Source organism: Cherax quadricarinatus, chromosome 20, assembly GCF_038502225.1.
Source record: "Cherax quadricarinatus isolate ZL_2023a chromosome 20, ASM3850222v1, whole genome shotgun sequence".
NCBI classification, from domain to species: domain Eukaryota; kingdom Metazoa; phylum Arthropoda; class Malacostraca; order Decapoda; family Parastacidae; genus Cherax; species Cherax quadricarinatus.
This window is the reverse complement of record NC_091311.1, coordinates 44,024,010-44,168,188: the sequence shown is the minus strand read 5'-3', so window position 1 is coordinate 44,168,188 and position 144,179 is coordinate 44,024,010. Positions and strand designations below refer to the sequence as shown.

General features: G+C 39.9%; 4 protein-coding genes and 2 long non-coding RNA genes across 13 annotated transcripts; 4 read left to right on the top strand and 2 right to left on the bottom strand.

Moving 5' to 3' along the window:
* Positions 1-5,586: 5,586 nt before the first annotated feature.
* LOC128703892 (splicing factor U2af 38 kDa subunit) lies at positions 5,587-7,130 on the top strand (the record flags this gene model as incomplete). The annotated part of the gene is given in 1 exon segment (XM_053798757.2): positions 5,587-7,130. A coding segment is annotated over 1 exon segment (586 nt), but the record flags the coding sequence as incomplete, so codon positions are not given.
* A 6,792-nt stretch (positions 7,131-13,922) lies between these two features.
* On the top strand, positions 13,923-17,348 carry LOC128700980 (splicing factor U2af 38 kDa subunit). Its single transcript, XM_053794509.2, has one exon. The coding sequence runs from the start codon at positions 15,869-15,871 to the stop codon at positions 16,439-16,441; it is 573 nt and encodes a 190-aa protein (XP_053650484.1). The 5' UTR covers positions 13,923-15,868; the 3' UTR covers positions 16,442-17,348.
* A 16,568-nt stretch (positions 17,349-33,916) lies between these two features.
* On the bottom strand, positions 33,917-58,077 carry LOC138853001 (uncharacterized). The gene is made up of 3 exons (XR_011392237.1): positions 58,027-58,077; positions 44,798-45,944; positions 33,917-35,667 (listed from the first exon to the last, which is right to left on the bottom strand). It is a non-coding gene; the product is annotated as an uncharacterized lncRNA (long non-coding RNA).
* A 1,879-nt stretch (positions 58,078-59,956) lies between these two features.
* On the top strand, positions 59,957-72,330 carry LOC138853000 (uncharacterized). Of its 2 annotated transcripts, XR_011392235.1 has the most exons (4): positions 59,957-63,286; positions 63,402-63,477; positions 67,312-67,503; positions 72,224-72,330. It is a non-coding gene; the product is annotated as an uncharacterized lncRNA (long non-coding RNA). The 2 variants fall into 2 exon arrangements; XR_011392236.1 differs by lacking the exon at positions 63,402-63,477.
* Positions 71,655-128,796, bottom strand: LOC128703888 (CXXC-type zinc finger protein 1). 6 transcript variants are annotated; one of them, XM_070087031.1, is made up of 12 exons: positions 128,671-128,796; positions 119,107-119,237; positions 117,279-117,369; positions 114,902-115,100; positions 111,552-111,712; positions 107,975-108,235; positions 106,914-107,123; positions 92,603-92,740; positions 89,965-90,132; positions 86,424-86,582; positions 77,158-77,295; positions 71,655-72,934 (listed from the first exon to the last, which is right to left on the bottom strand). In XM_070087031.1, the coding sequence occupies exons 2-12, from the start codon at positions 119,181-119,183 to the stop codon at positions 72,398-72,400; spliced, it is 2,139 nt and encodes a 712-aa protein (XP_069943132.1). In that variant the 5' UTR covers positions 119,184-119,237; positions 128,671-128,796; the 3' UTR covers positions 71,655-72,397. The 6 variants fall into 6 exon arrangements, with proteins under 6 accessions (XP_069943132.1, XP_069943131.1, XP_069943129.1 ...); XM_070087030.1 differs by lacking the exon at positions 128,671-128,796 and adding an exon at positions 128,203-128,343; XM_070087028.1 differs by lacking the exon at positions 128,671-128,796 and adding an exon at positions 127,873-128,331.
* Positions 128,797-133,475: 4,679 nt separating this feature from the next.
* LOC128700949 (gem-associated protein 6) lies at positions 133,476-143,967 on the top strand. Of its 2 annotated transcripts, none has more exons than XM_053794456.2 (5): positions 133,476-133,544; positions 135,591-135,763; positions 136,997-137,141; positions 139,006-139,110; positions 142,485-143,967. In XM_053794456.2, exons 2-5 carry the CDS (start codon positions 135,618-135,620, stop codon positions 142,614-142,616), a joined length of 528 nt encoding a protein of 175 aa, XP_053650431.1. In that variant the 5' UTR covers positions 133,476-133,544; positions 135,591-135,617; the 3' UTR covers positions 142,617-143,967. The 2 variants fall into 2 exon arrangements, with proteins under 2 accessions (XP_053650431.1, XP_053650423.1); XM_053794448.2 differs by lacking the exon at positions 133,476-133,544 and adding an exon at positions 133,581-133,701.
* The last annotated feature ends 212 nt before the right edge of the window (positions 143,968-144,179 follow it).

Sequence of the window (144,179 nt, the reverse complement as noted above, 5' to 3'; positions counted from 1 at the left end):
CACTTTGAATTTTTATTCTCACAAAAAATAGAAGATTTACTGTTATGCAGACTACTGCATTAGTGTAAAAAATGGTATAAATAATATTGGCGCACTTGTGAAAGAATATTAGACTCGCCAGTTGACGTGTATTGGACGCTTGGCATGATTTGTTTACTTTTGAACTTTGGTAAAAATCGAACATTTCTGCTACTTCGAGCTCAGTTTCAAGGTACTTTTCATTGTAAAACCAGTCAAAATCATCTCAATTTCTGTAATATATCTTCCATTCTATAAAATGAGACCAAGAAAACTATAATACAACAATAAATGCCATTCAAAAATACAGTGCAAAGTCACTGTTTTATTCCAAAAAAACGGTCTTTTTTTTTTTTTTTCTCATGCACTGTGTGCTGCAGGATTTTTTTTTATACTGTGCACACTGACCACATAGACCCATTCTTTCATATGCAGGCCTACCAGCTTTCTCCCACTAGATTTGAGGGCGCTAGAATTTAGGCGTACTAGTTCGTCAAAAACCCTGGGTCATAAGCCGTACTAGTACGGCCGAAACCCTCAAAGGGTTAATTGGTATCAGTAGCCCTCGTTATCTGCTGCTACTCCAGATCAGTTTTACTTCATCTGCTAGTCTTGCCTGAGTTTCAAATTGGAAGTCAGGTGTTGACTACAGATTTGGTTGTATGGTTTTTATATGGAGTGGTCTGCTGTAAGGCTCTAATATTTCCTTGTCTAAAGTCTGTTTCTCTCTTACCCATAAGGCCAAAAGCCTCTTGTTGCATGGTTTATGAGGGAGGGAGGGTTGAAGATGCTTGATTTCTGAGTCTTGTCTTTTTATGCTCTTGTAGGGACCACCTTTTCTCCCATGACATGAAATTGTTAAGCTTGGACAATTCTGAACACTACAAATAGCTGGATGGAGCATCTTCTCTGGAACTCATGAGGTGCCAATGAGCTACTGGAAATCACTGTTCACTATGATCACTTAACTATTACCTGTTATGACTGTTACTGAATCTCCTATGATCTAACAGCAGTTTCTTGACTGTTCTTGTGGAACTCAGCAAAATGATTTCACCATTTCAAACTACTGTACCATGTATAACCTACTTGAGTACGCTGCCTATCTCCACATTCCTACAGTGTTAATTTTTTCACTGGATCTAAATTATTTTTTTTATGAAGTATTCAGTTCAGTGTAGACAAAATTCTTTACACTGTCTTAGTACTGATGAGAGAAATTGAAGAAAACAAAGTTGCCCATGCACTTCTGACCTCAGTCAAAATTTCTTGCTCCATGCATTATGAGATTGGGAAAGAGCTGTCCACATATGTGGCATTAACCCAGCTGGCAACCTGCCAAAGCTGCAACCTGTAGGTAAAATACCTATATTCACATCTGAATTTACCTTAAATTATGAGATTTTCCTTCCTTTCACAATCATTTAAAAGTAACCATTTGTGTGTATAATATTTGCTGTCAGCTGTGTCACCAAATCCTATTCCTCATTAAAATAAGAAACTTTTGTCTCATTCATGGTCAATGGTAGTACTGTAGCATCATCACCATGCTCATTATCAATTACTGTAAGTCATTTGTATAGTTATTAATAAATCAGTTTGGCTAGTGGATCTTGTAATTCTGGTCATCTGGCAAAGTGTTGCAATTACCTTGTGGCATGCCCCATCTGCAAATAACCTGCTTTCAGAGGACTGAAAAATACAATGTTGTAAAGAGAGAAAGACTTACAGCCAGGCTCTTCCTCCAACCAGCTGACTATTCAGCATCTTACCAGAAGGTATCAGAAACACTACAGAGATAAGTGTAGTGTCGTCAAGAAAAACTGGACAAGTACCTTCATTAAGTGCTGGATCAACCAGGCTGTGATGTATATTTGGGCCAGTGGCCACTATCAGCAATAACCAGGTTGACCAGACAAGCACCAGAAGAGCTTAGTGCAAGACCAGGCTCTGGGAGTAGAAAAACTCTTGAAACTCGTCAAAAGTTTTGTAGTGCACTTGTCACTAGTGTCATCTTCATACAGGAGGGCCCCATTTGTATGGCTTTTAAGTTCTCTACCCTGTACAGTAAGTAAAAATCACCAGCATTTAAAATGCCTGACAACATGTTTACACTATCATACATTAAGTGCTCGCAACAACTAGGCATAAAAAAACAGATTAAGTTAAATAAGTACACAGTACACACAATATTACCTTAAAATATGGCACTGGTCACCCTTCCCTCTCACAACTTGTATGAAAGCAGCAGAAAAGCGGTAAAAGCACTGAACATAATAAACAAGGGCTCGCTTGAAAGCCAACAAAAATATGGATCACCGAAAAGAGGGTGATATATATGTGGGGCCTTCTTGTATATTTTTATTACTGTACAGTACAGCCAATTTTAATGCTTTCCAAAAAAACATTGAGTCAATTATTTAGTCCTCAAGATTTATTTTTCCCACAAGAAATGTAAAATGTTCCCATGCCATGATGTGTATTGAATTTTAGTTAACCTTTTTTAAAGAATTTTTTCCCCATTGCCTTACATTCAGTACTGTTACTTTTCACTTAGAGGCTGAGAGAGGGTTTGTGTGAGTGGGTGGTGTGAATGTGATGGTGGGTATGGGAGAGGGTAGGAGTGTGGGTATGTTGGTGTGTTAGTGTGGTGTGGGTTGATAGGTAAGTGGGTGAGGTTGGGTGTGAGGGCAGGTGTGTAGTGTGAGGGAGGGTGTTGTCATGTGGTGTTACATCTCGGTCCATCTATGTAATGAACATGTCAACAAAACAGCTAGTAGTGCTGAACAGGAGGCGACACAGCCAGCCAACTCGCCTTCCTCCCTGTCTCATACACCACCAGTCCTCCCTCACCACCACCGCCAACCCCTGACGTACTAATGGCACAAATATTGAATCATAAGTTTTTGACCAGTCTTTACCAACAAATAAAAGTTCTCTATGCATGCATAAAAATCAATATAAACAAGTTTAAATAATTTTCTAAAAAATTAACAAAAAATGTATATAATTTATATAACATACAGTATAATATATCTAGTTGTCCCAGTGTTGGAAAAGTGAGTCATTGTTCGTAATTGGTTCCAAAATGCCAATGTTGTAAGTGCAAAACCTAATTGAAAGCCTCATAAGTCAGGGTACTACTGTATGAAATACCTCACTTTTCAATGTCTGTTCTCATTTTGGATGTTCCACCTCGTTTTACTTTTCTTACTGAGGAGGAGCTATGACCTAGAAATCCCTGCCTAGTTTCTTTAGCCCCTACATTGGTTGTGGTAGGGGGGTACACGTGACATGTCTGACCTTTCTACCCAACTACCTTCTAGGCATAATCATTAGTACTTCATCTGTTCCTCATTCTACTTTGTTTTTTTTTCTATGGATATTCAGACAACTGAAGGCATAACTGCTTGCTTTGATGCCTGCATCACTGATAGTGACCTTCAACAAGCACTCGAATGCACAGTATGTATTTCCTGGCAATTAACATTTGTATCCAGTCATTCCATGGGATGATGGCAGTAACTTGACTCAATTTACCCAATTGCTTTACTCTGGCCTCTCTCCAACATTAACCTATTGGTTGTTCACAACTTCAACTCCCACATAGTTGTCCTGTGGCAGTGTTCTCAAACCCACTACACTCAAGTCCTTCATAATCTCACAGCATCTACCATAAGAAACATCAAGGCCTGGCTTGGTTGTACATCCCAATTTATAGTTTTCTCATGTTCCATTATCTTTTTCTTTTATGCCAGTATTACAGATATAATAAAGGATACAGAGGGAATTAGGGAGAACTGCTAATGTTGATTTCCCATTTTTCCCTCTGTACTGTACAGTATGTCTTTGACTATCAAGACTTCATTACGTAGTCACTTCTTGTAATGCTGCTTTTTGTGTAGAAATGTTCTGCACATGACATTTTAATCTTCATTGAGTACCATAGTTTACTGCAGCCCCTCTCTATTATGCCTCTTTTCTTTAGATGATCTGTGAACTAATTTTGCTCTTAGCTAAATGACTCCTATTGTTTGGGGATTTTAATTTATTTTTATTTAAGGAGGATGTCTTTGTGGCTCACGGTGACACATGTAGACTGTCAAGTTCATGGTTATTACAGTATTGACGTCCTAATTTACTTCCATTTCTAAAGATTTTGAATTGATAGCAATAAATGATCTTCATGAATAATGATGGTTTCCATCTCCACCCCTGTTCCTATCCTCATTGCTGTTTATGGTGGCAGTTGGAGTATGCAGATTGAGGACTGTTTGTCCCCCATATCATACCACAGTTGAATTGTAGTAGGTTTTGATTGCATTCCTATTCCTGGCTATGACTTGCTTATTTATACATCAGTATGTATCTTCATGGTTCACTAATTTCTAAGCTAGTCGTTTAAGATGTGCCTTGTTGGTACGTTACCAGTAGTTGTACTACTGATCACTATTTGATTTCAAGGGGAAATAAAAAAGTTTAGTGTGTACAGTGTCATGTAGAAAACAAAGCATTTATAGTGGTATACTTGTGTCTACTTGCCTGTAAATACATTCAACCCTCACTTTACAAATATTCGCAGAACCTAATTTTGAAAAAAAAAAAAGTGAAAAAACCTTGACTTTTAAACACCCCCCTTCCCCTTCCTCCTACTTATGTTTATCTGCCACTTGTACACTGGCCTCCTGCCAGGCTGCTGTCCCCAACAAATACAGTACGCTTGCTAACACGGTGGGAAAATTCGATTCCCATAAGAAATCTTTTGTCCAGTCCCTATCTAGGTCATTAAATAGCAGTCAACCCTCAATTCAGTTTCAAGATTTGAGAACTGTTAACATTTCCATTTCATACTTGGAAGTATTGTGCCACAAATTATAGTTGTGTATTGTTGGTATTGTAAGAATCATTTATCCGTATCTTCAAAAATGTGTTTATGCCTTGGCTTCAGAATTCATTAATGATCATCTTCATGCTCATATTTGCTTCTATTCCTTGGTTATTTTCTGTTCATTTTATCTCTTATGTTTTTCTCTACGTTTTGAGAAATTGCTTCACTTTTTAAACTGGAAAATTGCACCATCTCATTTTCCCAAAAATTGTAATTTATAATTGTGTACACTAAGTATTCTAAAGCCATGATTAAAAGATAATCTTCACTGTTTTTACTCTCACATTTCATTCCCATGCTTAGAAATGGTCTCTGAACTTATCTCTCAGATTTGTAGGGCTACACTTTATTCATCTCACATAAACATCTCTATTCAGTCTGTTTTAACCCATACCTTCTAATTGGAATTAATGATTTAACCTAATTCACCAAAAAAAAAAAAAAAAACTTAGTAGAGTTGTTCCAGTCATGTAATTGTGACTTATTCTTCTAAGATGGATCTTGTACCACACATCATAAAACAATACAAATTAAATATATTTTTTCTTTGATGCACTATTCAATATGTTGTTAATTCACCCATTTCCTTCATCATTGCATGTAACTGTTGTGCTCGTTTCACTCTTGTTGTCTTATCTGCATAAAGCTATATCTCCAACTTAATAAATATTTTATTCCAGTCAAACTGTGGTGATGCAGAACATGTATGTGAGTCAACAGAACTCGGCCAAATCTGCAGATGGTTCTCACCTGGCCAATATGAGTGACCATGAGATTCAAGAGCAGTTCGAGTATTTCTTTGAAGATGTGTTTTTTGAATGTGAAGAAAAATATGGCGAAATAGAAGAAATGTGTGTCTGCGATAACCAATGTGACCACCTGCGAGGGAATGTTTATATTAAATTCAGACAAGAAGAGGATGCTGTAAAGGCTGCAGAAGATTTGAACAACCGCTGGTACATGTTCCGTCCAATCTACTGTGACCTCTGCCCTGTTGCTGACTTTCGTGAAGCGTCTTGTAGGCAGTTTGAGATGGGCCAATGTGGCAAAGGTGGCTTCTGTAACTTTTGGCATGTTAAGCCAATTTCACACCACCTCAAGAATCTTCTTGCCCGTTCATCTCGTTCTCGTTACAAACATCGTTCTCGCTCACGTTCAAGGTCACGTGATAAGTACTCTGAGAAGCATACAGACGGGAAGCACAGGCGAAGGTCTCGCTCACGTTCTCGTGATCGTGATCGTCGGGATCGTAGAGGACGTTACTGAGAAGATGGCAGATTGCTCTTAGTTTTGTAATTCTTTTACACATTGTAAACATTGAAAAATGTACAACAAATGCATAAAATGATCATGTAATTAATATATGATATGCAGTACTTACAACTTAGAGATAAAATTTGAAAATTGGCTCCAGAATCTTTGCATTACATGCCCTCATTTTTACATGAAATCTTATATTGGATATAATTTTTAATATCAAATCCCAAATGTGTGTTATTACCGTATTTGAATGGTCATTAGATTTAGATAATGATGCAGACAGTATTTTCATAGTTTTATTAATGCTCAGATTGCACTGAAAATAGTTCGGTAACTATAAATATTGCAAATGCATTGACTTGGGAATAATTTTTGTCTAGTAAATGTCAAAACATGGCACATTCTGTGCACTACAAGTATGCAATTTATGCAGTCATTATTTTCTTAAATGTGCAATTTTTTTTTTTAATCGAATTGTTTTTCTTGTTTATACCTGATATAAGTGTACACTCAATGCTCTAGGGTGGACCATTCAAAAGCTGAAGTGTAGGTTAAGTGAATGTGACATGGTTAGTCTACCTTTTACAACAGTTGGTCTTAACTCATTTTCTTTCAGAATAGGTTCTGTGACTGTCATCTGCTTTGTGTGTGATGAAAGGGATGTAAGCTCATAAAATTAAACTATAAACCTTTGAATTGGTATGTTTTCCAGATGCTTAATATAAAATTATTATATTAATGCCGTACTGAATGACCTCCATGGGTTTAGTGCTTTTTGTTAATATAATAATATTAAATTCAGTAGTTGACAACTAACCATGTCACATACTGTCATAGAAAGGGCCATGCAAAGTGATGGTATGTAACTTGGGAAATGTGTTTTAATTTTTCCATAAAATATTACTTAGGATTGTGCCTGTAACATTTCATTTGAAGCATCAGTGAATACAGGTCTCGTCTACTAGTATTATGTTATTACCCATATAGTATTTCCTGCATTGCTATTCTTTAAAAGTATTTTGCTAGTACCCTTCCCTTATGAGGAGTTTCTTCATTATCTTGGAGAGGTATATTTAACAAATATAAAATGGTGGCAGTATTATTTTTGAGAGGGATACCCCATACTTAACTAAGGTGGAAGTAACATTGCTAGTAAGAAATCCTTAGTTCCAGTGCACAGCAAATAAAACATTTTGCAAAATGTTTATGATTGTATGGATGTGTGTGATATTAAGTTTGTAAGGCCTTAAAGTAATGCAGTTTAAAGTACTGTATGGAGAGCATGTACACTACCTAACTTATTACTACATTCATAAATGGCTTTACAAATCCAATATGTATTGTACAGTATTCCCATAATCATAATTTTTTTTAAAGATATGTTTTTATCTGGGCACCTCTGCAAAAACAGTGATTATGTATGAGTGAGATGAAAGTGTTGAATGATGATGAAAGTATTTTCATTTTGGGTCACCCTGCCTCGGTGGGAGACGGCCGACTTATTCGAAAAAAAAAATTATCTTTCATAAATTTCTAGACATGTAAGCTTGAGAAATATTTGAGTATGAATGTTATTGGAGTATACCGAGGAATGATTAGACTACACTTGCCTTTAGAAGACAAAAAATGAAATGTAATATTTTTGAGACATTTCATGAAAATGAGTTGGGGGAAGTGCCTCTTGCATGGGCAGGATAGAGAAGTGGATTAAAAATCTTCAGGTATTGACAACCAATATCTTCCAAGTAGTATAGTAACAGCATGGGAAAATAAGTGTCAACATAAGTGAAATATACACAACTTTATTTTACATGTTGAAATAATTGTGTTAAGTACATATATGAAATGTTAGAATGAAGAAATGACTATCATGTTTTATGTCCAAACTGCTTTGTCATTACTGTTCTGGTCTCTTGCTTTCTTCAACGCATTTTCTGACACTTGCTGAATATTCTAACTACTGTGTGGAAGGCCTAAATATCTCTTAATTTTAGGCATTCATATTTATTGGAGTTTTCATTAGTTTATTACTGTATTTTGACTACTTTTGGCCAGTTTAGTCGAACAGGTCAACACAAATAGTGTTAATATGTGTACATTATTAAATGCAAGTTATAGATCATAGTCATTTGAAAGTTTGGAGGGTGTAACACTTGTCATCTTTATAACACTAAATTTAAAAAAAAAAAAAATCAGTCTTGAAATCTTGGGGAGGAAATAGTCATTCATTGTATGGTACATAAGTATTGCTGTCCATCCTTATAGCACATGGAAATAATTTTTATTTCTTTATATTTATGTAATTAAACATGCTATATATAGCACATACCTATGTGGCACTTCATGGATGTAACTGGCTCAATTCTTAAATTCATTATCCCTCCATATCTCATTTTGAGGACACATTACACCAGCCACTAGTTACTGTTTAACTGACATTGCCTACATTATTTAAAATCGAGAGTTTGATAAATGGAATTATGATTGTTTCATATAATTCTTCAAGTTAACACCCTTTTAAATATTCCCACCTCGACCAGATGTAAAATGAAAAACCATATGGACATTACACAACCTTATAGCCCAACATATTTATCAAATTACCAGTAGTCACTCAGTACAAATAAAAAAAACTAGTACAAATAAAAAAAACTATTGGCTTGATTTGCTTTTTTTTTTTAAACAAAGCCATTAGAAAAAGTGGCTAAACACTGGAGACCAAAAATCTGCTAACTAGCAAACATTTCACTTTTAAATCTGGAAGTACTTGTATATCAAAATCCCTAAGACAGTCACAGAAATCATTAACAAAATGGATGGGCAAATTATGTTTTCATTAGTGTGTGTGCATCTACATTGAATTCAAGGAATCTTATGGAAGGTTTATCTGGGGACTGCAGAACAAGATCAACAAAAGACAAGCTTTTACAATGAATGGGTGATTGTAGGAAAGAAAATGCAAATGGTAATAGGAAAACTCTTTATGGGAAAACTTTACAAATGAGGTGCTATGAGCATCAAAATGAATCTGTGTAATTCATGTAAATGACTTGCCTGGGGGAACAAAAACTATGAAAAATTTTGCTGAGGATAAAAAGATCTTTAACACTGGCCATCTCCCACTCCCACTAAGGTAAGGTAACCCTCACCTCCCCTTCCACTACCCCCACAAAAAAAAATGCATTCACCGTCAGTCATTCAATAGCTGTTGCCATGAATCCTCTCCAACAGCATGCTAAGCCATAAAAATGGCTTAACTCACTCTAATCTAATATGCTCATATAAGCCTGGTGGATGCTGAGACCCTAGCAGTCAAAACCCCTTTTGCATTTCCTTACAATGCTTCCCTACCCCTCCTTCCAACCTATATTTCTATATCTGCTTGATCATCCTATTTTGCTCCAAGTTATCTAAATTCCCTAACCACTAAAATAAGCATGAAAGTTACTATGGTAGAAGAGACTGAAAAATTACAGGAAGATATAAGCAGTGTTTTACAATGGACAGTGGAGAACAACATGACATTCAATGGTGATAAGTTCCAGCTGCTTAGGTATGGATAGAATGAGAAACTCAAAAGGAACTCTGTACACAAAACTCTAGGATCATCAAATAGAATGCAAGAACATGTGAAAGACTTGAGAATAACTATATCAGCTGACCTTTCTTTCAGAGAATATAAGACAAAGGTCATGACAGCCTGGGGAATGATGGAGTAGGTATTGAGAACCTTCAAAAGAAGGGAAATATGTCAATAGTGACACTTTTCAAATCACTAGTGCTCCCTCATTTGGAGTATTGCTGTGTTGACAGCCCCATTCAGAGCAAGAAATATCGGAGATCATTTATGGCCTGCATAGAGCCAGTAAAGCATTTAAATTACTTGGAAAGCCTTAGTCTTGAATATGTACTCACTGAAGCAGAGGAGATACATATGTGCCTGGAAAGTACTTGAAGGCCTGGTTCCAAATCTGCACACTGTCATAACATACTGGAGTGAGAGAGATGGGAGGAAGTGCAGAGTATATCTAGTTAAAAGCAGGGTTGTGGTGATGTGTCAACATTGTGGCCTGAGATTATTCAGCATCTTACCAGAAGACACCAGAAACACTGCTGGAACAAGCGTAAAAGTCGTAAAGAGAAAACTGGACTGGTATCTTCACCCGATACCAGATCAACAAGGCTGTAATGGATATGTGGGGCAGCAGGCCTCCAACGGCAACAGCTTGATTGACCAGGCTAGCACCAGATGAGCCTGGCCCATGACCGGGCTCTGGGAGTAGAAAGACTCCTGAAACTCGTCGAAGGTAACGGTATCTCTCTCCTTAGCCCTCTGATTTGTACCTTTTGTAAGCCCACCCCACCTAATTTCTATGCTCCATTTACTATGTATGTTCACGTTGCTTTCAAACAGCCTCCAGCCTCCCCTTGCTTTAACATTTAAAGCCCATGCTTCATTCCCACAGTATAAGTGTTGGTGTTACTATACTCTGGTACATTCCCCTTTTTGCCTCCATACTTTTCTTTTCACATTACTTAACACTACACCTACATTCTCTCCCTGCCCTGTTGTCTGTTCTGTGATTTACTTCTACTTTTATAGACCCATCTGCAGACATGTTCATCCCTAAATATATGGAAACATTCACTTCTGTAAACCCCTTCCCCCCAGTCTGATATCCAGTGTTTCGTTGCCTTTATTTTTTGTTAGCTATATTATTCTCATCACCTTGCTTTTTCTATGCTTACTTTTAATTTTCTTCTTTATATATCCTCCCAGATTTCTCCCAATCTTTGCAACTTCTCTTCAGAATCCCCCAGAAGGAATGCCATCAGCAAGGAGCAGCTGGAATAGGTCTCAGTTTGTATCAGGTTCATTATCTTATAAACCCATGCCTCTCCCCAACTCCCTAGCAGTCACTTCTTTTATAGTCCTATCTTTCATTTAAAAATATTATGCAAAAGTAGTAATAAAAAATAAAAAATCCTGCTAAATTTTATAGTTAATGGAAATGTTGATGACAACTTAATTTAGATATAAAGCACTATGCAATGGAAATGGGAGATAAGGATAAAAGGCCCCACAAATAGTGTGATAAATTATTAAAAAGCTGTACAGACTGAGCGACTTAGGAGTCATTGTCAACAAAACATTGTCACTTTATGGACATACGTACAGTATGCTGTATCAAAAATCAAATCCAGAATTTTTAGTTTAAGTGCAAATTACAATATCAAATAAAATTAAATTTATTCTTGACAAATTAAAAAAACCTGAATAGTAACTTCTGAAATTACTTAGAGCAGTTAGTTTCAGAAAGATATGTGGTGTAAATATGATTGGATTTTAACACTCAATTTTGTACCTTTCTGTGTGACCTCATTGTTATAACTCTGTTTCATCTGGTAAACATTTCCAAATTTTTGGTCCTTTTATTTGCATAGAGTTTCTGCTTAGATTCAGATGAATGTGAGTATCAAACAGGTATTTTTTTGAGGTACCTGTATGTTTTGTTTTTCCAGGAATTGTGTTAAGGTGAGCATAACCATTACAGCATTGTTGTATGTGGGTTGAACAGTAATAAGTAATGTTTGCATAGTATGATATTAATATGTATTTAGAAGATTTAGGGATTTGAATATTTAGGGGCTTAGTGCTTCTTTTTTATTATAATAATAATGAATATTTAGGAATTTGAGTTTGTGCTAGGTTTGAAGCGGATAGCTGGGATAGATCTCGCTGCACAAATTGTGTGTGTGAAACACAAATAACCCGCACATAGAAGAGAGGAACTTACGACGACATTTCGGTCCGACTTGGACCATTTACAAAGTCACACTGTGTGACTTTGTAAATGGTCCAAGTCGGACCGAAACGTCGCCATAAGCTCCTCTCTTTTTATGTGCGGGTTATTTGTGTATCGTTCCAGTCACGGTATTGTGCCTTTTTTTGTTATTTGTAAGTACTGTATGAAGAAAAACACAAAGTAAAGATAAATGTATACTGACCGTAAGTGAAGAAGTTTTTAATCACTATGGCCATCTTGCCTTTTTGTGAGACAGAAAAGAGCAGTACCCTGCCAGGGTGCAAAACATTGAGCAAGCTTATGTTTCACTCTAGTGTCACAGGATTTTAGTACCTCCCTGGATGGTTGCTAGCTACCTGTTGGCTAATAAGGAAAAAAGGGAGAGTGGATAACCACATATAAGGTCCTGAAAGGTTTCAAAAGGATGTTGTAGGAAGAATTCTTAGCACCTTCAAGCTGAACAAGAGGTCACATTTGTCACACCTAAATGTGCACTGCTCATTCATTATTACACAAATTCTCCTTGAGAAGTAGAAACTCCTTACCACACTTGCCTCTTTCGCTGTCCGTCATGTACGACTACTTCATTGAGGCCAGGGTCCCCTAACATTGTTCTGATAAGCTATGAACCAATTTAAAAATAATTTTTTTTTTTAATTTTGTGTAAAATTGGCCAAATTACCAACTTTGTGCACTTTATAAGGTGGTTGAAATAGTTGAATGGGTGGTTTCTTGTGCTCAATCGATTGATTGGATGGCATACTAGTAAAAATAGGACTGAAGTTGGGCAAAATTACCAATGCATAAATTGCACTGAGACTTCTAATTTGCACCTGCATACTTCCACAAGTTTTCCATCGAATTTCATACTTTTTTGTCATTACCTTCAGAGGAAAGATCCTGTACCATTTAAGATTTTTTTTTTTTTTTTTTACAATGGACACTGCACTATTAATTTCGGGGTCTGGACAGTGAAAGGGTTAACTCTCTTTAAAACATGACAATGGTCTTGAAAGCTTGTAGAGCAAGCCATATTAGCAAACTATAAAACACTATCGAAATAACTCAAGTAGCATTGAACTGCAAGACAGGTTACATGACTTCCCTTGACCTATAACCTTCCACAAGTTATTACTTCCAGTATCATCACATCACATCACATATTTCTGATGTTTGTGGATTTAGTAAACTGTTATTTTATTTTGGTAAAAATTACAAATATTTACTCGTTGCATTAATGAAGTTCTACATTTAATGGAATGTTTCATTGGAAATATTGGCAAGTTTTCATGGGTCAACAAAAACTCCCTGTATTACTCCCCCCCCCCCCCCCCCCAAAAAAAAAAAAAAACGAAAACTGGGAATAAAATGTGTATACATCGTGTTGTTGGGTCAAGTTTGACTTCTATACATCGTGCTTATTACAGTTCTGGCTCGGTATACCATATCTTCAGGTAAATTTTTATCTAAGAATTTATTGTAAAATGTAAGAAAATCAAAATCATAATTTTCTACAAAGTACTGTGTAATGAACATTATTAGCTTCTTAATGTGTGCAAACCACTATAATATTTTTTATAAAAAATAATTCTGTATTTGTTGAAAAGGTAATGAAATGTATAAGTAATAAATGAGGAAATGTTGATTGCTTGATGTTTGGCATGTTGACATCATGACCCAGTATAAATGTTTATTAAGGAACATTACCATACATGAGTGAGCAATGGTGAAAGTGTTCCTTCTTTTGTGGGTCACCCTGCCTTGGTGGGATATGGCTGATGTGATAAAACAAAAACAAAAACAAAATACCTTACATTAGGGATGGCTCCAGATTATTTGTACAGGAGGGGCTTAGGGATGGCATTGTGGTTGGGAGGAGGAGGAGGGGGGGGAGGCTAAATGGCTTGTCTTAAAGCTGCATTATCATCCTTTTTATTTGGAGGTGATGCTGGAGATTATAAGGGCTTCAGCCCTCCCTTGGCACTTTAACTATCTTACTGGAAAATATAATTTAATAAAATCTTAATTTTTCAATGGTGGTATCTCTGGTAATTTCCAAGCGGTCATATAGATTTGATTTAAAATGGAGGCATTTGCCTTTGGCTATTTGCATAAGATGTGTAGACATGTAGCAGTTTAGCTAGCCTGTGAAAACTAATCTGAACTTTTAGTGGTTACTTTTTTTCTTTTTTCTTTTTTTCTTTCATGGAATATCTCTGAATTTTTTGAACTTAGAATACTTTGTTTCTATAAGCACATGTGAAATGTAACACTTTATTCAGTGAATTTATTTTTCAAATCTATTTTCGTTTTTATAAACTTTACTACTAAAGTTTTCCATACCGTCTGTTTATTCATTCCCATCAAGGTAGAGTTAATTCATGCTGGTGTATGGCTCATGATTTAGAAAATTGGAGATATAACTTTCCTTTAGTCAAATCTGATTACCTCTTATTTCCAAGGCACAGTTTGACCCCAGTGGGTTTAGTTCTTTCCCATGACTATAAAATAATAAAGGGGCATTTAGATATACACAGCAAATCCAATTTGATTGGGGCAAGAGACTATCTGAAATAACTTAAAATAAAGTTCAGGACAATGAAAAAAAAATCCAAGAGGTGAGTAGAATTTGGTACAATACACTGCAGATATACTTACAAATAAATGCACTTGCACAGTGAAGACTTGATATACCAGGCTGATGCAGAAGAAAGGGTGTCTGGTTAATCCAAAACATGAGATTGTTTTGCCTGACTGTACCAATGAACAATTCTGGAAACAATGGACTTTGTCTGTGGTCTCCAAAAACAATTTACCTAGCAGATCTTAAGAACAACAGACAGTTCTTGAAACAATGGATTTTCTGATAAATCTAAAATGTGTTGAATTGAGGTTTTATTTTCATTTTCCAAATACAGTATGTATTATTGTACAAAATGTGCATCTTAGGAAATGTATAATCAGAGCAAAAGTTCTGTACTTTCAAAATTAGCTGCTGATCAGGTTCATGTTGATGCAGGATGTTGTCTGCACTTGGTACAAGAATCGCATTATCTAGTTTAACATTTCTCTCATGCACATGTAAAAGGTAGGTAAGTCTTGCAAATTCTTACTTTCATGCACTATACACTTAGCTTTGCTATCCTGTGTGTTTAAACCATTTTTTTCCTGTAATATTTACTTTCCAGTCTTTGGAGGCCTGACCAAAGACTGGGTCATGGGTGAGGTAATCCCAAAACCATAAATAGATAAAAGATAAACGTGTGTTCCCACTATTCTCATACAAATTAAAAAAATTTAGGCACTATTTATTTATGTCTTCATAAATCGTATTTATACTTAGGCCTCACAATTCAGTAGTGACTTTCTTTGGAAATTTTTTTTATCCTCTGAGTAGTAATGCTCTTTCATTCTGCCATTATTTTTTCTCCTCTCACTTCTTTTTTTGCCTCCTTGTTTTACCCTCATTCCTCCTCTGCTTATCTAATATATTAATTTTTTTCCATGTTTCCTATGCCTGTATCTGTGAGACTATTTTATTATCATTTACTTTATAATTTCTGGACACATTCTTTGCTCTAAATTATATACAAAATTTTACCTTAACTTCTACTGTTCTCCCATATTTCATTTCCTATTTGAAATTTAAAAACTGGTTGACCAACAATTTACTTGCCTCATCAAAATATTTATCTTTGACACATGTTGTAACCAAAATCCTGTCTAATTCAATTTGCGATACAATTTCTTAATTTTTCTTTTATACACTATTCAATATGTTAATACTTCACCCAGTTCCTTCATCATTGCATGTAGCTACATTTTCACTCTGTCTTATCTGCATAAAGCTATATCTCCAACTTAATAAATATTTTATTCCAGTCAAACTGTGGTGATGCAGAACATGTATGTGAGTCAACAGAACTCGGCCAAATCTGCAGATGGTTCTCACCTGGCCAATATGAGTGACCATGAGATTCAAGAGCAGTTCGAGTATTTCTTTGAAGATGTGTTTTTTGAATGTGAAGAAAAATATGGTGAAATAGAAGAAATGTGCGTCTGCGATAACCAATGTGACCACCTGCGAGGGAATGTTTATATCAAGTTTAGACGAGAAGAGGATGCTGTAAAGGCTGCAGAAGATTTGAACAACCGTTGGTACATGTTCCGTCCAATCTACTGTGACCTCTGCCCTGTTGCTGACTTTCGTGAAGCGTCTTGTAGGCAGTTTGAGATGGGCCAATGTGGCAAAGGTGGCTTCTGTAATTTTTGGCATGTTAAGCCAATTTCACATCATTTCAAAAATGTACTTGCCCGTTCATCTCGTTCTCGTTACAAACATCGTTCTCGTTCACGATCTAGGTCACGTGATAAGCATTCTGAGAAACATGCAGACAGCAAGCATAGGCGAAGGTCTCGCTCACGTTCTCGTGATCGTGATCGTCGAGATCGTAGAGGACGCTACTGAGAAAGATAGCAAGATTGCTTTAGTTTTTCAGTTGTCTTTTACATGTTTTAATTAAGAGTTTAAAAATATAAAATAAATGCATAAATTAATTTAATAATACAAGATTTAGAACTTAGAATTAACAAAGTCTTAACTGGAGAAACTGAACTTAATTTTTAATTTTAAATCCCAAATATGTAATCTTACTGTATGCTAATGGCCATTTATATTTAAATATTGATGCAAACATTATTTTCATAATTTTATAAATGCCCAAATTGCAGGAAGTTTGGCTTTCAATAAAAAAAGACAGGCTTGGGAGTAATTTTGCTCTAGTAAATGTCAAAACTTCACATTTTGTGCAGGACAAGGAGGCAATTTATGCAGTCATTATTTTCTTTGATGTGCATTTTTTAACAAATGTTATTTCTTACTTGTTTAGTATACCTGATACAAGTGTACACTCGCTCACTGCTCTAGAGTGGACCATTTAAATGCTGAACTGTAGGTTAAGTGAATGTGACATGGTTAGTCAACCTCTTAAAACAATTGGTCTTAACTCGTTTATTTTCAGAATAGGTTTTGTGACTTTTTCATCTGCTGTGTATGCGACGAACAGGATATAGGCTGATAGAATTAAACTTTACGCAAATTACCTTTGAATTGGCATATTTTCCAGATGCTGAATGCAGAATTATTATATTAATACAGTACTGAATGACCTCCATGGGTTTAGTGCTTTATTAACATAATATTAAATTCAGTAGTTGACAACTAACCATGTCACATATTGTCATAGCAAGGGCCATGCAAAGTGATAGTATGTAACTTGGGAAATGTTTAAAAAAAAATTTCCATAAAATATTACTTAGGATTGTGCCTGTAACATTTCATATAAAGTATCAGTGAATACAGGTCTCATCTATTAGCATTATTTTATTACCCTCATATCTTTTGTGCGTTTCTCCTAATATGTACTCTTTTATACCTCCTGGCATCTAGTGAACCTCCCCTTTCCCTTATTGTTATTTCTAAGATTTAAGTTACTCTTCACTATAGCTGTATGAACCAGACAAAAAAGAAAAAAAATCACTATCAGTGGTTCCCCAACTTTTCAGAAATTCACAATCACCACTGAAATACGTCCCAACTGCAACACTTACAGGTGTGAAGCATAGTCATTGAATGTTGCAGAAAAGGAGGCTATGGACAGTAAACCTCTTCAAGGGGGGCTCCTTGGCGTGGTGAAGAGGCTCTTGGTCTGAGGAATTAGACCTGTCGGTCTTCTTCCTCAGACCGAACCTAATTACCCCCCAATCTCCCCTCCCCTATCCCATCCTCCCCTTTTTTCTTTCCTCCTCCTCCTCCCCACCCCTCCCTTTTGCCCTTCCTCTTTTTGGCCTTTGGGATTTCTCCCACAGGCGCGCTAGTTCCTAGGTAGGGGAAAGGATACCGGGGTCCATCCGATTCCGTTGAGGTTCTTGGCGGTGGCGTAGTTTGCCGTGGAATCTGGATCGCCTGGGGATGTCCCGATCCCTCTCCTGTATCCCGGAGTAGCTTTGGGTGTCTTTCGGGCGACGGGTGTATCTCTGGAAGCCACCTTTCGGATTCCGGGGGTGGTGGCCGAAGGAGGTATGCTTTGTGGCAGATATCCAGCCGCCCTCTCTTTTGTCCACCGAGGTAGCTCGGCAGATGTGAGGTTGCTATCCCGGATTGTTAGTTTACTAGCATGATGGGTAGAGTATGGCACGGGTTCCATGCTGCATCTGCGCTACTTGCGGTGCTGAGGTCCTCTTGGGCGTGGAGGGAGATTTCTGGCCCTTTCATTCCTCCTAGGAACTATCCCTCCCCGGTCCCCCTTTTTTTTTTATTCTTTTTTTTATTTTTATTTTCTTTTCTTTCTTTTTTTTTCTTAAAAACAAAAAGAAAGAAGTAACCTAACCATGGCAGCCCTAGTCCATGAACCTCCTACCCCCGGGCCCCTTCTTGATACCGCACCCCGTTCTGACCCCGCCTCGTCTTTGGACCACTCTTCAGACACTCCTCATGCCTCTGTACCTCTTGCCGGTGCTGTTTCCTCACCCGCTTCAGGTACTGAGGCCTCGACTGACTCCTTCGATTTATCGGACCTTCGCTCTCCTCTGACTATGCTTCCGGCCTCTCCCTCTACGGTGCGGCAATTTTCAAATCGCCGACCCGTTCCACGTCGGACCAACTCTGGTCCCACGCCTAAACGCCAACGACAATTACCTGCTGATGATACTTCTCCACCTTCTCGTTCTTCTCAGAAACGATCGACACGTCCTTCACTACCTTTCCACGCTCAGTTTCAGACTGAACAATGGACTAAATTCTTCACTTTACGACCGACTTCCTCTACTGCCTATCTTTCTGACCACAGTATTGGCAAGGCACTCCTACGCCATGTTGGTAAAGATATTTCTTTTCATGCTCTTAAGAGCGGTACGCGCATCATTACCGTACAGAATGCTACCCAGGCTCATGAGCTCTCTCGTCTTTCCCATATCGATACTGTTCCTGTCACTCTTGAAAAACATCATTCCCTCAATTCTTGTAGTGGTACCGTCATTCTGCCCCATACCATAGTTCAACAAAATTTCCAGACATGTGGCACTGACATTCTTGAACAGCTGGAACTCCAAGATCTCCCAATCCTCAAGGTAGACACTTACGTTCTTCCTGCCCACGGGCGGAGACGATACCCTAGCAATGTGGCTCGTTTAACTTTTGACAGCCGAGAACTCCCATCCTCAGTTTATATAGCAGGACATCGGTTACAAGTCCGAAAGGTGATCCCTACACCGCAACAGTGTAGAAATTGCTGGCGATTTGGCCATCCAGCGAAATATTGCAGATCTATCGCCGAATGCCCAGTCTGTGGTGCCGATGACCATTCTCATACGTCTTGCAATCGATCTCCCTCTTGCCTTAACTGTCATGAGGCTCACCCTTTGTACTCTCGCCGTTGTCAAGTCTATTTAAACGAGCGGGAAATCCGTTACCTCAAAGAGACAGAAGGTCTCCCTTATGCCATGGCAGTTTCTCATCTCCGCCTCCAAGGGGGACTCCCACGTGTTTCTTATTCCCGTGTTTCAAAACGTCCCCCCACTTCTGGTATCCCATCTTCTACACCCACCTCTGTGGTTACCTCTCCCATAGTCACTCCTGTATCTAATCCTTTTGCTGTCCTCGGATCAGACGTCCCTACTTCAACGCCTCAGTCTGATCTCACTTCTTCGTGTTCTCTCTCACAAGCCTCAGTAACGACGAGATCTCGTGTGACACCTCCTCCCAATCGTCCCTCTACTTCTCAAAAGTCAAAAAAAGGTCCGTTAACACCTCCTACCCATCTTCCACCTCCTCATTTTACCCTCCCTGTCTCTGTCCCTGGTTCTCCCCCTCTCACTGGCTCTGTTACAAGTGTAGAGGTTCACCCTCCTACTCGTACTGTACCTTCCTCCCCTGTTCCCTCCCAGGTTTCTGCCTCTTCTATCCCCTTCCACGCTTCTCCAGTTCCCTCCACCCTTTCGCCCCCCCCTACCTTGGTACAGTCCAATACAGTTCCAATCTTTACTCATCCTCCCCCTACCATTTCCAATATTGTCTCCCATACAACGTCTCTGAATTCCGAAACACTTGAAGCAATCTCTGAATATATTGCAGAGACCAAACCATCAATGGACACTGATCCACCCTCTGTTCCTTCTCTCTCCTCTCCTCCATCTGCGCAACTCCTTTCTTCACAGCGCACCGTTCCTTCGCTGCTTGAACGTTTTCCACTGCCTCCGCATGTGGACCTTTCTAACCCCTCTAGTCCGTAGGAACCCTTACCTGCGGATTTCAAGTATCTTTATCATTGCCAATCATGGCCTATTTACAGTGGAATATACGCGGCCTCAGGGGTAATCGAAGTGAGCTTCAGATGTTACTCTCCCAGTTTGCCCCTGTTGGTGTTTGCTTACAGGAACCAAAATTACACTCTGCTGTTATCTCTCCCATCTCAGGCTATAATTTATTGTATTCTTCAGATCCTTTTCCTGATGGGACCTTTAATGAAAGTGCCCTTCTTCTACGCACTGATATTCCGTACCATCAGCTATTTGTTCATACTTCGCTGCATTACACAGCAGCCCGTATCCACTTGCATAGGTGGTATACGCTCTGTTCTTTATATCTCTCTCCTTCTCGGGCATTATCTATTCCGGATATTGCCTTTCTTGTTTCGTCATTACCGCCACCGATTCTGTTACTTGGTGATTTTAATGCCCACCATTTCCTCTGGGGGGGTCTCACTGTGATTCCCGTGGAATTCAGTTAGAGGCTTTTCTTGCCACCCACCCCCTCCATGTTTTAAATACAGGTACGCACACCCATTTTGATCCTCGGACTCATACTCTCTCTTGCATCGATCTCTCAGTCTGCTCTTCCTCCACCGCATTAGACTTCACTTGGTCTGTTCTCCCGGACTTACATGACAGCGATCATTTCCCAATCATTCTTACTTCCCCTTCATATTCACCACCTCTTCGCATCCCACGCTGGCAATTTGATCGGGCAAATTGGAACCTTTACTCACACCTAACTGTTTTTAGAGAGGTTCCTTCTTCGTCCTCCATCGATGAGCTTTTACACCTCTTCTCGTCCTCCGTTTTAACCGCAGCTTCTCATTCTATACCCCAAACTTTGGGCAGGCATTCTCAGAAATGCGTGCCTTGGTGGTCTCCTGCTTGTGCTCGTGCAGTACGTTTGAAACGCGCTGCCTGGGGCAGGTACCGGTACAATAGAACCACAGAGAGACTCCTTGATTTTAAACAGAAGCGTGCGATCGCTCGCCGTGTCATCCGTGACGCTAAACGCACTTGCTGGCGAGATTATGTCTCCACCATCACCTCTGCTTCCTCTATGAGTGCAGTCTGGAAAAAAGTATGAAAACTGAGTGGTAAATATTCTCCTGACCCGGCTCTGTTCTGCGGGTTGCCGGTGTTGATATAGCAAACCCACTAGATGTTGCCAATGAAATTGGCAATCATCTGGTCCGTATTTCTCAGGGACTCCATCTATGCCCCTCATTTCTTTCCTCAAAGTCTGCCAGAGAGTTAGCACCCTTGGACTTTTCTTCTCTCAAAGAAGAACAGTATAATGTGCCTTTTACACTTCAAGAACTGGAGGCAACACTCTCAGCTTGCCGATCATCTGCAGCTGGGCCCGACGACATTCATATTCGTATGCTACAACATTTACATCAGTCAGCCCTTGCAGTCCTATTACGCCTTTACAATCTTATTTGGTCACAAGGAGTTCTTCCACAGCTGTGGAAATCCGCCATTGTTCTCCCTTTCCGCAAACCAGGCACTACGGGACATGAAACCTCCCACTATCGTCCCATTGCTCTTACCAGTGCAGTTTGCAAAGTAAAGGAACGCCTAGTAAATAGACGTTTAGTGTGGTATTTAGAGACACATAACAGTCTCTCCACTCGTCAATATGGCTTTCGTAAGGGATGTTCTACCATAGACCCCTTACTATGCTTGGATACGTATGTTCGTAATGCCTTTGCGAATAACCACTCAGTTATTGCCATATTTTTTGACCTTGAGAAGGCATACGACACAACTTGGAGGTATAATATTTTAGCCCAAGCCCACTCCTTAGGCCTTCGAGGCAATCTACCATCCTTCCTTAAGAACTTTTTAACTGACAGGCATTTCCGTGTTCGGGTTAATAATGTGCTCTCCCCGGACTTTATCCAAGCTGAAGGTGTCCCCCAGGGATGTGTTCTGAGCACAACACTTTTTCTCCTTGCTATTTAATGATTTGGCCTCTAGTCTTCCATCAAATATTTGGTCATCACTCTATGTTGATGACTTCGCTATTGCCTGTGCAGGCGCTGACTGTCACCTCATTACAGTTTCTCTCCAACATGCAGTCGACCGTGTTTCCAATTGGGCCACCACATGTGGGTTTAAATTTTCCAGCACTAAAACCCACCAAATTACTTTCACTAGACGCTCTGTCATCTCCGATCATCCTTTGTACCTCTATGGCTCCCGTATCCCTGAACGTGATACAGTCAAGTTTCTGGGCCTCCTCTTTGATCGTAGGTTATCCTGGAAACCTCACATTACCTCTCTGAAGGCAACTTGTCACAGCCGGCTGAACCTTCTTAAAACCCTTGCTCATCTTTCATGGGGAGCTGATTGTCGAACCCTCCTCCGCCTACATTCCACCCTTATTTTATCGAAACTTGATTATGGTGACCAGATCTATTCAGCGGCATCTCCTGCTACTCTCTCTAGCCTTAACCCCATTCATCACCAAGGATTACGTTTATGCCTTGGTGCTTTTCGCTCTTCCCCTGTCGAGAGCCTCTATACAGAAGCGAACGTTCCATCCTTATCCGATCGCCGTGATGCCCATTGCCTGCGCTACTATGTACGCTCTCATGATCTCCGCAATCCTTTCATTTATAGAATGGTCACTGATATTAGTAGACATTCTTTATTTGTTCGCCGCCCCTGTTTACTCCGTCCCTTCTCTCTTCGCCTTCATTCGCTCTTGTCTTCTCTTCAACTACCACCTTTGTATGTACGTGTAGCATCTCACTTTTCCCTACCCCCCTGGGAAGTTCCAGCTGTTCGAGTCTGTTCTTTCTCCCTCCCTTGCTCGAAAGCCCAACTGTCTACGGTCGCTTCCCGCTCTCTTTTTCTTGACCACTTTCACTCTCATTCTCATGCCATTGCCGTGTACACAGATGGCTCTAAGTCTTCTGACGGCATAGGATTTGCAGCAGTGTTTCCGGACAGCATCGTACAAGGGCATTTACTATCTTCGGCTAGTATTTTTACTGCTGAATTGTACGCCATCCTTACAGCACTTATCCGTATTGCATCTATGCCTGTGTCATCATTTGTGGTTGTCTCAGACTCCCTTAGTGCTTTACAGGCTATACAAAAATTTGATACACCTCACCCCTTAGTCCTCCGTATCCAACTTTGGCTACGCCGCATCTTTACCAAGCATTAAGATATTGTTTTTTGTTGGGTCCCTGGTCATGTTGACGTACAGGGCAATGAACAGGCAGACACTGCTGCGCGGTCAGCAGTACATGACCTACCAGTTTCTTATAGAGGTGTTCCATTTACGGACTATTTTGCTGCAATATCTTCCCACCTTCACACCCGTTGGCAACAACGTTGGTCTACTATGCTCGGCAACAAACTTCAATCTATTAAACCGAGTATAGGTTACTGGCCGTCTTCTTATCACCAGTGTCGAGGTTGGGAGACTACTCTCTCCCGTCTTCGCATTGGCCATACTCGTCTTACTCATGGATATCTCATGGAGAGGCGTCCTGCTCCTCTCTGTGAGAATTGCCAAGCTCCATTATCAGTCAGCCACATTCTGTTGGACTGCCCACTTTATCAACGAGCACTCAGAATTTACCTCTGTCGTCGTCTTCGCTCCGCTACTCTCTCTTTACCTTCCCTTCTCGCTGATGGACCCACCTTTCATCCGGACTCTCTCATTGACTTTTTGACAACAACTGACTTACTTCACAAATTCTGATACCTTCAGCCCTTTCTACTTCAATCTCTTGCTACCCTCTACCCCCGTACTATCCCCTGCCCCGCTGTTTTCTGTAACCTGCTGATCATCCCTCCTCCCTTCTGCCATCCAATACCCTCGCTTCCTTCCCTACCCTGCAGCGCTGTATAGCCCTTGTGGCTTAGCGCTTCTTTTTTATTATAATAATAATATGGACAGTAAAGAGCATTATGTTTCATACTGAAGAGATTGAGTGTTATGAAAGTTATAATTAGGTAAGCTGAAGAAGGGTTGTTTGGATGGTTTGATTATTTAGAAAGAATGGAAGTTAGGCTGACTAAGATGGGTGTATATTTCTCAGATGGATGAAAGGTGCTGTAAGGGTCATCCCGGAAAGGGTTAGAAGATTTCAAGAGGAAGGGGCATGTGTGTGAAATCTGAGTGGAGACAAATGATTTGGGATTTAGAAGTTTTTGGAGTGTGAACAGTAACAGTTGTGAAGGGATTCAAGAAAATGTCTTGCCCAAGCTTGAATCCTGGAAGTGGTATGTATAGCATCTACACTTTATCATCACCTAAACCCACTAAATATGATAAAGATGCCTTCAACTCGTATAATACAGTCAGAAAATATTAAAAGTTTTGCTTTTCACTCTGCCTGACAAGGTTGATCTGTATCAATTCTTAAAAAACCACTGACAAATCAGGGCATATATGAACATGACCTACTTCAAAATGTGTTACATCCATCCAAAAACTTTGAATCAAACTTATGATTCTCCACATTACCTAAACCTGCGTGCATATACAGTGAACAGCGCTAGGATAACCTCCTTGTCACAAGATAAGATTCTTCACATCTGAGGGTGTTCAATATTCTGTACAGTATTGCATTACTGAGTAAGTCAGTGTTATTCTTTGTTTCTGTGCTCACTGACAGTCCCACCTTAAGTTTATATCTTCTATGATTTAAGTGACATACTGGTGGATATGACCACTGCTCACCCTTGCTGTGTATTTTGAGTAACTAGTATAGGGTTAGCACTTACATGAATATAACAACTTCGGTTGTGTTTTGTGGCCACAAATCTCTCCTGAAGTGTTGTGTTGCTATTGTAGGTTGTCATCATCATAACTTTTTATATACCTATGCTGCATTAATTTTATAAGCTATCTATACAAATACATACACATAGGTACTGTACCCTTCATGATGGTTTCCAAAAGTTATGGACAATCATAGACACAAAAGCAGTAATTGGAAACATTGTGTGAATCTAGTTTCCAATTACTATACAAGTTGTGGATATTCCCATGTCATATAGTGTTACAAACAGACAATGCTTCAATAGGAAGGTGATGACGACGGCCAACAAGGACAAGTGTGAATTAGAAACACACAATGAGCTTCATTAAGCTAGAGAAAGCTCCCTCCTGAATGAGACGTCTAAAATAATCTTGCTCTTCATTATGTAACTTTGTATTCTAAGGTAGGAAGACTTTTTTTTTTTTGTAATGTATGCAAGAAAAGGATTGCTTAGTTGAATTGTGTGTATTTTATGGGATGATCTGATTAGGTTAAATTCCTTATACTGCTGATAAATGTATGCACATGCACATGTTCACATGGGTCATGAATATTACTGCACTTGCTTCTCTTATTATTATATTCTTGGAGGAAATGTTTAACATACCGCACTTGGGAAATGGGAGGCACTCAAATTTGATTAAAGGGGGGGTTAGCTCTAATTCCTTGGATCAAGAGTCCTCTAACAAAAGGGCACTTCTCTTGAAGAGGGACTGCTCAGGGCATAGCATTAAAAAGAGGCTATTTCATACATTCCCAACACTTAGTGGAAGTGAATGTTTTCAGATATTTGGGAGTTGATGTGTTAGCGGATGGATTTATGAAGGATGAGCTTAACCATAGAATTGATGAAAGAAAAAAGGTGAGTGGTGCATTGAGGTATATGTGGAAACAAAAAAATTATCTTTGGAGGCAAAGAAGGGAATGTATGAAAGTATAGCAGTACCAACACTCTTATATAGGTGTGAAGCTTGGGTTGTAAATACTGCAGTGAGGAGGCAGTTGGAGGTTGTGAAGATGTCCTGTCTAAGGGCAATGTGTGGTGCAAATATTACGCAGAAAATTTGGAGTGTGGAAATTAGGAGAAGGTGTGGAGTTAATAAAAGTAATAGTCAGAGGGCTGAAGAGGGGTTGTTGAGGTGGTTTGGTCATTTAGAGAGAATGGATTAAAGTAGAATGACATGGAGAGCGTATAAATCTGTAGGGGAAGGCAGGAGGGATAGGGGTCGTCCTCGAAAAGGTTGGAGGGAGGGGGTAAAGGAGGTTTTGTGGGCGAGAGGCTTGGACTTCCAGCATGCATGCGTGAGCGTGTTAGATAGGAGCGAATGGAGACGAATGGTATTTGGGACCTGATGAGCTGTTAGTGTGAGCAGGGTAATATTTAGTGAAGGGATTCAGGGAAACTGGTTATTTTTATATAGCCGGACTTGAGTACTGGAAATGGGAAGTACAATGCCTGCACTTTAAAGGGGGGGTTGGGATATTGGCAGTTTGGAGGGATATGTTGTATATCTTTATACGTATATGCTTCTAAACTGTTGTGTTCTGGGAACCTCTGCAAAAACAGTGATTATGTATGAGTGAGGTGAAAGTATTGAATGATGAAAGTATTTTCTTTTTGGGGATTTTCTTTTTTTTTGGGTCACCCTGCCTCGGTGGGAGACGGCTGACTTGTTGAAAAAAAAAAAATCCCCTCAAGAGAGATGATGACAGTGAAGTGTTTTTGATCCAAGGAATTGGACTTGACCTTCCCTCAGATTAAATTTGATTGCTTCCCAGTCCCCAGGTATTATATGAGCCCTGTGGGTTTAGTGCTCCCTTGTATGTGATAAACTTGATCTGAGGAACTGGATTTATCTTCCCCATCATTGGATCAAATTTGAGTCTTTCTCATTTTCCAGGTATTATACATGCCATATGGGTTTAGTGCATCCCCCCAGATTGCAAAATCCTGTGCCTTGAATAATATTTTTCCCAGTAATAAAATAAAATGATAGATATATTGTCATCTCCCTTTGTGTGTCGTGGTTGTGCACTTCAATTTTTCCCAGATGTGTAGAGAGATGAGGTTAATTTTTGGCTAAATGTTTTAAATGTATTAACTGAAGTTTAGAATGGAAGATTAGTCTTAGAAACAATGCTGATTTTCATGCTAAGTAGACAAAGACTGTCAATAAAGTGTTTGTATAACACCATTTATGTCAGACTATCATCATTCTCTCCCCAGGTAACCTTTATCACTTGTAAAGAAATATATATTCTTACTGGATGATTGAAGATGTTCCTGTTGAGTTAATCATTCTCAAGGCCTCTAATCTACCACTGAATCTTCTACACGAGTTTTTAAATTTTTTAAGTGACTATAATAATAATTTGAATAACACCTTTTATAGGCAGTTTCTTGATGCAGGTGAAGGGCATGAGATACCCCCTTTTCCCAACCTCAGATTAAACCTAGTTACCTAGAATCATAGTAGGTTTTGTAATAACAGACCTGGTTTAAGCTGAAAAAATAGGGATGTGATTGTTTAATGCTACACACAAAAGGTATAAATACTGTATGCCACACCGATAGCCAACAGGAAAGTGAGCAGAATTTCTATGTACATAAGGAAAATCTAAATTGTTCCATCAGAAACAATACAAAAGTAGGAATGACAGATGTGGAATCTGTTTGGCTTCAGTTTCTTGAAGATAATGAAAAGCTGACTTCAGGAAACATCTGTGGGATGACTTCAGGAAACATCTGTGGGATGACACTGTTAAGGTATTAAAGACACAAGAATGTTATTTTTATGGGAGAATTTTTACCTTAGCAAACTAACTGGAGCATTTTGACAGGAAATCTAGGCCATAGTAACTGCACAGACAAAGAACATTATCCATGGAAACAAAAAGAGATGAATGTATGAGAGTATAGTCATACCAACACTCTTATATGGGTATGCAGCATAGGTGGTGAATGTCACAACAAGGAGAAGGCTGGAGGCGGTGGAGATACCGTGTCCGAGGGCAATGTGCAGTATGAATATAATGCAGAGAATCCATAGTTTGGAAATTAGGAGGAGGTGTGGGGTTAATAAAGTATTATCCAGAGGGCTGAGGAAGGATTGTTGAGGTGGTTCGGACACTTAGAGAGGATGGAATGAAGTAGTATGGCCTGGAGAATGTATAAATCTTTAGTGGAAGGAAGGCGGGGTAGGGGTTTGCCTAAGAAAAGTTGGAGGGAGGGGGTAAAGGAGGTTTTGTGTGCGAGGGGCTTGGACTAATAGCAAGCATGCATGAGTGTGTTAGATAGGAGCAAGTGGATACAACTGATTTTTAGGACTTGATGTGCTGTTGGAGTGTAAGCAAGGTAACATTTATGAAGGGATTCATGGAAGCTGGCAGGCCGAACTTGAGTCCTGAAGGTGGGAAGTACAGTGCCTGCGCTCTGAAGGAGAGGTGTTAATAAGTTGCAGTTTTATAACTGTTTTGTAGGCATACTTTTGGCAAGACAGTGATAGTGGATGGTGGTGAGTGTTTCTTCTTTTCTGGGTCACCCTGCCTTGGTGGAAAACGGCTGATGTGTTAATAAAAAAAAAATATAAAAAATAAAGCAACTTTGTAGAAATAGACCAGGACTACTTTTTAAAAACAGCTTGTTAGAAACAATTGGGGGAAATAACCTACTTGACTTGATTCTGGCATACAAGGATTCTCTGATAGTCTTGAGGTTATTGAAGAGCCTGGAGTAACAGATCACAAATTACTTTTAATATCTCATGAAAAACAAACAAGATAAGGGCCTAAGACATTACCCAAGTAGTCTAAACCAGGATAACATGATTAGGGATTATCATGTGGATAGCTGGACGGATGGTGGTGATGGACGAACCTAAAGAGTTTCTTTAAGGTATGTAGGAATAAGAATAGAGGAAAAGCTATGTTCAGTTAAATGTAAATAAGTCAGCTTACTGTCAGTGACAAAGAAATGTGTATCATTCTCAATCTTAGCAATCAATTATACAGATCGCTATGAGAATAAATTATACATGACCTGGGTCCTGTGGTTGATAGCCAAGCTCACTGCCACAGAGCTACCAGTAAGCCAGGATTAGAAGGCTCAACCCTGGGAGCACTAGGGTCGACCCAGACACCACAAGGTTTGACTCAGGCACCTCTGCAGTTTCTCCACATTATCATAGTCTGGAGTCTACTTTTCATTAATAATATAATTATCCTTAAAGCAGACATACTCATTAAATGAGAGAAGGGATGCTGATAAAGGGCCTTTGTTCTGAGGAACTGATCTCTCCTACCTCAGATCAAACCTGATTATAGTAGATATAAATATAGGAATTGTAACCAGAGCTTTGTGTCATTCTTTTCTTCTTCTGATGACCAGAGCTTTGGTAAGATGGGTAAGGAAGAAGGATGGGTAAGGATAGAAATATTGGAAAAGGGTGGGAGGGGGGAGAGAGGTAGGATATAAAAGGTAAGTGGTCCAACCACTTTGGTGTAATTTAAAAAGTGTATGTGAGATAATAAGATATTCTTAAAGGGGTATAATACTAATCCATCAGAGTCACATAGATATAACAGATATATAAGTACATGACTCTGAATTGGTAGTAAATATACAAGTTGCAATTTTTTTTTTTTTTTTTTTTTTTTTTTTTTTTTTTTTTTTTTTTTTTTTTTGCACAACAGATATTTAAGCAACAATGAAGGCAATAATTTCCTGGCCAGTTTATAAAGAATTACTTGACAATGGCTTCTTACAGGTGGTGTCCTGCCATAGTAAATATAGCATAACTTTTACAGTAGATTGTTATATAAGATGTCTCCCTAATTGGGGGCGATGATTTTCTCAGTAAACATAGAAGGGTTCTGGTGTTATCCAATCTTCTTCTTCAGGGAGGTTGCTCAATATCATGGGTCGATGGTAATCATCTTCATGGATAAAACGACCCCCATTGCCTTCGCTACTATGTACGCTCTCACGATCTCCACAATCCTTCCATTTATAGAATGGTCACCGATATTAGTAGACATTCTTTATTCGTTCACCGCCCCTGTTTGCTCCGTCCCTTTTCTCTTCGCCTACATTCACTCTTGTCTTCCCTTCAGTTACCACCTTTATATGTTCATGTAGCATCTCACTTTTTCCTACCCCCCTGGGAAGTTCCAGCTGTTCGGGTCTGTTCTTTCTCACTCCCTTGCTTGAAAGCTCAACTGCCTACGGTGGCTTCCCGCTCTCTTTTTCTTGATCACTTCCACTCCCATTCTCATGCCACCGCTGTGTACACAGATGGCTCTAAGTCTTCAGACGGCATCGGATTCGCAGCAGTGTTTCAGGACAGCATCGTGCGGGGGCATTTACTATCTTCGGCTAGCATTTTTACTGCTGAATTGTATGCCATTCTTGCAGCACTTATTCGTATCGCATCTATGCCTGTATAATCATTTGTAGTAGTCTCAGACTCCCTTAGTGCTCTACAGGCTATACGAAAATTTGATACATCTCACCCCCTAGTTCTCCGTATCCAACTTTGGCTACGCCGTATCTCTACCAAACATAAAGATATTGTTTTTTGTTGGGTCCCTGGTCATGTCAACATACAGGGCAGTGAACAGGCAGACACTGCTGTGCGGTCAGCAGTACATGACCTACCAATTTCCTATAGAGGTGTTCCATTTCTGGACTATTTTGCTGCAATAGCTACCCACCTTCGCACCCGTTGGCAACAACGTTGGTCAACTCTGCTCGGTAACAAACTTCATTCTATTAAACCGAGTATAGGTTACTGGCCGTCTTCTTGTTATCAGTGCCGAGGTTGGGAGACCACTCTCTCCCGCCTTCGCATTGGCCACACTCGTCTTACTCATGGGTATCTCATGGAGAGGCACCCTGTTCCTCTCTGTGAGCAGTGTCAAGTTCCAGTATCGATTAGCCACATTCTGTTAGACTGCCCTCTCTATCAACAAGCACGCAGAATTTACCTCCAACGTCGTCTTCGTTCTACTACTCTCTCTTTACCTTCCCTTCTTGCTGATGGACCCTCCTTTAATCCTGACTCTCTCATTGACTTCTTGACAACGACTGATTTACTCCACAAACTCTGATGATACTTTTTGCACTCCCCTCAGCCCTTTCTAGTTCAGTCTCTTGCTGACCTTTACCCTTTCACCATCCACTACCCCGCTGTTATCCGTAACCTATTACTCATCCATCTCCCTTTTGCCACCTGATGCCCTCGCTTCCTTCCTGCCCTGCAGCGCTGTATAGTCCTTGTGGCTTAGCGCTTCTTTTTGATTATAATAATAATAATAATGGATAAAACGACTGACCCTCTGTGGGAGAGTCATTCTTTGAGTCCTGTGAGGAGGAGTATTGATGATATAATCCGTGGTATTTACAACTTGTATAGGATGTTCTCTATCTGGCATGTATAGTTCTTGCATTGAATAGAGTTGTTTCTTTTTCAGGGTGTCAAGGCGTACATTTAAGGCAGTTATATCTTGTACATGTAAATCTGCCATTTTAACTGTCTCTCCTCCTGGTACCCGTAATGAAGCAAAGAGCTCTATTCTGGACCCGTTGCAACCGTAGCATGTTGGTCTTTGTTGTTAATGACATTGGGACACATGGGTATTCGAGTATAGGTCTTATTATCATTTTATACAGATGTTTTTTGACGTGTGGAGGGGCTTGATTGAATCGAAAGAGACTGCTAAGACCGGCTTTGGCTATGTTGATCTTTTTAGTTACATGAGATGTTGAGTGGAGCAGCCTGTCTATTTCATATCCCAAGATCTTGTTAGGGTTTCTAATGGCTACAGGTGTACCTCTGATGGAGATAACCCCTTTATCTTCAATTGTTGATGCAAAACATCCTATCGTGCTAACAAGGACTTTGTCAGGATTAGTCGTAATTCTCCATTTCTTTTCCCAATTAGATGTTTGACGAAGTTCAATATTCATTTTTTCTATGACTCTCTCATACTTGTATTTTCCTGTTACCGGAGTTGATGAGACGACATGAATAACATCATCTGCAAACTGTGTTATAATTGTATCATTAAACTCTGGTTGAGGAAGGTCATTCACATAAATGTTGAACAGAATTGGACTAAGACAAGAACCTTGTGGGACACCAGCTGTTGGTATAAAAGGCTCTGTCGACCTGCCATGAAAGGTGGGAATGATTTTTCTTTGGGTTAAGAAATTATATATTAATCTGAGAAAAGTCCAGTTATGGTCTGGTAGGTCAATGAGTTTGTATACAAGACCATCATGCCATAAGCTATCAAAAGCTTTATGAACTTCTCTGGTGGCAATTAGGGCAAGATTGCCCTGATGTTTTAGACTTGCTACAGTATCGAAAATAACATTTATTGCATGATTGGTACTTCTATGTGTTCTAAAGCCAAATTGTTTTTCAGTGAAAAGGTGATTAAACTCCATATAGTAGTTCAGTCTGTTAGAAATGATCTTCTCAAGAACTTTTCCAGTGACTTCAAGTAAAGATATAGGTCTATAGTTCCCAGGTTGGTGAATGTCTTTATTGGGCTTAGCAAGAAAGATCACCCTAGCAGTCTTAAAAACCACTGGAAAATGTCCTGAGGCCAAGATGGCATTAAAGATATTAACCAAAGACTGTTTACGATTTCTGGGTAGGAACTTTATTTGTTTCATTGTTATTCCAGAGAGACCAGGGGCTCTATTTCACATTCTTCCAATAACCTGACTCATCTCGAGTAATGTAATAGGTCTAGTAAGCGGGTGGGCGTCTTCAAGAGTTGATGTATCGATGGAAGGTAGTGGTTGTAGATCATCTAAGTTCTCATTTCTCCATTCATTTACCAACTGATAGTGATTATTGTTAAATCGACGACTGTTATTGTGGGAAAGAATTTTCTCCCATACATCACCCATCAAATTAGCCTGGTCCTGTGGATCATCAAGTTTAATCTCAACATCTTCATCATCCTCATCAGTGAAGGTATGAATTAGGTAGCCTTGTGCTTTGCCCCTAACAGTTGTCGGATCTTACTCCAAAATTTTGCTGGCTCATGTTTATACTGATTAGCTTGAAGAACTAGCAATTTCCATAAGTCCCTTTTGTGATGACTAATCATGTTAATTAATTCTTGCCTCAATCTGTGCAATGTAGCTACTGGTGGTTGTCGCGTTTGAAGATGCCTTCGACATTCTGCTTGATAATTTCTTAAAGCGTCTCTAATTTCCCTAGTAGGTTTATATTGTTGATAGATCTTTGTACATGCTCTCGCGCTACCGTCCACAGGATGGATATGGGGTGCACAATAAACTAGCCACTTCGGTGGCAAAATCTAAAAAAAATCTCTAATCTGTGGAAGCTAATTGGCAAGTTGCATTAGTAGCTTCAATTATTCTATTGTGAAGGGACCTGATTGCGTCATCAATTGCAGTGGAAGGTAGATTTTCCAATGACACAATTTCATCTTCACCCAGAAATGCTCTGAAGGGGTCAAATCCTAGGGTGTTAAGATTGGGTTTAGGAGGTACAGGTATTCTAAATGGAGATATTCTAAATGGATGATAATAGTGAATATATTTCAGTGTAAATATACCTGAAAAAAGGTTTTCTTGATAGTGTAGGGTGCTTGATCTGAAGAATTGGAGCTATCCCCCTTATCCTTGGATCAGGCTTCAATTACTTGCCATTGCTCTGGTGTTTCATAATCTGTGTTTCATGTTTACCAAGAGTAATAAATATGTTTCAGGTCAAGGCAAGTTGAATATTATTTCGTAATTCACTAATAGGGTAATCAGCAGTGAACGTTTAGAAACTGAAGACTTATCAAAAGTAAATATATGCATAAAATATACATTTATTATTGGAGAGGTACAGTAGTGCAACATTCATCAGTCATACATATGTCAAGCCAGCTTGTTGAATGTCCTTAACAAAATTTGTTTGTTGAACCTACAGTAACTACACACAATGAATGATATGAAAATATAATGTTCGGTACAGAAAACCTATGTATCTTTAGTCAGATATATAATGTATGTGTCTGTTAGATAGTGAAAGGAGACAAATGGTTTTTGGGACCTGATGAGCTGTTGGAGTGTGAGCAGGGTAATATTTTGTGAAGGGATTCAGGGAAACCAGTTAGCTGGACTTGAGTCCTGGAGGTGGGAAGTACAATGCCTGCATTTTAAAGGAGGGGTTTGGGATGTTGGCTGTTTGGAGTGACATCTCAACTGTCGTATCTGGGCGCATTAGTAAAGACAGTGATTATGTGTGAATGATGGTAAAAGTATTTCTTGTTTTTGAGTCACCCTGCCTCAGTGGGAGACAGCTGACATGTTAAGTGTGTACTCACCTAGTTGAGGTTGCAGGGGTCGAGTCCAAGCTCCTGGCCCCGCCTCTTCACTGGTCGCTACTAGGTCACTCTCCCTGAACTGTGAACTTTATCATACCTCTGCTTAAAGCTATGTATGGATCCTGCTTCCACTACATCGCTTCCCAAACTATTCCACTTCCTGACTACTCTGTGGCTGAAGAAATACTTCAGCTGCAGTGTGTGTGTGTGTGTGTGTGTGTGTTGATGCATGCACCCTTGAGTCATTCTTTGCTTATGAATGAAATTGAAAAATTATACCATGTCAATTTGACAGGCGTTAAGTGACGACATTCAAGTGTTATAACAGTTTTCAAACATTAGGGAATAGGTACATAGGGCATAAGTCCACAACTAACCAACAAATTTGTAAATAAACACATGTTCAACATTAGCAAGCTTTAATGAGGAAACGTTTGACACCAGGGACTTTATTTTTTTCAAGCCAATGTTAGGCCCACCAGAGGCTCCATCAAGACAATGTTTGGCCCACCAGGGATTTTATCAAGCCAATGTTTAGCCCACCAGGGGCTTTACCAAGCTAATGTTTGGCCCACCAGGGGCTTTACCAAGCCAATGTTTGGCCCACCAGGGGCTTTACCAAGCCAATGTTTGGCCCACCAGGGGCTTTATCAAGCCAATGTTTAGCCCACCAGGGGCTTTATCAAGCCAATGTTTAGCCCACCAGGGGCTTTACCAAGCCAATGTTTGGCCCACCAGGGGCTTTACCAAGCCAATGTTTGGCCCACCAGGGGCTTTATCAAGCCAATGTTTAGCCCACCAGGGGCTTTATCAAGCCAATGTTTGACTTGATGAAGCCTCAGGTAAGGTAAACGTTTCATCATTAGTACCCTAACTCTGCAAGAGTTACTCAACTGTAAGTTCAATATTATTATTATTATAATCAAAAAGAAGCGCTAAGCCACAAGGGCTATACAGCACTGTAAGTTCAATAGTTTTTGTGATACTGTACCTAACCCACATTTAAAAATGTAAACTAAAAGTTTTGGTCCAGGACGGAATGAAACATCGTCTAGTTTCAGTTTGTAGTTAGTAAGTTGTGACTTGCAGCCACGGTACTGTGACTTGTGCTTCATGGGCAGGACTTATGGGTAGTCAGTGTGGGCGGGCATGGGGATGGACCACCAAGGGTTGCCGGGAATTTTTGGGCTCAGTCATTGCCCATGACACATCCCGCTTGCCCACGGCTACAGGACCTCTGCAAAAAAAAAAAAATGCTGTATGAGAGAATCCCATGACAAAGCACAATACCGCTGTGTAGACTTCTCAGTAGAGGTCAGTCTACCCATATACTCACCTAATTGTGGTTGCAGGGGTCGATACTCAGCTCCTGGCCCTGCCTCTTCACTGACCGCTACTGGATCCTCCCTTTCCATGCTCCATGAGCTTTATCATACCTCGTCTTAAAACTATGTATGGTTCCTGCCTCCACTACATCGCTTGCCAGACTATTCCACTTCCTAACAACTCTGTGGCTGAAGAAATACTTCCTAACATCCCTTTGACTCGTCTGAGTCTTCAGCTTCCAATTGTGACCCCTTGTTTCTGTGTCCCATCTCTGGAACATCCTGTCTCTGTCCACCTTGTCTATTCCACGCAGTATTTTGTATGTCGTTATCATGTCTCCCCTGACCCTCGGCCACCACACATGGGTTTAAATTTTCCAGTACCAAAACCCACCAAATTACTTTCACTAGACGCTCTGTCATCTCCGATCATCCTTTGTACCTCTATGGCTCCCGTATCCCTGAACGTGATACAGTCAGGTTTCTGGGCCTCCTCTTTGACCGTAGGTTATCCTGGAAACCTCACATTACCTCTCTGAAGGCTACTTGTCACAGCCGACTGAACCTTCTTAAAACCCTTGCTCATCTTTCATGGGGAGCTGATCGTCGAACTCTCCTTCGCCTACATTCCACCCTCATTTTATCGAAACTTGATTATGGTGACCAGATCTATTCAGCGGCCTCTCCTGCTACTCTCTCTAGCCTTAACCCCATTCATCACCAAGGATTACGTTTATGCCTTGGTGCTTTTCGCTCTTTCCCTGTTGAGAGCCTCTATGCAGAAGCGAAAGTTCCATCCTTATCCGATCACCGTGATGCCCATTGCCTTCGCTACTATGTACGCTCTCATGATCTCCGCAATCCTTCCATTTATAGAATGGTCACTGATATTAGTAGACATTCTTTATTTGTTTGCCGCCCCTGTTTACTCCGTCCCTTCTCTCTTCGCCTACATTCGCTCTTGTCTTCTCTTCAATTACCACCTTTTTATGTTCATGTAGCATCTCACTTTTCCCTACCCCACTGGGAAGTTCCAGCTGTTCGAGTCTGTTCTTTCTCTCTCCCTTGCTCGAAAGCCCAACTGTCTACGGTCGCTTCCCGCTCTCTTTTTCTTGACCACTTCCACTCTCATTCTCATGTCATTGCAGTGTACACAGATGGCTCTAAGTCTTCTGACGGCGTAGGATTCACAGCAGTGTTTCCGGACAGCGTCGTACGAGGGCATTTACTATTTTCAGCTAGTATTTTTATTGCTGAATTGTATGCCATTCTTGCAGCACTTATCCGTATTGCATCTATGCCTGTGTCATCATTTGTGGTTGTCTCGGACTCCCTTAGTGCTTTACAGGCTATACAGAAATTTGATACACCTCACCCCTTAGTCCTCCATATCCAACTTTGGCTATGCCGCATCTTTACCAAGCATAAAGATATTGTTTTTTGTTGGATCCCTGGTCATGTTGACATACAGGGCAATGAATAGGCAGACACTGCTGCTCGGTCAGCAGTACATGACCTACCAGTTTCATATAGAGGTATTCCATTTACGGACTATTTTGCTGCAATAGCTACCCACCTTCACACCCGTTGGCAACAACGTTGGTCTACTCTGCTCGGTAACAAACTTCAATCTATTAAACCGAGTATAGGTTACTGGCCATCTTCTTGTCACCAGTGTCGAGGTTGGGAGACTACTCTCTCCCGTCTTCGCATTGGCCATATTCGTCTTACTCATGGATACCTCATGGAGAGGCGCCCTGCTCCTCTCTGTGAGAACTGTCAGGTTCCATTATCAGTCAGCCACATTCTGTTAGACTGCCCACTTTATCTACGAGCACGCAGAATTTACCTCCATCGTCGTCTTCGCTCCGCTGCTCTCTCTTTACCTTCCCTTCTCTCTGATGGACCCATCTTTCATCCGGACTCTCTCATTGACTTTTTGACAACAACTGACTTCACAAACTCTGATACCTTCAGCCCTTTCTACCTCAATCTCTTGCTACCCTCTACCCCCGCACTATCCCCTGCCCCGCTGTTTTCTGTAACATACTGATCATCCCTACCCCCTTCTGCCCCCCAATACCCTCGCTTCCTTCCCTACCCTGCAGCGCTGTATAGCCCTTGTGGCTTAGCGCTTCTTTTTGATTATAATAATAATAATAATCCCCTGACCCTCCTATCCTCCACCTTTCTTTGTAGGACATTCCCCTTACCTCTGGAACCAGCCTTGTTGCAAACCTTTGCACTTTCTCTAATTTCTTCCAGTATGGACAGTCTACTACTGAGGACACTCACCTGAGAGCTCTTGTGTTGGTGGCTTATAGGACCAATACAGCTTACGCCGTATCAAGCACTAATATATTTACTACAAGTGCATGTAGAAGGTATACAGTCCTAGCTGACATCAATAACATACTACTACCTGGAGTTTACCTGGAGAGAGTTCCGGGGGTCAATGCCCCCGCGGCCCGGTCTGTGACCAGGCCTCCTGGTGGATCAGAGTCTGATCAACCAGGCTGTTACTGCTGGCTGCACGCAAACCAACGTACGAGCCACAGCCAGGCTGGTCAGGAACCGACTTTAGGTGCTTGTCCAGTGCCAGCTTGAAGACTGCCAGGGGTCTGTTGGTAATCCCCCTTATGTATGCTGGGAGGCAGTTGAACAGTCTCGGGCCCCTGACACTTATTGTATGGTCTCTTAACGTGCTAGTGACACCCTTGCTTTTCATTGGGGGGATGTTGCATCGTCTGCCAAGTCTTTTGCTTTCGTAGTGAGTGATTTTCTTGTGCAAGTTCGGTACTAGTCCCTTTAGGAAAGATGCTTCTTATGCAGAGCATTTTGGGCAAATTAGGCCAGTTTTGTCCCAGGATGCTACCCACACCAGTCGACTAACACCCAAGTACCCATATTGCTGATGGGTGAACATATACAACCTGTGTATAAGGAAGCACGTCCAATGTTTCCACCCCTTCGCTGGGAGTCGAACGCGGATCCTCACCGTGTGAAGCGAGAGCTTTTGCCACCAGGCCACGGGGCCTTGTTTATTCAGGTATAGGTATACATAAATACAGTTACATAAAGTATCTAACATAGCATATATGCAGACTACCTAGATAACTCAGAAAAGTGAGACAAAGTGCTAATTCCATTGGGGCTCTTGTAATATCTTCTTATTTAAACTTTACAAGTTAAAACGGCAAGTATCTATTTGAAAATCAGTTACAATAAAAAAATACTTGGAATAAGGTAAACTGGGTTATTTACATAACATTACAGAGACTATCAGATCACAGTAATAGGTACATGTATGTTAGCTGTACAAGAAATCGGAAGCTGTATAGCCCTTGTGGCTTAGCGCTTCTTTTTGATTATAATAATAATGTACAAGAAATCGCTCCCTTTCTGTAGCTACATTCATTAGGTACATTTTGGCTCTCCCCCTGAACTAGCTAATGTGCAGGCAGTCCGTTCCACTCCTTAACTGCTGTGCAATAAAAGGTGTTTGAAGCCTGACCACCTACTGTGGGTGCTACAAATGTGTTCCCTGTCCCTAGTACTATAACTGCTTTGGCTCCCAGCCTTGACAAACCTGGCAGCAAGATATTCTGAACATTATTTGTGAGCAATTTTATAAAGGTGATTTAATTTCAGTTGTTTTACTTTGTCTTCAGCATATCCAGTTTTTGTAATTCATCTTGGCCTGCATGCTCTTTTGGACCCAGGGCCAGGATGAATCTCACCATTTTGTTCTGGGTGATTTGTAGGGCAAAAAGTGATAGGTTCCCCATTACACTAGACATTAAAATTATTCACCCTTTTCAGTTTATTTTTTGTGCCAAAGAGCATGGCTTCCGTGTGTTTGATAGGAGTGAATGGAGACAAATGGTTTTTAATACTTGACGTGCTGTTGGAGTGTGAGCAAAGTAACATTTATGAAGGGGTTCAGGGAAACCGGCAGGCTGGACTTGAGTCCTGGAGATGGGAAGTACAGTGCCTGCACTCTGAAGGAGGGGTGTTAATGTTGCAGTTTAAAAACTGTAGTGTAAAGCACCCTTCTGGCAAGACAGTGATGGAGTGAATGATGGTGAAAGTTTTTCTTTTTCGGGCCACCTTGCCTTGGTGGGAATCGGCCAATGTGCTAATAAAAAAAAAATATTGGCTGCAGGACTCAAGTTCAGTTGATAATACATTAGCTATATCTTGTGGGCCTTTACCTCACAGAGCACTGTCGTCTGCATAGAACAGAAGCTTACACTTGACGCTGACGGCCTCAAAACTCCATAAATGTATGCCAGATTTCCGACATTACCCTAACTCCGATAGATTTCGAAAAAGCCATTGACAACATGCCTATGCACTCAGCCCCGGGCCCAGACTCGTGGAACTCTGTTTTCATTAAGAACTGCAAGAAACCCCTCTCGCGTGCCCTAAGTACACTATGGAGGAGGAGCTTGGACATGGGTGAAATTCCACAGTCACTTAAAACAACGGATATAGCCCCACTCCATAAAGGTGGCAGCAAAGCATTAGCTAAGAACTATAGACCAATAGCTCTGACGTCCCACATCATAAAAATCTTTGAAAGAGTGCTAAGAAGCAGGATTGCAAATCACCTGGATTCCCAAAATCTGCACAATCCAGGGCAACATGGGTTCAGGGCAGGTCGCTCCTGCCTCTCACAACTACTGGATCACTATGACATGGCCTTGGATGCACTGGAAGAAAATCAGAATGCAGATGTAATATACACAGACTTTGCAAAAGCATTTGACAAATGCGATCATGGTGTAATAGCCCATAAAATACGTGCTAAAGGAATAACTGGGAAAGTGGGGAGATGGATCTTCAACTTCCTAACAAATCGAACACAAAGAGTAGTGGTCAACAGAGTTAAATCGGAGGCTGCCATAGTGAAGAGCTCTGTTCCACAAGGCACAGTACTCGCCCCCATCTTATTCCTTATCCTCATATCAGACATAAACAGAGATATACACCACAGCACCGTATCATCCTTTGCGGATGATACTAGGATCTGCATGAGGCTGTCATCTGCTGAGGACGCGGTTAACCTCCAAGAAGATATAAACAAAGTTTTCCAGTGGGCAACGGTAAACAATATGATGTTCAATGAGGACAAATTCCAACTACTCCGTTATGGAAAACTGGAGGAGATAATAACTAGAACAGAGTATACTACTGACTCTGGCCATACAATAGAGCGGAAAAATAATGTAAGGGACCTGGGAGTAGTAATGTCTGAGGATCTCACTTTCAAGGATCACAACAGTGCCACGATCGCACGTGCAAAGAAAATGATAGGATGGATAATGAGAACGTTCAAAACGAGATGCCAAGCCCATGATGATCCTTTTCAAATCACTTGTTCTCTCTAGGCTGGAATACTGCTGTACATTAACATCTCCATTCAAAGCAGGTGAAATCGCAGATCTGGAGAGTGTACAGAGATCCTTTACTGCACGTATAAGTTCTGTCAAGCACCTTAACTACTGGGAACGCTTGGAAGCACTTGACTTGTACTCGTTGGAACGCAGGAGGGAGAGATATATCATAATCTACACTTGGAAAATCTTGGAAGGAATGGTCCCAAATCTGCACACATAAATCACTCCCTACGAAAGTAAAAGACTGGGCAGGCGATGCAAAATGCCCCCAATAAGAGAAAACACCATAAGTGTTTGGGGCCCAAAACTGTTCAACAGCCTCCCATCAAGCATTAGGGGAATTGCCAATAAACCCCTGGCTGCCTTCAAGAGAGGGCTGGACAGATACCTAAAGTCAGTGCCGGATCAGCCGGGCTGTGGCTCGTACGTTGGACTGCGTGCGGCCAGCAGTAACAGCCTAGTTGATCAGGCCCTGATCCATCGGGAGGCCTGGTCATGGACCGGGCCGTGGGGGCGTTGATCCCCGGAATAACCTCCAGGTAACAATAAGGGACACAGGATGCTACCTTGGGGAACCCAACATGCTCTTGGCAGGGGTTCTGATTCTGTGTTGTTGATCTTGACAATTTGTTTCCTGTTGCTCACGTAGGACTTAAACCAGTCTACAGAACCTATGCCGATAGCTTGTAGTTTCTTACATAATATATGGTTGACTGTATCGAAGGCCTTTTGCGAGTCTGAGGTCACCATACCTATGAGATTCCCTCCCCATTTGAGTTCTTAGGTAGTCCATTAGATTAAGGAGATATCGGTCGACTAAGATATGAAACCTGATTGGTAACTATGGAGAACGTTTTTGCCATCAAGATACTTTACTTGACAGTACACCAATAGATTTTTGGACATCACGCTTAGCCTATAGTTGTAAAGTAAAAGGACACAAGTGCAACTAATGTGACATTTTATTGTGGCAACGTTTCGCTCTCCATGAGCTTTATCAAGCTTGATAAAGCTCCTGGAGAGCGAAACGTTGCCACAATAAAATCTCACATTAGTTGCACTTGTGTACTTTTACTTTACATATTGTCGGTAATTCTACCAACTTTATTATAACTTATAGTTGGTGACATCAGACTTACTATTTTTCTTCAAAACAGGAGTAACTCTGAACTCCTTGAACCCCTCCCGAATGGTATTAGTGGTGATGGATAAATTTATTTGAGCAATGGGTATTGACAATTCAGAGGTACCATCTTTTAGAAACTGAACCGTGATATTATCTGGACCAGTGCTTTTAGTTGGGTTAACTTGCTTAATTCTTTTCGCACTGTCATAAAATAACTGGCAACTGTTTGGGGTGTCCTCTACTCTGTTACAATGCTCAAAAAAAAAAAAAAAACCAGGTGCACAACAAGCACTTCTTTTGACACCACATCTTTCTATGTACAACTTTATTAAACCGATTCGCCTAATAAAGCTGTACACAGGGTAAAACATTGTCACAGAAGCTTGTTCACTTGTGTACTCTGCACTACTGTGACAATATGTTATTAGGCTAAGTTTTGCCCAAGATGTTATGCATTCTATGGGCCTTCGGTTTACTTTATGTCATGTGCAGTAATTTTTAAATTTAGATTAGTTGCATTTGTATTTGATCAACATTTATAATCTTCACAAACATTATAGCAAATTATTTTACTGAAACTTCCAACAAATTCCTTGAAAAACTCCAGTAGTAATAATAAGTGATGAGTAGCTGTTAGTCTGAGGTCGGATAATAGTTATTCAATTAGCCTGTAAAACTGATTTGTGCAAAAAAAAAAAAAAAAAAGAAAAAAGTAATTTAGGAGTTGGAAATGTTCTGCGTAACCCGGGGCTTTCTATATAGTATGTCAATAATGTCACCTTTTTCTGAACCAAGTGTAATATTCAGATATAAAGTTTATTTACAATTTATCACAACATTCACTGTATGCTACCCTGGTCGCCAGCAATCTAAACTGTATTTTATAAGATTCAAAAAAATAACCCTCATTTTTTTATATTTAGGTTTAACTGGTATTGCATGGTCATTCATCTCAGTGGCGGAGGAAGTTCCTCAACTTATTAATCCCTGAAATGGAAGAAAAATATGTGAAGTCTAATACCTTTTCATAAGCATCATCAAGCAGCACTTTTTGATGATTGCCTGACGAGGATTTCCTGATTAGCTATAACATGTACAAAATTTGTGACTTCAAGAAAACTGTTTTGATAACCCAAGGCAGTCAGCATTGTGGCTATTTCGTTGAGGTCGGTACGTCCTTTTCCTAAATATATAATCTACAAAAGACTTGTTTCTACGACTCCGTTCATTCGAGAACTGAGGCTAGGATCTTTCTGTTGTAAGGCAAAGGCGTTTCCCATGAGCTACAAGTACTGCAAGAGTAGGAAAACACTCGAAAAGCCTTCGAAGGCATATAGGTGATACCCTGTAACAAAAACCTGCAGTGAGCAGTACTAGTTACGGTATGCTCTTTGAGGGATGAGTGTTAATGATCCCACTTCCTTAATGAAGGGGAGTTCCTTGATCAGAATGAATAACTGTTTATATCTTTTGGATATTTCCAGAACTGTTTCTAAATTTCCGTCTTATTATGTAGTTGTAATATCATAGTTTCTGAAGTGAGTTGGCATTACCAGCTATCTTGAAAAGGGGTGTTTTAATGTAGGTGAAGAACTTTATTCAACGAACTGGAGCTACCCTCTCTTTTGTAGGATCAAACCCGATTGCCTCATTGACAAGATAGACGAGAAAGTCTGACATAGGAGGGAGAGAACACAAGTGGAAGATAAAATCCTAATATAAGCCAAGGAGATATTAAAAAATATATATATGGAGTGGTACCAGTTAGAGGGAGTTGAGAAATTCTTGTCTCCCTCACTGGTGTCACAACTACAGCACACACTTTGTATCTTATATATACGCACGTATGTTTAAGATACAAGAATAAAAAAGCACAACACTGTGACTGGCATACACAAATAACCCTCACATAGGAGAAAGACACTTATGACGTTTCGGTCCGACTTGGACTATTAATTAGTCTCTTGATCTAAGGAATTCAACTTGTGCTCCAGTTCCTTGAAATGAAACTGAATGCCTTACATTTCCCCCAGGAGCTGTATGACCCCTAAGGGTTTAGCGCTCCTCCGCGAATATTATTATTATTATTAAGGGGAAGCGCTAAACCCGTAGGATTATACAGCGCTCAGGGGGGGATGTGGAAGGCATTCAGGCTTAATTCGGGGAACTGGAGCACAGATTCAATTCCCTAAATCAAGAGCCCCTCACCAACATCAAGGAACCTTCCATGAGGGGACCTCCGCGAATAATATAAAGCTACTCGCCACTTCGGGTCAAACCTAATTACCTCACATTTCTTTGGCGCTGTATGACTTGCGGGTTTAGCGCTTCCCCATGTATATAATGAGCTCTGTTTAACCCTTTCACGTCTGGCGCTTAACTATAATAATAATCTTCAACAAAGACTAAGGCAAATCTCTTACTTATGTTTCACATTTGTGTCCAAGTGGTTTCTCACCTTGCATCGATCAGTGTTTGATACATTAATGTAAGTACTGTATATAAGATACTCACAGCAGGCAGCAACGCCCCTCAAACAGGCAGCAGATGAGCGACAGCTTCAAACGTTCGCTGCAGGATCCACAAGTTGCCTCCGTCTGTGCGAGCATCGTTACTACTGTCACCATGACAACCAGCTCACGCAGCATCCACACTCTGGCCTTGTTGTCCATTAGCACTCCCATCTCATTTAAAGGTTCTAAGTAACGTCGTGTGGACAGTACTGAAGTGTAAAACGGTTTTCGTGTGTAAGCAAATGTCAATGTTAGGAAAGTGTTCAGCGAGGAAGATTATGTGTATAACTTCAGTCGCGCAAGCTGGGGTTTAGATGCTCACATTAAACTTCATGAAGCAGAAATTTTGAAGTCTCATACTGGCTGTACACTAGAAGTAAACAAATAATAGAGCAATAACGATGTGCCAGGGATCACTGAAGTTAATTATCCTTTATTAGGAGCTCTTGCCTGCAGCGCCCATCACACGTGAGAGCCTTTCTTGGGAACGCCGCCACCAGGAAGCAGTGTAGAGGCAGCAGTGATAATGAGCGGGAGCTGCAAAACTTTTTTTACTATTGTCAGATGATAATGGAACGGTTTCCTGTATGACTGAGGTAACTTTGGTTGACAACAAGCTGTGAGTAATTACGAGTAAGTTGGCTTGAGAGTGGAAACATCAACGTTCAGTTAATGTCACAGAGGTAGTGTCTCGTTTTCAGTTGAAGTCTTTGTAAAGTTTAGAAAGTCTCTCTGTGATTATAACGCTGTGGTGCTGTTCACTAGTGTGAACTATGGAAAGTGATAAATATGGAGTTTCACCATAGTATCAGGAAGGAGTCATTAATTTACGCGGGTGTAACGTCAGCGGTGGAGGGTGGGTGATCTCGGGGAAATTAATTTAAATGTAGGCTTCAAGTTAGCTATGGAAGCTAAAAGTATGGAAAGAGTTGCGAGTGCTGGAAGCTGATACTTGCTGGGGTAGTGCTTGAACCTACAAGTTGGTGATGGAGGTTGTCTCCAAGTGGACGGCTCAAAGCTGCTGAAGTTCGTGTTGGGATGTGGGAGGTCTGAACATGGACAATGGAAGATATGATGGATCTTGGGAGTCTAGAGGAGTTACAGGACGAGATATGGGGTCAGGGTCTGTGATGAGAAGTGTACTGAACCTGGAAGAGCAAAAGACATCATCAGTGAGGCTTTTAAGAGAGCTGTTAGACTGCCAGTTCATGGCATTTTACAATGTAGTTAAAAAAACTAATGAAATCGAATCTAACTTTAACCCGATTCACACATAATAAGAATTACCTTTATAATTATTTATTGGCACGAGAGCAGCGCTATATGACCCTTGTGGAAAATACTGTATATATTTTCCGGAAATACGGTAATTTATAGGTAAATAGATGCCCTATATTGTATTTTTAAAAGAAGCATGTTATCGAAAAAAAGAAGAGACACTCGCCATCTTGGTTTTGAATTTTGTACAAACGTTGGTGTAATGGGAAGAATTTTTCATGCTCAAGACTCTAGAGGTTAAAATTGTGTTGACACCTCTCAAATAGGAGGCGAAATTGGTGGATGTGCATTCCTGCATAACTTGAGATATCAGATAACTGGACAAGACAGCTCCAGGAACCTCAGATAAGCTCTCTAGATTTGTGTGTAATTCTGGCCAGCATTATTTTCATAGATTTAGTTAGAGTGAGGTTTTCTGAGTATGATACACATTAATTTCCAGTCAAATTGGTGAGTGATATTAAGATATATTTTCCTTGTTATGTAATTGTGTATATATATAACCATTTATTTTTAATATACAGTCCACAAATTTATATATTTACCAGCAATCCTGGTGTATGTATATTTCATTTAATTAATAGGTCCAGAGCAACTTGTGGATATGACAGTGGTAGGTATCGAAGGGGGACATTTTTTGCGACCTAAGTGTCCCAAATTCCTACTTGTCTAACTGATAAATAATAGTTATCATTGTTCATTTACTATTATGTATATAATTATACATCCAAGTAAATGCAATTTTCCACAACCCTGGTGGGTTTAGCACTTAGTTTTGATTATAATAATATTGGCACGAGTATGAAAGTTATTCACTACCTAAACAAAATATAAAGCTCTACTTTTATCACTGCCACAAGTACCGTCAACTAATACACAACTGAAATATTAAAAAAAAAAATATAGTATATATAAAATTAGTATTATCGATGAAAGCTTCATACGCCTTTTAATAGTAAATACAAATGTACTTTTTAGTGTAATTATTTTTGCAGTTAAGAAGGTAACATAGTTTTTAGAAAAATGAAAGCCCTTTAGTACAAATAAGCAATATCTTGTATGTTGCATTATCGATATATTTATGAATGACAATAGATTTACAGTCTGGAGGAAAGTTTAGAGAAATGTCTTCAAAAAATCTGCATTATACTTTGAGTATCGCCATTAACATCACTCCTGAAACTGGGATGGAGTAAGTAGAGGTAGTTAAGGCTGGGTGGTTGTGGTGGATGAAGTAGTTAAGACTGGGTGGTTGTGGTGGATGAAGTAGTTAAGGCTGGGTGGTTGTGGTGGATGAAGTAGTTAAGGCTGGGTGGTTGTGGTGGATGAAGTAGTTAAGACTGGGTGGTTGTGGTGGATGAAGTAGATAAGGCTGGGTGGTTGTGGTGGATGAAGTAGTTAAGACTGGGTGGTTGTGGTGGATGAAGTAGTTAAGACTGGGTGGTTGTGGTGGATGAAGTAGTTAAGACTGGGTGGTTGTGGTGGATGAAGTAGTTAAGGCTGGGTGGTTGTGGTGGATGAAGTAGTTAAGGCTGGGTGGTTGTGGTGGATGAAGTAGTTAAGACTGGGTGGTTGTGGTGGATGAAGTAGTTAAGGCTGGGTGGTTGTGGTGGATGAAGTAGTTAAGGCTGGGTGGTTGTGGTGGATGAAGTAGTTAAGGCTGGGTGGTTGTGGTGGATGAAGTAGTTAAGACTGGGTGGTTGTGGTGGATGAAGTAGTTAAGGCTGGGTGGTTGTGGTGGATGAAGTAGTTAAGGCTGGGTGGTTGTGGTGGATGAAGTAGTTAAGACTGGGTGGTTGTGGTGGATGAAGTAGTTAAGGCTGGGTGGTTGTGGTGGATGAAGTAGTTAAGGCTGGGTGGTTGTGGTGGATGAAGTAGTTAAGACTGGGTGGTTGTGGTGGATGAAGTAGTTAAGGCTGGGTGGTTGTGGTGGATGAAGTAGTTAAGGCTGAGTGGTTGTGGTGGATGAAGTAGTTAAGGCTGGGTGGTTGTGGTGGATGAAGTAGTTAAGACTGGGTGGTTGTTGTGGATGAAGTAGTTAAGACTGGGTGGTTGTGGTGGATGAAGTAGTTAAGACTGGGTGGTTGTGGTGGATGAAGTAGTTAAGGCTGGGTGGTTGTGGTGGATGAAGTAGTTAAGACTGTGTGGTTGTGGTGGATGAAGTAGTTAAGACTGGGTGGTTGTGGTGGATGAAGTAGTTAAGGCTGGGTGGTTGTGGTGGATGAAGTAGATAAGGCTGGGTGGTTGTGGTGGATGAAGTAAAGGCTGGGTGGTTGTGGTGGATGAAGTAGTTAAGACTGGGTGGTTGTGGTGGATGAAGTAGTTAAGGCTGGGTGGTTGTGGTGGATGAAGTAGATAAGGCTGGGTGGTTGTGGTGGATGAAGTAGTTAAGGCTGGGTGGTTGTGGTGGATGAAGTAGTTATGACTCGGTGGTTGTGGTGGATGAAGTAGTTAAGACTGGGTGGTTGTGGTGGATGAAGTAGTTAAGGCTGGGTGGTTGTGGTGGATGAAGTAGTTAAGGCTGGGTAGTTGTGGTGGATGAAGTAGTTAAGGCTGGGTAGTTGTGGTGGATGAAGTAGTATAAATGTGGGGCTGATAGTGCTGTCCTGGGAGACAGTAATGGTGAAGCTGGAGGTGCTGTCCTGGGATACAGTAATGGTGAAGCTGGAGGTGCTGTCCTGGGAGACAGTAATGGTGAAGCTGGGGGTGCTGTCCTGGGAGACAGTAATGGTGAAGCTGGGGGTGCTGTCCTGGGAGACAGTAATGGTGAAGCTGGAGGTGCTGTCCTGGGATACAGTAATGGTGAAGCTGGAGGTGCTGTCCTGGGAGACAGTAATGGTGAAGCTGGGGGTGCTGTCCTGGGAGACAGTAATGGTGAAGCTGGAGGTGCTGTCCTGGGATACAGTAATGGTGAAGCTGGAGGTGCTGTCCTGGGAGACAGTAATGGTGAAGCTGGATTTGCTGTCCTGGGAGACAGTAATGGTGAAGCTGGAGGTGCTGTCCTGGGAGACAGTAATGGTGAAGCTGGAGGTGCTGTCCTGGGATACAGTAATGGTGAAGCTGGAGGTGCTGTCCTGGGAGACAGTAATGGTGAAGCTGGGGGTGCTGTCCTGGGAGACAGTAATGGTGAAGCTGGAGGTGCTGTCCTGGGATACAGTAATGGTGAAGCTGGAGGTGCTGTCCTGGGAGACAGTAATGGTGAAGCTGGCGGTGCTGTCCTGGGAGACAGTAATGGTGAAGCTGGAGGTGCTGTCCTGGGAGACAGTAATGGTGAAGCTGGAGGTGCTGTCCTGGGAGACAGTAATGGTGAAGCTGGAGGTGCTGTCCTGGGATACAGTAATGGTGAAGCTGGAGATTTTGTCCAGGTAGTCGGGAATTATACGCATGAAGGAATACATATAAATGACCTCATAGGGGACAGGAGCCGTAGTGGGGAAACAAGTGTAGTCAAAGATAAGATAAAACCAATATTGCAAACTAGAAATACCACAGGAAATAGCAAACAAGAGGACTCCACTAGCAATAGTGAGGATATATTACCAATAACAACTGGTGGGGGCTCCATTGTTGGTGCTAGAGAGGATAGGAATAAGACAGGGAAACATGCACCAACAGGGAATACAGTCACAGAAACCCAAGGCAAACGGAAACCAAGCCTGTGCACATACTATGCACTTGGTATCTGCAGACATGGGAAATCTGGAAAAACAGACGGGACGTGCAACTATGACCACCCTAGAAAATGCCATGCCCATATGACAACAGGAAAATGCAAACTCCCTTCCTGTAGGCTTTTTCACCCTGAAATGTGTACCTCTTCAGTACAGGAAAGACTGTGCTATAACTTAAATTGCCAAGCACACCATCTAAAGGGGACAAAAAGATACAAAACATCCAGGCCATGAGAAAACCTGGGTAGCCACAGCCACTCAAGAGGGAGAGGTTTTTTATTGCCAGGAAGGAAAAAAAACTGGCAGGAAATGGCAGAAATCGTACACCAAATCCAGTCATTCCTGGAGTGGAACCACAGTCGATGGCCTCCACTCCAAACCAACAGATGCAGATACTAATGCCGAAAAAAAAATCCCCCCCCCCAGTACCAACAATACCACCAGTCCGATGACATTCTTCTTTGCAAATATACAGGGTCTAAAGCCAGCAACAAACAGCAAAATACCTTTCATCCGTGGACTGCTTGCAGAGGCAAAGGCAATGTTCGCGGCTTTCACTGAGACCCACGTAAAGGATCACTTGGACAACGAAATATGGATCCCAGGTTAAAACCTATACAGATGTGACAGAGTGAACAGGCAAAAGGGGGGGGGGTTGCCCTGTACATTGCAGTCACTTGTTTGCACAGAACTGCTTCACGCCTCAAATGATGTAGTGGAAGTTTTAGCAGTAACGGTCGAGAACCAAAACCTAGTCATTGTGGTAGTCTACAAGCCTCCAGATGCAACATCCCAGCAATTCCAGGAACAGCTGTTAAAAATTGATCACTGTCTGGAAAATCTTCCAGCTCCTGCACCCAACATCTTGCTCCTGGGGGACTTCAACTTAAGGCACCTAAAATGGAGGAATATAGCAAATAATATTGTTGCAGTAATAACACCAGGAGGCAGCTCTGATGAAAACTCACACTCACACGAGCTTTTAAATCTCTGCACAAAATTCAATTTAAACCAGCAAACAATAGAGCCTACTAGACTGGAGAATACACTAGACCTCATCTTCACTAACAATGATGATCTGATAAGAAATGTCACCATATCAAAAACAATATACTCAGATCACAACATAATTGAGGTTCAGACATGTATGCGTGGAGCCCCAGACCGACATAATGAGACTAGTCACGAGGGAGCATTCACCAAATTCAACTTCAATAACAAAAACATAAAGTGGGACCAAGTAAACCAAGTTCTAACCGATATAAGCTGGGAAGATATACATGTACTAAGCAACACAGACCCCAACTTATGCCTAGAACAGATTAACTTGGTGGCACTCGATGTATACACAAGGCTTATTCCTCTAAGAAAAAGGAGGAGTAGATGTAAAATAGAAAGAGACAGGCGCTCCCTTTACAGGCGACGGAAAAGAATAACAGAGCGGCTAATAGAGGTCAATATATCTGAAATGCGTAGGGAGACACTGGTCAGAGAAATAGCCAGCATCGAACTTAAGCTAAAGGAATCTTATAGGAGTCAGGAATCACGGGAAGAACTAAAAGCCATAAATGAAATCGAAAGAAACCCAAAGTATTTCTTCTCCAATGCCAAATCAAAGTCGAGAACAACGTCCAGTATTGGGCCCCTACTTGAACAAGATGGGTCCTACACAGATGACAGCAAGGAAATGAGTGAGCTACTCAAGTCCCAATATGACTCAGTTTTTAGCAAGCCACTAACCAGACTGAGAATCGAAGATCAAAATGAATTTTTTATGAGAGAGCCACAAAATTTGGTTAACACAAGCCTATCCGATGTTATCCTGACGCCAAATGACTTCGAACAGGCGATAAATGACATGCCCATGCACTCTGCCCCAGGGCCAGACTCATGGAACTCCGTGCTCATCAAGAACTGCAAGAAGCCCCTATCACGAGCCTTTTCCATCCTATGGAGAGGGAGCATGGACACGGGGGTCGTCCCACAGTTACTAAAAACAACAGACATAGCCCCACTCCACAAAGGGGGCAGTAAAGCAACAGCAAAGAACTACAGACCAATAGCACTAACATCCCATATCATAAAAATCTTTGAAAGGGTCCTAAGAAGCAAGATCACCACCCATCTAGAAACCCATCAGTTACACAACCCAGGGCAACATGGGTTTAGAACAGGTCGCTCCTGTCTGTCTCAACTATTGGATCACTACGACAAGGTCCTAAATGCACTAGAAGACAAAAAGAATGCAGATGTAATATATACAGACTTCGCAAACGCCTTCGACAAGTGTGACCATGGCGTAATAGCGCACAAAATGCGTGCTAAAGGAATAACAGGAAAAGTCGGTCGATGGATCTATAATTTCCTCACTAAGAGAACACAGAGAGTAGTCGTCAACAGAGTAAAGTCTGAGGCAGCTACGGTGAAAAGCTCTGTTCCACAAGGCACAGTATTCGCTCCCATCTTGTTCCTCATCCTCATATCCGACATAGACAAGGATGTCAGCCACAGCACCGTGTCTTCCTTTGCAGATGACACCCGAATCTGTATGACAGTGTCTTCCATTGCAGACACTGCAAGGCTCCAGGCGGACATCAACCAAATCTTTCAGTGGGCTGCAGAAAACAATATGAAGTTCAACGATGAGAAATTTCAATTACTCAGATATGGTAAACACGAGGAAATTAAATCTTCATCAGAGTACAAAACAAATTCTGGCCACAAAATAGAGCGAAACACCAACGTCAAAGACCTGGGAGTGATCATGCGGAGGATCTCACCTTCAAGGACCATAACATTGTATCAATCGCATCTGCTAGAAAAATGACAGGATGGATAATGAGAACCTTCAAAACTAGGGAGGCCAAGCCCATGATGACACTCTTCAGGTCACTTGTTCTATCTAGGCTGGAATATTGCTGCACACTAACAGCACTTTTCAAGGCAGGTGAAATTGCTGGCCTAGAAAATGTACAGAGAACCTTCACAGCGCGCATAACGGAGATAAAACACCTCAATTACTGGGAGCGCTTGAGGTTCCTAAACCTGTATTCCCTGGAACGCAGGCGGGAGAGATACATGATTATATACACCTGGAAAATCCTAGAGGGACTAGTACCGAACTTGCACACGAAAATCACTCACTACGAAAGCAAAAGACTTGGCAGACGATGCAACATCCCCCCAATGAAAAGCAGGGGTGTTACTAGCACGTTAAGAGACCTTACAATAAGTGTCAGGGGCCCGAGACTGTTCAGCTGCCTCCCAGCATACATAAGGGGGATTACCAACAGACCCCTGGCAGTCTTCAAGCTGGCACTGGACAAGCACCTAAAGTCGGTTCCTGACCAGCCGGGCTGTGGCTCGTACGTTGGTTTGCGTGCAGCCAGCAGCAACAGCCTGGTTGATCAGGCTCTGATCCACCAGGAGGCCTGGTCACAGACCGGGCCGCGGGGGCGTTGACCCCCGGAACTCTCTCCAGGTAAACTCCAGGTAATAGGCTGGGTGGTTGTGGTGCATGAAGTAGTTAAGACTGGGTGGTTGTGGTGGATGAAGTAGTTAAGGCTGGGCAGTTGTGGTGGATGAAGTAGTTAAGGCTGGGTAGTTGTGGTGGATGAAGTAGTTAAGGCTGGGTGGTTGTGGTGGATGTAGTGGTTGATGGATGGGTGGGTGAGAGGCTGGGTTGTTGCACAAAGCACTGTTATCGGTGACACTTTCTCCTACCATCTGTCACAAGTGTATACAGATGGAGCCCTGCCTGGAAGAACACTTATCTACCTGGTCTAATAATGATCTAAACAACATCTGAGGCGGTGAGACTTGACAGAAACATATAAGTGCTCAGGTGAATGTCTCCAGTCACGTTACTCTGATGAGAATTATCACCTATGTCATTCTTCATATCTTCCAACTGGAAGAGGAGCGATTGGTGGAATGATGTAAAGAGAGTAGTAAGGGAGAAAAAGTTAGCATATGAGAAGTTTTTACAAAGTAGAAGTGATGCAAGGAGGGAAGAGTATATGGAGAAAAAGAGAGAGGTTAAGAGAGTGGTGAAGCAATGTAAAAAGAGAGCAAATGAGAGAGTGGGTGAGATGTTATCAACAAATTTTGTTGAAAATAAGAAAAAGTTTTGGATTGAGATTAACAAGTTAAGAAAGCCTAGAGAACAAATGGATTTGTCAGTTAAAAATAGGAGAGGAGAGTTATTAAATGGAGAGTTAGAGGTATTGGGAAGATGGAGGGAATATTTTGAGGAATTGTTAAATGTTGATGAAGATAGGGAAGCTGTGATTTCGTGTATAGGGCAAGGAGGAATAACATCTTGTAGGAGTGAGGAAGAGCCAGTTGTGGGTGTGGGGGAAGTTCGTGAGGCAGTAGGTAAAATGAAAGGGGGCAAGGCAGCCGGGATTGATGGGATAAAGATAGAAATGTTAAAAGCAGGTGAGGATATAGTTTTGGAGTGGTTGGTGCAATTATTTAATAAATGTATGGAAGAGGGTAAGGTACCTAGAGATTGGCAGAGAGCATGCATAGTTCCTTTGTATAAAGGCAAAGGGGATAAAAGAGAGTGCAAAAATTATAGGGGGATAAGTCTGTTGAGTATACCTGGTAAAGTGTATGGTAGAGTTATTATTGAAAGAATTAAGAGTAAGACGGAGAATAGGATAGCAGATGCACAAGGAGGCTTTAGGAAAGGTAGGGGGTGTGTGGACCAGGTGTTTACAGTGAAACATATAAGTGAACAGTATTTAGATAAGGCTAAAGAGGTCTTTGTGGCATTTATGGATTTGGAAAAGGCGTATGACAGGGTGGATAGGGGGGCAATGTGGCAGATGTTGCTGGTGTATGGTGTAGGAGGTAGGTTACTGAAAGCAGTGAAGAGTTTTTACGAGGATAGTGAGGCTCAAGTTAGAGTATGTGGGAAAGAGGGAAATTATTTCCCAGTAAAAGTAGGCCTTAAACAAGGATGTGTGATGTCACCGTGGTTGTTTAATATATTTATAGATGGGGTTGTAAGAGAAGTAAATGCGAGGGTCTTGGCAAGAGGCGTGGAGTTAAAAGATAAAGAATCACACAAAGTGGGAGTTGTCACAGTTGCTCTTTGCTGATGACACTGTGCTCTTGGGAGATTCTGAAGAGAAGTTGCAGAGATTGGTGAATGAATTTGGTAGGGTGTGCAAAAGAAGAAAATTAAAGGTGAATACAGGAAGGAGTAAGGTTATGAGGATAACAAAAAGATTAGGTGATGAAAGATTGGATATCAGATTGGAGGGAGAAAGTATGGAGGAGGTGAATGTATTCAGATATTTGGGTGTGGACGTGTCAGCGGATGGGTCTATGAAAGATGAGGTGAATCATAGAATTGATGAGGGGAAAAGGGTGAGTGGTACACTTAGGAGTCTGTGGAGACAAAGAACTTTGTCCTTGGAGGCAAAGAGGGGAATGTTTGAGAGTATAGTTTTACCAACGCTCTTATATGGGTGTGAAGCATGGGTGATGAATGTTGCAGCGAGGAGAAGGCTGGAGGCAGTGGAGATGTCATGTCTGAGGGCAATGTGTGGTGTGAATATAATGCAGAGAATTCATAGTTTGGAAGTTAGGAGGAGGTGCGGGATTACCAAAACTGTTGTCCAGAGGGCTGAGGAAGGGTTGTTGAGGTGGTTCGGACATGTAGAGAGAATGGAGCAAAACAGAATGACTTCAAGAGTGTATCAGTCTGTAGTGGAAGGAAGGCAGGGTAGGGGTCGGCCTAGGAAAGGTTGGAGGGAGGGGGTAAAGGAGGTTTTGTGTGCGAGGGGCTTGGACTTCCAGCAGGCATGCGTGAGCATGTTTGATAGGAGTGAATGGAGACAAATGGTTTTTAATACTTGACGTGCTGTTTGAGTGTGAGCAAAGTAACATTTATGAAGGGGTTCAGGGAAACCGGCAGGCCGGACTTGAGTCCTGGAGATGGGAAGTACAGTGCCTGCACTCTGAAGGAGGGGTGTTAATGTTGCAGTTTAAAAACTGTAGTGTAAAGCACCCTTCTGGCAAGACAGTGATGGAGTGAATGATGGTGAAAGTTTTTCTTTTTCGGGCCACCCTGCCTTGGTGGAAATCGGCCAGTGTGATAATAAAATTAATAATAATATATATATATATATATATATATATATATATATATATATATATATATATATATATATATATATATATATATATATATATATATATATATATATATATAGTGATCAGAGTAATTACAGGAAGAGGAGGCTGGCAACATTGGAAACTTAGTGTAAATCAATAGGCGGCGTATATATTACATGGAGTTTACCTGGAGAGAGTTCCGGGGGTCAACGCCCCCGCGGCCCAGTCTGTGACCAGGCCTCCTGGTGGATCAGAGCCTGATCAACCAGGCTGTTGCTGCTGGCTGCACGCAAACCAACGTACGAGCCACAGTCCGGCTGGTCAGGTACCGACTTTAGGTGCTTGTCCAGTGCCAGCTTGAAGACTGCCAGGGGTCTGTTGGTAATCCCCCTTATGTATGCTGGGAGGCAGTTGAACAGTCTCGGGCCCCTGACACTTATTGTATGGTCTCTTAACGTGCTAGTGACACCCCTGCTTTTCATTGGGGGGATGTTGCATCGTCTGCCAAGTCTTTTGCTTTCGTAGTGAGTGATTTTCGTGTGAAAGTTCGGTACTAGTCCCTCTAGGATTTTCCAGGTGTATATAATCATGTATCTCTCCCGCCTGCATTCCAGGGAATACAGGTTTAGGAACCTCAAGCGCTCCCAGTAATTGAGGTGTTTTATCTCCGTTATGCGCGCCGTGAAGGTTCTCTGTACATTTTCTAGGTCAGCAATTTCACCTGCCTTGAAAGGTGCTGTTAGTGTGCAGCAATATTCCAGCCTAGATAGAACAAGTGACCTGAAGAGTGTCATCATGGGCTTGGCCTCCCTAGTTTTGAAGGTTCTCATTATCCATCCTGTCATTTTTCTAGCAGATGCGATTGATACAATGTTATGGTCCTTGAAGGTGAGATCCTCCGACATGATCACTCCCAGGTCTTTGACGTTGGTGTTTCGCTCTATTTTGTGGCCAGAATTTGTTTTGTACTCTGATGAAGATTTAAGATTTAAGATTTTAATTTCCTTATGCAGAAAAAGAAATCAATCAATTGTAAGACGATTCAGTAGTATGAAACGTATAATGTCAGAGTGGAAGGGTTGTGAGTAGGTTTGGTGGAGCACGAGATGATGATTGAGTGTATAAATCTGAGGTAGTTGGAAGGTAGTGCAGGGAAACATCAGAAAAGGATGGTAAGGAGAGTGTGAAGAAAGTTTCATATTATTATTATATTTAGGAGGGGGCGCTAAACTCGTAGGGGTGAGAAAGTTTTAAAGAGTAGAGTTGAGCGTCAAGTAGGCATGTGTGAGCGTGTTTAATAGTAGTAAAGCCGTTTTTGTGTAGTTCGCGTAGTGTGAAAATAACTATGAAAGTATTTAGGGAGTGCGGGTAGTCAGATTGAGTTTTGGAGATGAGTAGTAAGTTACAGTGGCTTGTACTTTGAAAATAGAGTAGAGACAGCAGTCTGTAAGTCACCACTGAATCATATCTATGCCTACTGGGACGATAGCTAGTCACTCTGCCTTGTAGGATACACCGATATATAGAAAATATAAACATGAATATAAATAAACATACAAACTACGCTAATTCAATTGTTTTATTACTTTACATAGTATACAATGTGGGATTTAAATGTTATAAAACACCGTTAAGCACAATGAAAGCCACTAGCATGCATGAGCATTTCGAGCAGATGAACTATTTAACAAAATACGTATATGCAAATGTTTATTAAAAAAAATCTACAGGACACTAGAGACGAAGGCTGGGACAAGTAGTCTAAATAACTGTGAATCTGGAATTTCTGATGATTGTGACCAGATCTACCTGGAGTTCATTACCTTTGTAACTTGCTCAGCTATCAAAACTTTGGGGCCCAGTCCCTGGACCTATTATGTACCTCTGTAATCTTTTAACTACCGCCCACAGGATGGGTATGGGGTGCATAATAAATATATTAAACTAAACTGATGAGGTCCAGTACTCACGTTATTATACACTTGCTACAGTCAATCACTCGCTAGTTTTATGGTACCCCTGGTATCATATTCGTTTATGTTAAATACTCATAAAGATTAAACTCGAAATGTCCATGCGCACAACTACGGACAAATAAATTGTAATTAAAACTCAATTTAGAAAGACGTGTTAAGTGGTAGAGATGTGGTACCTTACTGATGAGGTGGCGAGCACGTGATGCTGACAGTGAGACACTCAACACTAGACTGAGAGAAAGACAGGTTAGTCGAGTATTATGAGTTCCACCACACTCGCTCACTAGTCATTTTGTCAGCTCAAATAATAGGTTTATTTACATTGTAAATAATATGGAGATGATTGAAAACAGTAAAAAATCCTTTATCTAATGCAGGTGCAAATTTTAACAAGAAATGAAAGGGTACGTTTATTCAGGCATACACATATAGTTACATAGATTATCATACATAGCAGCATATGTATAGAGAACCCAGGATAACCCAAAAAAGTCAAAGTGACTTATTTCCATTGGGGACAGTTGGTGTAGTGAATACAATATTATATATACATTGCATGTGTGTGGAAATTTTTGATAATTTTTCTATGATTTAAATGTAATAATTGGTAGAGATAATGTTGATATAATTCAGATGTGTAATGTTAATTAACTTAAAAGGTGATAAGTCACGGGGAACCAACATATTTCCTATAATTTTATTATAAAATGTAATAAGTTAATTAAATGAAGTGAAATTATTGTAATATTGAAGGAATTAATATTCTGATCAGGAAAATATATTACACACTAAGAAATATCACTAAATTTGAATAAATATGTGCACAAGATAGAAGAGTGAGAGGCAAAAATGGGAGGATGGAAGAAGATCCGGATAGTTTGTGAATATTTCTCTTATTTTTGTAGTGTCCGTTAGTAATATTAGCTGTTAATTCAACGCGACACTAAGCGAGGAAGACATACATCTGTAAATGTCTAGCTAGAAAATGAAATGGAAGAACCTAGTGATTGGACGACAGAATGGAAATGTCAGACTTTTTTGGGTTATCATAGGTTCTCTACACATATACTGCTATGCAAGATAATCTGTGTACCTGTATTTATGGTTTAGAAAGACACGTAAGCAAACACTATAACATATTTATTAGAAAACGTTTCGGTTCTGGGACCTTGATCACTTCTGAAGTGATCAAGGTCCCAGAACCGAAACGTTTTCTAATAAATATGTTATAGTGTTTGCTTACGTGTCTTTCTAAACCAACTTGTCGGTATTTATTACCAAGGTTTATACCACCTGTATTTATGTATACTTGAATAAACTTACTAAAATGCGACGCGGAAGCTGTGAATTAGACGCCATATCTGCTAGAAAAATGACAGGATGGATAATGAGAACCTTCAAAACTAGGGATGCCAAGCCCATGATGACGTTCTTCAGGTCACTTGTTCTATCTAGGCTGGAATATTGCTGCACAGTAACAGCACCTTTCAAGGCAGGTGAAATGCTGACCTAGAAAATGTACAGAGAACCTTCACGGCGCGCAAAACGGAGATAAAACACCTCAATTACTGGGAGCGCTTGAGGTTCCTAAAACTGTATTCCTTGGAACGCAGGCGGGAGAGATACATGATTATATACATCTAGAAAATCCTAGAGGGACTAGTACCAAACTTGCACACGAAAATCACTCACTACGAAAGCAAAAGACTTGGCAGACGATGCAACATCCCCCCAATGAAAAGCAGGGGTGTCACTAGCACGTTAAGAGACAACACAATTAGTGTCAGGGGCCCGAGACTGTTCAACTGCGTTCCAGCATACATAAGGGGGATTACCAATAGACCCCTGGCAGTCTTCAAGCTGGCACTGGACAAGCACCTAAAGTCGGTACCTGACCAGCCGGGCTGTGGCTCGTACGTTGGATTGCGTGCAGCCAGCAGTAACAGCCTGGTTGACCAGGCCCTAATTCACCATGAGGCCTGGTCACAGACCGGGCCGCGGGGGCGTTGACCCCTGGAACTCTCTCCAGGTAAACTACCGCGTGCACTCTTTTTATTTATTTATTTATTTATTTACAATTTGAGCATACATACAGAGGTACAAAAAAATACAGATAAGAGCAGCATGCCAAAGCCACTTATACTATGCATAGCATTACGGGCTGGCTTAAAATTAACTAAGCAATGATGAAATCAGTGATAATACATTATTGTAAACAGATAACTATAGAGCACAAATGAGTATTACAAAGACAGGTCATATGGTTGCATGCATTGTTGTACATTCAGTCGAATGGAGTATTCTGTTAGGTAGTGTATTTAAAAAATAATAAAGTTAGATTGGGTTTTAGGTTTAACATTTATGTGATATAATTGTGAGAAACATTTAAGATATACAATTTATAAGGTTCAGTTATTCAGTATTTATTTGGTTTTGGGTGAGTAAGTGATCTTTGAGAAGAGACTTGAATTTATAAACAGGTAGTGTTTCTTTTATATTTACAGGTAATGAATTCCAGATTTTAGGGCCTTTTATGTGCATTGAGTTTTTGCATAGCGTGAGATGGACACGAGGAATATCAAAGAGTGATCTGTGCCTTGTGTTATGGTCATGTGTTCTGTTGAGGTTGGCAAGGAGATGTTTGAGGGCAGGGTTAATATCAGAGTTAAGTGTTCTATGTATGTAATAGGTGCAGTAATAAGTATGGATGTTTTGTATGGTGAGTAGGTTGAGTGTTTTGAATATTGGTGGAGTGTGTTGCCTGTAGTGAGAGTTTGTTATCATTCTAACTGCAGCCTTTTGTTGGGTAATTAGTGGTCTGAGATGGTTAATTGTTGTTGAGCCCCATGCACAAATTCCATAGGTGAGATAGGGGTAAATAAGAGAGTGATATAGGGCCAGGAGGGCTGACTGTGGAACATAGTACCGTATCTTCGATAGTATGCCTACAGTCTTGGAAATTTTCTTAGAAATTTGTTGTATATGTGTATGAAATTTGAGTCTATTATCAAGGTGGATTCCTAAGAATTTTCCCTCTGTTAGCTTTGTGATAGGTGATCCGTTTATCATTATGTTAAGGTTCGCCTCCCAGTGTGTATTACAAACCACACAGCAGGTAAGGTTACTTGATATTGGCTAATTTTCTAATTAATCTTCCGGTGGGAGGCGTTAGGATATACCACCAATGTAATAAATTGGTATGTGTAATAATTTATGTCCTTAGTATGAAATAATGTGATTAATAATTGTAAACTAGTAGACAAAACAAAATACTTCAATAAATCAACTCCACTTAAATTCTGTTAGGTAGTGTATTTAAAAAATAATAAAGTTAGATTGGGTTTTAGGTTTAACATTTATGTGATATAATTGTGAGAAACATTTAAGATATACAATTTATAAGGTTCAGTTATTCAGTATTTATTTGGTTTTGGGTGAGTAAGTGATCTTTGAGAAGAGACTTGAATTTATAAACAGGTAGTGTTTCTTTTATATTTACAGGTAATGAATTCCAGATTTTAGGGCCTTTTATGTGCATTGAGTTTTTGCATAGCGTGAGATGGACACGAGGAATATCAAAGAGTGATCTGTGCCTTGTGTTATGGTCATGTGTTCTGTTGAGGTTGGCAAGGAGATGTTTGAGGGCAGGGTTAATATCAGAGTTAAGTGTTCTATGTATGTAATAGGTGCAGTAATAAGTATGGATGTTTTGTATGGTGAGTAGGTTGAGTGTTTTGAATATTGGTGGAGTGTGTTGCCTGTAGTGAGAGTTTGTTATCATTCTAACTGCAGCCTTTTGTTGGGTAATTAGTGGTCTGAGATGGTTAATTGTTGTTGAGCCCCATGCACAAATTCCATAGGTGAGATAGGGGTAAATAAGAGAGTGATATAGGGCCAGGAGGGCTGACTGTGGAACATAGTACCGTATCTTCGATAGTATGCCTACAGTCTTGGAAATTTTCTTAGAAATTTGTTGTATATGTGTATGAAATTTGAGTCTATTATCAAGGTGGATTCCTAAGAATTTTCCCTCTGTTAGCTTTGTGATAGGTGATCCGTTTATCATTATGTTAAGGTTCGCCTCCCAGTGTGTATTACAAACCACACAGCAGGTAAGGTTACTTGATATTGGCTAATTTTCTAATTAATCTTCCGGTGGGAGGCGTTAGGATATACCACCAATGTAATAAATTGGTATGTGTAATAATTTATGTCCTTAGTATGAAATAATGTGATTAATAATTGTAAACTAGTAGACAAAACAAAATACTTCAATAAATCAACTCCACTTAAATTCTGTTAGGTAGTGTATTTAAAAAATAATAAAGTTAGATTGGGTTTTAGGTTTAACATTTATGTGATATAATTGTGAGAAACATTTAAGATATACAATTTATAAGGTTCAGTTATTCAGTATTTATTTGGTTTTGGGTGAGTAAGTGATCTTTGAGAAGAGACTTGAATTTATAAACAGGTAGTGTTTCTTTTATATTTACAGGTAATGAATTCCAGATTTTAGGGCCTTTTATGTGCATTGAGTTTTTGCATAGCGTGAGATGGACACGAGGAATATCAAAGAGTGATCTGTGCCTTGTGTTATGGTCATGTGTTCTGTTGAGGTTGGCAAGGAGATGTTTGAGGGCAGGGTTAATATCAGAGTTAAGTGTTCTATGTATGTAATAGGTGCAGTAATAAGTATGGATGTTTTGTATGGTGAGTAGGTTGAGTGTTTTGAATATTGGTGGAGTGTGTTGCCTGTAGTGAGAGTTTGTTATCATTCTAACTGCAGCCTTTTGTTGGGTAATTAGTGGTCTGAGATGGTTAATTGTTGTTGAGCCCCATGCACAAATTCCATAGGTGAGATAGGGGTAAATAAGAGAGTGATATAGGGCCAGGAGGGCTGACTGTGGAACATAGTACCGTATCTTCGATAGTATGCCTACAGTCTTGGAAATTTTCTTAGAAATTTGTTGTATATGTGTATGAAATTTGAGTCTATTATCAAGGTGGATTCCTAAGAATTTTCCCTCTGTTAGCTTTGTGATAGGTGATCCGTTTATCATTATGTTAAGGTTCGCCTCCCAGTGTGTATTACAAACCACACAGCAGGTAAGGTTACTTGATATTGGCTAATTTTCTAATTAATCTTCCGGTGGGAGGCGTTAGGATATACCACCAATGTAATAAATTGGTATGTGTAATAATTTATGTCCTTAGTATGAAATAATGTGATTAATAATTGTAAACTAGTAGACAAAACAAAATACTTCAATAAATCAACTCCACTTAAATTCTTAATTATACAGTTCATTAGTCAGTTTCCTAATCCAGGGTCTCAGAGCTAATTGGGAAGCTGAGACGGTGGGCACTGAAGGAGGGACATTGTGACACCAGTGTTCCTAAAGCCCCACGAGTCTCCAGGATATATCAGCTTCGGTAAGTTGCAGTCTGAATTCTGCGCATTATATGAGTTTTCCCACGAATTTGGGTGAAATATTAATTTCGAGATTGTGTTCTTGTGAAAGTTTACCCTATCCATCTCTTGGAGCAGGGAGAGAGTGAACCTAGTAGCGACCAGCGAAGAGGCGAGGCCAAGAGCTATGAATTGACCCTGCAACCACAAACAGGTAAGTACACACACACACAATACTGAGAGGAATCGACAAGGTGGACAGACAGAATGTTCCAGAAATGGGACACAGCAACAAGGGGTCACAATTGGAAGTTGAAGACTTAGATGAATCACAGGGATGTTAGGAAGTATTTCTTCAGTCATAGAGTTGTCGGGAAGTGAAATAGTCTGGAAAGTGATGTAGTGGAGGCAGGAACCATACACATCTTTAAGAAGAGGTATGATAAAGCTCGTGAGAGGGAAGAGTGACCTAGTAGCGGCCAGCGAAGTCGGGGCCAGGAGCTGTGAATCGACCCCTGCAACCACAACTAGGTGAGTACAAGCAGGTAACACACACAAACACACATCTTGGGGTGATTATAATACCGAGCACATCTCCTGAAGCACACATCAACTAAATAATTGTTGCATATAAGCATATGGGAACCTGGCAAACCTGAGAATAACATTCCGATACCTCAGTAAAGAATCGTTCAAGACTATACACCGTGTACGTCAGGCCCATAGTGGAGTATGCAGCCCCATTTTTGGAACCCACACCTGGTCAAACACGTCAAGAAATTAGAGAAGGTGCAAAGGCTTGCAACAAGCCTAGTTCCAGAGATCAGGGGAATGTCCTACGAAGAAAGGTTAAGGGAAATCGCCCCGACGACACTGAAGGACAAGAGGGTTAAGGGAGACATGATAACAGCATACAAAATACTGTGAGGAATTGACAAGGTGGATGGAGATAAGATGTTCCAGAGATGAAACACAGAAACAAGGAGTCACAGTTGGAAGTTGAAGACTCAGATGAGTCAGAGAGATGTTAGGAAGTGCTTCTTTAGTCATAGAGTTGTCAGGAAGTGGAATAGTCTGGCAAGTGATGTAGTGGAGGCAGGAACCATACATAGTTTCAAGACGAGTTATGAGAAAAGCTCATGGAACGGAAAGTACCTAGTAGCGACCAGTGAAGAGGCAGGGCCAGGAGCTATATCTCAACCCCTGCAACCACAAATAGGTGAGTACACACATATACTAGTCAAATCCTGAAAACCTGTTTTCATCCAATTCTGTCCCTGTTCCAGCTTTCCTTCAACTCTTGTATATTATTAGATATTATCAAATGTGATAGTATATGCCTGCCTATTTAATAGATAGGCAAATACTATTATAATATTTAATATTGTAATTTGGGTAATGAGTACCACTTTGCCAAACTTAGCATTTATATCTTCTTACTGTGATTTTTATTGTGAATTAATTTAGTTAATTTTCAGTATAGTACAGATTAAGTTTTGGCCAAGATGTTGTGTATTCTTCATACCTTCAGTTCATTCTGTGCCCTGTGCAGTAATACATGTACTGAAATTTAGACTGATATCTGCATTTATATTTGACCAACATTTGTAATACTTCCACAAACATTGTATCAAATTATTTTGCTAAAACTTCCAACAGAATGTTCTTGCAAAAAATTCCACTAGTAGTTATAATTTTTTTTTAGGCTGCCTGAAATGTTTTGCATAACCAGGGGCTTTCTACAAGTATGTCAATAATGTCATCTTTTCCTATTCAATTGTAAACCATACTTTGCAGAAATAAACTTTATTTGATAACTTGAGAATACTTCTACTGATAAATTTAAATTTTTCAATGCTGATTTATGTTATTGGAGGAAGATTTGGATGAATAACAGCTCTGGGTCCTCTTAAAAAATATTGATTTACATCTGATACCTTGAGTTACTAAGCTACAGGTGCTTGACTTCTGAAGTGCGGAGATAAAACGCCTGGTCCACTAAGATGGTTTGGTTAGGTAAGATTTGCCAGGAAACAGGACGTGTGTTTCTTAATGCGGGTCTTAGTCATATGATGACCCGCAACTGGAGTTTATGGTCATCTGACCGAGGCCTTCCACTTGCCTACCAGTTTACCTGGAAAGTCCACACATTTAAAAATTATGGTTTTAAGATGGTGTTTTTTTTTATATTCATCAGGGAGTGCTCAACTTGTTCAGGGTCATATAGTGCCTAGAGCAGTAGTTCTCATTATTATAATAATCATGGGAGAGCACTAAACCCGTAGGATTATACAGCACAGGTGGGGGGGATGGAAGGTATTCAAGCTCACTTCAGGGAACCGGAGCACAGATCCAATTCCCTAGATCAAGAGCCCCCCACCAGTGTCAAGGAACCTCCCTTAAGAGCCCTATAGCTTACTAAAAATAAAAAGAAGAAAACTTATCAAGGGAAATATTATTATTATTACATTTAAGTGCTAAACCCACAGGGGTCATACAGCACCTGAGTGAATGGGAGGCAGTCACAGTCAATTGTAGGAAAGGGAGGTTAGGTTCAATTTCTTGTGTATCATAGCAGTAGTAGTATGCATGTTAGTTTCACATACATACTGTATATTATTATTCAACAAATTAAATGCTAAACTCTTATGGGTCATACAGTGCTGTAATTACAAATGGAGGTGGTAACATAACATTAACAGAACGAGGGATGAGATGTTTATGTTAGTGTAGGATTGTAGACAACCATGTTATGTCCTATTAAGTTTACCCATTTGAAGGAGAGCATATCAAGGTCTGTCTACACCTCTTGCAGCTGTCGCTCGCTATATTATGGCTATGCTTGGCAAGACTCAGTATTATAGACTTTGTTATACTATATACTATGTAGGAATAATGCATATAGAAATAACTAAATGAGGATGCTTAGTCATCTCTTGTCTGAAGGACATGTTAGGTCCCCTTAGAGCGAGCTTTATTCTCATCCGAGCAATAGCTCTAGACTCAAGACTATGAACCTGAACTCTTCTCCACACTGAGGGACTGACCACTTCAAATACTACTACATACATTACTTCAAAACTGATGGACTGATCACAATATCTTTACCTCTTCACTGCTTCTACTGTCTCCAGGTTGTCACCTCTGTGTATGACTGAAGTATACTGTGTGGCCAAAAACTTTTGGAAATAAAGATACTTAACTGTTGCACTCGTGTCTTACTCATCTATTTCTTGGAATTGTACATTATTATTACGATACATCCATTCTCCTCAGGGAGAAGAAATTTCAACAGTTGTCATTATTTTTAGTGACTTTTGCAGAGATTTTAGATAAATAAAATGACATCATAATTTGCATTCTAGCTCTTACAGTACTGTACTTCTGAACAAATACTCATAGACTCTGAACTTAAAAACTAATAATACTGTAGTAAGACCAAATGTTATTAATTTTTAGTGAGCCTAAGTAAATAAAAAATACAACTGAATATAATCCCCAAGGGTTTGAACTTAAGAATAAATGGCAAGGACATGTTTACCTGTAATAGTCGACAAAACTTTTCTTGGTGCTACTGGCAGTATCATGCACATGACTAAACAATTTACAAAATTTTATCATTCACTACATGCCTTAAACCATGACAAAAATAATTTTAAACACATTTTAGCCATATACAAAACTATTACTCATGAAGATCTAAGGCAGACATATCTTAGGTAAGTACATTGTCAGTTATTGGTGGCCATACTTAGACCATGTACAATTGGGGCAACCATTACACGGTTACCAATAAACAACACTATACAACCAGGTCATTCATTTCACATTCAGGTGTGTGGCCATTCCAGCTGTTTCATACACTTCTCTCTAATGTCCACCAACAGGCAGTACAAATATCACTGCATCCACAGAAACAAGGGGTTATATGCACAGAAATACTGCAGCAAAGAAGACGAAGACAGACACATAGAAACACTGACAGAGAAACAAAAAAAAAAAAACACAAATTTCATAATTCAGTATTTTATTTCATTTTTTATAAAAGTTCAGATGTGGACATCACGCCTACTACTCGTGGACCCTCATACCTGGAGTATACCTGAAGAGAGTTCAGGAGGTCAACGCCCTCGCTCCCTGGTCTGTGACCAGGCCTCATGGTGGATCAGGGCCAGATCAACCAGGCTGTTACTGCTGGCCACATGTAATCCAACATACACACCACAGCCCGGCTGGTCAGGTACTGACTTTAGATGCCTGTCCAGTGCCTGCTTGAAGACAGCCAAGGGTCTATTGGTAATCCCCCTGATGTATGCTGGGAGGCAGTTGAACAGTCTTGGGCCCCTGGCACTTACTGTGTTGTCTCATATCGTGCTCGTGGCACCCCTGCTTTTCATTGGGGGGATGTTGCACCGTCTGCCAAGTCTTTTGCTTTCATAGGGAGTGATTTTCGTGTGCAAGTTTGGTACCAGTCCCTCTAGGATTTTCCAGGTGTATATAATCATGTATCTCTCCCTTCTGCATTCTAGGGAGTACAGGTTTAGGAACTTCAAGCACTCCCAGTAATTGAGGTGGTTTATCACATTATGGGTATCATGAAGGTTCTCTGTACATTTTCTAGGTCAGTTTCACCTGCCTTGAAAGGTGCTGTTAGTGTGCAGCAATATTCCAGCCTAGATAGAACAAGCAGAACAACATAGCATACTTATTCCAAATTCATTAACTTCCCAATTCCTGTGCTTCACTTATCAAGTGATTTCACTTGGCCTCATACCAATATCTTCAATTATTCGCAGTGTCCAATTTTGCCTATAGGAATATTTTTTGTCAATTTTTTTATAGGTAGTAGGTTGGTAGACAGCAACCACCCAGGGAGGTACTACCGTACTGCCAAGTGAGTGTAAAACGTAAGCCTGTATTTGTTTTACAGGATGGTAGGATTGCTGGTGTCTTTTTTCTGACACATAAACATGCAAGATTTCAGGTACGTCTTGCTACTTCTACTTACACTTAGGTCACACTACACATGCATGTACAAGTTTATGTATACACATTCAGACAAGTTTTCTTTGATTTTATCTTAACAGTTCTCGTTCTTACGACTTTTCCTTTCATATCCGTGGGGAAGTGGAATAAGAATCATTCCTCTATAAGCCATGCATGTTGTAAAAGTCAATTAAAATGCCGGGAGCAATGGGCTAGTAACCCCTTTTCCCCATATAGCCTACTAAAAAGAAAAAGAAGAAAACCATCAAAGTGGGATGTTTCAATGTGCGTGGTTGTAGTACAAATGATAAGATGATTGTGGATGTTATGAATGAAAAGAAGTTGGATGTCCTGGCTCTAAGTGAAACAAAGCTGAAGGGATTAGGAAAGTGTCAGTGGGGAGAAATAAATGGGATTAGGTCAGGGGATTCTAATAGAGTTAGAGCTAAGGAAGGAGTAGCAATAATGTTGAGGGATAAATTATGGCAGGAAAAGAAGGAATATAAATGTATAAATTCAAGGATTATGTGGAGTACAATAAGGGATGGATGTGAAGAGTGGGTTATAGTAAGTGTTTATGCACCTGGAGAAGAGAGAAGTGTAGAGAGAGATTTTGGGAAATGTTGAGTTCATGGGAAGCTTTGAACCAAGTGAGAGAATACATGTGGTTGGGAATCTCGGTGCTAAAGCAGGTAAAAACGTTGTAGACAGAGTAGTAGGTAAACCTGGGGTGCCAGGGGTAAATGAAAATGGGGAGACTAACTGAACTGTGTGTAAAAAGATAATCAGTAATAAGTAATACATATTTTATGAAAAAGAGGATAAACAGGTAAACAAGATATGATATAGCATGTAATGTTAGATTATGTAGTGGTGGATAAAAAGTTGAAGGGTAGGCTTCAGGATGTACATGTTTATAGAGGGGCAATGGATATATTGGATCATTATCTAGTGGTAGCTACAGTTAGAGTAAGAGGTAGATAGGACAAAACGAAAATGGCAATGGTAAGTAAGGTGAAAGTTTATAAAGTAAGGGAGGAGGAAGTTAGGGGGAGATATAGGCAACTACTGGCAGAACGGTGGGCTAGTGCAAGTATGGATAGTGGGGAAGGGTTGAAGAGGGATGGAATAGCTTTAAAAATGCAGTATTAGAATGTGGGGCAGAAGTTTGTGGCTATAGGAAGAAAGAGGAGTGATTGGTGGAATGATGAGGTAAAGGGTTCAGTAAAAGAGAAGAAGGTAGCTTACGAGAGGTTTTTACAAAGCAGAAGTGATATAAGAAAGGCAGAGTATATGGAGAGTACAAGAAAGGTGAAGAGTGTGGTGAGAGAATGCAGAAGGCACTGTCAAGAAATTTTGCTGAGAATAAGAAAAATTTTTGGAGTGAAATAAACAAGTTAAGAAAGCCTAGTAAACAATTAGATTTGTCAATTAAAAACAAAGTAGGGGAGTTAGTAGATGGGGAGCTGCAGATATTGGGTAGATGGCAGGAATATATTTTGAGGAACTTTTAAATGTCTATGAAGAAAGGAAGGCAGTAATTTCATACACTGGTCAGGGAGGTATAACATCTTTGAGGGGTGAAGAAGCGAAGGATGCGTGTGGGGGAGGTGCGTGAGGCATTACTTAGAATGAAAGGGCATAGAGCAGCTGGAATTGATGGGATCATGATAGAAATGTTGAAAGCAGGGAGAGATATAGTGTTGTAGTTGGTATTTTTGTTTAACAAATGTATGAAAGAGGGGAAGGTACCAAGGGATTGGCAGAGAGCGTGTATAATTCTTTTATATAAAGGGAAGGGGGACAAGAGAGATTGTAAAAATTATAAGAGAAAAAGTTTACTGAGTATACCAGGTAAAGTGTATGGTAGGGTTAATAGTGAAAGAATTAGAGGTAAGACAGAGAACAGGATTGCAGATGAGCAAAGAGGCTTTAGAATGGGTAGGGGATGTGCAGATCAGGTGTTTACATTGAAGCATATATGTGAACAGTATTTAGATAAAGGTAGGGAAGTTTTCATTGCATTTATGGATTTAGAAAAGGCATATGATAGAGTGGATATAGGAGCAATGTGGCAGATGTTGCAAGTGTATGGAATAGGTAGCAAGTTACTAAAGGCTGTAAAGAGTTTTTATGAGGATAGTGAGGCTCAGGTCAGGGTGTAAAGGAGAGAGGGAAATTACTTCCCAGTAAAAGTAGGTCTTAGGGATGTGTAATGTCACCATGGTTGTTTAACATATTTATAGATGGGGTTGTAAAAGAAGTAAATGGAATAGGTGTTGGGAAGAGGGGTGGAATTAAATTATGGGGACTCAAATACATAACGGGAGTTGACACAGTTACTTTTTACTGATGATACTGTGCTTTTTTTTTTTTTTGGGGGGGGGGGGTCTAAAAAAAAATTGCAAAGGTTAGTGGACGAGTTTAAGAGGGTGTGTAAAGGTAGAAAGTTGAAAGTGAATATAGATAAGAGTAAGGTGATGAAGGTATAAAATGATTTAGATAAAAGAAAAATTAGATATCAGATTGGAGGGAGGGAGTATGGAAGAAAGTGAATGTGCTCAGATATTTGTGAGTCGACTTGTCAGCAGATGGGTTTATGAAGGATGAGGTAAACCATAGAATTGATGAAGGAAAAGAGGCAAGTGGTGCGTTGAGGTATCTGTGGAGAAAAAGAACGTTTTCGATGGAGGCAAAGAAGGGAATGTATGAGAGTATAGTGGTACCAACACTCTTATATGGGTGTGAAGCATGCGTTGTAAATGCTGCTGCAAGGAAGCGGCTGGAGGCAGTGGAGATGTTGTGTCTAAGGGCAACGTGTGGCGTAAATATTATGCAGAGAATTAGTAACGTGGAAATTAGGAGGAGGTGCGGAATTACTAAAAGTATTAGTCAGAGGACTGAAGAGGGGCCGTTGAGGTGGTTTGGTCATTTAGAGAAAGGAACAAAGTAGCATGACTTGGAGAGCGTATAAATCTGTTGGGGAAGGAAGGCGGGGTAGGGTTAATCACCGAAAAGGTTGGATGGAGGGGGTAAAGGAGGTTTTGTGGACGAGGGGCTTGGACTTCTAGCAAGTGTGCATGAGCATGTTAGATAGGAGTGAATGGATACAAATGGTTTTTGGGACCTGAGAAGCTGGAGTGTGAGTAGGGTAATATTTTGTGAAGGGATTCAGGGAAACCAGTTAGCTGGACATGAGTCCTGGAAATGGGAAGTACAATGCCTTCACTTTAAAGGAGGGGTTTAGGATATTGGCTGTTTGGAGGGATGTCTAAACTGTTGTATCTGAGCACTCTGCAAAGAAAGTGATTATGTATGATGGTGAAAGTGTTGAATGATGAATTTTTTTTTTTTCTTTCTTTTTGGGTCACCCTGCCTCAGTGGGGAAACAGCCTTATTAAAAAAAAAAAGTTTAATTAATTTCATGGATCTCTTTTCTTTCTGGATGTTCTTTTATAAGAATGTTGGCATTGACTAGTGAAAATTTTGAGAGATACTGTACTGTAAGGTCTCAAACTCAAAGTCCAAATCTGAAACAAAATTTGCTTTTTTTTTTTTTTAAACAAACCTCTAGGAACCTAACCCAGCTGACATTTTCTACTTTATATAAAATATCTTATATTCAGTTATTTAACATCAATGGAATAAAAATATAGCATTCATACTTTCAGGTCACACCAAGAAATCATGCACTAGTCTGTGTACTTCAATATTCTGGTTGAGACTGCAAAACTTTTGTGCAGATTTGGAAGTACAGCAAACAAAAGTTTTTGTCAATAAACAGTTTCAAAAGTTTATGAGAAATTATATTTTATTTACATAAAAGTTGATACAAGACTTTATAAAATGATTTACAATAGCTATAAGTCTGAAGATTTTAGCATTTAAAATTAGATGCTGCATAAACCACATATACAAAATACAGCATGTTTAAATATTATTCACTAATACTTTGCTATCGCTTCTCTTTACAGATATGTTGGAAGAACTACCTGAACTCGACCGAGTCCCCAAAGATATTCTAGAGCAACTTTTAACTTAAAACTATATAAATAAATAAAAACATCTTTAATATCAAGAGTTACTTTATGAAATTTAGTACATTAACAAGATGTACAGACACAGTGGTAGCAAAGAAATATTAAAGATTATTTGTGCTTTTTACTTGCATAGTACTGATGATCACTGTGGTACTTATGTTCCATTTGGTACTTTCGATCACGGTTGGAGTGATACTGATGATCACTGTGATGATTCCGCTCATTATGATACTGGTGGTCACTGTGGTGGTGTTTACGCTCACTATTATGGTACTGATGATCACTGTGGTGGTGTTTACGATTACTATTGTGGTACTGATGGTCACTTTGGTGATACAGCATTTCACTCTGGTAGCGGTGATCATGGCTGTACCGTTGTGACGAATGCTGACGCAGCTGTGAAGCTTTCTGCTGGCTGGTGGTACTAGAGTTCTTTTGGTGGAGAGTGTTGCTATTAGAATGTTGATATTTGTGGTCCACATGATACTGATGGTCATTCTGGTGGTACTGCTGAGATTGCTGGAGTTTTTCTGCCAGTGCATGGTCATATGTAGAATGAAGCATAAGGCCCAAGACACCAGCACGATTGGTCATGGCCTGCCGAACCAAACGCTCCTGCTCCAGCAGTTCATCTAGCTTTAGCCACTGCAAGAAAATATGAAACTTATACATTACAAGCCTAATACCTTCATTATATAACAATTAAAAAAAAAAAAAAGACATACAATGGCCCTGGAATAACCTTTACTGCACTCCAAACCTGACCCCTGAAAGTGTCCATAAAACATATATTATTTACAGCTCTAACGAAATGCATAAAAATGCGAGTGGCATTAGCCTAGACAAAGAGGAGTTTGAAATCCTCCAGTCTTGAGTATGTAGTGACAATGGGGCCACTAACTTCCCTATGGCAGGGCTGGCCTTAAGCCAATTGGACCCCCGCACCTAAGGGGGCTCTGTGCTAGAGTGTAATCTACTCTTGACTTAAGTACACACAACACAAATTAAAAAAAAAAAAAAAAAAAAAAAAAAAAAGGCATCTGGATAAAGGAGTTTTTCCAAGCTGAAACTGATCAAAACTTACTTGAGATCATCAATTCAGCAAGAATGTTTGAACAATTTGGCGATTATGTCCCTGAATCTGAAATTAGCAGGAGTTTAAATTTCGACAAAATTCTAAAAGACTTTACAGAGAAAAAAAAAATTAACTTCCTCCTAATAAAAGACAATAATATGACTCATTTATAGTTTATGAATGTTAAGTGATTTTTAGATGTCCAAAAAAAGATACAGTGGAACCTCAGTCTTCGTGATTAATTCATTCCAGAAAGTCTGATGAAAACTGAATTGTAGGAAAACTGAAGTAAGATTTCCCATAAGAAATAATGTAAATCCAATTAATCCGTTCCAGACACTCAAAAATATCAACAAAAAATACATTTTATAGACAATAACCATAGTTTTACATACAGAAAACAATGATAAATAAATATAAATGACTAATGAAATGGATAAATGAACATTTAACATCACTTTTACCTTTACTGAAGACTTGTTGGCGTATGGAAGGCAGCGAAGAGGGGAGAGGTAGGAGGAGAGGTTACTGTTTGGAAGGGGAATCCCCCTCCATAAGGACTTCAAGTATCAAGGCCCTATCTGGGGTTCCTGTACTTCCCTTCTTTGTCTTTTACTGGCAAGATGAGCCATGCGTAAGCCACTTTCATACTTTGCTAAGAGTTCTTTCTTGAATTCTATCGTGTTTCTCGCCTTCTTTATCAAAGGCCTGGCACTCAGAACTTTCTCTGGCCCCATGGTGGCTTATTTAGCAGTCGCACTCAATAAACAAGCACAAAAAACAATGGATTATTATGAAATGTTTCGGATAAATGTGCGGGGTAATGCTCACTCGACGAGAAACAAAGGTAGACTGAGTCAGAACGCATGGGATGCTTTGTGTGGGTGCAGGCAGGCGAACTCGTTTGGTATGGCAGACCGTTGTCAACTCTACAAAAACTGAGCAGATGTATGAAAACTGGGACAAAATGTCGACGAAAAATGTCGTCTAAAACCAAATCCTACGAAAACCAGGGCATACGAAAACTGAGGTTTTATTGTAATTTGTTTCCAACAGTGCATTTAAATTCTGATTTTTTTATTCTGAACAAAAATAAATTAATATTTTTAATAGATCATTTCACAGTCACTAAAGCAAGTGGTATTGTGACTATGTACTTTTCAGAGGTGATATACAAATTTTGTTTGTTACTAGTAGGCTTACATGTATGCAGTTTTATATTAAAATGTTTGGTTTATTAACTCATGCATTTTTTAAGTGCACAGTTCAATTGCTTTCCATAAATGGGGCCTACCACAATTGTTCCCAATTGGGCCCCACACCTCCTAAGGCTGGCTCTGCCCTATGGTGTATAGAAATATGCCTAGTGGGATTAATCTTATTAGATCAGCTGATTGAGTGGTTAATGGACTTGCCTGTGCATTTTAACTTGCCTGCCAGGTGAGTTAAAACTGGTGTTGTTATGATTTTGCAAGTCACACTAAGCCTGTTGCACACAAAACCTCCTTTACCTCCTCCTCCTTTCAACCATTCCTAAGGTGACTCCTACCCGGCTTTCCCTCCACTACAAATTTGTATGCCCTCCATCAATCTAGATATTGAAACAATATGCTAACTATTTTAAGTCAGGACTGCATTAATCCAGTATAACATGAATTTCTGTGAAACTAGGTTCTGAGTATGGAACAAAGGACTTACAATGAATTTTCAGAACCTGTTACCTCATTTATTTACTTTAAAAAAATATGAGTACATATACCAGACAGACATTAATCAGCCATATGCCAAAAAAATGCAACTAGTTTATTTTTAAATAAAAAAAATCAACAATAATCTGCCTCCCAGCTAAGTTCCTTCATCCCTCCATCATCCAGCCAACCAGACTGTCTTTGGAATAAAGTGCACAAGATATAAGCCAATGAATATATATTTCCTCTACTACTATTTCTTCCCTTCCTCCCTCCACCACTAGTTGACTGTGTTGACAACACAATTTCCTCTGAGTGGTGTCCATTTTCTTTTTGTGCAGACACTTAAATTGAAAACCAATCATAAGATTTCATTTAAAATATGCTCCTTAAATTTCCTGTACCAAATGTGTTTTCTTTATTTCGTCTTCATATATGTCAGCACCAATCAGTTTAGCTATATGCAAGGAGATATAAATAAAACTTCAAATGGTACTGGGCTTGGGTTCTCATAAGAGTGGATTTATAACACATAGCAGATTACTGGTAGAAATGGGTTGACTGCATAAAAGCAAACTCACAAAGTGAGGGGAAACCTGTAGGTAATACACGTGTACTTATCAGGGCTCAAGTCCTGGAGATGGGAAGCACAATGTCTGCACTTTGAAAGAGGGATTTAGGGTACTGGCTGTTGGGAGTGACATCTAAACTGTTGTATCAGAGCACCTCTGCAAAGACAGTGATTATGTGTGAATGATGGTAAAAGTGTTTATTTCTTTTTTGGGTCACCCTGCCTTGGTGGGAGACGGCCAAAGAGTTGAAAAAAATAAATCTAGCATTTATATACATTACTTATTGCAGTGCTGTATGATTTTTAAAAATATATTTTGCCTTATTATGAGACTAATAGCTCCTTCTGTATAAATTACTAAATTTAAAAAGAAAAATGCAAGTTTTTCTTTTTATGTCACCCTGCCTCGGTGGGATATGGCCAGTTCATTGGAAAAAAAAAATTGCCTTATTATATGAAGTACTTTTACATATTACAGTGGACCCTCGGTTATCGACCATTCCGGGTATCGGCCATTTCGGTTTTGGCTTGCTTTTTCGGCTGAAATTCCATCCCGGTTATCGGCCGTTATTTTGGAGATCGGCCATATTGGACAAGTAATAAATCACTCTTGAACACATTAAATGTCTTATTTTAGGTTAATATAGACATTTTCATTAATCCATCTATGATATTTTCTTCAAAATTATATAAGAAACACGTTACATGGTACTATATAAAAACATGCAATGTTTATATGCGATGTATGTTTAATAATAATCACTCTTGAGCATATTGTCTTATTTCAGGGTAATACAGACATTTTCATTAATCCAACTATGATATTTTCTTCAAAATTATATAAGAAACACATTACACAGCACATGCTATTGAGTAGAGTGTCAGGTGGAGAGTAGACATTACGTTTTCTCTGATTCAGTGTTAGAGAAAACTGTGAATCTGGAGTCTCGCCCAGTAACCGCCCTTCATATGTGTTTGCTTACAATTCTCGGCATGAATTATTCATTACTTCTCCCTTTGTTTATGATGGCATCTAAAGGTAGTTGTTAGAAACAATTAAACTTGGTGAACATGGTAATAATATGGCTGTGTAGTGTAATAATATGACTGTGTAGTGTAGCCCAGGGGGCTACACTACACAGAGGGGAGAGGGAGTTGGGGATTCCCAACTCCCTCTCCCCTCCTGCCTTCTTCAATACGCCAACAAGAGTCTTCAATAAAAGTATGTAATGTTCATTTATCATTAAAATTTGTCCTTTATATTTATTTCTCATTGTTTTCTGTATGTAAAACTATAGTTAATCTTCAAAAATGCATTTTTTTTTTTTTAATATTTTTGGGTGTCTGAAACGGATTAAATGAATTTACATTAATTCTTATGGGAAATATTATTTCGGTTTTCGGCCTTTTCGGATTTAGGCTGACCGTCTGGAATGGATTACGGCCAATAACCGAGGGTCCATTGTATTTTTATAAGGTAAAATAAAGATATTCTCTATAAAGAAGTATCAACATACAGCAACAAATATGTTACCTGTCTAACTCTTTCCATGTCTATTTCTGCCCGTCGTAGTTTTTCCCAGCAATAGTGGCGAAGACATTTCTTTTTTGATGCAAGACATATCTCTCCAGTCTCATTGAACACATTGGAAGTCACTGGAGCTCCACACACCTAAAAATAATAATTAGTATATATTACTAAAAGATAATGACTGGTACAAAACAGAAATTACTACAATTGTTCTTTGCCAGTGACACTTCTTTTGGAAGAGTCTGAAGAAGGCAGGTTATAAAAAGAGGAACAGGGGAATTAGAAAAGTCCATAAAGCGGTCAAATAATGAGGCAGGACAAGGAGCAGTAGCAGAAAGGGGCCCGGGGAGAGTGGTTTCACAGATCTGGGACTCCATGGTTATGTCACTTCTTTCTTTTTGTTTGTTTTCCAGAAAATGAAAAGAAAAATATAATAAAAAAAGGGGGAAGAATGTGGGAGGATAGCTCCTAGGAGGAATAAAAAGGCCGTAAATTCCCCTCCGCACCCAAGAGGACCCCAGCACCGCAAGTTGTGCAAATGTGGCATGAAACCCATGCCATACCCTACCCTTCATGCCAGTAAACCAGTAATCTGGAATAGCACCCTCACATCTACCGAGCCACCTTGGTGGACAGAACAGAGGGCGGCCGGATACCCGCCACAAAGCGTACCTCCTTTGGTCACCACCCCCAAGAATCCAAAAGGCAGCTTCCAGAGATACACCTGTCACCTGAAAGACACCCAAAGCCACCCCCCGTGAGACCACAGAGGGAGTGAGACACACCCAGGTGATCCAGATTCCACGGCAAACTACTACACCACCACGGACCTCAACAGTACCCTTCCCTCTACCTAGGAACTAGAGTGCCTGTGGGAAAAATCCCAAAGGGTGAAAACAGGAAGGGGATAGGGGAGGGATGGGGAGAGGAGGAGGAAAGGGAAAGGGAGGATGGGATAGGGAAGGGAGGATTGTGGGGGTAATTAGGTTCAGTCTGCGAAAGGAAACCAAAGGGTCTAATTCCTCGAACCAAGAGCCTCTTCACTGCACTAAGGAGCCCCCCTTGAGGAGGCCAACACTTTTAAATGAATGCAAGGCATGGGCTTTAAATCTTGCAGTGAGGAGGCAGTTAGAGGCTGTGGAATGTCAAGATTGAGAGCAACATGTAGTGTGAATACTATGCAAGGAATTCAGAGTACTAAGATTATTAGACCTCTGGTGGTCTTCAAGAGAAAACAGGGAAAACTCCTCAAATCAGTCCTGTGCAGATGGGTTGTGGTACATATGTTAGTCTGTGTGCAGCCAGCAATAACAGCTTGGTCAATCAGGCCTTGACCCTCCAGGAGTCCTGGTCTGAGATTGGGCCACTGGGGCACTGATCCCCTAGAAACATCCTTCAGGTATCCTTTAGGGGGTGTTTAGATGATTTGAGTATTTTGAGGATGATAAGATCAAGAGGGTGTATTACTGTTTGGTGTAACGAAGAAATGGTAGTTGTTCCATGAATGGTTAGAGAGAGGGAATAATAGAAGTTTCGAATATCAAGGCATTCAGCATCCAGCAGACAAAGTAAGTGTTAAATAAGAGTAGAGAAAAGTGGTGTTTATGACTTGATGTGCTAAAGTGCAAGCATGGTAACATTTATGAATGTATTTAGAGAAACAGGGTATGCAGACTAGTGCTGGAAGTGGGAAGTACAGTACATTCACTCTGAACAAGGGGTGGGGATGGTACAGTTCAAGCAGTCAATGAAACTGTGATGCCTGGGTACTTCTGACAAGACAGCTATTGAATGAATGAATTTCACAATGCATGCAACATTTTTTAAATAGTCATACAACTTAAAATTTATGTAAGATATCACTAAATTACTGCACCATTAACCCTCTCAGGGTTTCTGATGTACTAGTACGGCTTACGCACCAGGATTATTGACGTACTAGTACGCCTAAATTCTAGTGCCCTCAAATCTAGCAAGAGAAAGCTGGTAAGTCTACATACGAAAGAATGGGTCTAGTATGGGCCAACAGGCCTGCTGCAGTGTTCCTCCTTTCTTATGTGGTCAGTGTGCGCAGTATAAAAGAAATCCTGCAGCACACAGTGTGTAATGAGAAAAAAAAAAAACTATGACCGTCTTTTTGGTTTAACCCTTTCAGGGTCTGTGCTGTAGATCTACGGCTTTACGTTCAGGGTCCAAACCGTAGATCTACACCAAAATTCTAGCGGCGTCAAATTTAGCGCGAAAACGCTGGTAGGCCTACATGTGAGAGAACAGGTCTGCGTGGTGTGTGAGGTGTAAACAAAAAATCTAGGTGCCCACATAGCATTGTGGGAACACCAGCTCAGTTACCCTTGTTCACCATGCCTCATCGCAAGGCAGCTCTCACTCCAAGGAAAATTGGGACTCTCCTCTTCCTATGTGATAGTTCTGACTCTGATGGAAGTGGAAATGAAGACGAATTCTTTGGCTTTGATCAGTTAGTGACCAAAAGGAATGACCAGGATATCGATAATAGTGCAGAAAACCCTGACAATCCTCAGCCTTCTACCTCTGATGTGGGCACTCCTCAGTCACGGTCAATTGTACCGCATCGCAAGACAAAACTATTATTTTCGCGTGGCCAGGCCTCTGACTTCAGTAATGATGATGATAGTGACATGGATTGTGATTTTATTGCTCTTGACAATCATTCGAATAGTGATAGTGAGGAAACATTCACCAGTGAAGCGTCGGTATATACGCCGCCGCATGCGCTCGGGCAGTGTTCCCTATGCAGTGCCCAGGGGACAGAGTACATCCCGGAATATATCCCATGGCCCTACACCAGGAATAGACAGTGAAAGTGAGGATGATGTGGCTACACTTGGCATGGATAGACCACAGGCATCAATAGGTGGTGGTAGTGGTGACGGTAGTGCCACAGCCATGCATGACTCACCAGCCCAGGCTGGGACCCATGCTGCCGACTCCTCAGTTCAAGGACAAAGCGGAGCGTCAGCCACCAGCCCACCACAACCACATCTACCAGCACAACCAGTCTAGGATGTCCAGTATCCACCAGCAAACTGTATCTGGGATTGGCAGCAAAATCCCAATTTTGTTCCCAAGCCCCACCACTTTGATGACTCTCAAAGTACAATTCTATCTACTTGTCCCCTTGGAACCACTGCCAATGAACTGGAAGTTTTTGAACTATTCTTTGACCAGCCATTGATGGAAACTATTGTCAGGGAGAGTAACAAGTATTTTGAGTACACCATGGGAAATACCATCTTTTAGGAGTGAAGAAGAGCAGAATGTAAGTGTGGTGGAGGTACGTGAGGCATTACGTAGAATGAAAGGGGGTAAAGCAGCTGGAACTGATGGGATCATGACAGAAATGTTAAAAGCAGGGGGGGATATAGTGTTGGAGTGGTTGGTATTTTTGTTTAATAAATGTATGAAAGAGGGGAAGGTACCTAGGGATTGGCGGAGAGCATGTATAGTCCCTTTATATAAAGGGAAAGGGGACAAAAGAGATTGTAAAAATTATAGAGGAATAAGTTTACTGAGTATACCAGGAAAAGTATACGGTAGGGTTATAATTGAAAGAATTAGAGGCAAGACAGAATGTAGGATTGCGGATGAGCAGGGAGGCTTCAGAGTGGGTAGGGGATGTGTAGATCAAGTGTTTACATTGAAGCATATATGTGAACAGTATTTAGATAAAGGTAGGGAAGTTTTTATTGCATTTATGGATTTAGAAAAGGCATATGATAGAGTGGATAGGGGAGCAATGTGGCAGATGTTGCAAGTATATGGAATAGGTGGTAAGTTACTAAATGCTGTTAAGAGTTTTTATGAGGATAGTGAGGCTCAGGTTAGGGTGTGTAGAAGAGAGGGAAAATACTTCCCGGTAAAAGTAGGTCTTAGACAGGGATGTGTAATGTCACCATGGTTGTTTAATATATTTATAGATGGGGTTGTAAAAGAAGTAAATGCTAGGGTGTTCGGGAGAGGGGTGGGGTTAAATTATGGGGAATCAAATTCAAAATGGGAATTGACACAGTTACTTTTTGCTGATGATACTGTGCTTATGGGAGATTCTAAAGAAAAATTGCAAAGGTTAGTGGATGAGTTTGAGAATGTGTGTAAAGGTAGAAAGTTGAAAGTGAACATAGAAAAGAGTAAGGTGATGAGGGTATCAAATGATTTAGATAAAGAAAAATTGAATATCAAATTGGGGAGGAGGAGTATGGAAGAAGTGAATGTTTTCAGATACTTGGGAGTTAATGTGTTGGTGGATGGATTTATGAAGGATGAGGTTAATCATAGAATTGATGAGGGGAAAAAAGGTGAGTGGTGCGTTGAGGTATATGTGGAGTCAAAAAACGTTATCTATGGAGGCAAAGAAGGGAATGTATGAAAGTATAGTAGTACCAACACTCTTATATGGATGTGAAGGTTGGGTGGTAAATGCAGCAGCGAGGAGATGGTTGGAGGCAGTGGAGATGTCCTGTCTAAGGGCAATGTGTGGTGTAAATATTATGCAGAAAATTCGGAGTGTGGAAATTAAGAGAAGGTGTGGAGTTAATAAAAGCATTAGTCAGAGGGCAGAAGAGGGGTTGTTGAGGTGGTTTGGTCATTTAGAGAGAATGGATCAAAGTAGAATGACATGGAAAGCATATAAATCTATAGGGGAAGGAAGGAGGGGTAGGAGTCGTCCTCAAAAGGGTTGGAAAGAGGGGGTAAAGGAGGTTTTGTGGGCGAGGGGCTTGGACTTCCAGCAAGCGTGCATGAGCGTGTTAGATAGGAGTGAATGGAGACAAATGATACTTGGGACCTGACGATCTGTTGGAGTGTGAGCAGGGTAATATTTAGTGAAGGGATTCAGGGAAACCGGTTATTTTCATATAGTCGGACTTGAGTCTTGGAAATGGAAAGTACAATGCCTGCACTTTAAAGGAGAGGTTTGGGATATTGGCAGTTTGGAGGGATATGTTGTGTATCTTTATACGTATATGCTTCTAAACTGTTGTATTCTGAGCACCTCTGCAAAAACAGTGATAATGTGTGAGTGTGGTGAAAGTGTTGAATGATGATGAAAGTATTTTCTTTTTGGGGATTTTCTTTCTTTTTTGGGTCACCCTGCCTCGGTGGGAGATGGCCGACTTGTTGAAAAAAAAAAAAAAAAAATGGGAAATACAATATCACCACAGACAAGATTACACCGGTGGAAAGAGACGACTGTTGCAGAAATGTATTTGCTTTTTGCAACAATAATGCTTATGCCTCATGTCTATAAGCATAATATAAAAGCATACTGGTCCACAGATCGGCTAATTTCTACCCCGGTCTTCAGTGAAATCATCCCAGCGAACAGGTTTATCTTACTGTTACGCATGTTGCACTTCTCTGACAAAACCAGGTCTGACAGAAGTGACAGGTTATACAAGATTAGAAATGTTTTTATGTATCTGAAAGAAAAGTTCAACATGTACTTTTATCCATTCAAGAATCTTGTACTTGATGAATCTTTGATTTTGTTCAAAGGGGAGACCGTGATTCAAACAGTATATACCGAGCAAGAGGAAACGCTCTGGTATAAAACTGTTTGTACTCTGTGACTGTGACAGTGGCCTGGTATTGGATATTGTTGTATACACGGGAAATAAAACACTGAAAGATACCAGGATGTTATTGGGTATCTCAGGTGATGTAGTGAGAAGCATGATGGCACCTTATCTTGGTAACAGGCATACATTATATAACGATAACTGGGACACAAGCCCTTTACTCAGTGATTTCTTGCGAGTGAACAAGACAGATGTGTGTGGCACGGTGCATTCTAATCGTAAATACATGCCTAGGTTCATCGCAGGTGCTTGTGGTGATGAGGTGCAGGTGTTTACTGCTGATGACATCATGGCATTACGGTGGCATGACAAACCAGATGTCACATTGTTGACAACCATTCACCGTAACGAAGTGCAAGACAGTGGCAAAGTTAATAGAATGACTAATGAACATATTCGAAAACCAGTGACAGTGATTGATTATACACTAAACATGAGCTTGGTTGACAAATGTGACATGCAGATTGGCTTTGTTGATTGTGTTCGTAAGAGTTACAAGTGGTACATGAAACTTTTCTTCCATCTCATGGACATTTCAATGCTCAATGCATATAATATGTACCAAGTGAAGACTGGCAACAGACCACCGTATGGTGAATTTTGTTTGTCTGTTGTCAGACAACTCTGAATGAAATACCAGGTAACAACACCTGCTATACAAAACCGTCTTTGAACTCCTCAGGATATACCCAAGCATTTGAGGAGGGAAGGTGATCACTTCATAATACAGCTTCCTGCAACTAAGAAGAAATTTAATCAGAAGAGATGCATTGTCTGTGCACAAACAAAATGACGGCAACAAAGACGCAAAGACACTCGGTTTATGTGCGAGGAATGTAAGGTACCTCTGTGCATGGTGCCTTGTTTCAAGGAGTTCCACAAGCTCCAGCAGTTCTAAAAACATGTCCAGTGATTGTAAATATATGATAGAACATTAGTATTATACAAGATTTGTGCATGTTTATTGTAATAAACAAAAGTGGTAAACAATATGATAATAACTTTGGTGCGGTTACTGTCTTCAATACAGTGAGTTTATATATTTTTTTTTTTCAACAAGTCGGCCGTCTCCCACCAAGGCAGGGTGACCCAAAAAAGAAAGAAAATCCCCAAAATGAAAATACTTTCATCATCATTCAACACTTTCACCACACTCACACATTATCACTGTTTTTGCAGAGGTGCTCAGAATACAACAGCTTAGAAGCACATATATACACAACATATCCCTCCAAACATTATATACAGTATTGGTCTCTCAGGCCCCAAATGTTAGTAGGAAAAGAAAAACATTAGAAAAGAAAAGAAAAAAAACATAAAAAACGTAAAATAAAGTAATGCGCGTATGTGGAAATCGTCGATGTTGCCGCTACCTGGTCATTTTGGGTCAACTTCTCGGCACTGTATCTCGGTAAGTACTGATCAGAATTTTTTTTTTATTTATTACCTTCACAAAAAATATACTCTTTAATTCTGTAATTTTTTTTTTTTTTTTTCAAAATTTCTTGGCCTTGGACCCTGAAAGGGTTAACCCGTAAACGGTCCAAACGTATATATACATTTTTTCAACATTTGAAAGTATGTAAAAAAAGTAGATCATCTTTTTGTTTTTTTACATTTGAAAATGTGTAAAAAAAAACTTGGATCTACTTTTGTAGCACTACACATGTGAACGTAGATCTGCTTGGACCATTTACGGGTTAAAACATCAACTTTGCACTGTATTTTCGTATGGTATTTATGGTTGTATTCTAGTTTTCCTGGTCTCATTTTATAGAATGGAAGACATATTACAGAAATTGAGGCAATTTTCACAATGAAAAATACCTTGAAATTGAGCTCAAAGTAGCAGAAATGTTCGATTTTTGCCAAAGTTCAAAAGTAAACAAATCATGCCACGCATCCAATACACATCAATTGGCGAGTCTAATATTCTTTCAAAAGTGCGCTGATATTATTTATACCATTTCTACACTAATGCAGTAGTCTGCATAACAGTAAATCTTCTATTTTTTTTTTTTGAGAATAAAAATTCAAAGTGGAAAGCAAAAGAAATGTAAGAGAGGCCTGGGGACATGACTAATGAACAGAGGAAATGTTATTTTAGTGCCAGGAATGTCTTTCTTGTTTATTTTGGACCCTATTTGGAAATTGGCATCTTTTGAAATTTGTGTGAAACTGGCAAAATTGCTAATTTCTGGCCACTTTATTGGATAGTTGAAATAGCTAAATGGGTGGTTTCGTGTACTCATTTGATAGAAAAAATTGAGTTCTAGCGAAATAATCATGATTTTTGTCTACTAGTACACTGGAATTGGCCAAAAATGGGGCTCAAAGCGGGCAAAAATCACCGATGCGCAAACACTGTCGAGACTGCTAACTTCCAGAGAGCAAAATTCTGTAAGTTTTCCATCAAATTTCATACTTTTGGTGTCATTATGATCGGGAAAAGATTCTCTATCTTTTCATAAGAAAAATTATTTTTTTTTTTCCGAAAAATTTTCGACCCTGAGAACAAGTTTTGGAGAGGGCCTCTCGACCCTGAAAGGGGTTAAGACTACTGAATTTTACACCATTAATATAAAAAAAAAAAAAAAACTGTTGACTGGTTAAGTTTAGTTTCTAAATGAAAGCTAAAAGTGATGAGGGAGCCTTGTCTCCACTTATCACATGGGATGCTATAATACACCTACCATCCAACTTACGACCGAGTTCGGTTCCGAGAAACCGGTCGTAAGTCGAAATGGTCGTAAGTCGAACTTTACTACTGAATATCAACAAAACATTTTTGTAATGACTATTTTATTGTTTTATTTTGGTATTTCATGTTTTACTTTACTTTTTATGTTGTTAGTAGTACTGTATTTTACACTAAGGTTTAGGATAAACACTATGTACAACACAAATAATTGTTTATTTCCCAGAAATTTGGCATAAAAAACACGGTTGTAAGTTGAGTGGTCATAAGTCGAGCAGGTCGTAAGTCGGATGCTAGGTGTACTTTTATTATGCATCTTAGAATACATAATTTTACAAGTACTGATATGAGATACTACTGAGCCTGAAATATTTAACTTTGAAGTTAGAGAGATTACAATGAGAATTACAAACAAGGAGCAGCTCAGCTGTATTCATGCCACAGCTTTAGAAAAAAACAAAAATAAATCCTTCAAAAGTCTCAAGGGTACCTGTGGAAAAATTTACTTTTTTAACTGCTTGTACAGTAACTGCAAACTATTACAGTAGTTGATTTAAATATTGCTACTGAGAATGTAAGTTACAATACTGTCACTAGAACAATTCACAATTTAGAGAGGAAACCTGAAGATGACATTTTGGCCCATCTTGAACCATTATTAAAGCACAACAGTTTACTCTCCAAATTCTGGGTTAGTTGTGAATATTTCAATGGCATGCTCATATTTTTTTTTTTTCAACAAGTCGGCCGTCTATTTATTTAACTATTATTTAACTTAATTTAACATGGGTCAAACATAAAAGATATTATTCATGGCATCATACACTGTACAGGCAAAAATCACTTTTATAAATGTACCAAGTGTATTAAACTTCGTGTTATGCCAAAATTATCCATGTACTTCTAATCTGCATAAACAAGTCAAGCAAAAATGTTATAAGCATGCTTTAACTCACCTCAGAGTCATACACTGTTGGTGCTTTGGTGTGCTCTGGACACATAACTCGAAGTCTCTTGCAGTAAGTGAGGCTACTGGGGTTGTAGAAGTCACAGAACATGTTGTTACCCTCTATTCTTGTCTTGTACATAGATCCAAAGGTTGTTTGACTCTCCAGCTATAATTATGAATTCAAAACTAAAATTTTTACACTTAATTTATAGTCAAGGTAAGATTTGTTGTTGGAAAGAAAAGCAGATGAAACAATTTAAAAATATGCACAGTATATACAACTGGTTAAACAACTGAATAAAAATAAAATGTTGAACTTTTTACAACTTTTAGAAAATGTATGACATTACAGGTATCTAGTTAAAAAATGTGCAGCTTATTTCTATATTAAGCCTAAAATGGAAAGGCAAAGCAATTACTTTTTCAAACAACATTAAATACAATACGTACATACCTTTAGTCTAACTTATTTTGTATGCACATTCCTGACAACTACTGTCAATGAAAGAAAAAATTTAATTTGCTCCCTTCTTAAAAACTAACAACCTTCACCAAAATCCATACTTCAAGCATTTTTCTTTAACAATTAAGCATTCTACAAGTTACAAAGCTTTTTTGCTAAACAAAAAGTATTGCAAGAATGCATATACACCTACATCATAATACAGCATCCCCTAACCATCATAAAACCATTTTGTTGACAGGTGCATTGTGTGCCAATTCCTCCAAGGATCCCCACTTGAATCGTCACATTCCTTATTCACACCAATACTTGCCTCTCAAACCCCAGCAGGGTCCATCCCATATATTATGCTTAGTATAGGACTATTTACCACCACTCACAAAGATAGAGTGCTAGTTATGATCGATGTTAGCTGGGAACTGACCTAAGCCCAAAACTCCAGCTGGCAATTTGGAGCATAGCTGGTTAGTTGGAGGAATCCATGGATCTCCTGAGCTCATAGTGGAGAAATGTGCCTTCCAACTATAATATATAACAGAAGAGGCTGCTGTTGACCTATGGTGAATTCCAGGAGTTGGTCATGCAGACAGTAAACTAGCCAAAGAGAAGGGCTATTTAATTGCATTGCTGACAAATACACAAGCTTGGTACCTGAAAAAGATTCTCTTACCAGGGACCTGAGCAAAGGCCACACCAGGAAGTTGGCCAAGAAGGCCATGGAGCAGCACCAGTTTTGCAACTACATATACATTAAATATCAGAACACCAGGAAGAAAGCCCCAAGCATAGTGACAAAATGCCAACATAACACACACATAATCCACCAATGACAGGAGTCCCCAAAAGTGAGGGGACTGAAGCAGTAAGAGCTGTGTAATTGTATTAATGAACCCCCAGGTTGAGCTCCATTGATGTCCCCAGTGAACAATTACTAGGGATGCAAAAGACCCCTCCAGAGCACAGGAAACTGGACTTTATGAGGGTGCCAAAGTCCTGCAATCAGAGATGACACACTGAACAATGCAAAGGAAGGGGGAAAAGGTCATAAGAGCCTAACTGAATGCTGACAGGCACCAGTCACCACTAAAGCATCTACCTTAGTGAAGATATTTCCCTGCGATTGGCTCCACTGCATGTCTGAAAGTTCTTAGCTGAGGAAGAACTTCCAGATCTGATGGAGAATGGTTAAGAGAAAACCACTCTTCCATCCACTGCAGGGAGTGAAAATGAATGAGAGATAAATTCACGAGGTTAATGTGGAAGACTGCCACCAGAAGCTCCAAATGCAGGGCCTGGAGATCAAGCTAGTCAGCAGAACGTCGTCTATGTAGATAAATATTCCTTCTTTCTTTCAACACACTGGCTGTATCCCACTGAGGTGGGATGGCCCAAAAAGAAAAACAATAGTTTCTCCTTTTACATTTAGCAATATATACAGGAGAAGAGGTTACTAGCCCCTTGCTCCCGGCATTTAGTCGACTCTTACGACACACATGGCTTACGGAGGAAGAATTCTGTTCCACTTTCCCATGGAGATTGCAAATAAACAAGAACAAGCAGGAAAAATAGAAAAAACCCAGAAGGGTCTGTATATATATGCTTGTAAATGTATGTGTAGTAACCTTAATGTAAGTAGAAGTAGCAAGACATACCTAAAATCTTGCATGTTTATGAGAGAGAAAAAAAAACACCAGCAATCCTACCATCATGTAAAACAATTACAGGCTTTCGTTTTACACTCACTTGGCAGGATGGTAGTACCTCCCTGGGCAGTTGCTGTCTACCAAGCTTTTCAACATCCTTCATATACAAGGCAAATTACCAACAGACCCCTGTCTTCAATAGGAAACTTGTTAAATAACAAAAAAAGGCACAATACCATGACTGTGCGGGTTATTTGTGTATGGAAACTTGTTAAATTCAATTAAGTCAGTTCCTGTTTAGTCAAGCTGTGGCACCTACTTTGAACCATGTGCTGCTGGCACCAACAGCCTTACTGATCAGGGAGGGGGGGGTTTCCTCCAGAAGAATAACCGGAATCCTTTCTGAGTAACAAAAGATCAAGAGCATGGCCCAAGAATTTTTATGTTGACTGGTACAAAAGCTAACCAGCTACCCATGGGAGGCAATAACTCCCATTCCCAGAACAAGGAAGGCCAGAATGGTTACCAGAGAGAGAGAAGCCCCTGCTGACTCGGGAACTGTAAAATGGGAGGCAGGATGGGGCTCTCAGTTGTGGGAGCCAGGCATTAGGCTGAAAGCACCAAGGTACTTACTACCTCCAAGCACTAGATGAGGAAGACTGGCCATCAAGCACAGCAGAATGTGACATCAAACAAGCCACTTGTAATAATCTAGTTGATCAGACCTTGATATACAAGGCAGCCTGGTGCTGGACTGGGTCATGGGATTTGACCCACAAAAACATCTTTCATATATACTTCAGGTACCAGCTTGTCAATAGCTTGATCAATGGAGCTGCTAGCTTCAATGTCAGCCAAAAAGAAAGCAAACAAGAGATCAGTAAGTCAAGAAGACTTGTATCAGGCACTAGTCTATAGGCAATAGTAGCTGAGGCCCCAGGGGCCAAGGTAGCTGGGGGCCCCCAGCAGCCAAGGTAGCTGGGGGCCTCCAGCAGCCAAGGTAGCTGGCAGGCCCCCAGGGGCCAAGGTAGATGGCAGGCCCCCAGGGGCCAAGGTAGCTGGGGGCCCCCAGCAGCCAAGGTAGCTGGGGGCCTCCAGGAGCCAAGGTAGCTGGCAGGCCCCCAGGGGCCAAGGTAGATGGCAGGCCCCCAGGGGCCAAGGTAGATGGCAGGCCCCCAGGGGCCAAGGTAGATGGCAGGCCCCCAGGGGCCAAGGAAGACTAGACCCACACCCACTTGATGGAAGCTGGGATCATGAATGACAGAGACAGTCTTGTCAAGCCTACAGCCCAAGAGAATTCCCCAGATGCCTCACTGCTAATTAACATACCAAACATGCTGTACACTAATTCCCCCCCCCCCACTTGAAGCAGGGTCAATTATTAAATAATGTATCTAATATGGTATAATACAGTACTTAAAAATACATTTATTTCGACTCGCCTTGTTAAAGCAATTTTCCATGTGTCTTATTGCTCGTCTCGCTTGTACTTCATGGCCACACGTCACACAGTAAATGTACACACTGTCTCCACCCTCGTCCTCCACACCATCTTCTGCATTAGGATCTATCTCGGCTGTTTTTCCACGCTCAACTAGTCTATCTATTTCCTGCAACAATATGAATATTACCACATCAGTATGTATGCAGTGTATGTATATATGTATGTATACAAGGAGGGGTTTGGGATACTGGTAGTTTGGAAGGATATGTTGTGTATCTTTATACGTATATGCTTCTAAACTATTGTATATTCTGATCACTTCTGCAAAAACAGTGATTATGTGTGAGTGAGGTGAAAGTGTTGAATGATGATGAAAGCATTTTCTTTTTGGGGATTTTCTTTCTTTTTGGGTCACCCTGCCTCGGTGGGAGACGGCCGACTTGTTAAAAAAAAAAAAAAAAGTATGAACAGTTGACTTTCTTATAAAACTCGTCTATATACCTGGAGGGTGTTCCAGGGATTGAACACCCCTGCAGCCCGGTCCATGACCAGGCCTCGCAATAGTGTAATTTTTCACATACGCAACTGAAAAAGTATAGTGCATGGGAAGATGTTCAGAGTGCATGCTATTCAATTTTCCATGCACTTTCTCAACCTCATTTACAAAAAACTGCACTGTATAGAGGGATGACTGTATGTTTGTATGTACATGTACATACTCATATGTGGTTGCAGTGGCTGAGACAGCTCCTGGCTCTGCAAGATTCGCAAATGACACGAATCCTGCCACTTAAAAGATTCGCAAACAACAAGAATCTTGCTGTTTGCAAGATTAGCTCTCTCTTAGCCTTGTGGGCCTTATCATACCTGTTCTTAAAACCATGTATAGAGCATGCCTTCACCACTTCTTCACTGAGGTCATTCATTCCATTTCCTTACCACTCTGAGACTAAAGAAATACTTCCTGACATTCCTGTCATTCATATGTGTCTTTAGCTTCCAGCTGTGCCTGAGAGTATCCATCTCCCACCTCTCAAACAGCCTTTTCCTGTCTGCCCTATCAATTCCTCTGAGTATTTTGTATGTTATGTCTCTCCTAGTCCTTCTGTTTTCCAAGGTCATTAGATTCAATTTTTTAAGCCTTTCCTTGTAGCTCATACCCCTTAGCTCTGGAACTAGTCTCATTGCATATTTCTGCACTTTCTCCAGTTTAACATGCTTCCTCAGGTATGGCTTCCATGCAGGTGCTGCATACTCCAAGATGGATCTAGCATATGCTGTATGAAGCACCAGGAGTAACTTTATTGAGATTCCTGAAGATCACACTTATATTTGTCAGGCAAGCATTGACTACACTGGTCATTCAGTTGATGTGAGCCTTGGACGACATAGTAGTCACGTTGCTTACTCCCAGGTCCTTTTCTCTGAATGATGTCTGCAGCCTCTGTCCCTCAAGTCTATACTCAGATTCAGATTCATTTATTTCTTTGCAAGTAGTACATTGAGATTATATTTTTATAATGATGGGTTGCAATGCAAAGAGAGCCTCTATTATGCCTTGGCATTTTGGGCTGACTTAATTCAATGGTTTACTGACTACTTATCACTAAAGAAATTATCATAGTTGTACTGTAGTTCTATTAATAATAAGTGAATCTACTTTACACAAACAAAAGGATATAGTCATGTATTCAAAAATGCTTTTTATGAAACATGATTCTGTAGTTTTCAGTAGTTTACAGTATGATACTGCTACAATTTGGTGAAGGGTAATACTGGTTTTGGTAGATATGTATACTTCTATGTGGTAATTTGTCAATATATGAGCTTGGTTGTCTAGTATTACTCAACAGGTGGAGGAGGGGTTGAGGTGATCTCTCTCTCTCTATATATATATAGAGGAAGGATCAAAACAGGGTGAGAAAGAGGGTATATAAATCTGTGGTGGAGGGAAGGAAGGGTAGGAGCCATCCCAAGAATCTGAGAGACAGGGGGAGGGGAGGTTTTGAGTACCAGGGACTTGAACATCCAGCAGTCTTGTGTGAGCATGCTAGACAAGAGTGAGTGGGAGCAAGTGGTATTTATGATTTTACATGCTGTTGTAGTGTGAGCAAGGTAACACGAAGGGACTCGGGAACACCAGATGGACTCGAGTCCTGGAGGTGCGAAGTGCAGTGCCTTCCCTGTGAAGGAGGGATGAGGATGCTACAGTTTGGAGGGTTATCCAAGCTGGCATGATTCTGGCAAGAGGGCGATTGAATGAATGATGGTGAGGGTGTTTCTTCTTTTTGCGTAACATAGGCCATCTCCCTACCTTGATGGGAGATGGCCTGTGTTAAAAAATGCTCATACATGCACAGTGTATACACACATTTTTTCTTAACTAAGCAGCCATCTCCCGCCAAGGCAGGGTGACTCAAAGAAAACACATTCACCATTTATTCAAATTCACAAGGGCTATGCAATCTAACACAATGATAGGCCATTTGTCTCTTATGAGTAAGTTTTAATGCACAACTAATTCCATTACTAATAAAATCACTGCTGACTTTATTCTCAACAACCAACATAGTTTTGTATCCCAGATCATAAAACATTGCTAATTAAAATCTGCCAAAATTTTTAAAGTACAATACCAGATGTCGTTGATCTAGCTGCTGAAGAACCTCCCTTGCCTCCAGCTGCTGTCGTCTTATCTTCTCCAGTTGGCGAATATCTAAGTTTTCAGCTGCGCACTCGCTCATCTTCCATTCTTGTATACGCTGTGGCAAAACCTGTCAAAAATGAAAAATAAAAATAAAAACCATGTAAGTTCTATCCAAAAATATAATTAGCTTAATTTATTGTATTGTTTTATTGGCATGCTGCCGTAACTGATGTGCATGTCACTTAGGCAAGTCTAGTTAAGCATCAGTGTGTTTAATCTGTAACTGGTTGGGAGAGCACATGCAAACAGTGACATTCTTGGCTAAAGAACCTTGACAATATATGGAATTTATGTTCTCAAAGGGGCAGACTAATACCAATATTATTTGCAGTAGTACTATGATCTGAAAAATCTTAATATACAGTGGACCCCAGCATAACGCTATTAATCCGTTCCTGAGAGCTCAATGTTACGCGAAATTATCGTTATGCGAATTAATTTTCCCCATAAGAAATAATGGAAATCAAATTAATCCGTGCAAGACACCCAAAAGTATGAAAAAAAAAAAAAAAATTTACCACATGAAATATTAATTTTAATACACACAAACTTAAGAAAACATGCACAGTTACATGACACTTACCTTTATTGAAGATCTGGGGATGATTGATGGGATGGGAGGAGGGAAGACTGGATGGTTTTAGTGTTTAGAAGGGGAATCCCCTTCCATTAGGACTTGAGGTGTCAAGTCCTTTTCCGGGGTTGTTTCCCTTCTTCTTTTAATGCCACCAGGACCAGCTTCAGAGTCACTGGACTTCTGTCGCACAACATATCTGTCCATAGTGGCCTGTACCTCTCGTTCCTTTATGACTTTCCTAAAGTGTTTCACAACAGTGTCAGTGTAATAGTCACCAGCACGGCTTGCAATAGCTGTCTGAGGGTGATTTTCATCCATGAAGGTTTGCACTTCAAGTCACTTTGCACAGATTTCCTTAATCTTTGAAGTAGGCAACTTCTTCAATTTCTCTCTCCCCTCCTCCGAAGCAATTTCCTCAGGTGTGGCCTCTTGCTGTTGAAGTTGATCTAGCAGCTCATCAGTGGTTAGTTCTTCATTGTCCTCCTCCACCAACTCTTCCACATCCTCCCCACTAACCTCCAACCCCAAGGACTTCCCCAATGCCACAACTGATTCCTCAACTGGCATAGGATTCTCAGGGTTAGCCTCAAATCCTTCAGAATCCCTTTGGTCTACACATTCTGGCCACAGTTTCTTCCAAGCAGAGTTCAAGGTCCTCTTAGTCACTCCCTCCCAAGCCTTACCTATCAGGTTTACACAATTGAGGATATTAAAGTGCTTTCTCCAAAACTCTCTTAGAGTCAATTGAGTTTCTGAGGTCACTAAAAGCACCTTTCAAACAGAGCTTTTGTGTACAGTTTTTTGAAGTTTGCAATAACCTGCTGGTCCATGGGCTGCAGGAGAGGAGTGGTATTAGGAGGCAAAAGCTTCACCTTAATGAAGCTCATGTCCCCACAAAGTCGCTCTGCCAAGTCTGTAGGATGACCAGGGGCATTGTCTAACACCAGGAGGCACTTAAGGTCTAATTTCTTTTCAGTTAGGTAATTTTTCACAGTGGGGGCAAATGCTTGGTGTAACCAGTCATAGAAAAAGTCCCTAGTGACCCATGCCTTATTGTTTGCCCTCCACAGCACACACAAATTAGCCTTGAGGATATTCTTTTGCCTGAATGCTCTGGGAGTTTCAGAGTGATACACTAATAAAGGCTTCACTTTGCAATCACCACTAGCATTGGCACACATGAGAAGAGTAAGCCTGTCTTTCATAGGCTTATGTCCTGGGAGTGCCTTTTCCTCCTGAGTAATGTAGGTCCTGCTTGGCATTTTCTTCCAAAACAGGCCTGTTTCGTCACAATTAAACACTTGTTCAGGTTTCAGTCCTTCACTGTCTATGTACTCCTTGAATTCCTGCACATATTTTTCAGCTGCTTTTTGGTCCGAACTGGCAGCCTCACCATGCCTTATCACACTATGTATGCCACTATGCCTCTTAAATCTCTCAAACCAAGCTTTTCTGGCCTTAAATTCACTCGCATCACCACCAGTTGCAGGCATTTCTCTAATTAAATCCTCGTGCAACTTCCTAGCCTTTTCACTTATGATCGCTTGAGAGATGCTATCGCCTGCTATCTGTTTTTCGTTTATCCACACCAATAACAGTCTCTCAACATCTTCTATCACTTGCGATTTCTGTTTCGAAAGCACAGTTAAACCTTTGGCAAGAACAGCTTCCTTGATTGCCGTTTTCTTGGACACAATAGAAGCGATGGTTGATTGGGGTTTACTATACAACCTGGCCAGCTCGGAGACACGCACTCCACTCTTTCTTCATCTCCATAGTAATTCTCAACCTTATTCCTGTAGGGTTGGCACTAGAAGCTTTCTTGGGGCCCATGGTCACTTATTTTTCAGGTGAAATCACTATAAAAAGGCTGTAATAATACGAAATGTTCCGATTGTATGCTTGAATGTTACCGCGAAGGCTGGCTTGTAAACAATGCCACTGGCAGAACAAGTGAGGCTGGCTCAGGCCGCATGGACGTGTCTCGGACGAATCGCGTTGAGCAAATTTTTTAGCACTATGCAAGGCAAAATTTTAGCGATAAAATGTATCGCTATGCGGATTTAACACTATGCGATGCCAACGTTATGCGGGGGTCCACTGTATAGTGTACTTATTAAATGATTTTTCCTACTTAAAAATATAGCTGCCTATAATGCTCTGCATAACCAGGGGCTTACCATTAAATCTATGGTACCTATTCTTATAATAATTGTATATTGCCTATTCTTATAAAACTTCTTCTTTCAACGTACCAGCCATATCCCACCGAGGTGGGGTGGCCCAAAAGGAAAAACGAAAGTTTCTCCTTTTACATTTAGTAACATATACAGAAGGGGTTACTAGCTCCTTGCTCCCGGCATTTTAGTTGCCTCTTACAACATGCATGGCTTACGGAGGAAGAATTCTGTTCCACTTCCCCATGGAGATAAGAGGAAATAAACAAGAACAAGAACTAGAAAGAAAATAGAAGAAAACTCAGAGGGGTGTGTATATATATGCTTGTACATGTATGTGTAGTGTGACCTAAGTGTAAGTAGAAGTAGCAAGACATACCCGAAATCTTGCATATTTATGAGACAGACAAAAGACACCAGCAATCCTACCATGTAAAACAATTACAGGCTTTCGTTTTACACTCACTTGGCAGGACGGTAGTACCTCCCTGGGCAGTTGCTGTGTACCAACCTACTACCTAGGATTCTTATAAATATTTTTTTTTTTTTTTTCAACAAGTTGGTCGTCTCCCACCGAGGCAGGGTGACCCAAAAAAGAAAGAAAATCCCCAAAAAGAAAATACTTTCATCATCATTCAACACTTTCACCACACTCACACATTATCACTGCTTTTGCAGAGGTGTTCAGAATACAACAGTTTAGAAGCATATACGTATAAAGATACACAACATATCCCTCCAAACTGCCAATATCCCAAACCCCTCCTTTAAAGTGCAGGCATTGTACTTCCCATTACCAGGACTCAAGTCCGGCTATACAGGTCTCCCTCAACATTCACGTTTTTAACTTTCACGGGCTTCACACATTCGCAAATTCCCAACCGCCAAATTCCCAGCCACCAAATTCCCAGCCGCCAAATCATATTTAAGTTTCCCGCCACCTGCGAGTCCCTACTTTCCTCCCTCCGACCCCCGCAACTGGCAGCCAGCCCTCCCACCACTCAGTGTGGTGAGTGTTTTGTTTGTTCATTATTTGCTATTAAACTACAGTATAAATAATGTAAACCCATTCATGACTGCATATTGGAATGGCTATTCGGACAGGTATTAGACGGTGACATCATGTGTTTACTCTTGAACACTGCAAAGAATTAAACATTTCTGCTACAGCTAATAATAACAATAGTAATAATAATAATAATAATAATAATAATAATAATAATAATAATAATAAATATGATATAATTGAAGAAGGAAATTGTACAAAAATACGAGGGAGTGGTTGACACATCGTCAGTGTGACTGTTTATGCTGGAGTGAATATTAGTCTCCCTGCTCTTCCAAACATTTCACAATAATTCACTGTTTGGTGCTTGTAGATTGAGTGTGACTGGAGTGGTAGAGGCAGTGATTGAGGCAATGGTATTTAATAACATACATCTTAATAATAATACATGTTATTAATAATATGTACTATTATTATATATAACATATGTTATTAAATACATACATGTTAATAATAATACATGTTAATAATAATACATGTTATTAATAATAACATGTGCTATTATTATTTATAACATAAGTTATTAAATACCACTGCCTCAACCGCTGAATTATTGTGAAATGTTTGGAAGAGCAGGGAGACTAATGTTCACTCCAGCATAAACAGTCACACTGACGATGTGTCAACCACTCCCTCGTATTTTTGTACAATTTCCTTCTTCAATTATATCGTATTTATTATTATTATTATTATTATTATTATTATTATTATTACTATTGTTATTATTAGCAATAGCAGAAATGTTCGATTCTTTGCTGTGTTCAAGAGTAAACACATGATGTCACCTTCTAATACCTTTCCTAATAGCCATTCCAATATGCAGTCATGAATGGGTTTACATTATTTATACTGTAGTTTAATAGCAAATAATGAACAAACAAAATACTCACCACACTGAGTGGTGGGAGGGCTGGCTGCCAGTTGTGGGGGTCGGAGGGAGGGTAGTAGGGACTCGCAGTGGTGGAGTCTGTGGTATTTAATAACATACATGTTATTAACATACATGTTATTAAATAACATACGTTATTAAAGCATAACATGTATATAATTAGTACAACTTACGAAGTTTTCATGTATTTTATGATTATTCATGGTTCAACAAGTTAAGGAAGCAGTATTGTAATATATTTCCCTACAATATATTGGGGCACCAAACATTCACGGTTTTTCAACATTCGCGAGGCTCTTGATCCCCTAACCCTCGCGAATGCTGAGGGACACCTGTATAAAAATAACCGGTTTCCCTGAATCTTTTCACTGAATATTACCCTGCTCACACTCCAACAGCGTGTCAGGTCCCAAATACCATACGTCTCCATTCACTCCTATCTAACATGCTCACGCACGCTTGCTGGAAGTCCAAGCCCCTCGCCCACAAAACCTCCTTTACCCCCTCCCTCCAACCTTTTCGAGGACGACCCTTACCCCGCCTTCCTTCCCCTACAGATTTGTATGCTCTCCATGTCATTCTACTTTGATCCATTCTCTCTAAATGACCAAACCACCTCAATAACCCTCTTCTGCCCTCTGACTAATACTTTTATTAACTCCACACCACCTAATTTCCACACTCCGAATTTTCTGCATAATATTTACATCACACATTACCCTTAGACAGGACATCTCCACTGCCTCCAACCACCTGCTCCCTGCAGCATTTACAACCCAAGCTTCACACTCATATAAAAGTGTTGGTACTACAATACTTTCATACATTCCCTTCTTTGCCTCCATAGATAACGTTTTTTGTCTCCACATATACAGTGGAACCTCTACTTGCGATTTTAATTCGTTCCATGACCTTCCTCGCAACTGGATTTGCTCGTTTGCAGAGTCAATTTTCCTCATTTAAATTAATTGAAATGCAATTAATCCATTCCAGTGTAATTCTGTACTTCAATAATTTCGCTAATATCAACTCCTTGGCTTATTTATCTATCTCACTTCATCTAATATGACATAATAAACAATATAAATAACACATAAACCTGATATATACTCTAAATTGAATAAAATATGTCATTCATTGTAGTGGAATGGGTGGTGTCGGCGGTGCACGAGAGTTTGTCTGGAGACCGGGCAAAAATACTTCATGAATAATTTCGCTAATATCATCTATACAACTTATTTATATATCACAGTTCATCTAATATGACATAACAAACAATATAAATAACATACAAACATGATATATACTCTAGAATGAATAAAATAGGTCATTATGTAACAGGTGGAGGCGGCCACAACCGCTCCCTCTTTGTTGTGGTAAACACTGCCATCTAGTGACGGCCTTTTGAAGCCGTCCATTACTATAATTATTATATGTAGTACATTATTATTATTAGAGTATGTAGGAAAGAGGGAAATTTTTTCCCAGTAAAAGTAGGCCTTAGACAAGGATGTGTGATGTCACCGTGGTTGTTTAATATATTTATAGATGGGGTTGTAAGAGAAGTAAATGCGAGGGTCTTGGCAAGAGGCGTGGAGTTAAAAGATAAAGAATCACACACAAAGTGGGAGTTGTCACAGCTGCTCTTTGCTGATGACACTGTGCTCTTGGGAGATTCTGAAGAGAAGTTGCAGAGATTGGTGGATGAATTTGGTAGGGTGTGCAAAAGAAGAAAATTAAAGGTGAATACAGGAAAGAGTAAGGTTATGAGGATAACAAAAAGATTAGGTGATGAAAGATTGAATATCAGATTGGAGGGAGAGAGTATGGAGGAGGTGAACGTATTCAGATATTTGGGAGTGGACGTGTCAGCGGATGGGTCTATGAAAGATGAGGTGAATCATAGAATTGATGAGGGAAAAAGAGTGAGTGGTGCACTTAGGAGTCTGTGGAGACAAAGAACTTTGTCCTTGGAGGCAAAGAGGGGAATGTATGAGAGTATAGTTTTACCAACGCTCTTATATGGGTGTGAAGCGTGGGTGATGAATGTTGCAGCGAGGAGAAGGCTGGAGGCAGTGGAGATGTCATGTCTGAGGGCAATGTGTGGTGTGAATATAATGCAGAGAATTCGTAGTTTGGAAGTTAGGAGGAGGTGCGGGATTACCAAAACTGTTGTCCAGAGGGCTGAGGAAGGGTTGTTGAGGTGGTTCGGACATGTAGAGAGAATGGAGCGAAACAGAATGACTTCAAGAGTGTATCAGTCTGTAGTGGAAGGAAGGCGGGGTAGGGGTCGGCCTAGGAAAGGTTGGAGGGAGGGGGTAAAGGAGGTTTTGTGTGCGAGGGGCTTGGACTTCCAGGAGGCATGCATGAGCGTGTTTGATAGGAGTGAATGGAGACAAATGGTTTTTAATACTTGACGTGCTGTTGGAGTGTGAGCAAAGTAACATTTATGAAGGGATTCAGGGAAACCGGCAGGCCGGACTTGAGTCCTGGAGATGGGAAGTACAGTGCCTGCACTCTGAAGGAGGGGTGTTAATGTTGCAGTTTAAAAACTGTAGTGTAAAGCACCCTTCTGGCAAGACAGTGATGGAGTGAATGATGGTGAAAGTTTTTCTTTTTCGGGCCACCCTGCCTTGGTGGGAATCGGCCAGTGTGATAATAAAAAAAATAAAATGTATTATTATTATTATACATATTATATTATTTTTTTTTCTTATTCGCCGGTACTCTTCCGGCCCTGGTCTTTTCCAAGTAGTGGTGACCCGGCCTTGGCTCCCTATCTGGGGAGTATCTCGAGACCTAAGTCTCTCATGGGAGGAGGTACAAGTACCCCTTCATCTTTGGGACCAAGTGTCCCCAGGCCTAGCCACAGTCCCTGCCCTCAAAGGGCTCGTAGGGAGAAGCTAGGCCTCTGGTCTGCCATCTGCCCCGCCCCAAAGGGGCTCGTGGGGATGGCAGTCTTATGAGCTGCAGGTGGTAGCAAGCTCAGGCCTTCGTATTATTATTGTATTATATTATTATACTATTATTATACATATTATTATTCATATTATTATTTGTAATTTTTGTTCGCACAAAAAATATAAGATTTACTGTTATTCCTTATTGCAATAATTGTATAAATAATGTCAACCCATTCACGACTGCATACTGGAATGGACAGTGATGTCATTTGTTTACTCTGAAACAGCCAAGCAATGGACCATTTTTCCTAGGTTGAGCTCTATTTCAAGGTACTTTTCATCGTGAAAGCAATTAAAATCATATCTATTTCTGTAATATATCTTCCATTCTATCAAATGAGACCAAAAACAACAAGAATACAACCATAAAAACCATTCGAAATTACTGAGAAGTGAACTCCATTATTTATGCTTAGATTTCTTTCATTTTTGGTGTACGTTAAGAAGCATCTTTCCGTCATACATTGTCTAAGTTTCAATAAGATAGTGCAACAATCAAATGAGATACAATTCCCAAGATCAAGAGCAAGAGCCCCTCACCAGGGTCAAGGAACCTGCCTTGAGGTCTGCTTGCTTGTGGAAATTTGGCTCGCGTATAGAAGCAAAAAATCGACCCATCGACTGCTCATATTTGGAAAAACTCGCACATAGACATGCTCACAAGTAGAGGTTCCACTGTACCTCAAAGCACCACTCGCCTTTTTTCCTTCATCAATTCTATGATTAACCTCATCCTTCATAAATCCATCAGCTGACAAGTCAACTCCCAAATACTATCTGAAAACATTCACTTCTTCCATACTCCTCTTCCCCAATTTGATATCCAGTTTTTCTTTATTTAAATCATTTGATACCCTCATCACCTTACTCTTTTCTATGTTCACTTTCAACTTTCTACCTTTACACACACTCCCAAACTCGTCAACTAACCTTTGCAATTTTTCTTTAGAATCTCCCATAAGCACAGTACCATCAGCAAAAACAACTGTGTCAATTCCCATTTTGTATTTGATTCCCTATAATTTAATCCCACCCCTCCCCTGAACACCCTAGCATTTACTTCTCTTACAACCTCATCTATAAATATATTAAACAACCATGGTGACATTACACATCCCTGTCTAAGACCTACTTTTACCAGGAAGTAGTCTCCCTCTCTTCTACACACCCTAACCCGAGCCTCACTATCCTCATAAAAACTCTTTAAAGCATTTAGTAACTTACCACCTATTCCATAACTGCAACATCTGCCACACTGCTCCCCTATCCACTATCATATGCATTTTCTAAATCCATAAATGCAATAAAAACTTCCCTACCTTTATCTAAATACACTGCTCACATGTATGCTTCAATGTAAACACTTGATCTACACATCCCCTACCCACTCTAAAATCTCCTTGCTCATACGCAATTCTACATTCTGTCTTACCTCTTAATTCTTTCAATAATAACCCTACCGTACACTTTTCCTGGTATACTCCTGGAGGTTACCTGGAGGTTATTCCGGGGATCAACGCCCCCGCGGCCCAGCCCACGACCAGGCCTCCCGATGGATCAGGGCCTGATCAACTAGGCTGTTACTGCTGGCCGCACACAGTCCAACATACGAGACACAGCCCGGCTGATCCGGCACTGACTTTAGGTATCTGTCCAGCTCTCTCTTGAAGGCAGCCAGGGGTTTATTGGCAATTCCCCTAATGCTTGATGGGAGGCTATTGAACAGTCTTGGGCCCCGGACACTTATGGTGTTTTCCCTTAGTGTACCAATGGCGCCCCTACTTTTTATTGAGGGCATTTTGCATCGCCTGCCCAGTCTTTTACTTTCGTAGGGAGTGATTTCTGTGTGCAGATTTGGGACCATTCCTTCCAAGATTTTCCAAGTGTAGATTATGATATATCTCTCCCTCCTGCGTTCCAATGAGTACAAGTCAAGTGCTTCCAAGCGTTCCCAGTAGTTAAGGTACTTGACAGAACTTATGCGTGCAGTAAAGGATCTCTGTACACTCTCTAGATCTGTGATTTCACCTGCTTTGAATGGAGATGTTAATGTACAGCAGTATTCCAGCCTAGAGAGAACAAGTGATTTGAAAAGGATCATCATTGGCTTGGCATCTCTCGTTTTGAACGTTCTCATTATCCATCCTATCATTTTCTTTGCACATGCAATTGTGGCACTGTTGTGATCCTTGAAAGTGAGATCCTCAGACATTACTACTCCCAGGTCCCTTATATTATTTTTCCGCTCTACTGTATGGCCAGAGTCTAGTATACTCTGTTCTAGTTATTATCTCCTCCAGTTTTCCATAACGGAGTAGTTGGAATTTGTCCTCATTGAACATCATATTGTTTACCGTTGCCCACTGGAAAACTTTGTTTATATCTTCTTGGAGGTTAACTGCGTCCTCAGCAGATGACAGCCTCATGCAGATCCTAGTATCATCCGCAAAGGATGATACGGTGCTGTGATATGTATCTCTGTCTATGTCTGATATGAGGATAAGGAATAAGATGGGGGCGAGTACTGTGCCTTGTGGAACAGAGCTCTTCACTATGGCAGCCTCCGATTTAACTCAGTTGACCACTAGTCTTTGTGTTCGATTTGTTAGGAAGTTGAAGATCCATCTCCCCACTTTCCCAGTTATTCCTTTAGCACGTATTTTATGGGCTATTACACCATGATCGCATTTGTCAAATGCTTTTGCAAAGTCTGTGTATATTACATCTGCATTCTGATTTTCTTCCAGTGCATCCAAGGCCATATCATAGTGATCCAGTAGTTGTGAGAGGCAGGAGCGACCTGCCCTGAACCCATGTTGCCCTGGATTGTGCAGATTTTGGGAATCCAGGTGATTTGCAATCCTGCTTCTTAGCACTCTTTCAAAGATTTTTATGATGTGGGACGTCAGAGCTATTGGTCTATAGTTCTTAGCTAATGCTTTGCTGCCACCTTTATGGAGTGGGGCTATACCCGTTGTTTTAAGTGACTGTGGAATTTCACCCATGTCCAAGTTCCTCCTCCATAGTGTACTTAGGGCACGCGAGAGGGGTTTCTTGCAGTTCTTAATGAAAACAGAGTTCCACGAGTCTGGGCCCGGGGCTGAGTGCATGGGCATGTTGTCAATGGCTTTTTCGAAATCTATCGGAGTTAGGGTAATGTCGGAAATCTGGCATACATTTATGGAGTTTTGAGGCTCATTCATGAAGAAATCATTTGGGTCGTCGATCCTCAGACTGATTAGTGGTTCACTAAACACAGAGTCGTACTGGGATTTCAATATTTTACTCATTTCCTTGTTGTCATCTGTGTAAGTCCCATCCTGTCTGAGTAAGGGCCTGATACTAGATGTGGTATTTGCCTTGTTTTTGGCATATGAAAAGAAATATTTTGAATTTCTTTCAATTTCACTAATAGCTTTAAGCTCCTCCTGTCTCTCCTGGTTCCTGTAAGAGTCATTTAACTTAAGTTCGATAGTTTCCACTTCCCTGGTCAGCGCCTCCTTTCGTGTATCAGATATTCTAGCACTCCTGAGGAGCTCTGTTACTCTTTGTCGTCTTCTGTAGAGGGAGCGTCTTTCTCTCTCCAGTTTACTCCTGCTCTTCTTCTTTCTTAGGGGAATATGCCTAGAACATGCTTCGGCTGCCAGGAAGTTGATCCTTTCAAGGTACTGGTTTGGATCCATGTCATTTAACCCTTTCAGGGTCCGTCCCGTAGATCTACGGCTTTACGTTCAGGGTCCAAACCATAGATCTACGCCATGAGCTCAGCTCACTCTGATAAACTGTGAGTGGTACATTTGGGCCTAGATATGAGAGAATACATCTATGTGGTATGTGTGCACCACATAAAACAGATCCTGCAGCACACTGTGTATAATGAGAGAAAAAAAATGAATTCATGATTTTTCGATTAAAACAGCAACTTTGCAGTGTTTTTTCGTATGTTTTTTATAGTTGTATTTGCGATTTTTTGGTCTCATTTGATAGAATGGAAGACATATTACAGAAATAGAGATGATTTTGATTGGTTTTAGCACTGGAAATGGCTTGAAACTGAGCTCAAAGTAGCAGAAATGTTAAATTTTTGCCGATATTCAAGAGTAAACAAACGACCTCACACGTCTAATACACGTCAGCTGGTGGGTCTAATATACATTCACAAATACGGTGATGATATTTATACAATTATTACAGTATTGCATAACAGTAAATCTTCTATTTTTTGGTGTGAATAAAAATTCATTATGTGAATAAAAAATCAAAATGGAATTTATTTGTAAAGCCTCAAAACATAACTAATGAACAGAGGAAATGTTAGTTTAGTGCCAGGAATGCCTACATTGTTCATTCTGGACCCTATTTTGAAATTGGAATATTTTGAACTTTGTGTTAAATTGGCCAAATTAACAATTTCCGATCACTTTATTTTGTAGTTGAAACAGTTGACTTGGCGATTTCTTGTGCTCAATCGATAGAATAGAAGTAATACTAGTGAAATAGCTAAGAATTTGGTTGATTGGAATAATGTAATTGGCCTAAAATGGGAGTCAAAGTCGGCAAAATCGCCGATTCGTAAATATCGCTGACACATCAAAATTCGCGAGAGCATAATTTCGTCAATTTTCCACCAAATTTCGTACTTTTTGTTTTATTACCTTCACAAAAAGATTCTCTACGATTTCATAAGAAAAAATAACAAATTTTTTTTTTTGAAAATTCTTGGACACTGGTGCGTGACTCCAGATTTGGGCCTTGGACCCTGAAAGGGTTAAGACATCTTCCCAACATGTTTTGTTTAGGATATTGTTTACCTGGTCCCAGTTGATGTTCTTGTTGTTGAAGTTGTATTTTGTGAAGACACCTTCACAGGTACATGCATTCTGCTGATCAGGACCCCTATGCATGTACGTGTGGACTTCGATTAGGTTGTGATCGGAATTAGTTGTTTTTGATATTCTTATGTCTCTTATCAGGTCCTCATTATTTGTGAAGATAAGGTCAAGTGTGTTTCCTAGTCTTGTTGGCTCCACTATCTGCTGGCTTAAGGTGTGTTTTTCGCAGAGACTTAGTAGTTCGTGTGTGTGACCTTTCATCTGCGCTACCTCCGGGGATTGTTTCAGCTTAAACATTATTTGCTACATTCTTCCATTTTGTATGCCTTAGGCTGAAATCACCAAGCAGTAAGATGTTTGGGGATGGAGCTGGAAGGTTTTCCAAACAGTAATCAATTTTCAGTAGCTGTTCCTTGAACTGTTGTGAGGTTGCATCTGGTGGTTTATATACAACCACAATGACTAGGTTTTGGTTCTCGATCTTTATTGATAGAACTTCAACTACCTCATTTGTGGTGTTCAGCAACTCCGTGCAGATGAGGGACTCTGACTCAGTAAACTTATTCCTCTATAATTTTTACAATCTCTTTTGTCCCCCTTCCCTTTATATAAAGGAGCTATACATGCTCTCTGCCAATCCCTAGGTACCTTCCCCTCTTTCATACATTTTTTTTTTTTTCTTTCAACAAGTCGGCCGTCTCCCACCGAGGCAGGGTGACCCAAAAAAGAAAGAGAATCCCCAAAAAGAAAATACTTTCATCATCAATCAACACTTTCACCACACTCACACATTATCACTGTTTTTGTAGAGGTGCTCAGAACACAACAGTTTAGAAGCATATACATATAAAGATACACAACATATCCCTCCAAACTGCCAATACATTTATTAAACAAAAATACCAACCACTCCAACACTGTGTGTCCCCCTGCTTGTAACACTTCTGTCATGATCCCGAGAGTTCCAGCTGCTTTACCCCCTTTCATTCTACATAATGCCTCACACACCTCCCCCACACTCACATCCTGCTCTTCTTCACTCCTAAAAGATGGTATACCTCCCTGGCCAGTGCATGAAATTACCGCCTCCCTTTCTTCTTCAATATTTATTATTATTATTATTATTATTATTATAGCTTTGGGCGATATGTAAAATTTAGTCTACCGGTCTTACTAGGCCTAAGGACAGCAGAATTTTCACTTCATAGAATAGCACTGTCATGATTTATGGATTATTAAAGAATATTTCAATAATTTATTATATTAAAATACAGTACAGCCTCTCCTCGCTTAGCAACTTAGTCGTTTACAGATGACTCAGACTTACGATGGGCTCTCTGACCAGTATGCATACCTAAATAATGTATATTAGAGCTCATTTCCTCAATTGTGTTTATTACAATATACAGTACACTGCTGTATAAACATTTAAAAATATACCAGAAATGTTATAAATGGTGCAAAGGTAACATTAAAACAGTATCAAAGATGATTGGCACAAACCCACTACCATTATAGTATGCTCCTCATTTACTGACGTGGTCTTAGGAACGGAACTCCGTTTTTAAGCGAGGAGAGGCTGTATACAAGAAAAACACAAAAATACATGAGAACACTGACCAAGGAAATGATAAGTATAAAGTGAGGGAAAAAATGAGATTCAAGGAAAGTGATAAAAGGAGGAACAAATACTGGAAACCGTATAATGAATTAATTCAGCAATCTGTTATTCTTACCGAATATATCCTTGCCTCAGCCAACTTAAGTCCACAATCGTCACTACAGTATTTGCTGTTAGGCCGAGCTACTTTGATGCACTGAGGCCCAAAGCATTGTTTTAGGGTGGTAGAGTCGCCCCTGGAGAAGCCTCCATCAGAATCAGTATCTGAACAATCTGATTCATGCCGACCTTTTCTTTTTTTTGTTCCACTATTCAGTTCTTTCTTCTGTTGACATATTGAAAACATTTTGGTTAAATAATTTAAAGAAAAATGATGGCTACAACAGTAAGTAATATATTCTTATTTTCACATATGAAAAGAAGTAGAGTAGAATAAAACACCAGCAATCAAAACTTCAACACTCTGGGAATGTCACAAATCCAATGTAGTGTGGCAGATCCTTCAGAAATCTGGGGCCATCCCTCAAATCTTAGAACAAAATTTCTGAGACATCACCTGCACCTTCATGCTATTTTGTTTCTTCATTTTTCTTTAATCAACTGCAGTGATATTCTGAACATGGTCATGTGGTGCATTTGTGATGTGCTCAAATTTTGGGGGCAAAAATCAATCGTGAAATGTAGAATTTTGTTATTAATTTTATCTACTTATTTAAGGTTTCAGGAATTTGGAAAATTCAGAAGTCTAACAAGGCCTTAGTATCTGCTAGTCCAGATTTGTGGTGGAGAACAAAATATGTGTAGAACTAAATAGAACATAAGAACAAGGTAATGATATCTACAAATACTACTGAAGTATCCAGTATATTAACATGTGATAATACCCCATGTGGGGTTCTAATGGAGTACATTTTTTTATGCAAGTCATTAGTGACTGTGTGTACTAAACTTATAATACTACAAGAATGAGTCTGCGTGATTTAAGCATTTTACACTAATAGACTTACTGGGTAGTTGCAAAAAGAAAAAAAAAAATCCTGTGATGAACATTATTAACATCAGAGGAATGGCAGTTTCCTCACTGGTTGTTGCAATATTTTCCATGTAATATCACTTATTCTTAGTAAATACTAATCTATATTAGATGTACTGATTTGATGGCAATATACAACTTACTTTTCGATTATGTAATTTTGGTTCCTTTTCCTTGGCTTTGTCGCAGTCTAAAATTTCTGGATCTGTGTTAAGTTTCTTAGCTATCTCCAGCATATCTTCATCACTGCATTCATTCTTAACCTTGAGAACTGTCACAGGTTCCTTGATAGTCTCAATGACTTTCGGTGGAGGGTTTGGAGGTTCCTCTGGTTCATAGGTTCTGTGCTTCTTAATGCTACTACTGCTGCTATTTTTGTTGGACTTTTTTTGAGCAAGATGAACCTTGAAAAATGTATATAAACAGTTTGTACATTAAATTTATTCAGTAGCATCTATGATATATATTCTACAAGGAATAATGAATATAAAACCAATTAAAGAGTAATGAAAATTTTTCTACTTTTACTACAGAAAAATGCACTTTTTGTGTGTGTTTTAACAGGCTGGCCATTTTTTCCCATGATAGGGTGACCCAAAGACAACAAAATACATTCACCATCATTCATTCTTTATCAGTCTTGGCAGAAATACATAAAAAACATAATTTAAATGACCCTTCGAACTGCAACTGTAAATCCAAAGGTGACCCAAAAAAGAAACACTTTCAACATCATTCACACTATCACTGTCTTGCCAGAGGCATGCAGATATGACAGTTTAGATGTCCTTCTAAACAGTCAATATCCCACACCCCTCCTTTAGAGTGCAGGCACTGTACTTCCCACCTCCAGGACTGGGTTTCTTGAATCCCTTCAAAAAATATTACCTGAAAGCCGAAAATCTTTCATGTGCTTACACATATGGGTCACTGAGCAGCTGAGAAAGTGAGAAACAAGATGACAGGTGAGGCAGCTTTAGCAACTGTTGGCTTAGCAGTTCGACTTAAAAGATAGAGCCTCTACACTCTCTTGGTGCCAGCAGCTTAAGAGGCAGGTCTATAGGCAATGATGAAAAACATGTTATGATCCACATCTTAAGAAATATTTAAAGGGAGGGACTTGGAAACACGCACAGAAAGGGATAATGAGAAGAACGGCAAACCTTGCTTCCTTGGAAGCCAGTCTGGAGTGAAAGAGGGTAAAAGGCTGTTAAGATAATGGGATAGAAGTTGAGGGAACACATCTTGTTTCTGTTTGAATATTGCCATAATATTTAATTTCCATCTAGGTAGTAGGTTGGTAGACAGCAACCACCCAAGGAGGCACTACTGTCCTGCCAGGTGATTATGAAACGGAAACCTGCAACTGTTTTATGTGATGGTAGGATTGCTGGTGCCTTTTTTTCACCTCAAAACACTTGGGATAACAGGTATATCTTGCTACTCCTACTTCCACTTAGGTGACACTACACATGCATGCATGCATGCACGTACACACACACGTGCACACACATGTACATGGGCACACACACACACACACATCTGGGTTTTCTTCTACTTTCTTAGCAGTTCTTGTTCTTTATTTCCTCTTATCTCTTTGGGGAAGGCAAAAGAATTCTTCCTCTATAAGACATCTGTCATAAGAGGTGACTAAAATGCTGGAAGCAAGGGGGGCTAGCAACCCCTTCTGTATAAATTACTAAATTTAAAAACAAAAACTTTGGTTTTTCTTTTTAGGTCACCCTGCCTCAGTGGGATACAGTTGGTGCATTTAAAAAAAGAAATTATTTCAAAATATTTGGTAATAAAATATGCATGAAAGTCACCTTGGACGAAGACACTGAAAGAATGAAGAGCTCAAATGGGTCACTGTATACAAAACTCAAGAGGAGCATCAAACAGAATGAAAAGAACATGTAAAAGACTAGGGCGTAATTATATCGGCTGACCTTTCAAAAAACACAATAAGGAGGAGGTCACAACAACCAGGAAGATGACGGGATGAGTAATGAGAACTTTCAAAACATGAGAAATACATAGTGACAATGGTGACACCTTTCAAATTGTTTAGTAAGTTTACTCAGGTATACACAAATACCTAGATTATTATACACAGTAGCATATATGTAGAGCACCTAGGATAACCCAAAAAGTCAGAGTGACTTATTTCCATTAGGGTCCTTTTATTACCTTATTATTATACTACAACGGAGATATCTTATTATTATCCTATAAAGGAGATAATATCTTATTATTATACTATAAAGGAGATATACTAGGAATAAGGTAAACTGAATTATTTATATTTACATGTGTGCGAGCTAAAAATATAAATCATTCTTCTCCTCTTCTGTCACTACATTCATTACGTACCTTTCGGCTCTCTTCTTGAACTGGTTCATGCTATAACTGGCTTTAATATGTGCGGGCAGTCTGTTCCATTCCTTAATTGCTGTACAATAAAAGTGTTTGAAGCCTGGCCACTGACTGTGGGTACTACAAAGTTGTGCTCTCTCCCCCTAGTACTATGACTGCTTTAGTTCCTAACCTTGACAAAATTGGCAGCAAGATATTCTGAACAATGTTTGTGAGCAAGTTTATAAACTTTATTTAACTTCAGTTGTTTTACTCTGTCTTCAGAATTCAGCATATCCAATTGTTGTAATTAATCCTGACCTACATGCTCTCTTGAACTTAAGTCAAGGATGAATCTTACCATTTTGTTCTGGGTGATTTGTAGTTTATCTTTAAGTTTTTTGTCAATGCAGAGTACAAAGAAGAGCAAGCGTAGTCCATCTGACAACGAATAAGAGCTAGATATAGGGTCCTGCGAGCCTCGGTAGGCAGATACTGTCCTTGTCTGTAGAGGAACTTCACTCTGGCATTTACTTGCTTTGCTACACTGTTCCCTATTAATTCTCCTAACATGCATGGGTCAAAGGGGATTCCCAGATATTTCACTGAGGAAATTGAAGTGATGGGTTCCCCATTACACCAGACATTAAAATTATTTACCCTCTCCTCAGTTTATGTTTCATGCCAAAGAGTATGCTCTCTCATTTGGAATATTGCTCAGTGTTCACGGCCCCATTAAGGGCAGGAGAAAGATCAGAGCTGCAACAGATACAGAGATCATTTACAGTCCTAAATACGCATGTACTTACTGGAATGGAGGAGAGAGAAATACATAAAGATATACTTGGAAAATACTTGAGGACCTAGTCCTAAATCTGCATACTGCCATAACAGCATACTGGAGAGAGATATGGGAGGATGTGCAAAATAAACCCAGTGAAAAGCAGGAACCCCATAGGTACAATAAGGGAACACTGTATCAATGTCCTTGACCCCAGACTATTTAACATCTTACCAGACAAGTGTACAAGTCTTCAAGAGGAAACTGGATAAATGTCTTCACCAGGTGCAAGATCAACAAGGCTGTGATGGATATGAGAGTCAACAACAGCCTGATTGACCAGGCAAGCACCAGATGAGCCTGGCCCAAGGCCAGGCTTGGGGAGTAGAAAAACTCTTGGAACTCATCAAAGATATATCAAAGGTATCCTTCTAATGATAAATTTATCTTTAGTGTTAATGGTTATGCAATTTGTAATTTACATTTGTTAATGTTCAGCTTCTCTAGGAATTTTAATATGGCAAAACTACCCTCAGTCAGTCCCATTAAATCATTATGGTTTTTATTAACAAAAAGATACTCACAAAGTTTTGGCACTGCCTCTTTTTGCATTTCTGCCTCAGCTTGTGGGGGCCCCCAAACTTGGGCATGTCTTTGCAGTTCTCACAACGGCCACAATCATCTTGCTGGTAACATGCCTCACATTCACCACACCGATGGCTGCTACTGCTCTTACTTTTTGAAGCTGCAAAAATTTAATTTACTAAAGTCTAGGCATTTTTTTTTTTCAACATGCTGGCCACCTCCCACCAAGGCAGGGCGACCCAAAAAAGAAAGACACTTTCACCATCATTCACACAATCACTGTCTTTGCAATGGCACACATATGACAGTTCAGATGTCACTCCAGAAAGCAAATATATCCCAAACCCCTCTTATAAAATACTTTCCTGACTATTTTGCACCTATAACTTCCAGATGTTCTCAATGGGGAAGTGGAACAGAATTCTTCCTCCATAAGCCATGCGTGTCATAAGAGGCAACTAAAATGCTGGGAGCAAGGGGCTAGTAACCTCTTCCCCTGTATGCATTACTAAAGTTAAAAAGAGAAACTTGTTTTTCTTTTTGGGCCACCCTGCTTTGGTGGCATACAGCCAGTTTGTTGGAAGATATACATTAGCTCTGAGAATGGTGCTATGCTTAATGACCCACATGGATTTAGCATGTTTTCGTGACTATAATATGGTCTTATCTCCATGGGAAAGTGGAACAGAATTCTTCCTCCATCAGCCATGTGTGTCGGGAGCAAGGGGTAGTAACCCCTTCTCCTGTATACATTACTAAATTTAAATAGAGAAACTTTCGTTTTTCTTTTTAAGTCATCGTGCCTCAGTAGGATATGGCTGGTATGACAAAAAAAAAAAATCTTAATTTGGAAAGCACTACATGCAAATTGGCTATTATTTTTTGTAAAAGAAATATTTTTACAGAAAATAACAGCCAACAGCATTTTTTACCTATGTGGCATGTTGTTCTAGAACCGAGAGGAGTGATTGGTGGAATGATGAAGTAAAGGGTGTGATAAAAGAGAAAAAGTTAGCTTATGAGAGGTTTTTACAAAGTAGAAGTGTTATAAGAAGAGCAGAGTATATGGAGAGTAAAAGAAAGGTAAAGAGAGTGGTGAGAGAGTGCAAAAGGAGAGCAGATGATAGAGTGGGAGAGGCACTGTCAAGAAATTTTAATGAAAATAAGAAAAAATTTTGGAGTGAGTTAAACAAGTTAAGAAAGCCTAGTGAAAGTATGGATTTGTCAGTTAAAAACAGAGTAGGGGAGTTAGTAGATAGGGAGAGGGAGGTATTAGGTAGATGGCAAGAATATTTTGAGGAACTTTTAAATATTGAGGAAGAAAGGGAGGCGGTAATTTCATGCACTGGTCAGGGAGGTATACCATCTTTTAGGAGTGAAGAAGAGCAGAATGTAAGTGTGGGGGAGGTACATGAGGCATTACGTAGAATGAAAGAGGGTAAAGCAGCTGGAACTGATGGGATCATGACAGAAATGTTAAAATGTATGAAAATGTATGAGAGAGAGGAAGGTACCTAGGGATTGGCGGAGAGCATGTATAGTCCCTTTATATAAAGGGAAAGGGGACAAAAGAGACTGTAAAAATTATAGAGGAATAAGTTTATTGAGTATACCAGGAAAAATGTACGGTAGGGTTATAATTGAAAGAATTAGAGGCAAGACAGAATGTAGGATTGCGGATGAGCAAGGAGGTTTCAGAGTGGGTAGGGGATGTGTAGATCAAGTGTTTACATTGAAGCATATATTTGAACAATATTTAGATAAAGGTAGGGAAGTTTTTATTGCATTTATGGATTTAGAAAAGGCATATGATAGAGTGGATAGGGGAGCAATGTGGCAGATGTTGCAAGTATATGGAATAGGTGGTAAGTTACTAAATGCTGTAAAGAGTTTTTATGAGGATAGTGAGGCTCAGGTTAGGGTGTGTAGAAGAGAGGGAGACTACTTCCCGGTAAAAGTAGGTCTTAGACAGGGATGTGTAATGTCACCATGGTTGTTTAATATATTTATAGATGGGGTTGTAAAAGAAGTAAATGCTAGGGTGTTCGGGAGAGGGGTGGGATTAAATTATGGGGAATCAAATTCAAAATGGGAATTAACACAGTTACTTTTTGCTGATGATACTGTGCTTATGGGAGATTCTAAAGAAAAATTGCAAAGGTTAGTGGATGAGTTTGGGAATATGTGTAAAGGTAGAAAGTTGAAAGTGAACATAGAAAAGAGTAAGGTGATGAGGGTATCAAATGATTTAGATAAAGAAAAATTGGATATCAAATTGGGGAGGAGGAGTATGGAAGAAGTGAATGTTTTCAGATACTTGGGAGTTGACGTGTCGGCGGATGGATTTATGAAGGATGAGGTTAATCATAGAATTGATGAGGAAAAAAAGGTGAGTGGTGCATTGAGGTATATGTGGAGTCAAAAAACGTTATCTATGGAGGCAAAGAAGGGAATGTATGAAAGTATAGTAGTACCAACACTCTTATATGGGTGTGAAGCTTGGGTGGTAAATGCAGCAGCGAGGAGACGGTTGGAGGCAGTGGAGATGTCCTGTCTAAGGGCAATGTGTGGTGTAAATATTATGCAGAAAATTCGGAGTGTGGAAATTAGGAAAAGGTGTGGAGTTAATAAAAGTATTAGTCAGAGGGCAGAAGAGGGGTTGTTGAGGTGGTTTGGTCATTTAGAGAGAATGGATCAAAGTAGAATGACATGGAAAGCATATAAATCTATAGGGGAAGGAAGGCGAGGTAGGGGTCGTCCTCGAAAGGGTTGGAGGGAGGAGGTAAAGGAGGTTTTGTGGGCAAGGGGCTTGGACTTCCAGCAAGCGTGCGTGAGCGTGTTAGATAGGAGTGAATGGAGACGAATGGTACTTGGGACCTGACGATCTGTTGGAGTGTGAGCAGGGTAATATTTAGTGAAGGGATTCAGGGAAACCGGTTATTTTCATATAGTCGGACTTGAGTCCTGGAAATGGGAAGTACAATGCCTGCACTTTAAAGGAGGAGTTTGGGATATTGGCAGTTTGGAGGGATATGTTGTGTATCTTTATAGGTATATGCTTCTAAACTGTTGTATTCTGAGCACCTCTGCAAAAACAGTGATTATGTGTGAGTGTGGTGAATGTGTTGAATGATGATGAAAGCATTTTCTTTTTGGGGATTTTCTTTCTTTTTTGGGTCACCCTGCCTCGGTGAGAGACGGCCGACTTGTTGGAAAAAAAAAAAAAAAAAATTTGGAACAAAACGATTTCTTGCAGCTTTATTTCATAACATTTTGTAAATAATTCCATTATAAACATGGAAGCATTGAGCAATCAACACAACAAAAGAATAAACAAAACATAAATTACTTGAATGTTTGTCTTGCTTGTGCTTTTCTTTATCTCTTCTTTCTTTGTCTCTTCTTTCTTTATCTTTCTTCTCCTTTTCCTTTTTTTCCCTATCTTTCTTATCCTTGTCTCTGTGGTGCTTGTTCTCAGTATGGTTGTGGTGATGTGGTTTCTTTTGTTTGTACTTTATTTCCAGTGAAGGCTCCTTTAGCCTACACTTCTGTAAACAATAAGGCAATTTCTTCATTACAAGAAATACACAATGAGATGATTAGTTAACAGTCCCTACCTTCTAATATTATTAGAGCTGATGATAGTAAAGGAGAAGTCTGTATGTTAAATTTACTATAAAGTGCTTTAAACCATTATTTATCCATACTGATATAAATAAAGATCATTGCTTTTTACCTTTCATTACGTGTATTTTTATACAGGGAGAAATATTTTAAGACATTTTTCTCCATAGCTAAGATGTTGAGTTTATACTTACTGTACTGAGAATAGCACCTTATTTATCACAAATAAAGACATCAAATATCTGTAACCTTTACTGTCCCTACCAGACTATTGTATAAAAAAAAAAAAAAAAAAAAACTGTAATAAAAAGCTGAATATTCATGAAGTTTCTAAACCAAAAATAATTTCCTAATACTTTTTTTAGTATAATATACATGCATCATGAAACACTTCAGTGACCAAACCTGATTTTCAGAAGATCAAGTTTCATGGTTTATACTACAAAATGAAATACTGTACATTCTAAAATTACACCAGCAATGTGGAAACTCACACCAGTGTATTTTTTTTTTTTAAATAAACTTATAAGTAAAACAGTTTGTATATTACCTGAACAGTATTTTGCTAACTAAATACTGAAGTTCTACCAGCATAAATCCAACTGAATACAAGAATGAAACAGCACTACGGTAGGTCTATTGGCCCATGCCAGGTAGGTCTAGCTAATACCAAACCACACCCTCTTATATTCCTGTCCAACCTACATTTAAACTTAAACTCGCTCCAGCAATGCTACCTTGCAGCTTGTTCCACTCATCTACATCTCTACTACCAAACAAGTACTTCCCTATATCCTTTCCAAATCTGAATGTCCTGCTTGAATATACTGCTGTAAATCCATACGAAAAAAAAAATCACTACAGTGGAACCTTGGTTGTCGACTGCACTACTTGTTGAACAGATCAGTTTTCGAACAAGGAATTTGAGAAGAAATGTCCTGATTTTCATATGTTCTCTTGGTTGTAGACCTCTCATCCAGCCCACTGACCAGCAGGTCAATTCTAACGTCAAAAAACTCTATGCCAAAACACTTTTTGAAAGGTGCTTTGAAATCACTTTAGAAACAAATTGAACCCTCAGGGAGTTCTGGAAGGACCATTTCAATGCCCTCACCTGCTTGAGGCTTATAGACAGCCTGGGGGAATGTGTCTTCTAGGACCATGCAATCAGCATGGAAGAAATTGTGGCCTGAGTTTGTGACAGGCAGAGATATTGAAGGATTTGAAGATGAGCCTGAGCCATTAGAAGATAGTGTGTCCCTGGGGAAGACCTTGGGCCTAGAGGCGATTGAAGATGACGTGGAGAAGTTGGTAGAGAACAGAACTGAACTCACCACAGAAGAACATGTAGACCTTCAGAAGTAGCAGCAACAGATTGCAGCAGAGGAGCTGTCATCAAGAAAATGTGTGCTAAATGGTGTGAAGTGCAGCAGTTTGCTGAGAAATACCATCCAGACAAAGCCATGGCCATCCTTCTCTCTAACATGTACAATGACTGTAGGTCTCAATTTAGACAAGTGTTAAAATGGAGCCTGAAATAAACCTCACTGGACTGGTTTTAGCGAAACAAACAACCAGTGAGCCAGAACAAGGTGTTAGTGGCGAAAAAGAGACAAGAAGAGAAACATCAAAAGGCAGTTGCCTGATATATTAAAAGAAGGTGACTTCTTCCAAGCAGTATCATACCCCCTCCTTTCCTCCACCTCCTGCTTCCAGTATGCTATTAGTTCTCCTATGACAGCCAAGAGGCAGTTAAATTTTCATATACTATACAGTAATTCAGTTAAAGTTCATTTTAGTATTCATTTTTACAGCCTTACGTAGTACAGTGTACGTAGTTAGTACATTTTTAATGATTACATTGTCATTGGGGGCTGGAACTGATTAATTCTATTTACATTATTCTTTATGGGAAAAATTGCTTTGGTTGTCGTCCATTTTAGTTGTCAAATCGACATCTGGAACCAATTAAATTTGACAACGAAGGTTTCACTGTACTACCCAATACAACTTGAGTAGATACAGTAATAGATTCAAAACTGTAAATCAGTTAGATGAACTAGTTATGAGAATATAATGAAAAACTGCAATTGGCAACTCACCTGGCAAAAGAATTTTTTAATCTTGTTTGCTTCAGTTTCAGTAACATTAATACAGTCACCATGGTACCATTCCTCACACTTGTCGCACCCACTGCAAATAAACGTAGGTGACAGTAATACATGTCTAGCAATACAGTTCCTATTATTACTACTCTTAAGATTTACTACAAGACATTATTATAGGTTGCTTTGCTTTTGATATAATAGACCCAAACAGTGCTGATAAAACAAAATTTATTAATGTTATTACAACACACTTTATCCATCTTTCAATATGTAAAGGTTTTTAGATTCATTGTTAATATTTAATGCATAGTTATTTGATTTTGTTTTCCATATACATAAGATACTGTTTAACAACACTGAAGCACATTTTTTTTTGGCATTTGTCTTTACTGAAACTCTCATAATTCTCAATTATAGAAGAAAAAATAACTAAGAGATACTTTACACTGCAAAATTTTTAATTTTTTGTTTATTTTAAGCACTATTTACTTATGTGAGAGAGCTCCTATACCAAAATATTTTAAGTAGGTAATTCAGAAGAGGGTTATTAATGCCATCAATGTACCTGAACTCACGTCTAATCTTGAATCATAAGCCTCCAGCCACAAACTTACATTTCTTTTACTGCTACGTCTAACTAAATCATTAGATGTATGTACAGTAAACCCTGGATTTAATGGACTGGTGGAAGAGCGAGTGGCTGGTCAGTGACTGGTGGATCGATACGAGTGTTTTCTCGTGATCAAGCAGTAATGGATAGTTAAACAACAGACAGTATCCATTTTTTTCCAAATTATGGATGTGTCTTGCATTTCTGAAGCCAGTTAAATCACAGCTTTTTTATCTCTTCTCATATAAAGTAGCTGAACACTTCCTCTGTAATCTAATGAATATACTCTGGTATTTGTTAAAAAATTGACATAATGCCATTTTCTCATATATTTCACTCCACAAATGATCGCCAGTCCTTCAAAAGGTATCTGTAGGTTATAGTCCACAAAGAGTTTAAAGACCTATAATTCATTTTAGAAGCATTAATGCATAAGCAATTGTACATCTGCTGTGACTGTTTATACCATAAAAAATCATTAATCATCTACTCTGAATAGTTACATTGTGTGGAACAGTATTTGAGGTCCAACATGCTTACACAATTTTAACTATAATGGAAAAGTCAAACAATATCATCCAAAGAAACTAGTACTACTGTACTATATACAAAACATCTACTGCATAGATAAACAAGAATGAATGAATGGCTGTAAGTTTATTCAGATAGTGTATACATCAAGAAGGCAAAAGAAAAGAGAAGAAAAAAAAAAGGAAAAGAATAATCAAAGAAGGGGAAAAGAGGCAGAGAATAAAGATGAGTGGGAATGTAAAATTTGTAAGGTAATCCTTGCCCTTGTTAGGATAGAAAGCCTCACTGACTAATATTATCCTAGTTAGTAATAAATGTGCATTAATAAAAGCTTTACACAAAGAGATTAATAAAACTCCAATTTCGACATTACAACAATGTATGGTATATTCACTCTAACCTTATCTTCTGATCTAAACAGGTGTTTATTTGAATACAGTTATAAAATATATTACTAGCTGAATAAAATATCACCAGATAAAAAACTAATTGACTGATGTACGCTTGTCAAGTAACAATGATAAAATAAATACCTGATAGTTGGCCTATCTTTACAGCTTAATATATCCTCTAAGCATAAAAGTTCAAGTAACTTTACTGTAACTTTTTAAGATTAAAAAATTAAGGAGACCAGAACAATTATAAATGAAAACTGCAATTATGACACTTATCTGCACATACATCATGAATCTGGTGACATCTGAAGTGCGGCACACACAATAGACCTGCTCGTCTTTGAGCCCCTCTTCACGTAGCATGGTGTTGAGTTTGCTTTGACGCTCAGGGAGGTCAAACTGACGAGCAATCTCAGACTGTTGACATGAGAGAGACAGAGAGGAGTATATTCAGTGAGAAAGCATTCACTGTATTCACAACATTAATGAGAAAAAAAACTTTCCTCCTGCTATTTCTAATAAAAATATAAGTACTACACATAACAAGGCTTGAGTATTTCCATTACACACAGCAATATATGCAAGAAACTGATGCATCTTGTCTAGCTCAAGTCCAAATGACTTCACAAACAGGTTATCCGTATCTTAACCCTTTCAGGGTCCAAGGCCAAAATCTGAAGTGGTGCCCCAGTGTCCAAGAATTTTCAAAAAAAAAAAAAAAATGTTAATTTTTTCTTATGAAATGGTAGAGAATCTTTTTGTGAATGTAATAAAACAAAAAGTACGAAATTTGATGGAAAATTTACGAAATTATGCTCTCATGAATTTTGATGTGTGCGATATTTACGAATCGGCGATTTTGCCGACTTTGACTCCCATTTTAGGCTGATTACATTATTCCAGACGACCAAATTCTTAGCTATTTCACTAGTATTACTTCTATTCTATCGATTGAGCACAAGAAATCACCAAGTCACCTGTTTCAACTACAAAATAAAGTGACCGGAAATTGGTAATTTGGCCAATTTAACACAAAGTTCAAAATATTCCAATTTCAAAATAGGGTCCAGAATAAACAATGTAGGTATTCCTGGCACTAAACTAACATTTCCTTTGTTCATTAGTTATGTTTTGAGGCTTTACAAATAAATTCCATTTTGATTTTTTATTCACATAATGAATTTTTATTCACACCAAAAAATAGAAGATTTACTGTTATGCAATATTGTAATAATTGTATAAATATCATCACCACACTTGTGAATGTATATTAGACCAACCAGCTGGCGTGTATTAGATGTGTGAGGTCGTTTGTTTACTCTTGAACATCGGCAAAAATTTAACATTTCCGCCACTTTGAGCTCAGTTTCAAGCCATTTCCAGTGTTAAAACCAATCAAATTTATCTCTATTTCTGTAATATGTCTTCCATTCTATCAAATGAGACCAAGAAATCACAAATACAACTATAAAAAACATACGAAAAAACGCTGCAAAGTCGCTGTTTTAATCGAAAATCACGGTCTCAGTTTTTTTCTCATTATACACAGTGTGCTGCAGGATTTGTTTTATGTGATGCACACATACCACATAGATGTATTCTCTCACATCTAGGCCCAAATTTACCACTCACAGTTTATCAGAGTGAGCTGAGCTCATGATGTAGATCTACGGTTTGAACCCTGAATGTAAAGCCGTAGATCAACGGGACGGACCCTGAAAGGGTTAACTAGCATAACCTAAACCAAGTACATACATTCACTCCCTAAAAACACAGCTGAAACACTACCTAGATATATTATGTTTGTGGTCATGCTCAAGTCAAATTCAACAGCATGATGCTTGAGTATACATTATTTTTTTATTATCACACCGGCCGATTCCCACCAAGGCAGGGTGGCCCGAAAAAGAAAAACTTTCACCATCATTCACTCCATCACTGTCTTGCCAGAAGGGTGCTTTACACTACAGTTTTTAAACTGCAACATTAACACCCCTCCTTCAGAGTGCAGGCACTGTACTTCCCATCTCCAGGACTCAAGTCCGGCCTGCCGGTTTCCCTGAATCCCTTCATAAATGTTACTTTGCTCACACTCCAACAGCACGTCAAGTATTAAAAACCATTTGTCTCCATTCACTCCTATCAAACACGCTCACGCATGCCTGCTGGAAGTCCAAGCCCCTCGCACACAAAACCTCCTTTACCCCCTCCCTCCAACCCTTCCTAGGCCGACCCCTACCCCGCCTTCCTTCCACTACAGACTGATACACTCTTGAAGTCATTCTGTTTCGCTCCATTCTCTCTACATGTCCGAACCACCTCAACAACCCTTCCTCAGCCCTCTGGACAACAGTTTTGGTAATCCCGCACCTCCTCCTAACTTCCAAACTACGAATTCTCTGCATTATATTCACACCACACATTGGCCTCAGACATGACATCTCCACTGCCTCCAGCCTTCTCCTCGCTGCAACATTCATCACCCACGCTTCACACCCATATAAGAGCGTTGGTAAAACTATACTCTCATACATTCCCCTCTTTGCCTCCAAGGACAAAGTTCTTTGTCTCCACAGACTCCTAAGTGCACCACTCACTCTTTTTCCCTCATCAATTCTATGATTCACCTCATCTTTCATAGACCCATCCGCTGACACGTCCACTCCCAAATATCTGAATACGTTCACCTCCTCCATACTCTCTCCCTCCAATCTGATATTCAATCTTTCCTCACCTAATCTTTTTGTTATCCTCATAACCTTACTCTTTCCTGTATTCACCTTTAATTTTCTTCTTTTGCACACCCTACCAAATTCATCCACCAATCTCTGCAACTTCTCTTCAGAATCTCCCAAGAGCACAGTGTCATCGGCAAAGAGCAGCTGTGACAACTCCCACTTTGTGTGTGATTCTTTATCTTTTAACTCCACGCCTCTTGCCAAGACCCTCGCATTTACTTCTCTTACAACCCCATCTATAAATATATTAAACAACCACGGTGACATTACACATCCTTGTCTAAGGCCTACTTTTACTGGGAAAAAATTTCCCTCTTTCCTACATACTCTAACTTGAGCCTCACTATCCTCGTAAAAACTCTTCACTGCTTTCAGTAACCTACCTCCTACACCATACACTTGCAACATCTGCCACATTGCCCCCCTATCCACCCTGTCATACGCCTTTTCCAAATCCATAAATGCCACAAAGACCTCTTTAGCCTTATCTAAATACTGTTCACTTATATGTTTCACTGTAAACACCTGGTCCACACACCCCCTACCTTTCCTAAAGCCTCCTTGTTCATCTGCTATCCTATTCTCCGTCTTACTCTTAATTCTTTCAATTATAACTCTACCATACAATGCAAGTAAGAGGCACAAAATCAGTGTGGAAAATCTATTAGCAGATGACGTTTTGCTTAGACAACAAACCTCATCAAATCCTCTAGACAATATTTGGAAGGTATTAAAAGGAAAACCAATTTTAACATTTTGAATAAGAGACAGTAACAAGAAACATCAATGTATGAATTTGTTAAATTCTAAAGACCTGATATTCTCCGGCTAATGAAGGTGATGTGTGTACAAAAAAAACCTCAGAGTTGATTAATTAAGAAACACTATTTAGGCTTTGGAGCATAAGATACAATTTTTTTCTTACAATGAAATTTAGGGCATACAGATTATGAGCACAGAAAGCACATTATGTAGATTTAACCTAGGATAAATTTACCATTCAAGTTAAGAGGTTGATAAATAACTGGCTGGCTCTGTAGTTTATTCTTTAGATTTTTTTTTTCAATAAACCGGCCATATACCACCAATGCAGGGTGGCCCAAAAAGAAAACCGAAAGTTTCCCTTTTTAAATTTAGTAATTTATACAGGAGAAGGGGTTACTAACCACTTGCTCCCTGCATTTTAGTCGCCTCTTACAACGCGCACGGCTTACGAAGAAAGAATTCTGTTCCACTTCCCCATGGAGATAAGAGGAAATAAACAAGAACTAGAAAGAAAATAGAAGAAAACCCAGAGGGGTGTGTATATATATGCTTGTACTTGTATGTGTAGTGTTTACCTGGAGAGAGTTCCGGGGGTCAACACCCCCACGACCCGGTCTGTGACCAGGCCTCCTGGTGAATCAGAGCCTGATCAACCAGGCTGTTACTGCTGGCTGCACGCAAACCAACGTACGAGCCACAGCCCGGCTGGCCAGGTACTGACTTTAGGTGCTTGTCCAGTGTCAGCTTGAAGACTGCCAGGGGTCTATTGGTAATCCCCCTTATGTATGCTGGGAGGCAGCTGAACAGTCTCGGGCCCCTGACACTTACTGTATGGTCTCTTAACGTGCTAGTAACACCCCTGCTTTTCACTGGGGGGATGTTGCATCGTCTGCCAAGTCTTTTGCTTTCGTAGCGAGTGATTTTCGTGTGCAAGTTCGGTACTAGTCTCTCTAGGATTTTCCAGGTGTATATAATCATGTATCTCTCCTGCCTGCGTTCCAGGGAATACAGGTTCAGGAACCTCAAGCGCTCCCAGTAATCGAGGTGTTTTATCTCCGTTATGGGCGCCGTGAAGGTTCTCTGTACATTTTCTAGGTCAGCAATTTCACCTGCCTTGAAAGGTGCTGTTAGTGTGCAGCAATATTCCAGCACAGATAGAACAAGTGACCTGAAGAGTGTCATCATGGGCTTGGCATCCCTAGTTTTGAAGGTTCTCATTATCCATCCTGTCATTTTTCTAGCAGATGCGATTGATACAATGTTATGGTACTTGAAGGCGAGATCCTCTGACATGATCACTCCCAGGTCTTTGACGTTGGTGTTTCGCTCTATTTTGTGGCCAGAATTTGTTTTGTACTCTGATGAAGATTTAATTTCCTTGTGTTTACCATATCTGAGTAATTGAAATTTCTCATCGTTGAACTTCATATTGTTTTCTGCAGCCCACTGAAAGATTTGTTTGATGTCCGCCTGGAGCCTTGCAGTGTCTGAAATGGAAGACACTGTCATGCAGATTCGGGTGTCATCTGCAAAGGAAGACACGGTGCTGTGGCTGACATCCCTGTCTATGTCAGATATGAGGATGAGGAACAAGATGGGAGTGAGTACTGTGCCTTGTGGAACAGAGCTTTTCACCGTAGCTGCCTTGGACTTTACTCTGTTGACTACTACTCTCTGTGTTCTGTTAGTGAGGAAATTATAGATCCATCGACCAAGTTTTCCTGTTATTCCTTTAGCATGCATTTTGTGCGCTATTACGCCATGGTCACACTTGTCGAAGGCTTTTGCAAAGCCTGTATATATTACATCTGCATTCTTTTTGTCTTCTAGTGCATCTAGGACCTTGTAGTGATCCAATAGTTGAGACAGACAGGAGCGACCTGTTCTAAACCCATGTTGCCCTGGGTTGTGTAATTGATGGGTTTCTAGATGGGTGGTGATCTTGCTTCTTAGGACCCTTTCAAAGATTTTTATGATATGGGATGTTAGTGCTATCGGTCTGTAGTTCTTTGCTATTGCTTTACTGCCCCCTTTGTGGAGTGGGGCTATGTCTGTTGTTTTTAGTAACTGTGGGAAGACCCCCATGTTCATGCTCCCTCTCTATAGGATGGTAAAAGCTCGTGATAGGGGCTTCTTGCAATTCTTGATGAACACGGAGTTCCACGAGTCTGGACCTGGGGCAGAGTGCATGGGCATGTCATTTATTGCCTGTTTGAAGTCATTTGGCATCAGGATAACATCAGATAGGCTTGTGTTAACCAAATTCTGTGGCTCTCTCATAAAAAATTCATTTTGATCTTCGACTCTCAGTCTGGTTAGCAGCTTGCTAAAAACAGTCATATTGGGACTTGAGTAGCTCACTCATTTCCTTGCTGTCATCTGTGTAGGACCCATCTTGTTTAAGTAGGGGCCCAATACTGGACGTTGTTCTCGACTTTGATTTGGCATAGGAGAAGAAATACTTTGGGTTTCTTTCAATTTCATTTATGGCTTTTAGTTCTTCCCGCGATTCCTGACTCCTGTAAGATTCCTTTAGCTTAAGTTCGATGCTTGCTATTTCTCTGACCAGTGACTCCCTTCGCATTTCAGATATACTGACCTCTTTTAGCCGCTCTGTTATTCTTTTCTGTTGCCTGTAAAGGGAGCGCCTGTCTCTTTCTATTTTACATCTACTACTCCTTTTTCTTAGAGGAATAAGCCTTGTGCATACATCGAGTGCCACAGAGTTAATCTGTCCTAGGCATAAGTTGGGGTCTGTGTTGCTTAGTATATCTTCCCAGCTTATATTGGTTAGGAGTTGGTTTACTTGGTCCCACTTTAAGTTTTTGTTACTGAAGTTGAATTTGGTGAATGCTCCCTCGTGTGACCTAAGTGTAAGTAGAAGTAGCAAGACATACCTAAAATCTTGCATGTTTATGAGACAGACAAAAGACACCAGCAATCCTACCATCATGTAAAACAATTACAGGCTTTTGTTTTACACTCACTGACATAGACAAGGATGTCAGCCACAGCACCGTGTCTTCCTTTGCAGATGACACCCGAATCTGCATGACAGTGTCTTCCATTGCAGACACTGCAAGGCTCCAGGCGGACATCAACCAAATCTTTCAGTGGGCTGCAGAAAACAATATGAAGTTCAACGATGAGAAATTTCAATTACTCAGATATGGTAAACATGAGGAAATTAAATCTTCATCAGAGTACAAAACAAATTCTGGCCACAAAATAGAGCGAAACACCAACGTCAAAGACCTGGGAGTGATTATGTCGGAGGATCTCAACTTCAAGGACCATAACATTGTATCAATCGCATCTGCTAGAAAAATGACAGGATGGATAATGAGAACCTTCAAAACTAGGGAGGCCAAGCCCATGATGACACTCTTCAGGTCACTTGTTCTATCAAGGCTGGAATATTGCTGCACTCTAACAGCACCTTTCAAGGCAGGTGAAATTGCCGACCTAGAAAATGTACAGAGAACTTTCACGGCGCGCATAACGGAGATAAAACACCTCAATTACTGGGAGCGCTTGAGGTTTCTAAACCTGTATTCCCTGGAACGCAGGCAGGAGAGATACATGATTATATACACCTGGAAAATCCTAGAGGGACTAGTACCGAACTTGCACACGAAAATCACTCACTACGAAAGCAAAAGACTTGGCAGACGATGCACCATCCCCCCAATGAAAAGCAGGGGTGTCACTAGTACGTTAAGAGACCATACAATAAGTGTCAGGGGCCCGAGACTGTTCAACTGCCTCCCAGCATACATAAGGGGGATTACCAACAGACCCCTGGCAGTCTTCAAGCTGGCACTGGACAAGCACCTAAAGTCAGTTCCTGATCAGCCGGGCTGTGGCTCGTACGTTGGTTTGCGTGCAGCCAGCAGCAACAGCCTGGTTGATCAGGCGCTGATCCACCAGGAGGCCTGGTCACAGACCGGGCGGCGGGGGCGTTGACCCCCGAAACTCTCTCCAGGTAAACTCCAGGATGGTGGTATCTCCCTGGGTGGTTGCCGTCTACCAACCTACTACCTAGATTAATCTTTAGATGCAAGTATTATTTAGATAAAATGCACAATTATTTTAACAGACAGACTTCTTGAAGTTCAACAATATTTTCATCAAGCACATGATAGTAATAATTTATCTTATAACCCAATAAAGGCAAATTACCAGAAATTTCAACAACCAATCATCTACATTATAAAATTTAGGGTAAGCACTAAATCTACAGGAGTCATACAGAGCCTGGTAAATGGGTGGCAATGAAGTTGAGTCCAAAGAGAAGGGCAAGTCTAATTCCTTGGATCAAGAGCCTTTACCAACGACAAAGACCCTCCCAGGAGTGGGTTCAGTCACCTATAAGCAGTACATGGACACCAATGGAAAACTGACTTTTTTTTTTTGTTATCCTTGGTAATTTACTCACACGTTACTATGTATGATAACTGTACCTATGCATACCCGTAACTAAATGAACTTACATCTACAAACAACGTCTCCAGTCACCTCAGGTAGTAATGAAAACCCATACATAAATTACCCTATAGAATTTATGAGAAAAAGGAAAACTATATTGTTAATTACCTCACATTATCACTTGCTATATAGATCAGGGGTTTGCAGAAACCTAATATAAGAATAATATTAGCACAAATAACGCACCTTAGACATGTTTGAGAGGCAGTAGTGTAGAAGATGCTTCCCCTTGTTTGTTTACTCTCACACTCCCTCTCTTACCTTCACTCTCACCAACATTTACTATACTATATAATATACAGATTTGTATAACCATATAAAGGAAAAAAATAATATAATATAAGTGGTATATCTGTGGGATAATTGTGCTTGAATATTTAATGTGTTTAAATAATAATGGAGGGTTTTTATTTTCACAGTGGAACGTGAGGTTGTTGTGATGTCTGACGCTACTGTTGAATAATGTGATTGCTGCCATTATTATCACTGAAACTGTTAACTCTGTGACCCACTCATTACTTCTATGACTTCCTCAGTTATGAGAACATTGTGTACTAGTCTCTGGACCCAGTATTTGGTTGCAATACCCTGATTATCGCCCACACCATGGGTATGAGGAAAGATGCAAACTACCATCTTAAAATATTACAGAACTGCTGAGACGTCTGTAATCAATATTCTTAAGGAATGAACATTCTTATGTCATATTTATGTTGTGGGTAGGAAGCTTGAAAGATATTGGGAGTACAGCTTAATGAGACAAACTTTTTATTTATGGTGATTAATTTTCCTTATTCGGTTAGGACTAACCGTTCATAGTTGATTAAAATAATTATCTTCCACAGGTGAGATAGCTAATGGGAATGAGAATGTAGTACAGAAGATAGTTGTTAATGTTTGTTCCCAGTTAATATGTAGGGTTGACACTATATTTAATCTCAACACTGCTTGTTCTGTCACTATCACTGATAACATCAACACCTGTAACAAGTCATTATTCACTCTTGCAGCCATTAATGACATGAATTTAGCACTTTTTGATGAATACAGTACTCACTTACCAATACTTGACGTACCTATACAGTTACGTTGGTAATGTCACGTACTCTCAAAATACACTTATTTCAAGGGAGGTGCCTTAACGGAAATGTAAGGCTCTTCATCAGATAATTAGAGCCATTTTTCACTCCTAGATCAAACCTGATAACTCCACACTTTCTCCAGGCACTGTTTCATAAATATAATAGTTCACTGTACACCGTACAGTGTTCCACAGCACCTTCTAAATATCTATCGCAACACTTTGTAACTGCAATGCAGGGTGTCATTGCAATGCATTATTTTCTTGTGGTACTATCTCTTTTCAATATCTGTGGTTCTTAGATAGCTACCTTAATTAATTATTCTACTTAGACTGTTGCTTTGTGATGTGCTGATGAAAAATTCTTGATTTAAAGACTTAGAACTGTCTTATTCTTTCCTGGATTCATCCAGTGTCTCACTCCCCATTCAGTGTACCAACTCAGGTTTAGTGCTTGGAAATAATGGAAATAAGTCACAGTGTTTTGACTTTGCAGTATGAAGTTATACTACGTTAAATCTACATAATGTTCTGTTTATGTACCCAATACAATATACAATCTGTATATAGTCGAGACCCTGTAAAATAATTGTATATCCAATGCCTAAATAAAACGTTACTCCATATGGATATATTACAATAATCCTCATAACTACTTAATGGTTGACCGGCAGTTGTGTACCTGCCTCAACCCCTGGACACACACTTGTGCTAACTTGCTGCTCCCTCATTCCTGTAAGAATTTCAACATATAATACGATTTGAAAATATAACATACTTGCTGTTTTTGCAGCCATAATGCAATACACGTATGAATGATGGGTCCAGCAGGCAGTGTATAATGAGAATAAGAGAACAGAGGGAAAATGCAGTAGGCTTATTGGCCCATGCGCCCAGTCCCTGGACCCATTATGTACCTCTGTAATCTTTTGACTACCGCCCACAGGATGGGTATGGGTTGCATTAATAAACATTAAACTAAGTAAACCTACTGGCTCATGCTAGGCAACCCTCATGTACGATGAGAACAAGCATCCCAGGATAAGATAACGTGTCCAGTGGGCGGTGTCTGATGAGAACAAGCACTCCAGGGATAGAATAATGAATGATGTGAGCGGTGTATGAGACCAAACACTCCAGGGAGAGAATAATGTATCCAGTGGGTGGTGTATGATGAGAACAAGCACCCCGGAGAACGATGTGTCCAGTCTGCAGTGTATGATGAAAACAACCAGTGGGTGGTGTATGATGAGAACCAGTGGGTGGTGTATGAGAACCAGTGGGCAGTGTATGAGAACCAATGAGCGGTGTATGATGATAAACAGTTGGGCAGTGTATGATGAGAACAAGTGGGTAGTGTATAAGAACCAGTGGGTGGTGTATGATAACCAGTGAGCAGTGTATGATGAGAACCAATGGGCAGTGTATGAGAACCAGTGGGCAGTGTGATGAGAACCAATGGGAAATGTATGATGAGAACCAGTGGGAAGTGTATGAGAAGAACTAGTTGGCGGTGTATAATGAGAACAACCAGTGGGCGGCGTATGAGAACCAGTGGGCAGTGTATAATGACAACCATTGGGCAGTGTATGAGAACCAGTGGGCAGTGTATGAGAACCAGTTGGCAGTGTATGAGAACCAGTGGGCAGTGTATAATGAGAACCAGTGGGCAATGTATGATGAGAACCAGTGGACAGTGTATGATGAACACTAGTGGGCAGTATATGAGAACCACTGGGCAGTGTATGATGAGAACCAGTAGGCAGTGTATGATAACCAGTGGGCAGTGTATGATGAGAACCAGTGAGCAGTGTATGATGAGAACCAGTGGGCAGTGTACGATGAGAACCAGTGGGAGTGTATAATGAGAACCAGTTGGCAGTGTATAAGAACCAGTGGGCAGTGTATGAAGAGAACCAGTGGGCAGTGTATGATGAGAACCAGTGGGCAGTGTATGATGAGAACCAGTTGGCAGTGTATGATGAGAACCAGTGGGCAGTGTATGATAAGAACCAGTGGGCAGTGTATGATGAGAACCAGTGGGCAGTGTATGAGAACCAGTGGGCAGTGTATGATGAGAACCAGTGGGCAGTGTATGATGAGAACCAGTGGGCAATGTATGATGAGAACCAGTTGGCAGTGTATGATGAGAACCAGTGGGCAGTGTATGATGAGAACCAGTGGGCAGTGTACGATGAGAACCAGTGGCAGTGTACGATGAGGACCAGTGGGCAGTGTACGATGAGGACCAGTGGGCAGTGTATGATGAGAACATACTCCAGGGAGGGAATAATGTGGGTAGTGTATGATGAGAACGAGCATCTCAGATGTGTCCAGTGGGCTGTGTACAATGTGAACAAGCATCCCAGGGAGAGAATAATGTGTCCAGTGGGTGGTGTATGATGAGATTAAGCACTTCAGATAGGGAAAAATGTGTCCAGTGGGCGGTGTATGATGAGAGTGTGCACTCGGAGATGACGATATGTCCAGTACACTGTCTTCTAAGCACTTCTAAGGTATTCGTGGGTCGCTAGTAATTGAGGGACCGAGATTCGGTCCCTGGACGAGTGGAAATTTTGGACATGTCCTGGAGCTCGATCGCTAGCTCACTCAGCTCACACTGAAGTCCGGGGTTCGAATCTCCTCCATTACGGCTGGAAAACATTAGGGACGTGTTTCCATAAGACACCTCCTGTCCCTGTCCCTGTTCACCCATCAGTTTACATGGGTCTTAGTCGATTGGTGTGGGTCGCATCCTGGGACAAAACTGACCTAATTTGCCCGAAATACTCAGCATAATAAGGGGTTTTCTATATAGTAGTATGTCATTGATGTCAGCTAGGCCTGTATACAATGTACATGTGACTCACTACAAGTACATACCTGGAGTTTACCTGGACAGGGTTTCGGGGGTCAACGCCCCCTCGGCTCGGTCTGAGACCAGGCCTCATGGTGAATCAGGGTCTGATCAATCAGGCTGTTACTGCTGGCCGCACGCAAGCCGACGTACGAACCACAGCCCGGTTGGTCAGGTATTGACTTTAGGTGCCTGTCCAGTGCCTTCTTAAAGACAGCCAGGGGTCTATTGGTAATACCTCTTATGTATGCTGAGAGGCAGTTGAACAGTCTTGGGCCCCGGATACTTACTGTGTTGCTTCTCAGTATACTTGTGGCGCCCCTGCTTTTCATCGGGGGGAATGTTTCATCTCCTGCCGAGTCTTTTGCTTTCATAGGGAGTGATTTTCGTGTGCAGGTTTGATACCAATCCCTCCAGGACCTTACAAGTGTATATTATCATGTATCTCTCGTCTGCATTCCAGGGAATACATATCAAGGACCTTCAACCGTTCCCAGCAATTTAGGTGCCTTATCGTACTTGTGTGTGCCGTGAAAGTTCTTCGTACACTCTCCAGATCTGCAATGTCGCCAGCCTTGAAGGGGGCCGTTAGTGTACAGCAGTATTCCAGCCTAGAGAGCACAAGCGATTTGAAGAGAATCATCATGGGCTTGGCGTCCCTAGTTTTGAAGGTTCTCATTATCCATCCTATCATTTTCCTAGCGTAAGAGGTAAATACATTCTTGTGGTCTTTGAAGGCGAGGCCCCTCAAGGAAGGTTCCTTGATGTTGGTGAGGGGCTCTTGATTTAGGGAATTGGATCTGTGCTCCAGTTCCCCGAATTAAGCCTGAATGCCTTCCACATCCCCCCCCTGGGCGCTGTATAATCCTACGGGTTTAGCGCTTCCCCCTTGATTATAATAATAATAATTTGAAGGCGAGGTCCTCTGACATTATCACTTCCAGGTCCTTAACATTACTTTTCCGCTCTATTGTATGGTTAGATTTTGTTGTATACCCTGATACATTTTTAATTTCCTCAAGTTTCCCATATCTGAGTTGAAATTTCTGCTCGTTGAACTTCATATTGTTTTGAGTGGCCCATTTGAAGATTTAGTTGATGTCTGCTTGGAGTCTCGCAGTGTCTTCGAAGGAGGTAACTGCCATGGTAATCCGGGTGTCAACAGCAAAGGAGGACACGGAGCTATGGCGTATATCTCTGTGTCAGAAATGAGGATGAGGAACAGAATGGGAGCGAGTACTGTGCCTTGTGAAACAGCTTTTTACCGTGGCTGCCTGGGACTTTACTGTTTACTATTACTCCTTGTGTTCTTTTTGCCAGGAAGTTGTAGATCCATCTACCAACTTTTCCTGTTATTCCTTTATCACGCATTTTGTGTGCTATTACACCGTAGTCACACTTGTCGAAAGCTTTTGCAAAGTCTGTGTATATTACATCTGTATTTTGTTTATCCTCCACAGCATCCAGGACCTTGTCATAGTGGTCTAGTAGTTGGGACAGGCAGGAGCGACCTGCTCTAAACCCGTGTTGCCCTGAGTTGTGGCGATCTTGCTTCTTAGAACCCTCTCAAAGATTTTTACATGTACAGTTACATGTAGATGTACTTGTAGTAAATAAAGATATTATTATTATTATCATTATTATTACACATATTACCTCTGTTCACCTGGTATTATGTAGGTACCTGGATGTTAGTCAACTGTTACGGGGTCGCATCCTAGAAGAGATGATTAAAGGACTCCAATGGAAATGAGGCAGTCTGATGACAGTTTGTAGGGTTAACCTGGGTTACTGACCCTTCTAGTTAGTAATACGGATAAAATCTTTTTCCTCGTTGGGACGTTTGACGTCGTTACACTGCCGCTGGGCAATTGACCAGCATTGCTTTTTTTTCGCTCTGCGGATTTCAGCGGCCTGGAGGAAGCAAGCCTGTTAAGATAAGATAAGATAAGATTTCGTTCGGATTTTTAACCCCGGAGGGTTAGCCACCCAGGATAACCCAAGAAAGTCAGTGCGTCATCGAGGACTGTCTAACTTATTTCCATTGGGGTCCTTAATCTTGTCCCCCAGGATGCCACCCAGAACAGTCGACTAACACCCAGGTACCTATTTGCTGCTAGGTGAACAGGACAACAGGTGTAAGGAAACGTGTCGAAATGTTTCTACCCGCCGGGAATCGAACCCGGGCCCTCCGTGTGTGAAGCGGGAGCTTTAGCCACGAGGCCACCGGGCCACTGACTTGAATATCATATAATAATAATATAGTAACATCTTTATTTACTACAAGTACATGTACAAGGAAGATAAGCCTAGCTGACATCAATGACATACTACTACATATAGAAAGCCCCTTGTTAGTTAGTTTAATATGTTTATTATGCACCCCATACCCATCCTGTGGGCGGTAGTCAAAAGATTACAGAGGTACATAATTGGTCCAGGGACTGGACTCCAAAGTTTTGATAGCTGCAGAGCATTTCGGGCAAATTAGGTCCTTGTCCCAGGATGCGACCCACACCAGTTGACTAATTCTCAGGTACCCATTTTACTGATGGATGAACATAGACAACCGGTGTAAAGAAACATGCCCAATGTTTCTACCCGCGCTGGGACTCGAAGGCAGACCCTCGCCGTGTGAAGCGAGAGCTTTAGCCACCAGGCCAGGAGCTTTATCAAGTTGCTGGAGAGCGAAACGTTGCCACAATAAAATGTCACATTAGTTGCACTTGTGTCCTTTTACTTTACACTAACATCCAGGTACCTGGTTAAGGCATGGGATCCACCTAGCCTAATTGGTAACTTACTTTGTTCTCGTTTCTTTACTATTTTATCTGAGACCGGGAAGTGAGGTTCAATACGGTGCAGGTTATGGTAGCTCTATAAATCCACGACAAATAAATAGCAAATTTATTTTACCCAGCAATTAAGGCATTGCTGTAAACACAAATATTTGTACGTATTTGGATTTTAGTAATATTACGTATATTGTAATATTGGCCGTAATTTACTACTATCTCCCGGCAGATTTCGGGCATTAGTTTACATTTTACATAACATACAATCTAGAATTAAGTTATTTTTGTAGAAATTGTCATTTTGGGAGGTATTAATGAAAACAGTACATTTATTTTGATTACGTTAAATGTATTAAACAATTCTTACAACCACAAATATGTTAAAAAACTATATACATATTCTTACTCTCATTTCTTGTAATCATAATTCAACAAGTAATAATTGTCTGTAAGTAATTAAGTCAGTAAGTTTATTCAGGTATACACACAGTTACATAGATTATCATACATAGCAGCATATATGTAGAGAACCTAGGCTAACCCAGAAAAGTCAGAGTGACTTATTTCCATTGGGGTCCTTTGACCCCAATGTTGTTTGTAAACCCTTAATGTCCTTAAATATATAAGCAAATAATAGTTATTGAAATTGTAGTTTTAAGTTAGGCTTAAGCTTGCCTGATATGCTTTGAATAACTAAATGTCACCCACCTCTCTGCAAACATTGTATCATGCTGACATAACTCTTTGTCTTGTCTTGTATCATTTACCTGGCTGAATGTAAATAGATGCATCAGTCGTCATAAGTTTCTTCGATATGCAGGTTATTTGTGTATTGGTCATGGACTGGGCCGTGGGGCATTGACTCACCAGAGCACCATCCAGGTATACTCCAGGTATTGGTGTTCTGTGTTACTGATTTTCAAGCTGTGCTGCCAGACCATCTTCTGATAGATTGTTCAGGCTTGTTTTTGGCATCAACTTCAGTGCCTTCCTTCTTTTATAATCGTACATTTAACAATGATTCGCTCTGTGACGTCTTAACTAAAACTGATTTGCTGCCCCAACTGTGATTTCCTCCTCCCACAAATAATCTAATAGTTGATTTAACAAGGAAACCTGGTTGTCGCTGCTTAAAAGATTCAGTATAATAAAGTAGACAGAAGATTATGTTGTTTCTAATTTTTTTATTTAAAATTTCATCACATTCTTCATATATCTGATCACTCTGAACAACTAATTGTTAGACTGCTGTTACTGCATGATACTTTCTGCCATGGTCTACTATCTGCCTCTGCTTATCTTATCAAAATCAGGTATAATACAGTAATGATATCAACCAGTATTACTTTCCAGTTCTAGACTTTCCTGATGACTGATCCTGGCTCCTAGTAAAAACTCTCTTGTCTCTATGACATGTTCCTGTAATCACCCTCATGACACCAAATATTTACAAATGAACAGTAGTAGGGTATGATTAAGAACAATTATACAGTTACAGTATAATGAAGAATAGCAGTTAAAATTACCATTCTGTTCTAAAGGTAATGCCATTTTCAAAACTATAATATTCTAAAATGCACAAGCAAGGCCTAGCATTTCATGTCTCAGTGTTAACTACCTTCCACTTCACTTTCACCCTAAAACTCATTCTCTCTGGTCACTTAATTACTTCACCAGTATCTTGCCTTCACTACCAACACTAAGAAGCTTACAGTACTTGACTGTTGGCTCACTGACCAGCCACCTTTCTAATTGCCTCTCTCTATGTCTCTTCTCCACCTGATATACACCATTCCTTGTCTGGCTTTTACCTATACATGTACATGTATAGTTTTTACAATCTAGACTCTTTGATTCAAGGATATTCAGTTGACATCCTTTTCCAGACCTACTCCTTTAGCCTGTTATAACATAACAGAACCTGACATCATGTCAGGTTCTATTATGTTATGATATTTATGCATGTTAAGTTTGAATAACTATGGTACTAATACATGCACAGTACTGCATTATTAAAGTTATCTACTTTATAAATTTTATTTCCAGGTATGGTACTATAGTTAGGATTTCGTCATGTCAGATGTGAATGATACTCACAAAATATTCACAAATGATCCTGTTTTGCTTCATTCTATGATCCACTGCCAAGTCACAGTTACTACCACAGACCACAAGCAGTATACTGGCTGGGTCCATACCATTGACCCAGTATCTGAGAGGTATGGTGGTTAAACATTTTATGTATACAATATGGAGAAGTTTGACAGGGCATTAAGTGCAAAATACAGTGTAAATTCCAGTATTTTATGTTATGGATTTGTAAACTTTTTTTTCACTTTCTAGTCTTTCCTTTCGAGGAAAATCTCTTTCCAGTGAAGCATATCTGTTTTCCTTTTTCGTATCCTTAGGGTATATGAGCAACTATAATGGCTACCATAACTTACTGGGTGTATGTGTCCCTTTTCCTCTGATTTTTAATGACATGCCACTCACCACCTAGGCAACATTTGCTAGTCACAATATACACCATATGCCCCTTATTCTATAGATCTTCAAGCAGTTGGTAAACCCTCTTCCCTGTTCTTCTGCTTCTCCTCGTGGGAGGCGTTGCCAGGGAAAATGTGTTATAGGTGGGTTCATCTAAGTACAGTGCTGGCTTATCTGGGGACATCACACTGGGTTCTGTGTAAGGTAACCTCTTCCTCAGGGCATCTGAACTAGTGATGATCAGGTATCTGCTATGGCGAGACGTTTCTCCCAGCATTAATTTTTGGAATGCAGTATCTTGTATAAACATAGGGCAGAATGATGCTTTCTCTTGGTTAGATCATCTGTTAGTTCTTGATTGGCGAGTCATCCATATGTATGTGTATGGTGGGATGTCCTATGCCTGTGAATGTGCTTGGGACTTGCCTGATGGTGCTTTTTCTTTCTTCTTTCAATAAACTGGCCATACCTCATGGAGGCAGGGTAGCGTAAATGTCATGAAGGGTTGGTCTGCCTCTTTAGAAAACTTAACTGTTCTCTTCCCTGTGGGGACTTGCTCAGTGTTCTGTTCAGTGATATTTTTACACTCACTGGTTTGGTGATTACGTGTACAGTATCACCTTTCTCTTTGGCTGGGCTGTTGTCTACTCCTTTACTACTATATTGTTTTTCATAGTGATTAAATAAAATTTAAAAATAAAAAAGAACTCATTGAGTGACATAATTTTCACATGGTTAGTGAATTGCAAGAGCTGAAAACATGTTGGAATATTAATATAAGCATTATTATTGTACAGTTTTCCAACTGTAAAAATTGTCATAACCCATATCTTGTCAGAATTTGTTTTGTATTGTAATAAATACAGTATAGAAGTTCTTACAGCCATATGCTTAAAATAAAAATTCTGCTGTCCATTTTTGCTTATTAATTTTCATATTGCAGCAAACTTTCTCTGTATCTGCAGTGTGGTTCTGGTTGACTTTGGTGAGAATGGCAGTAAAGAAGTGATCCTGGTGTCAGGATATAATGTGGAAAACATTAAGGTTATCAACAGTAATCCACCCCCAGGGCTTGCTCAGTTTATTGACACACTCTTTAGAAAGGAGCAGGTAATTTACCTTGAAAGAGATTCCAGTACTTGCTTCAGATATATATTCTACACAACATTAATCTCTTTATAAGTAAGGATTCAGTATAGTCATGCTCTGGTTATTTAAGTTTCTGTATTTTCACATAAACTTTGAATTTACAGTGCAGTTTCATAAAATTAAACATTCTAATCAAGGGCAGTGCTTCTATTGCTTCTATTGGAGATTATCTTTCAACAAACCAGCTGCATCCCACTGAAACAATCTATTGGAAATGAAAACCTAATAATATTGAAAATGTGAGCTATGATCATGCAACTTAAGGTTTTTTACTGTATCTTAATAGTTCAACAAGAGCTCTATCATAATTTAGTTTTAGTACTGCATTACTAAGTCTGTAGTCAATATTGGATTTAGAGGTTCAAGGGTCCTAAAGGTAACATTGTTTAAGGAGCCCTTTGTTGCTGTCAGGCATTGCACCAGTGAAAATTAAATTTTAACATTAGAGCCAGATAGACGATTGATTGTGTGACTGTTGCTGGCCCGCTAGAAGCTTGTTGTTGTAGAAATTGATTCTTCAAAAATAAATATTTAATATATGAAAACAACTTAAATAATTGATTTTTTATTTCAGAATCAAAAATGCAGTAGTATATATATGCTAATAAGTACATATATATGGTGACAAAAAGTCATCAAATATTACAGACGAGGACATGGTTCACAAAGGGTTAAGAAACAAATGATTAACAATTTGGGGGCCCCTCAGTAATTGGGTTCTAAGTGGCCACTTAACAGTAAATCTGTCATTGTGTGTAACACAAATTACTCTTTCATTCTGAGTTTGAATCTTGGGAATATAACCTCCCACAAATGGCAGTGTGTTATTATATAGTGTGTGTGTTAGTAAAGGTAATTATGAAAAGTAGGCCTGATATACTGCACTGTACAGTTTTGTTCCCTGGCCTTCTGTTTCATAATAAAGCAGGGTCTTGTTTTTCATAGTTTTGCCATTCACATTTTTTGTGGTACACAGTTATTCCCGGTGGCAAGTTTTACTCGTCTGAATTTTAGTTTGAAAAATATACAATATTTAATATAAACTGACACACTGTAATTTCCAAAATTACCTCAGATTAGAATGAAAATTTGTGTACACGATTATAATTTATCAGTAAATGATGTACGAATACTGTAGCAGCAGAATCACTGTATTAGGTCATGTAGGCCCTATTCCCATAATCATTCTTGAGATATTCAGAAAGTAATAAAATAACAAAGAACCCAGAAAATTTGGTGCTGAACAATATTTCTGGGCCTACAATACAGACTATACGATATTTTTTTTTTTTTGTTGTTATTATCGAATGTGTAATAAATTTGGTGTTGAGTGTATAGTAGTCGGAGCATCACACAAGCAGCCACAGGATGCACCCCATGTTTGCAACTGGTTGCTTTATTTTATGAACACCCATACATAATTGTTAAAAGTTTTAATTTAGTCTGAAAAAAATCCTCAAGCTATTTTTGGGAATCCAAGTTTAAAATGCAATCATAAAGGCACCCATTTAAGGATGGTAAGTTATTTTGATTAAAAAAAAACTGTATTAAGCACTGCAGTAATGTAGGGAAATCTGCTTCCACTGCATGACCAGCATTGATTTGAATATTAATTTATATTTATGATCGTCACAGTAACAGTTTTTGTGATTTGCACTTTTTCCACCATCTTGAATTACAGATAAAATGAGATTAAGCAACAGTTTTTTATTATTCTGATATGCCCACAGAACAAGAGTGTAATGGTGTGTTAGTGCTGATTATCTGTTATTATTTTATGGTTTTTGTAGAGTACTGTATATTACTTAACAGGCATTCGTTACAGGTTCATTACAGCAGCCAACAGTTAACAGCCAGGCGAGAGGCTCTTTGTGTTTGGTTAGCAGAAAACCGTGTCCCCTACACAGTAACAGATGACATGAGTATACAGGTATGATTTTTTATTCAACTCTTTAGGTGGATTATTATTATTATAATTTTTATTTATTTTTCATCGTACCAGCTGCATCCCACCGAGGCAGGGTGACCTAAAAAGAAAAACAAAAGTTTCTCTTTTTAAATTTAGTAATTTATACAGGAGAAAGGGTTACTTGCCCCTTGCTCCAGAAATGTTATTATTATTTGCTAAACTTGTGTGTAATTCAGCACAAGGACGGATAGAAGCCCGATCCTTTGCTTGGTAATTATAATCCAGTATCTGACTATTCAGGCTGTTGGTGATCACTTTAGGTGGACAGAAATGCTGTGAATAGAATTACATTTATTTAGGGGGTCATCAGGTCTATGGTAGATTAATAAATTTACCCTTCATCAGTGGTTTATGTTAGCTGTATTACCTGATTTAAACTAGAGAAAGACTTTCAGGTGCAAATAATTTTGCAGTGCAGGCTGCTAAAATACTGTAGAATAATTTTGTTTGTGAAATAAATGCATATACAGTGCACATAAAACTGGTAAAAATCGGATAGTGTGCTTCAGAATTTGAAGATGTTACACTTGTATTAATGAGACTTAGCAGGAAGACTAATGCAATGAAACATTTTTGGGAGTGAATCAGTTTTTTTGAATAGTTATACTGTATTAATTGTTTAATTATGGTAACACATGTAGTTTCTATTAGGTGATAATTTATGACTGAACATTACCCTCAAGGGAGGGAAGTGCCTTGATGCCAGTGAGGGGTTCTTGATTTAAGTAACTGGACTTATCCTCCTCTTCCTTTGATTAAAGCTGATTGCCTCCTGTTCCCCAGGCATTATATGACCCCTACAGGTTAGGTGCTTCCCCATATTAGAAAAATATGTACAGTGGACCCCCGCATAGCGAACTTAATCCGTGCAAGAGGGCTGGTCGTTATGCGAAATGTTCGCTATGCGAATTAATTTTCCCCATAAGAAATAATGGAAATAAAATTAATCCGTGCAAGACACCCAAAAGTATGAAAAAAAAATTTTTTTACCACAAAAAAATGTTAATTTTAGTACACACAAACTGAAAAAGGCATGCACAATTACATGACACTTACTTTTATTGAAGATCTGGTGATGATTGATGGGATGGGAGGAGGGGAGAGAGAGTGTTAGTGTTTAGAAGGGGAATCCCCTTCCATTAGGACTTGAGGTAGCAAGTCCTTTTCTGGGGTTACTTCCCTTCTTCTTTTAATGCCACTAGGACTAGCTTCAGAGTCACTGGACTTCTTTCGCACAACATATCTGTCCATAGTGGCCTGTACCTCTCGTTCCTTTATGATTTGTCTAAAGTGGTTCACAACAGTGTCATTGTAACAGTCACCAGCACGGCTTGCAATAGCTGTGTGAGGGTGATTTTCATCAAAAAAGGTTTGCACTTCAACCCATTTTGCACACATTTCCTTAATCTTTGAAGTAGGCAATTCCTTCAATTTCTCTCTCCCCTCCTTTGAACCAGTTTCCCCAGGTCTGGCCTCTTGCTCTTGAAGTTGATCTATCAGCTCATCAGTGGTTAGTTCTTCATTGTCCTCCTCCACCAACTCTTCCACATCCTCCCCACTAACCTCCAACCCCAAGGACTTCCCCAATTCCACAATTGATTCCTCAACTGGTATATTACTCCTCTCAGGGTTAGCCTCAAACCCTTCAAAATCCCTTTTGTCTACACATTCTGGCCACAGTTTCTTCCAAGCAGAGTTCAAGGTTCTCTTAGTCACTCCCTCCCAAGCCTTACCTATAAGGTTTACACAATTGAGGATATTAAAGTGATCCTTCCAAAACTCTTTTAGAGTCAATCGAGTGTCTGTGGTCACTTCAAAGCACTTTTGAAACAGAGCTTTTGTGTACAGTTTCTTGAAGTTGGAAATGACCTGCTGGTCCATGGGCTGCAGGAGAGGAGTGGTATTAGGAGGCAAAAACTTCACCTTAATGAAGCTCATGTCCCCATAAAGTCGCTCTGCCACGTCTGTAGGATGACCAGGGGCATTGTCTAACACCAGGAGGCACTTAAGGTCTAATTTCTTTTCAGTTAGGTAATCTTTCACATTGGGGGCAAATGCATGGTGTAACCAGTTATAGAAAAATTCCCTAGTGACCCATGCCTTACTGTTTGCCCTCCACAGCACACACAAATTATCCTTGAGGACATTCTTTTGCCTGAACGCTCTGGGAGTTTCAGAGTGATACACTAATAAAGGCTTAACTTTGCAATCACCACTAGCATTGGCACACATCAACAAAGTAAGCCTGTCTTTCATAGGCTTATGTCCTGGGAGTGCCTTTTCCTCCTGAGTAATGTAGGTCCTGCTTGGCATTTTCTTCCAGAACAGGCCTGTTTCATCACAATTAAACACTTGTTCAGGTTCCAGTCCTTCAGTTTCTATGTACTCCTTGAATTCATGCACATATTTTTCAGCCGCTTTGTGGTCCGAACTGGCAGCCTCACCATGCCGTATCACACTATGGATGCCACTACGCTTCTTAAATCTCTCAAACCAACCTTTGCTGGCCTTAAATTCACTCACATCATCACTAGTTGCAGGCATTTTTTTAATTAAATCGTCATGCAACTTCTTAGCCTTTTCACATATGATCGCTTGAAAGACGCTATCTCCTGCTAGCTGTTTTTCATTTATCCACACCAATAAGAGTCTCTCAACATCTTCCATCACTTGCGATCTTTGTTTCGAAAACACAGTTAAACCTTTGGCAACAACAGCTTCCTTGATTGCCGTTTTCTTGCCCACAATAGAAGCGATGGTTGATTTTGGTTTCTTGTACAACCTGACCAGGTTGGTGATACGTACTCCACTTTCATACTTATCAATGATCTCTTTCTTCATTTCAATGGGTATTCTTACCCTTTGAGGTGTAGGGTTGGCACTAGAAGCTTTCTTGGGGCCCATGGTCACTTATTTTCCACAAACAGCACCGAAAACACTGTAATAATACGAAATATTCCGAGTGTATGCTTGAATGTTACCGCGGAGGCTGGCTGGTAAACAATGGGACGGGCGGCACATGTGAGGCTGGCTGAGGGCGCACATTGGACGCGTCTCGGACGAAGGTCGCTGAGCGGGTTTTTGTCCACTATGCGGGGCAAAATTTTAGCGAACAAAGCGTTCGCTATGCGGATTGTTCGCTATGCAAGGCGTTCGCTATGCGGGGGTCCACTGTATAATGTCCATAGACAAATAGAGATAAGGTATTTGGTTTTTGTAAAATTCAGGTCTTTATTTTTTATTCAGAGATCATTTTCTTTTTTTCAACGAACCAGCCATATCCCATCAAGCCATGATAGCAAAGGCAGTTTCTAACTTAAATTTAATTGCTCCAGGTGTTGCAGGCAGCAATGATATCGCCACCATATGAACCCGAATCTGTGCAGTGTACAAATGAAGTGGTTCTCGACAAGGTAATGAAGTTGGTTCAGCAGATGCCCAACCTAAGCAACAGCAAATCTTTATGAACTTTAGTGCATAATGAATAACCAAAGAAGTCCAAGGTGATGCAGGTGTACAAAACACTTGTAACCATTTCTGCCATATGCCAGACATGTTGAATAAGGCACACATGCATTATAGGTATCTTTATTGACATTAACCCTTTGAGGGTCGACAGGCCCTCTCCGAGACTCGTTCTCAGGGTCGGCCAAATTTAAAAAAAAAAAAAAAATTTCTTATGAAAAGATAGAGAATCTTTTCCTGATCATAATGACACCAAAAATATGAAATTTGATGAAAAACTTACGGAATTATGCTCTCGCGAAGTTCGCTGTCTCGGCGATGTTTATGGATCAGCGATTTTGCCCACTTTGAGCCCCATTTTCGGCCAATTCCACTGTACTAGTCGACAAAAAACATGAATATTTCGCTAGAACTCCATTTTTTTCTATTGAATGAGTGCAAGAAACCACCCATTTACCAATTTCAACTATCCAGTACAGTGGTCAGAATTTAGCAATTTTGCCAATTTCACACAAATTTCAAAAGATGCCAATTTCCGAATAGGGTCCAGAACAAACAAGAAATACCTTCCTGGCACTAAAATGACATTTCCTCTGTTCATTAGTCACGTCTCAAGGCCCCTCTTACATTCTTTTGCTTTCCACTTTGAATTTTTATTCTCACAAAAAATAGAAGATTTACTGTTATGCAGACTACTGCATTAGTGTAAAAAATGGTATGAATCATATTGGCGCACTTGCAAAAGAATATTAGACTCACCAGTTGACGTGTATTGGACGCTTGGCATGATTTGTTTACTTTTGAACTTTGGTAAAAATCAAACATTTCTGCTACTTTGAGCTCAATTTCAAGGTACTTTTCATTATAAAACCAGTCAAAATCATCTCAATTTCTATGATATGCCTTCCATTCTATAAAATGAGACCAAGAAAACTAGAATACAACAATAAAGACCATACAAAAATACAGTGCAAAGTCGCTGTTTTATTCCAAAAAAATGGTCAAAGTTTTTTTTTTCTCATTATGCACTGTGCTGCAGGATTTTTTTATACTGTGCACACTGACCACATAGACCCATTCTTTCATATGGAGGCCTACCAGTTTTCTCCCACTAGATTTGAGGGCGCTAGAATTTAGGCGTACTAGTACGTCAAAAACCCTGGGTTGTAAGCCGTACTAGTACGTCCGAAACCCTCAAAGGGTTAAAGATACCTAAATGTTGCACATGTGTCTTATTCATTTACTTGTTGGTTTTATATATGCCACTGATATTATGATATATGTCAGTCATGTTCATAGACTACTGCATCAGCAGATATTGTCAAATAAATGTAATAATGCAAAAATATACAAGATGCTTTCAATAGTTCCTGGACCGCCACGAAAAAATATATAGGCTTCCCTAATCACCTAGTTGAAGTTGTCTCCCTTGGGAAGCTATACACTGATCCCAGTACCTTTGCTATTCCTCAAAACATTTCTGGAACTCTTCTTTCTTAGCAGTGTCTAGCACAGCCTGTGAAGCTGCTTGAATCTCCTCCATGTCATTAAAATATCATCCCTTG

Excerpts from the sequence above, each read along its gene's own strand:
- LOC128700980 (XM_053794509.2), top strand. The coding sequence starts at position 15,869 with ATGCAGAACATGTATGTGAGTCAACAGAACTCGGCCAAATCTGCAGAT.
- LOC128703888 (XM_070087026.1), bottom strand. Across the intron at positions 117,370-119,106 it reads GATGTCACCAGATTCATGAT|TGGGTGCGACAAGTGTGAGG; the intron begins GTATGTGCAGAT and ends GTTTATTTGCAG. Across the intron at positions 108,236-111,551 it reads AGAGGCAGTGCCAAAACTTT|GTTCATCTTGCTCAAAAAAA; the intron begins GTGAGTATCTTT and ends ACATTTTTCAAG.
- LOC128700949 (XM_053794456.2), top strand. The coding sequence starts at position 135,618 with ATGTCAGATGTGAATGATACTCACAAAATATTCACAAATGATCCTGTT. Across the intron at positions 135,764-136,996 it reads ATTGACCCAGTATCTGAGAG|TGTGGTTCTGGTTGACTTTG; the intron begins GTATGGTGGTTA and ends CTGTATCTGCAG. Across the intron at positions 137,142-139,005 it reads CACTCTTTAGAAAGGAGCAG|GTTCATTACAGCAGCCAACA; the intron begins GTAATTTACCTT and ends CATTCGTTACAG.